The sequence below is a fragment of the Magnolia sinica genome, chromosome 16 (assembly GCF_029962835.1).
Source record: "Magnolia sinica isolate HGM2019 chromosome 16, MsV1, whole genome shotgun sequence".
Lineage (NCBI taxonomy): Eukaryota > Viridiplantae > Streptophyta > Magnoliopsida > Magnoliales > Magnoliaceae > Magnolia > Magnolia sinica.
The window spans coordinates 14,396,322-14,540,500 of NC_080588.1; the positions used below are offsets into that span (position 1 = coordinate 14,396,322).

A 144,179-nucleotide genomic window follows, 5' to 3' on the forward strand; every position below is an offset into this window, starting at 1 on the left:
GCATCGTTCTTAGTCGTTTGAATGAATCTGTCGGCAATGCCTTTGTGAAAATATCTGCCACCTGTTCCGTAGTATGACAATACTCTAATTTCATCATTTTTTGCTTCACATGATCTCTCAAAACTGGTATCGGGTATCAATGTGTTTGCTTCTTCCATGTTGCACCGTATTTTTGGCTAGCTCGATTGCCGACTTGTTATCTACATATATGACTGTGGATTCTTCCTGCGGATGCTTCAGCTCCTTTAGCAAGTTTCTCAACCAAATTCCCTCACAGATGGTGAACGATGCTGCCATGTACTCTGCTTCCCATGTGGACAAGGTGATCACACTCTGCTTCTTCGAATTCCATGTGAAAGCAGTCGTTCCGAGATAAAATACATTGCCAATGGTGCTCTTTCTCTCATCTTGGTCACCTCCCCAATCACTGTCTGAGTATTCATACAGCATTGCTTCATCATCGTATGGATAAAAGAGACTGAATTCAATAGTCCATTTGATATACCTCAATCTAGTTTTGCAGCTAGCCAGTGTGACTCTTTTGGGGCTTCCATATACCAGCTTAAAAGCCCAACACTATAGACTATATCTGGCCTAGTGATTGTGAGGTACCTTAAGCTTCCAATTATGCTCTTGAATAGGGTTGAGTCGACATTTCTTCCTTCTCCATCTTTTGTGAGCTTTAAGCCTGTTGTAACAGGTGTATATAATTATAGCTTTACAGTCGACCATCTGAAACTTCTCAAGAAGTTCCTTTGTATACTTCTTCTGGGATTTATAAATGCCGTCGACTTGTTGCTTCACTTCAATGCCTAAGAAAAAGGACATCAATCCACCATCAGTCATCTCGAATTCTTTAAACATAGCCTACTTGAATTCTTCAAACATCATGAATAGCGGATCATCAACATATAAACAAGCAATAAGCATATCACCAGGGGTATTCTTCTTTGTGTAGACGACATGCTCATATGGACATTTGATGAAACCATTCTCTTGAAGATAACCGTCGATCTGTGCATTCCAAGCACGAGGAGCTTGCTTCAACCCATACAGGGCTTTCTTCAACCGATACACTTTGTGTTCTTCCCCTTGCATGACAAAGCCTTCAGGCTGGTCAACGTAGACTTCTTCTTCGAGTACCCCATTTAGGAATGGAGATTTCACATCTAGTTGGTAAATCATCCAACTGTGATGAGCTGCAAGGGAGATAATCATTCTTACAGTGTCAAGGTAAGCAACTGGGGCGAAAACTTCTTCATAGTCTACCCCATATTTCTGTTTGTAACCTTTTGCTATGAGCCATGCTTTATATTGTTTGATCTTACCGTCGGTATTCCGCTTGATTTTGTACACCCATTTGAGACCAATGGTCTTCTGACTTTTGGGGAGTGAGGTCAACTCTCATGTTCGATTCTTCTCGATGGCATGAATCTCTTCTTCCATAGCTTTTCTCTAACATTCTTTATTCATAGCCTCCTCGAATGTGAGAGGCTCGTGGTCTGCATATAGGCAGAGAAAATTCACTTCCTCAGTTTCTGCATAGATGTCGTTGAGGCTTCTCATTTTAATAGGAGCCAAGGGTGAAGGAGAATTGGATGAAGATGTGTTAGATGAATTCTGATTTGATGAAGTACTTCCAAGAGAGATGGAGCATACTCTTGGACTTTTGTGATTTGAAGAGGGTGATGTGGGTGTCTGTTCTTGCTTCTCATGTCTCTCTTCTTCGTATTCTTCGACCTCGTCTTGCTTTTCTTTGGTCAAGTTTTCCTCGTTTCATTTCCATGTTCTTCCTCACAAAATACTACATCTTTACTCACCACCAGCTGATTGGTTAGTGGGTTGTAGAGCTTGTATGCCTTTGACTCTTCGCTATAGCCGATGAAGATGTACTTCTCGCCATAATCATTAAGCTTTTTCCTTCTCGCTTCTGGAACTTGAGCGTAGGCGACACACCCAAAGATCTTAAGGTGCACCACGCTCGACTTCTATCCACTCCATGCTTCCTGTGGTGTCTGGAATCTGACACTCTTGGTCGGACACCTATTGAGTAGATAAGTAGTACATGCAACTGCCTTTGCCCAGAAATTCTTTGACAGAATTTTCTCCTTCAGCATAGTCCTCATCATATCGAGGATGATGTGGTTCTTCCGTTCCGCAATTTCATTTTATTGTGGTGTGTACGCTGCAGTGTGTTGTTGCTTAATGCCATGTTCCCTGTAATATTCTCAAAAAACATTTGAGGTGTACTCCCTACCTTTGTCAGATCGGAGGGTTTTGATTTTAAGACCACTTTCTTTTTCAACAAGGGCCTTAAAATTTTTAAAAATAGTAAAAGTAGTAGACTTCTCTTTGATTACATACACCCACAATTTTCTACTGAAATTGTCAATGAAAGTAATAAAGTATTTATTACCTCTAAGAGAGATTGGCTCTAATGGTCCACAGATGTCAGTGTGAACCAACTGCAATGGTTCTCTTACACTTCGGGATACTTTACTCAAAAAGGAGTTCCTTTGTTGTTTCCCAAGTGTGCACGCCTCACACACATGTTCTGGAGCTTCAATATCAGGTAAGCCATGCACCATGCTTAATGAAGACAGAAGTTTCAGGCCACTGAAATTTAGATGGCCAAAGCGAAGATGCCACATCTAGGAATCATTCTTTGCTTTTCCATAAAAACACTTCTCAATCATTGTGTTTATATGGAGAGGAAACATACGATTCTTCACCATTTGGACTTTTACAATCAAACGTCCATGCATATTTCTTATGAAAAGAGAAGAGTTCTCCATATGTATGACATACCCTTTTTCGAGGAGTTGTCCGAGACTCAGTATGTTACTTTTCATGTTGGGCACATAGTACACATTGGAGATATAGTTTGGAACACCATTCTTCTGAAAGATTTTGATTTTACCTTTACCTTTCACTAGCGTTTTTGATGAGTCTCTAAACGTTACATCATCATGAACTCCTTCTGTGAGTTCCATAAAGAGTTTCTTATCGCTGCACATGTGATTACTTGCACCCGTGTCGAGATAACATACATCCTGCTGATCACTATCTTTCTCTTGTGCAAGGAGAAGTGTGGAGCTTTCTTGTTTATGGCCTGATGCTTTGGCATAGTTGGATAACTCGTCTTGAGTCACCGGCTTGCTCTAGCAATCAGATGCATAGTGGCCAAACTTTTTGCAATTATAGCATTGGATGTTCTTTGTACTTCCTCGTCCACGCATAAATCTACCTCTACCATTTCCTCTTTCACAGAAAGTGGTATTTTTCTACTGGTTTTGACCATGGCTTTATTGGTATCCATGCCCTCTGCCTCTTGCGCGATTGTTAGCAAAACGTCCACCACGTTGTGAACTTCCATGTCCACCATTGTTATCATTCAGAGTCAATCTTGACTCCAAAGCTTGTTCCATCGGCATGGAACTGACATTCTTCTGCATTCATTGCTCATGAACTTGCAACGATCCCATCAACTCCTCAATGGAGAGTTTCTCGATATCTTTTGATTCTTCAATCGCTACAACCACATGCTGAAACTTGGTTGTGAGGGATCGAAGTATCTTTTTAATAACTCGGACATCTTCAATCTTCTCACCATTTCTTTTTAAATTATTGACAGTTACAAGCAAACACGAAAAATAATCAGTAATATTCTCACCTTCCTTCATGTGAGTCGCTTCGAACTCGACTCTTAATGTTTGAAGGCGAACCCGCTTCACTCGATCTACACTCTTGAAGATGGTGCCAAGGGTATCCCATGCTTACTTACTTGATATTGCTTCGGTAATCTTTTCGAAGGTGGATTCATCCAACCCTTAATAGAGGAGAAACAAAGCCTTGTTGTCTCTCTTCCTTTGATTTTTGAGAGCGGTCTTTTCTTCGTTGGTGAAGGTAGCTTCTTCTTTCATAGTGGGTTCTTCATACCCATCGGTAACGATCTCCCATAGTTCTTGTGACCCGAACAATGCCTTCATTTGGATGCACCATTTTTCATAGTTGTCCTTTGACAACTTAAGAACCTACGGTTGGATTGTGCTGGCCATCTCTTCTATTTTTTTTAAGGAATGGCTGATTTTTTATTTATTATTATTATTTTTTTTTGAAAATGAAGGGAGATGGATGAAATAGAAATCTGAATATATTTTTTTAAAAAAATAGATTTATTTTTTTTGCTAAAATCTTATTATATTTTTTGGTTGAAATGGTAGATCCTTGGCTGAAAACTAATTTTTTAAAACCGATTTTTTTAACCTTGAAATCTGATTTTTTTTCTTGGACAGATTTTTCTGAAAAATTCTGTTTTTGGCTAAAAATTGCTGGAAACTTTTCTAGAAAAAACTGGGACCTGTGGGTTATGGGCCCACCACAACTGATGGCTTTGATACCAGTTTGTTGGGTCTAAAACTCAGCTTCTTGCTGACGTGTGGCTGCAGCCACAAAGAAAAAAACTGAAACTTTTAAAAGAGGAAGAGAGAACTGCTGTTATATATTGGAATGAATAAAAACTTATAACACTGCTGCCTTTTATAGGCTTTCTTATTCTGTGAAATGACTAATTTATCCCTGTCTAGATTTATCCTATGGGCAGCTAAAGAAAGAAAAAATCAAAAGAGAAAATTCAGAAAATATCTACCATTATCTTCACCCAGCTAATACTCTAAACTTAGAAAAAATAAATCCAACAGCTGTTTTGGATTTGCATAAATCCACCACCGTCTCCAACACTATCCATCTTTTTCTCATTTCATTTCTCTCTCTCTCTCTCTCTCTCTCTCTCTCTCTCTCTCTCTCTATATATATATATATATATATATATATTTATTTATTTATTTCCTTTCTTTCTTTCTTCCTTCCATTCATTTGAACCGGATTCTGTTTGTTTGTTTGCTTTTTTTTATATAATTTTTTTTTTTTTCTTTAAGAGGGTGTTTGGTTGCACCAAATATCATGAAGTTGGATGAATGTAATGCAATTTTATAATATTTGGTGCAACCAAACGCACACTTATTCCTCCCTCTCCTTCTTCTTGGGTCGTTTTTCTTTTCTTTTCGCCTGAATCTAAATGACTGATAATACCCCTAGACTTGTTCATAACACGTATGATTATGTTTTTATTTTATAAATATAGTGGCATTCTTATCTTTGTGCATCTTAGACCTGCATGGTCGTCTGATGGTCAATTTCTGAAAATAGTGAATAGACTGAGCAGATGAACTCGACCATCTACGAGGAGTAAGCAAACTGACCGTTGAGAAATGAAAGCATCCATCGGTCCACGATCAAGCCCCACCAGTCAATGGTCAAGATCATCTTCAGTGATCACTTGACATTCGAGAATATATACATATCAGTGTCAATAGATGGACCGTCACCCGATTACTGGATAGACGTACGCTGCATGTGTGGCCCATCCAGAGACAAAATCCTGCAACCGTACCATCTTTCACTTGTGCAGGACATCATGACCATTAAAACGTTAGGCCCCATCATGAAGATTGCCTGCACAAAAATAATATCCGTCCGTTCGTTAGGTATCTAGGCATTACTTTTGAAATCAAGCAACAATCGGCGGTTGACTCTACATATTGGCTTGGCCCACCTAGTGAACGGATCAGCCTGATTTTCCAGAAAGGATATGTTCATTGTGGGCCCTACCATTTGCATGGTACTGATCTCGTAAACAGGTGGCATGTTGGCGGGAAAGATCTGACAGTCGCGTGTAGTTGATCAGGACCGTTCATCCGGTGGCACCTACTGTGGATGGGCCTTATTTGGAAAAAGCATGTTGGAAATGGCAAACCGTTTCATCTTCCCAAACGCAAATTTAGTTTCTCCAGAGAGCTGTTTGGCTGTCCAATGTGTTCTATTATTTTTTGAAACCTGTAGAGTCTCTACCATCGGTGAATGTATTAGACAGGTGCAATATTGTCTTTTGCAATATCTGTCGTGTAGCTGCATGAAAGATACAGCGAGTGCTTCTCATTACAATAGTAGCAGGCTACAGCAAGTCTTTCACATTATAGCAGCAGTCTTTGTTTTTTTTTAAAATAATATAGTATATTTTTTTTTTCTCTCCCTTGCACGTGAGTGAGCTGCACTTGTTACCATCAGGACCTTCTAAAGCCAACAAACTGGTTTTTTTTCTTAAGGTTCCCTATTAGAGTCGGCAGCAGTTTTTTTTTTTTTCTTTAAAAAAAAAAAAAAAAACCAGAATTCTATTCATCCCTCTCCTTTCCTTCTCTTAAAAAACATAAATTGTCTTGAGGCTTAGTAAAGCCAATTCGTCTGACCCATAAAGAGTTTGTTTGTGTAAAGATGGCCACCAGTATTCACTTACTGATTCCAAAGTTGTGTAATGAAAATTACGAAAATTAGTGCATCTAGATGAAGGCTCTGTTCGGATCACAAGATCTATGGGAGATCATCACCGACAGGTATGTAGAGTCTATTATGGAGCAAGAAGCCACTTACTTCGCTGGACAAAAGGCCGCCCTCAAAGACCAAAGGAAGAAGGATAAGAAGGCATTGTTTATTGTCTATCAAGGGTTGGATGAATTCACATTTGAAAGGATCGCCGAAGCGACATCAAGCAAGCATGAGAGACACTAAGTACCATCTTTAAGGTTGTGGATCGGGTAAAGAGAGTCCGGCTACAAACTATTAGAGCTGAATTCGAAGCCGCTCACATGAAGGAAGGCAAGAGCATCTCATATTATTTTTCACGACTACTTGTTATTATTAATAACTTAAAAAGAAATGGTGAAAAAATCAAAGACATTCGTGTAGTTGAAAAGGTGCTTCGATCCCTCACAACCGAATTTGAACATTTGGTTATGGCCATTGAAGAATTAAAAGATCTTGAAAAGCTCTTCATTGAGAAATTAATGGGATCGTTGCAAGTTCATGAATAAATAATACTAAAGAATGCTAGTTCTACAAATTTGGAGCAAGCATTGGATTCAAGATTAACTCTAAATGAACAAAAGACCGGTCCTGGTCATGGAAACTTCCATTTTTGAGGTGGTCACACCAATAACAATCGTACAAGAGGTAGAGGGCATGAATATCATTAAAGCCATGCTCAAAATCAACAAAAATTTACCAATGTCCATGAAAGAGGAATTGGTAGAGGAAGATCCATCCATGGTCGTGGAAACATAAGAAATGTACAATGCCATAATTGCGTCAAGATTGACCACTATACCTCTGACTATTGGAGTAAAGTGGATCACGATGAATGATTCAACTATACCTAGCATCTCATCATGAAAATGAAAACTTTAGACTTCTTCTTGCACAAGAAAAAGGCGTGTGACCTGTTGGACGTGTGGTATCTTGATACTGGTGCGAGCAATTATATGAGTGACAATAATTAAGAACTCTTTGTGGAACTCACAAAAGATGTTTGTGGCAATGTGAGTTTCGGTGATTCATCAAAGGTACCCATGAAAGGAAAATGAAAAATCAAAATTTATCAAAATAATGGTGTGCCAAATTACATCTCTAATATATATTACGTACCAAACATGAAAAGTAACATACTCAGTATCAGCCATCTCCTTGAAAAATGGTATATCATACACATGGAGAACTTCTCTCTTTCCTTGAGAGATGCGCATGGGAAACTTATTACTCAAATCTAAATGGCAAAGAATCACATGTTCTTGCTTGATATCAATACAAGACTTAAGAAGTGTCTCTATGGTCTTATAATGAATGAATCATGGAGATGGCATCTTTGCTTTGGGCATCTCCATTTCAATAGCCTGAAGCTTTTGTCATCATCAAGCATGGTACATGGCTTGCTGTCCATTAAAGATCCAGAACATGTGTGTGAGGCATGCACACTTAACAAGCAACAAAGAAACTCATTCCCAATATCACAAAGAGCAAAAGAGCTATTGTAGTTGGTTCACACAGACATCTGTGGACTATTTGAAATAACCTCTCTTAGAGGTAATAAATACTTTATTACATTCATTGATGATTCTATCAGAAAGCTATGGGTATATTGTATCAAAGAAAAATCTGTTGCTTACACTATCTTTAAGAATTTCAAAGCTCATGTTGAAACTGAAAGTGGCTTCAAAATCAAAGTTATTAGATCTGACAGAGGTGGGGAGTACACCTTAAAAGCTTTTGGAGACTATTGTAGAAAACAAGGCATTAAGTAGTAGTTCATAGCAGCCTACAGTCTACAACAGAATGGCATAGCAGAACGGAATAACTATACCATACTCGACATGATGAGGATCATGCTGAAAGAAAAAGGACTGCCAAAAAATTTCCAGGCAGAGGCAGTTGCTTGTATTGCTTATCTGCTCAATTGGTGCCCTACGAAAAGTATCAGGAACATGACACCACAGTAGGCATGGTATGGTTACAAATTAACCATGGTGTACCTAAGAATCGTTGGGTGTATTACGTACGCTCAAGTTCCAGAGGCGAGAAGAAAGAAGCTCGATGATCGTGGTAAGAAATGCATCTTCATTGAATATAGTGATGTAGCCAAGGTTTACAATCCACTAACCAACAAAGTAATTGTAACGCCCTGAAAATCGGAGGTCGAGTAGAAACCCAACTCCCGAGTTCCAACACATCACTTATGCAACATATTTAATGATGGTTGTATGTTGTCTGTATTAGTGCATAAAACATGAATGAGATTAAGCCAAAACAGCAAAACATAATCCAGGGACAATTGTAATATGCAAGCGGAAGACTGAAATGAATATGTATAACTTTATAAACCAGTTTAAGTCCCCAAAGTATGTATGCATTGCCAGGTCAATAATTACATGTATTGTTTCAAAATACAAAATGTCAAAATGTAATAGTCCACTACAAGTATAACCCTGAAGCCCCGTCGATCAGAACGGTCTATATGAACCCGCCTGAATACTGCATATATGAGAAAACATCCTCATCGATTGCGAAATCTGCCTCTGCCTCATCAGTCGGGTCTCCATTTGCAACTAAGATAAAGTCTGCTTGATGTTTAAAACACCGTCCCGTAATGCGGGAGTGAGTGATCAACTCAATGGAACAATAAAGCAAATGTTAACATGTTCTCAATTCAGTCAAGCAGTAATGATAAAACAATACAATCAAACATCCCTAAGTACTCTGATTAATGCAAGAATGGTACGTATAAATGATGCATGCCCTCACCTGCACTCCCTCTGCGATCTTCATCTAATGGTCGCGCATGTCAGTCACTTCCTCGTGCTCTCTACTCAAAGCCAAACGACACATGCAGTGCGGTGCATGAACGTGATTACCAAGTTCTTATTAGTCCTTTTCATACAGCAGAATTGGGAAGTCAAGGTACCTCCCTTATATCAATTCCCAAACAATGATCCATTCTAGGGTCGTCAGTCCTAACAATTCTCATACGATGTTGCGGTTCTAGGTCACTGCAAAGGGCTCGTCACCTTATCAGTGCAGGCCTAGTATGTACTCTTGTTGCTACGTAAGGGCTCGTCGCCTCTACGCAGTCTTAGCGTATGCTCGAGGTCACTACAAAGGGCTTGTCACCTTATCAGTATAGGCCGACAGCTCAAATACAGTGTCCCATACCACCGTATTCGGCTCACGAGGCTGTGTTGCTCACTGGACACTACGAGGAGGCTCGTCACCCCAGCGTAGGCCCACAGTTTGACCACGATGTCCCATACCACCATGCCCGGCTCATGAGTCTTAGCAAATCAAAGTACCAAGGTTAAAGGGATTTTCACTGGTGAGTTTGGTACCTTAGATTCAAGCAGTAGCATCCATACATGGTGAACATACATCGGGTCAATCGGGTTACTTAACGAGCTCGACTAGTACGAGCGCACGTTGAGTTGATCGACATGAAATGCGTAAGCACTCCGTGTGGCCTAACCACTGCCGACATCCCAAGTACGGCTAGGATTCATCGATCACGTCCTATGTGGCAAAATAACCTTAGCCACCCATTCAGTGCCTGTTACCAATTGCCTGGACTATACCGTAGTCCCAAGCACATTCAATTACAATAGATGATCTTATAAGATAATCAGAGCAGTAATGGATCAATAATTTCAATCATATAAGCATGTGAGCATTTGATGGATTTCAACTTAAACATGAATTCACACATATGCAGTCCCTAAGTAAAACAGACAAAGAAACATGGAGGAAATTATACACATCGTTAAGATAGTTGAGAATCTCATCTCAACGCCCATATAAAGTACAATTTACTACATACTTGTTCATTCAGACATTTCTACAAACACTTAGACTACACATTCCAACATACATGATGTATTTTGGTTATAGCACATTTTAGGGCAAATCCTTTCACTAAGGAGTTTTCACGTATACCTCAACCATATGTCTACAAGAGTTAATCATGGCAAACCCATATCTAGAATCCATACTCATACAAATATTTCAACAAACACATGAATACACTATATTCAACATAGTTCATACATATGTGTAAAGTACGGGAAATATCGTGTCCAAGCATGTGATAGTAATTCAAGTCAGTCATAAATCATTAACTGACATTGAAAGCCTTGAAAACCATAACCTATACGTTTATAGTCTACACCTTATGCTGGTAAACAAGTAACAGATTCGTTTTAAACACTCGGTCTTTGTCAACGGCGGATTGGCAACCTATAGCATGAATTAGGTTAGCTATTTCATAACTCACATTATCTGAAACCCTAAAACAGGTTAGGGTTGGGTTTTCTTATCTATGGACAGAATCGGAATCGCTTGTATTGCGATACAGGAATGGTGGTTGAGTACGTGGAATAGCGGGATCGAATCCCAGGAATAATCTCCAACTCTCACTCTCACTTTCTTTCTTTTCCCTTCTTTTTTCTCTCCTTTCTCGCCTAGGGTTTATCAAATTCGTATGAGGTGAGAGAGAGAGGGTTTAAGGTCCTTAAATAGGCCCAGGACTGATGGAAATGGCCTCAGGGCCAAGTTATACTTAGGTTATATCCAAAGGGCATCTGTTTCAGTCCAATGGAGCACTTCTGGTGGCCCCTTTTCCACGTGCGGTTGGACTTAAGCTCCCTGACCCTGGATCTAGGTCAGGCTAGTTTTCGTTCTGATCGGGTTTGTAGATCAGCCGTGGCGGACTAGTTTCAGTTTAATGGTCACGGTCACTCGATCAGGGCCACAAGTACATCGACATGTGTGGGACATTTTCCCTAATCCGAGGGTGTATTTGGGTCAGATTCTGATGGTCTAAATCCTTATATTTGGCCCGCAAGCGACACGACTCAGATTACTTAAATTCGGATTTCATTTCTAAAGATATTCGCATTTCTCACACACTTTGCTCTGGGCTCAAGTTGTGCATTTTTAGACACAATTAAGACTTAATTTCCGAAGGGGTTGTCAAGTCCAGTAATGCGGTCATAACTGTATAGTTTTGCGGTCATCGGACTCTCGACGTGCGGTCCAGGTCCAATACGGAGTTTTGGTGTGCTCCCGAGAGCAACTGCGTTTAGAAATGGATTCTAGATTTCAGGGTAATATAGCATCAATGATACTGCACGATTTGGGTCTTGCAGATCATATTTAAAATGATTAGTGCTAATTTCACAAGTACTCTAGTTTAGCACTTGCTAATATTAACCTAATTTCCAAAGGTTTTGGTCCTGGGTGATTTCTGCCTGAGGTGGTACTCGGGTCCTTATACGGATTTTCCCGAGATGTTAAAGTAGTAGTAAGTAGAGATGTAGTCTTTAGTGAGGAAGGTGAATGGAGAAGGAATGAAGAAGGAACTTTTAAAGAAAACCGGTTCGAGACAGAAGAATAACTCATCTCTCCTAGAAATACCTCATCAGCCAGAAGTTTTATCAGCTTCTCCTCATCCATGACTCCTATCAAAATGAGGAGTTTAGAAGAAATCTATGAACAAACAGAAGAAGTCAATCTTTTTTGCCTGAATGCAGATCATGAGCCCCTTACATTCCATGAAGCTGTAAAAGAACAATGCTGGAGAATTTCCATGAAAGAGGAAATTCATGCCATTGAGAAAAATGACACTTGGGAGCTGACTTCGCTTCCTCAAGGCCAAAGAACTATTGGTGTCAAATGGGTGTACAAGATCAAGTGTACAGTCAATGGAAAGATCGATCACTATAAAGCAAGGCTCATGGCTAAAAGCTATAAACAAAAGTATGGCATGGACTATGAAAAAGTTTTTACTCCAGTTGCTCGACTTGACACCATAAGGATGATAATCTCTCTTGTTGCTCATCACAGTTGGAAAATCTACCAACTGGATGTGAATTTTGTATTCCTGAATGAAATACTTGAAGAAGAGTTCTATGTTGACCAACTTGATGACTTTATTATAAAAGGAGAAGAACACAAGGTATATTGTCTGAAGAAAGCCTTGTATGGGTTAAAGCAAGCCCACGTGCTTGGAATGCATGTATTGATAGCTATCTTCAAAGAAATGGCTTCGCCAAATATCTATATGAGTATGCGGTCCACATCATGAAGAATGCTCATGGAAATATGCTCATGACCTGCTTATATATTGATAACTTATTGTTCACAGGGAACAATAAAAAAAATGTTCCATGAATTCAAGAAGGCTATGTTCATGGAATTCGAGATGACTGATGGCGGACTTATTACCTTCTTCTTGGGCATCGAGGTGAAACAACAACTTGACAACATCTTTATATCACAAAAAAGATATGTAAAAGAACTTCTTGAAAAGTTTAAGATGACCAACTACAATGTTGTAAATACACTTGTAGCATGGGCTTGAAATTGACAAGAGAATGTGAAGGAAGAAATGTGAACTCGACCATTTTTAAGAGTCTGATTGGAAGCCTCAGGTACCTCCCAATCACAAGGTCAGATATTGTATACAGTGTGTAAAGCCCCGAATTTCAGGGACCGAGTAGGAACTCGGCTCCCAAATTCCTGGGTGCCACGTGTGCCCTAATGGGCTTCAAATTTCACTTACATTTGGATTATTTCATAAGCAATGGAGAGTTTAGCAACCATGAAGCACAAGTTAATCGCAAACAGAAATAAGTGCTGCTAAACACATAGAATATCTAAAATCCAATCACAAGTAAATCAAGAACAAGGATCTAGTCCCACCCATACAAATATCTCAAACGACTAGGGCCCTAGCCCATACCTTGCGATCATCCATACATAAGCTAAAAGGAGCCGCCGAAGGTCTGGTAGTATGTCAGATCCTCCTCGTCGTCTATGCTGGCACCCTCCAACACATCTAGCTCCATCATCCCTGCATCTATGATAGGTTCTATTTGGTGTTTTAAAACATCATCCCAGAGTGGGAGTGAGTAGCCAACTTAGTGGTACCATTAACAATAAGTTATATAGGTTATCATACACAGGAATGAATTTATTGAAAGATATACATTCAAAGAATCCTAAATACTCTGGTTAATGTAAATGCATGATTCAATGATATGATGCATGTCCTCACCACAACATTCCCTCGAGTGACAACATCTAATGATTACGAATGACCAACACTCCCTTAGTGCGACCTCGACTGCCGAATCGCCAAAGTAACCAATGCAATGTACTGTGAATGTTAGCTAAGTTGATTAATTATATTCATTCATCTAGCAGTTTGGGGAAACCGAGATATCCTGATAAATCAATGCCCTAATCCAATCGCGCGGTTCTGGCGTCCGTGGCCGTATGGCTCTCACGATCATTGGCCTGTTTAGGTTCGTTATTCCCATAATTAAAATCATACGAAAGCGTTTAAGACAATTAAAGTCTTGCTTGCAGTCACTACGAGGAGGCTCGTCACCCCAGCGTAGGTCGACATCTCGGGCAGAGTGTCCCATACCACCATCCCTGGCTCACGAGTTTATTTGCTCATTGGTTACTACGGGGAAGCTCGTCACCCCAGCGTAGGCTGACAACTCGGGCATAGTGTTCCATACCACCATCCCCAGTTCATGAGTCTTGTGGGCCGCAATTAATGGTTGTCAGTGTGTGTAAATAGGTAAAGGGTGCCTCAGGTTCAAGCAGGCATGTACAAATATGGTTAACGTACAAGGATGGCCAACCGGTGGGCCAAATTGTCTCAACGAGACGAACAACGGGCTGTTCGGCTTGAGAGCGACGTCTCGCGTAGTCCAACTACAGCCGACAACTTGCAATTTGACTAGTCGGGCCAGATTTACTCGTGGGCGGACCTAATCGAAAGGGCTACCCAAGAAGATTCCAAATTGTTGGCCGATCCAAAGAGGGTGCAGTGTATAAAAGCAATATAAATAAGTAGAAGTTGATCTACTTGTAATTGTGAGGAAAATCAAGTATGTATAATAATAATCCGCACTCACTATCAATACACAAGTTATCATTTGGTGTAATTCAGGGCATTCCTAGTTCGACATGCACGTGGGTCTAGGTTTCGAGAAAACATAAAATGGGAATGGGCACTATAGCCAACTATATGAAAAATTGGGCCTACATGGCAAAATGTAGGCGATTAATTCACCCACTCCACACATGTGAGAGGCATGTGCATGATTTCATCTTGCTAACTTAGTGAAATTTTGGGGAGAACCTAACTAGGAATTCCACAATGGTCAACAAATCAACAATACAACCAACAATTTTTACCTAATCTACACATACATGGGACATGCGAACCGAATTCGACTTGTGAAATCAGCAACATTAGGGATAACATACATGCAATTGCACAATTTCCAAAAAATTCAAATAACACATGCATCAAGAAAGTTAAAATTGGAATTTTTTTCCTGATTTAGGAAAATTTCATGCACAAGTTCAAATTCAGCAATGTCATACTATAGTAGCAACATGCAAAGCAAAATCTCCACACATAATCACTAGGGTTCGCTCTAGGCATGATAGCAAGCTACCTAAACGTAATGGTCCGCACCTATCATAGATTGGAGGTCCTTGGAGTTGCTCTAGTGGCACCGAATCCGTAAATTTGATGTGCCGGGGCCCTGTGCCAAAGGAATTGTATGTCAGGACACATGCAAGTGGCCTAAGCTAAGGAAAATGGAGGAGAGATAGAATGGTTACCTTTGGTCAGTTACACTTCACCTCTACGGAGGTAGGGCTGCGGTTTTCGGTGAATGACGGAGGTAGGAGAGTGAAACTTTCAAATTCCCAGCTCCCCTTGCTCTCTCTCTCTCTCTCTCTCTCTCTCTCTCTCTCTCTCTTTGTTGGAAATTGTTGTGGGAGTGAGGGAGAGAAGGGTTTGAAGGTTTTTATAGCTTGGATTTTGTCCAATTGGCCCTAGGTGCCAATTACTTTCTCAAGTGACCCCTTCGGGGCCCACTTGTGGCTTTCGGGGCTGCCCTGGTGGCCCCCTGGCCCATCTGAGTTATGGGATGGGTGCCCTATGGTCTGATGAGGGGCTATCCAAGGTTTGGTGACAAACGGATGCGAGGATTGATCACAAGGGTTTGTTTTACGATCAACGGTCACCATCTTACGATCAAGGGTCAAATTCGGTGGATAAGTGCAGGGAAATATTCTCGACATGTGGTGCAAGTTTGGGTGAAATCCGACTGCTGAAGTGTCCTAATTCATTATCCTAAGTAGTGGGACTAATGTTTTAAAAATTCAAATTTCAAGTTATTACTTGGGAGAGTTGCATTTTACAAGCGCCGGTTGGACAGTGCAAATCGTCCATTTTCAGGCGTTGTTTGAGTCCATTGCTCGCGATGGATCACAAGCCCAATGAGATGGACATTACTTTATAATTTTGGAACTAGTGGCCCATTGACGAGCGGTTTAGAGCTTGTTTGGGTAATCAGTGCATTTCTAGAGTAAATTGGGTAGGGAGATTTTTTGGGCGCAGTTGTTGAGGTATGGATTAACTAAGTTCACAGTATGGCCTATTCGAAATTAGCGAAAATGGTGATTCGGTCATGATCACTCTAAACCATCGGTTTTAGGCTAAAAAAGTAACCAGGTTGATTTGGTTTATTAATTAAGGTCCGACCCATAGCTGGCTCGGGTTTGGATAGATCTCTAATTTAGTTACGGTTATTTGATTAGTCGGTGGTAGGTCGGGTTAGATTTGAGCCCTATGTGAATAAATCATGGGGCTAAACTTAATATTTAAGTGATCGGTTGGATTCATTGGTTTTCTACGGTTGATCAATCTTATTTATACGGTTCTTTATCGGTACCAGGCACGTATAGGCTTATCTCGAGCGTCAAGGGTCAGTAAGTAACAATGTGGTTAGTTATATAAATAAATAAATAATTTAAGAATTTCTGGCAATCCAAAATAACAAAAATTTGGAGTGTTATAGTATTGGGCTTCTAAGCAGGTACATGGAAGCACCAAAAGAATCACGTTGGCTCGCTGCTAAGGGAATCCTCAAGTACGTGAAAGGAACTATGGAATTCGGTCTATTCTATAAATATAACAATAAAATGAAGCTATATGGATACTCAGACAATGATTGGGGAGGTGATCAAGATAAAAAGAAAAGCGCCACAGGATATGTTTTCTATCTCGGGTTGACGGCTTTCAAATGGAATTCAAAAAAACAAAACGTGGTCGCTTTATACAGTTGTGAAGCAGAGTATGTGATAGCATCGTCCACGGTCTGTGAAGCAATTTGGTTGAAGGAACTTGCTAAAGGACCTGGAGCATCCGCAAGAAGAATCCATAATCATATATGTGGATAACAAGTTTACAATTGAGTTCGCAAAAGAATCCAGTACAGTATGAAAGAAGCAAGCACATCGACATCAGGTACCATTTCATAAACAAGCACATCGACACCAGGTTCTATTTCATAAGAGATTATGTGAAACAAAAAATAGTAAAACAGGAATATTGTAATACTGCAGAACAAGTGGCGGACATTTTTACGAAGGCTTTACCAACTGATGCTTTCAAAAGACTAAGAACAAAGCTTGCAATAAAGATGTTTTCAGTTTGAAGGGGAGTGTTGAAAATAGCAAACCGTTTCATCTTTCCAAATGCAAATTTAGTTTCTATATAACTATTTGGCTGCCCAATGCCTTCTATTATTTTTTGAAATCTATACAGTCTCTATCCCTGGCGAATGTATTAGACAGGGACAATATTGTCTTCCGTAATCTCTAGTTAAACCTACAAATAGAAGTGTTGTGATCGTGTAGCTGCGTCAGGAATACAGCAAGTGCTTCTCATTACAGCAGTAGCAGTCTACAGCAAGTCTTTCTCATTACAGCAGCACTCTTTGTTTAAAAAAAAAATAATATAGTATATCTTCTCTCTCCCTTGTACGTGAGCTGCACTTGTTACCATCTGGGCTTTGTAAAGCCAACAAAAACAGCACTTGAACGGCCATTGCACTGTCCAAAAAACATTAGATGAATCTTTCAAGAATCCATGATTCGGTGACTCATCTGGTCTTGACTCAAAACCATGATCCTAGTTATTTTCGGGCTCAACCCATAGTGGGGGAGACTAAGTCCAAGGCCAGCCCAATCCGGCCATTTTCCACCCTACAATGCAGAGAAGATCATTTTGGTAGAGGGAGAGGAGGAAGTTATGTTGAGAATTTCTGCCAAATGCCCATGTGGCCTTGCCTATCATTTTCACTTCCCATCCACCTAAAATGGAGAGAGAGAGAGAGAGAGAGAGAGAGAGAGAGAGAGAGAGAGAGAAGCTACTTGTATATGACATACCTCTATTTGAAATTTGGGTGTTTCTTACGTGTTTCTAGAACTCGCTGGAATGTTTCTTTTTTCTATTTGCAATTTGGGTGTTTTTTTACATGGTTCTAGAACTCGCTGGAATGTTTCTTTTTTCTATTTGCAATTTAGGTGTTTCTTACATGGTTCTAGAACTCGCGGGTATGTCTCCAAACTCAGCCAAGTCAACTCGACTTGGGAAATTTTGAGCCAAGACAGTGAGAAACTTGCTTTTGAACTTGACCCGGAGATGAGTTCTAGAGAGACTTGTTGATTTGGCAACCGTGTTTGATCCGGTGCAACTCGCAGTAACTCAAACCGACTCACTCAGCAAGTCAAGCCCGGTCAAAGTTGAACTTTGATGTAAAAAAGTAAGGGTGAAGGTATGGAACTCTGCTTCCGTAAGTGTATACTTTCGTTATTTTATTTTATTTAAATCTAAAATAGATATATAACTATCCCCATATCTAAAACGTATAATATAACGACTTAGAGATGATAGTTTATCCCTATTATATATATTGAGGGTATTTTAGATTTTTAAATGACATATAGTAATTACAGGGAGATAGTACAACAAAGACTTGGTGAGGCCATCATGATGAGTATGTGATACCCACATCATACATCTGTTTCGGTGGCTTGTTGCTCATTACACTAGAATTTAAAGCTCACGTGAGCCACACCAACAGAAAAAGTGGAAATAAGTGGCTAGTCATTGAAATCAACACTCTCTCTCTCTCTCTCTATCTCTCTGTGCGCATGTGCGGCATGCTCTCTCTCCATCTCTTTTTTCCCTGCTGTTTCTAAGTGTATTGTAATGAGCCATATCCACTACAATATAAATTATGAGCCATCAAGATTATTTTTAATCCTCAGCTAGCTGTTTCCGTTGGTGTGGCAGACTTGAATTAAGGATTGGCTTGATTTTTGGGCCACCGGCCTAAGTTGATGGGACGGATGGTTGGCTGGGATGTCTGAAACATCACTGTAGGGCCCACCCAATTGGGAGCGCTAAACTCGTTTACAATGTAGTTTTTTCTAAACCGACAGTAAAGGTATTTAATTAATTTTCAACCCTCCCACATCCTTTTGAAATTGCACTGGGAAATGATCTGCACCTAACAATGAATTGTCCACATCCAAGACAAACTTCACATGATGGATGAAAGTTTAGCTCACATGATGGACGAGTGGGCTCCATGTGGAATATCCACAACCAACATTTAACATAGTAGACAGTCCAAGTATCTTAAAACATGCTTTAGCCATCAATTCTTTTGCCATTCGGAGCATGGTCAATCTATGATGAGAGCAACCAGAAGGGTTCAAATTGCTCTTATAATAGAGTTGTTATAATCTTCAAAAATAACATCAATTACTCTATTTGAATGTTTTACCAAACGTGCTTATTTTATAAGAGCTTCTTTTCGTTTTAAAAACTTGATTTTACCAAACTAACTTATTTAAAACAAGACCTAAAATTAAAAGAGCTTATTAGAGTAGCTCTTCTTTGAAAAGCTATTGTTAGATTAGAGTAGAGATGCCAAACGAGTCCTAGCAGTGCTCCTGTAAAATTAGTTCACTTGGATGGTCCAACCAACCATTGTCCACTGTGTTCATTAAACTCAGGACACATTCCATGCATCTCCTGCAAAAATTGCATGGATCAAATGATCTAATCCGTCCTTTAATTTGGCCTTTTCCCCCTATAGATGGATCAAATAGCTGACTGGACACGTTCCTGTGTAAACGATATTGGCTGTCCGTATAAAAGGTCACTGATCAAATGGTTAATATCTGTTGAATCAGTGGGATGCTTAGGTGGCAGTCCATAAAATTTGTTGGACCTCATTAACAGTCTAGATCAATGTATCGTACTTGAGTATTCCAATGCAACTAGGAGAACATATCTTACAGTGCTCTGAAAGCACTGGAGCACTTCTGGACTATTAAATATTACAAAGTCTTGGCGATCAAGAGTCAGAAGAACTCAACTGAGTCACTCAAAGATCTGGCGATCTTAACCATCTAACAATGGCCATTGAATTTGGACCATGGACCATTTTATTTTAATCACAAACCACTGATTGAATGGTTAGGGTATGTGTGCGAATTAGGCAATGTTCCATCCACAATCGGACCTACAACAGGCACGGTCCAGATTCACATTTCAATCAAATGGAATATAGAGATGAAATCGGTCTCCTCTATAACCAAAATCAACTCCATACGCCTGTTTACAGGAATAACGATACCGTTTACATTGCTCCAAATATCCAAGAAACATATTGGATGGGATATATATATATATATATATATATATATATATATATATATATATATATATATATATATATAAACAAGAAACAGGTGTAGAATCATATACAACAGAAATAGCTGTCCACCTCTAGGCCCCTGTGCCCTTTCCATGGTGGTCCACGAAACGGTTCAACATACTGGCAGTAACTTGTCTATAGATTTTCACTACAGGCACTGCTAGAAAATTAAATAGAAATAAATTACAATAATTTAAAAAAAAAAAAAAAAAACCCATATATTGACTATGGGAGACAAGTGGCTAGCTGAACCTGCATCTTTTCATCCATATAAAAGCCTTAGCACACTCCATTGGGGCCCCGATGGATGACTATTCGTGCATGAAATGAGTTGTGGATGCAGAATGAAATTAACTTCTTGGCTCATGGATTACTACACTCCCAGCAGATGCCTGGTTTGCTGCACGGTTGCTACCAAAGTTCTTCCTATTTGATTCTCTGGCGATTCTCGATCCAAACTGGAAAAAATAAAAATAAAAAAGGGTTGGCTCCTGTGAAATAAATTACATGATATCCAGAATGTCTCAAAGAAAACTGTATCAATGAACATGGCTACTGCATTTATACAGAATGTATGAATGCACATACATCTTAGGTATATGCGTGGGACTGTTGGCTTATGTAAGCATGCCAACATAAGCAATGGGAGATGGAGGTATCTGAGTTATAGATCGAGATGACGCTATACACACTGCGTGGACTGCATAATCATGTATTTATGCATGTACATTTGTGAGAAAACAAAAAAGTCTAAATCATTGTCATCACAGCCTTGTCCCAGCATTGGATGCATATAAGAAGGGTATGCAAATCAATTTGATCCAGAAATTTTCATGTACACAATGACATATTACAAGGCACAGAATGTGAGCATGTATGTTTGCATTATAAAACACCCATTAATGCCCTTCTGCAAAGATGGATGCACAACAGTAGTGAAGATTCTTGGTCAGTTAAATTTGATTTTTGCCCGGGAAAATTAGATTCTTGCCGGTGGCTACATAAGCTTGAACCTTTAGGCCTTCCTCAGTTGTTGCGTGCATTAAACCAATGACAGCAAAAATTGAATTTTCACACCCGTACCAGACCCAAACAGCGAGGTGTGATTGGGAAACTAAAACCTAGAAGCATGAGGGGAACAATGGAAGAGCAAGAGCGGGTGTGGGATGCCCCGTGGGAGACGGTTCTGCCCAGGAAATCTCGATCGTCTCCATCTTCTTTCTCCATCTTTGCTGCGAATCTTACCTACGATACTTCGGATGAAGATCTTCATCGCATCTTCAGCCGATTTGGGAAACTGCAGGAGGTTTTAATTCCATGGAATCAACAACAAAATCGTCCCCGGGGTTTCGCTTTCATCCGATTCTGTCATGAGCAGGATGCTTACAACGCGATTCAATGTCTGAACGGAAGGAGAATCGATGGTAGGGTTGCTCACATCGATTGGGCGAATGGGCATTCTCGCCCTAGGGCATCAATGTCGTTCCCTCTTCGACCCCAAACCCTGGCGGAGGGCCCACCTCCAGATCGTTCTTTTGCGGCAACAGTCAGAGTGCCTAAAAAGGGAGCTTCCAATCAGATGACGGAGAGCTTAGGGATTACAACCATTGCTGATTCGCGAGCAGTGGAGGACCGGATGCAGGCATTAAATCTTGCTCTGGTGGGGACTGCGTCGGATCCGGATGTCCGAATTGATAGACTGATAGGAGCTATGAAGGAGTCCAGTCTAAAAGAGAAGAATGTGGAGGTAGTTAGGATTTCAGGCCAGAAATTCCTTCTGACATTTAAATCCAAGGAAGAGCTTGAAGCGTTCTGGAGAAACTCTGTTTTGATCAACGAAATGGGGCTACAGACGGCTGAACGGTGGACTCCGGCAGAGGTAACCGGTGGTGATGGCATTTGGATTCGACTATTTGGCATCCTAGCCCACGCCTGGATTGAGTCCGTCATTCTGGATCTGGCAAGTTTCTTCGGCAAGATCATTCAAATAGATTCAAACTCCATATTCAGCTATTTCCAGGCATTTGCTCGTATTAAGGTGATTCCTCATCCGGGTGTAAATTTTAACATTGTCTTGGAATTGTTGGTTTTGGGGAAGGCCTATCCCATTATAGTGCAGATGGAACCATTGTTTAACTCTCTGTCCATCAAGCTCACTACCAACGAAAGCACCAAGGAGTGGGTGCTCAGAAGATTTCATGGTCAGTTGAGGCCCCCAGCACCTGTTTGTGAAAAGGTCTCAACAGTGGTTGAAACTCCTCAGCTTGATATCTTTGGAAATCAATCAGATGATCGTAAAAATGCCAATCAGGGGGACAATGCTGCTACGAATTTGGGCGAAAATCCAATTGCTTCCATGGGAGAAGATCTTAGCTCCTCTGAAGCAGTCTGCGCAATAGCAATCCAAGGTGAAACGGTTGTAGATGGTGAACCAGGTTATTCACTTGTTTGTCAACCAGCTACTGAGGTTGGAACAGATAGCAGAAGGCACCACGGTCAGTCTCAGTTAGGTGGTACTGGCTGTGCAATTTCTAGGCAGGTGCTGCTGCCCAGACAGCCAGCTTCACTCTTCGACTCTAGAAAAATGCTTGCTGTTTGCGTTGGAAACCAGTCAGTGGAGTATCAGAAGGATAGAACCCAGGATGAGATGGAAAACAATCAAGTAGAGCAGGGTAAAAGCCAGTTACTAGTTCAGCAAGGTGAGGTGGATTTAGTGGGTGGACTGCAGCCATATTCTCAACCCCAACAAAACACTAATCAGACGGTTAGTCACCTGGAGATGTTCCACCCTTTCGCTCTACCCACAGTGAGACCCCAGAATAGGGAGGCGGGATCAGAAACTGAGGCTATAATTCCAATGAATATAGGATCGCCACTGCAATACCAGGAGCAACATTTTGGGGGGAGGTCTGCTGGTGGTGAGGGGATCCACCATCCAGATCTCAGTCATGGCCTGCCGAGCCATAGGGAGGAGTTTGGAATAGGAGATATCAATGGAGAGGCTGATGCAGTAGTTGAAAGAAGAACTGAGCTGGGAGTGAATGTGAATGCTGGGAAGGTTGTGGAATCTGTGATAGTTGGAAATCACCTTCATAACCAGGTTCAGGGTCTTTCACAGAGGTGTGCTGGTGGAAAGGACAACCACCCACCAGGCCTCAGATATGGTTTGGCGAGAATCAGGGTCGAGGAAACTGTGACTGGGGCTAATAGTGCAAAGGTAGATGCAGTAGAATGCATATCTGAACCCAGATGGTGTTCAAATTCAGCCCCGAAGGAAGTCTATCGAAGGCGAAATAAGGTGAAGGACAGACCTGCTCTGGAGGTTGATCTATCTCCATATTTTTCGCCAGTCACCAATTCAATCAGTTGCACAAACAGATATCAAGTAGATGATTACAGAAGCCCGGATGCCAATCTGTATGAGGAGTCAGAACAAGGGCAGGATACTGACCTGGGGGGAGTCGGGGAGTACGATATCCGGAATCGGTACTCCGCTGAACGGGGGATGCAGGTAGGACAGGCAGAGTTCGAAGTCGATAAACCCCCGAAGAAGATAAGACGACACAGAATTTTATATGCTAAAGGGAACTGGGAATCAAGGCTTCGCCGGTTGAAGAGAGGGGCCGTTAATACGGGTTGTGTGACTGATGGATAAGATCATTGTGTGGAATGTGCGTGGAATTGGCAACAATCGAACATTGTGGACTGCTAAAAGGTTTCTCAAAACCCATGACCCTTGGATAGTGGCAATGTTAGAACCGATGCTTGGTGATGAGAAGCGGGTGCGTACTGGCCTAGCAATGGGTTTTCACTCTTCATTTTCCAACCGTGATAAGGGTGGCAAGATTTGGCTGTTCTACAAGTCTCTTCTCTCCTGCTCGATAGTCGGCAAATCGGATCAATGCTTGACGATAGTGGCTTCTGTTCAGAATAGTGACTCCCATCTATTTCTAACTTCTGTTTATGCCAAGTCTGCTCGGGTTTTGAGGAGAGCTCTCTGGACAGATTTGGCTCTTCTCTCCTCCTCGGTACAGGGCCCTTGGGTAGTATGTGGTGACTTTAATGCAGTAGTGGCCGACTCAGAAAGAAGAAGCCGAAGGGCTGCGAACAGAGCCTCTTCTATTGAATTTGTTGATGCGATCAATTCCGCGGGCTTGTTAGACTCGGGTTTTTCTGGGAGTCGGTTCACCTGGAGTAATAACCAATCTGGGAATGCTCGCGTTTGGGCAAGGTTTAGACCGGGTTCTCATCAACGCAAGCTGGTCCATGTCATTCCCTCATTTCAAAGTTTCCCGTTTGCCTCGTATTCATTCCGACCATGCTCCGCTGCTCCTCTCCTTGCCTCGTTTGTTGTCTGGGGGGCCTAAACCGTTCCGTTTTCAACGTATGTGGACCCAGCATGAGGAGTTTCTCAATGTGGTCAAGTCAGCTTGGAACAAGGTGGAGTCCTCTCATCTAGTCTATAATGTGCTCTCCAAACTTAAGCAAGTGAAACAGGATCTAAAAATTTGGAACAAAGAGGTGTTGGAAATATTTTCGAGCAGATAAAGCTAATGGAGCATCGCGCCGTCGAGTTGGAGGCCCAAATCCAAGCCTCTTCAGGTTTGCTAGACCAATCAATCAGCTTGCAGCATCAAATTAATTCCAATGCAGCCAGGTTAGCCTCCTTAGAACTTATGCAGGAAATCTTCTAGAAGCAGAAATCAAGGGTGGACTGGCTGTCGGAGGGGGACAGAAATACGCGGTTTTTTCATGCAATGGCTAAGGAAAAACAGAGGAGAGTAAATATCAGTCGGGTAGAACTGGACGCTGGACATATTGCGGAAGGTCATGCAGATTTAAAGGCAGCAGCGGTCGCCCATTTCCAGCAGATATTTTGTGCAGATTCTTGTCAGATAGATCAAGACCTTCTTCGGTGTATTCCGCAGACGGTCTCGCAGGCCCACAACGACATGTTGTTGAAGATCCCGTCATTGTTGGAAGTTCACTCGGCGGTTCTTTCCATACCAAAAGATAGCGCGGCTGGGCATGATGGTTTCTCAGCCAGCTTTTACGCATCTAGCTGGGAGGTGGTGGGTCAGGATATTCATAAGGCAATCTCTAATATCTTTCAAGGAGGTAATATTCCCAGGTCAGTATCGGCTACGATTATTTGCTTAATCCCGAAATCTCCTTCTCCTAAGCAGTTCTCCGATTATCGTCCTATTAGTCTGTGTAACTGCCTTTATAAAATTCTCTAAGATTGTTGCTTTCAGGCTTAGCCAACTTCTCCCATTGATGATATCGCCAGAACAGGGGGCGTTTGTTCAAGGCCGCTCTATAGCCAAAAATGTTGCCTTAGCTCAAGAGCTGTTCAGGGAACTGAACAGGCTGGTTCGGGGGGGAAACATTATCTTGAAGCTTGACATGGACAAAGCATATGACAGGGTTAATTGGGATTTTTTGAAGCAGGTTATGAAGCAGTTTGGTTTTAGCATGCCTTGGATTGAGATGTTAGAAAAGTGTTGGGCGAATAGTTGGTTTTCGGTTCTTTTAAATGGTGAGATGGCGGGCTTCTTTAAATCCTCTAGGGGTCTTAGGCAAGGGGATCCCATCTCTCCAAGCTTGTTTATTCTTTCAGCTGAGGTCCTGAGCAAAGGGCTCAAAAGCTTGTTATATCTTCGGGATAGCCGGCCATTTGCTTTGTGTAGAGGATGCCCTCTGATCACACACCTGCCATATGCAGACGATACCTTAATTTTCACTAATAGGAGCAAATCCTCGCTGCTAGTGATGAAGAAATTCCTGGATTCCTTCCAAGCATCCTCTGGCCAAAGCATAAATCTGAGGAAATGTTCCTTTTATTGCACATCAAAATTGTCAAGTGCTCGAGTTAGCATGATTGAGTCTATCCTCGGCTTTGGAAAATCGTCAGCTTCTTTCTCTTATCTAGGTGTTCCTATGGCAGACGGTAGGCTCCAAGCTTCAGCTTTCAATCCAATGGTCGACAGAATTGTGGGGCGCATTAATGGGTGGAAGGCCCGCATTTTATCCCAGGCTGGAAGAGCAGTTATGGTGAAGAATGTCTTAGCTGGTATTCCGATTCACTCAATGGCGGCTGTACATATTCCTTCTCAGGTGCTAAAATCAATTGAGAGACATATGGCGAATTTTTTCTAGGGCTGGTCAGAAGGGAAACAAAAGTGTCATTGGAAGAATTGGAATTTGCTAGCCACGCCAAAGGATGAGGGAGGCATTGGCTTTAGGAAACTTGCGGACATTATGAAAGCTTTTCGTATTAAAATGGCTTGGTCGATTAAATTTGGTCAGAAGGACAATGTGTGGAATTCATTCATGATAGCTAAGTATCGCCACGACTCGTCTTCAGGGCTTTTGGCTCGTTCAAGGCGGTTATCATCCCCCCTGTGGAAGAGAATCAAGGAATTCATTCCTATGGTGGAATCCTGGGTTCAATGGCAAATAGGTGCTGGCCTCTGCAATTTTTGGAAATCGAATTGGACTGGGCTAGGGCCGCTTGAGCAGCTGGCTGAAGTCGAGGTGCCAGTTGGATTGCTCGATGATCAAGTGCGTCAGGTGATTGGTCCTCCCTTTGCGGCTTTCCTTCTTCTCCCTCAGAGAGTCATTGACCACGTCTTTCAGGCAGGGTATTGCACCATAGAAGGTGTTGACGTGCCGTTTTGGCCGCTCACGGTTTCAGGGGTTTTTTCAGTTAAATCGGCGTGGTCTTTGACCAGAGCTCCTAGGCCGGGTCGGAGCTGGTCAAGATAGGTTTGGCACGCCAAACTGCCACCCAAAATCTCCCTTCTTCTCTGGAAGGTGCTGCAAAATGCGGTCCTGGTGGATAATGCGGTCCAATCTCGGGGTGTCCATTTAGCTTCCAGATGTGTCTGTTGTTCTTTTCCTGGATCCCAACCTCATGGCATTGAGACTCTGTTACATCTCTTCGTCAACAGCAGTATCGCTCAGGTGGTATGGCAAGCTGTAGGTGGATGGTTTGGAATTAGTGTCATGGCTGCTTCCTCGGTTGAAGCAAGGCTTTCTCAGTGGTGGGCGGCGGTCCGTTCTAGGCAGGATAAATCGGTGAACCATATGATTATTCCATGCATTGTTATTGGGAGATATGGAAAGCTCGTAATGCGGCAGTTTTTGATGATGTACCGGTAACTTGTGATCGTGTTCTCTCGAAAATCAGATGGTGGGACACTCTTCTTTGCAATTCATCTGACCAGGGCTGCAAGTTGGGGTCAGGTTGGTCAGATTCTACAACGGTAGGTGCTATCTTGTCTAGTGCCACTAGAAAGCGTGGTCGTGCAGGTTTGATTAGATGGGAGAGGCCATTGCCTGGATGGGTCAAAATTAATGTTGATGGGTCAGCTAGAGGCAATCCGAGCAGATCGGGAGGGGGTGGAATTTGCAGAGGGGAGATGGGCAATTTTCTCTTTGGTTTTTCAGGTGGCTATAGAGTTGGCACTGATACCGTTACAGAATTGAGAGCGGTGCATGAAGGTCTTGCTTTGGGTATTCAAAGGGGTTATAGCCAAATCATCTTAGAATCAGACTCTAATCTGGTAGTCGATTTGCTCAACGGAGTGGCAACGCCGGGATGGAAATGGAGGATGTGGTTGCATAGGATTTATTAGTTGCAGCGTAATGGCCGAATCAGGTTTGTGCATGTTCTAAGGGAAGGGAACTCGCCAGCGGATTTTTTGGCTCGGCTAGGTAGCGCTTCTCAATCTGGTGCTTGGTTCGATCAGCCTTCAGAGCTGCCTCATCAGGTGAGAGGTTTCATTTTTCTTGATAAAGTTGGTTTGGGAAATCTTCGGTTGAGGTAACCCCCTGGCTCTGGATATAGCCCCTTGTTGATAGTTCTTTTGTTTTATGTTTTACGATAGGCCTTCGTCGGGGTATCTTTTTGTCTGCCAGGCTTAGGCTCGAATGAGTTGTATATGTTCCCATTGAATATATGAATGAATCCTCTTTTTGTTATAAAAAATAAAAAAATAAAAAAATAAAATAAAAATAAAAGATACTTGGTCTGTTGTATCATACAATCACATTTGTGTTTGTGGACAATAATGTTGTAGAGTTGGATCTAGATGATGTGGATGACACAACAATCACAGAGCCTAAGCAGCCAAGCATGGTCACACCCAAAGCGTTAGCAGCAAAATCTCACTGGGAAGAATGGGATCAGTGGATGGTCTCGATTGCAAATAACTTTATTAGTTCATAGAGTGCAGAGTTTGGTTTGTATTAGAACTTTACAATGTGGATTTGGTTGTACTCTAACCAGTTATTCTTGGTTTATTTGAAAGATTCTTAGGGCTTGTTTGGGTAGGGGATCCAGCAAAAATTGGGATTAATTCTAATCCTGATTTTGGTGGCCCCATGATCTCCATGTAGGATTCACGGCATTAAAACGAGGTTTTACTTGACATAAACAAAATTAAGGAAGCTCTAAAAAAAAAAACAAAAACAAAAACAAAAACAAAACAAAACAAAACAAAAATGCCATTATAGCATTTTTCCAGAGGACAGCACTGCTTTAGCACAGAAAAATCCTACACACAAACCAGGTATTTTCATGATTTTTTTATTTTTATTTTTAAAAATTTTTATTTTTAAAGATAACTAGAACTGCATTAAAGAGAGGAAAACTAAAGAAACAAGAAACACAGGAAAAGAACAGAGAAAAGGAAAGAAGAAGAAAAGGGCAATGCTGCGGAGATAGCAGACAACCCCCTAGCAACCTAGAAAGCTAAAATCAAAGGACCTTAAATCCTTAACATTAGAAGCCCATTCAATCACCAATTTTTTGGCCCTAGATCCCACCCCCGAGGTAGACGAGGAAACGTCCTCAAAACAACGGTTATTTCTTTCTTACCAGACGGTCCACCAAATAGCGATAATGGCCATGCGCCAAATGATTGACTTAATCTTCCCCAATTTGAACCCATTCCAAGAAGAGAGGAGGCTAGCTGCCGATTCAGGAACACACTAATTTGTTGAAAAAATCTGAGAGAACTCAGCCCAAATTTTAGACATGAACGAACAATGAATAAGCAGGTGGTTGACTGATTCAACTGCACACATGCAGCATAGGCAAACATTCACAATGTGCATGCCTCTCTTGATAAGATTGTTCACCGTGAGAATTCTGTTGCGACCGGCCAACCAAGCAAAACAAATAAACATAAGGGGGACCGGGTACTTCTAGATGAATGGGGAGGCATCATGCACATGGAGAGACGCAAGGCAGGAAGCGGCATAAAGGGACTTGATGGAAAATCACCCTGATTTCTCTAACTGCCAGAGCAGGCTATCCGGCTTATTTCTGTTAGGGGTAGCCCTGAGGAGGCACTATAGAAGAGTCTCAAACTCCATAGCTTCGGTATCATTGAGGTTTCTGGAGCTTCTGATGTCCCAAACTATGTGGCCACCCGTGCAGGAGTAGCAGTTGATGATGCGGGTGTCTCTCTCCGGGGACAGACAATAGAGCTGTGGAAATTGGAGTTTGAGTGGCATCTCCCCAAGCCAAGGGTCTTCCCAAAACTGAATTGAAGAGCCATCGCCCAGCTCGAAATTGCTGTGCTGGATAACTGGATTTTTCACTTTAAGGATTCCTTTCCAGATATGGGAAACCTTATAGGACGACGAGCCTTTAGGCCACCGATCCCCTGGAGATGAACCATACTTTCCTTTAACTATCCTCACCCATTGAGCCTCCTTCTCAGAAGCAAATCTCCAGACCCATTTCCCTAACAACGCGGAGTTCATCGTTTTCAGGTTCTTCACGTTAGCCCCACCCCCCTGAAGACCTTGCAGACTTCTCTCCAATCAAGAAGGTGAAACTTTCGCTGGTTTTCTTTGCCAAACCACAAAAAATCCCTTCTGATTTTATCTATAGTTGTGAGCACCTGGCCAGGGCACCTAAACAGAGACATGAAGTAGAGGGGGAGGCTAGACAGAGTTGCTTTAATGAGAGTCAAACGATCCCCCATTGACAAGTTATGGCATTTCCAGGAGGCCAAAAACCTATGAAACTTATTGATGATCCTATCCCACATGAATTTCAGCGGCCAGCCCACAGAAAGAGGAAGACCAACAAATAGAGTTGGGAAGGAAGCTACCTTGCAACCCAAAGAGTCTGCAAAGGCCTGAAGCGTGGGAGAGGGAACGTTGGTCCCCAGCAACTTGGATTTAGACATGTTTATCCACAGGCCAAAGGCTGCTTCAAAACATCGCAGGGAAATATGGAGATTATCAATATAATCAGCTAATGCTTTCGAGAAGATGAGGGTGTCATCCGCGAACAAAATGTGGGTTAAGGGGTTGGAGAGGCTGGGCATAGGGATTCCACGCAGGAGACTTTCCTCCTGCCCTCTGGACAGCATGGAAGATAGCACGTCGACGACAAATAGGAAAAGAAGGGGGGGAAAGGGGATCCCCCCCACGCAGGCCACGCGAGCTTTTAAAGAATCCTTTAGGAGATCCATTGAGCAATATTGAAAAGTGAGCCGAGCCGATGCAGGCAGCCATCCATCTCCATTTGATCCCAAAACCCCTCCGGTAAAGCATATGGACCAGGAAGAGTCAGTCAAAATGATCGTAAGCCTTAGCGATGTCCAGCTTACAAAAAATGCCTTTCAAGTGAGACCTGTGGCAAGAATGGAGAACTTCGTTTGCGATGAGAGCAGCGTATGTAATCTGTCTACCCTTTATAAAAGCATTCTGATTGCAGGAGATGAGATTGCCTATAACTTTCGATAAACGAGTAGATAAAATTTTTGCAAGGATTTTGTGGGGACTCCCTATCAGACTTATAGGTCTGAACTCGGAAAAAGAGCTGGCACTTGCCACCTTTGGGATGAGGGAGATAAACGAAGCTTTGACGCCCTTCGATAGTCTAGCTCGGCTGTGGAATTCATGGACGAAAAGAAGCAGGTCCTGACGGAGCATGTCCTAGAAAGTCTGGAAGAAACTAATCGGAAAACCGTCAAGCCTTGGCGATTTATCCCCTCCCAGAGCATCAACTGCAGCTTTGACCTCCTCCTCAGAAAGTTCGGCTTCCAGATGCTCAGCTTCTTTGGGCTTTAGAGATGTGAAGAGCAAGTTATCCAGACGCGGTCTCAACCAGTTCTCGGCCGATAGTAGACGTTTGAAGTGAGCAATGGCGAGGGCTTCGATCTCCTTTTTGTCTTCAATTCTGGTTCCGCTATCAAAGATGCTTAGAATGGCTTTTGATCAAGCATGCATATTGGCCATATTATGGAATAACTTAGTGTTTTTGTCATCCTCGGCTATCCATCTCACTATGGATTTGATCCTCCATGAGGCTTCTTCTTCTTGGGCTTTGATCGAAAGGATCTGAATTATGGCAATTTGCCTGTTCATAGACTCCAACGATAGAGGATTGACTTCTACCTTAGAATCAATCTTCTGGAGCTCTGACAGCAACGCATCATTTTCAATCTCCCTCTGCCTATCCTCCTGCTGGTGCCACTCCTTAATTTTGGATTTTAAGAGTCTGAGCTTGCACATAAATTTGTGACCATGAAAACCCTCCACCTGGAACCCTGACCACCATTCTGTTATCTTTTGTCGAAGAGCATCTGATTGGAACCACGAAGAATTGATCCTGAAAGGTTTGGGGCCCCAATTGTCATCGTCCACCGAGAGGGAGATCAGACAATGATCAAAGGTGGTTCTTGGTAAAGCGGCTTGCAGAGCGGACGGGAAGACCTCGATCCACTCGGGGGAAACAAGAAATCTATCCAAACAAGATTGAATTGGAGACGCACGACCGTTGGTCCAGGTGAACCTGGTTCCCAAGAGCGATAGGTCAACGAGTTGCTAATGCTGAATCCACTCTGAGAACTGCAACATTGCGGCAGACGGCCTTCTGATTCTGGAGTGGTCTTCTGCATTGCAAGTAACATTGAAGTCCCCCACTACGCATGAAGGTCCTGAAAAGTAAACCTTAGCCTGGGTTAACTCCTCCCAGAACTGAGGTCTAGCAGAATCAATGTTAGGCCTGTAAACAACTGTGAGAAGACATTGGAAGGGAGAGGACTTATCTTGGAGTTTCACAGTCACCGAATGAGTCCCTCTGGATGAGGACAGGAGATCCCAGAAGGACGATTTCCACGCGACCAGGATCCCACCCGAGGACCCAACAACATCTAAAGAGATCCATTTAGCATCGATCGCACCCCACAAAGTCATCAGCAAGCTATCTTTAAAACAAGAGACCTTAGTCTCCTGGAAGCAAACGACATTAGGATTTTTTCTCGCAATAGTTGCTTTAATCAGGCTCCTTTTGTGCTTGGAGCCGACCCCCCTCACGTTCCAAGAGACCATCTTCATTGGATGACCAAACTGCCCCAGTTGCCCTGTCTCCTTGATGAGGTTTTAGAAGCTGAACCGAACCTCGGACTAGCTTCGAGCCGTTGAAGCTCGCGGTCGCTGGTAATTCTGGATAAATGTTTTAACTGGCAAACTGCGCCTTTCGATGGGTCTGCCTCTGTTTTCTATGCACTAGAATAAAGCAACATAGTCTTCCATCCAATCTCCAAAGGACAGTCCTAGGGACCTCCCGACCTTCCCAATGGCTTCTCTAATCTAGCGCTTGTTCTGCATCTTAGATATTAGGTCCGCTCGGTCTCTCTTTGAAGGCATGGGTTCGAGGTGGGGGTCGGCTATCATCTGTAAGGGTTCCGCATTTAGGACTTCAGATGAGAAATTTTCATCAAAAAGCGTGATCGGGCCCAACTCCCTAGCCTCAGAAGCGAGATTGATAATCCGATAGGCTGCAAATAGACGAATCTCGCCCTCTGAATGCATCGTCCGGGTCGGAGAAAGGGTAAGGGTAGGAAGAAGGAGCAGGGATGATAGGATGAGATGGGCTGCGGGTGAGTGCAGGACGAGACAGAAATGGCTACATGAGTCGGGTCCAAACCCGGGTAGAAAGCTTTGCACGTATGAGGAGTCGGGGTTGATGAGAAGTGAGGTGTTACCACATGCCGTTCGACGGGAGCGTGGCGATCGGTAGGGGACGACACGGGTCCAGCTTTTCATGAGGGAGAGGGAGAGTTCGGTTGACACGAAAGGGCCTCTGACATTTTACAGTTAGAGTCCGCGCGAACCGATGGGCTCGACGACATATCCCCTGGGTAATCCGCTGCATGATAGTACCTCGACCCCGAGGACACTCATCACTCCACGCGTCTACTGTTTGTCAGACGTTGGCGGAACTGCTCTCGAGGCGATTTCTTTGTAGGAGAAGGCGGCCGTGATGGCTCCGTTACTCCACGTGTTACCTGGTCATCATGGCTGGCGGCCTGACGCGGACTTTCGCCTGCAAGTCTGTTAATGTCACGATGTGGTACACCGCTGGAGTATGGTGGTTGTGGTAGGTCATGGAAGACGGTCGGGCGAACCGTCACCGGCGCCGGCGGAGGGCCCTCTCTAACTCGCCAAAGATCACCCCACCTCGAAAACTGCTCATCTTCCGATTCTTTGATCACCGGGAAGTCAAAGGTCTGGTCTTCAACAAGAACCTTGACAGAGGAGGGCGGCGTATCCCCTTTCTTCCTTCTAACTCTGACTCTGATAACGCCGATCTCCTCCCCCAACTTCGTCTTCATGTCCAATTCGAGATAAGAACCGAGATAGGCCGCCACTGAAATAAAGAACTCATCGAACCAGAGCTCTAATGGTATACCCCAAACTTGAAACCAAACGCTTTCCATGCCGAAGGTAGAGAAATCGCCCCATTTCATAACTCGCGCCGCCGGGCCTCCAGAATGGAGATGTCCAGCCATTAGCAGCATATCCGGGTTGATGCCAGGGCATACCTTCACCCATAGCTCGTTGAAACCCAGAGGTTTAATAGTGTAATTACCCGGTTGGAATCCCGTTGTTTCTGCTATCCAGTCCCACACCTAAGAAATAGGGGCCCCTTCCTTACACAAAATTACGATGGAGTCCTTGAGATTGTCACTGGCTTTGAGAAGCTTCTCCATGTTGAAAGCAATGGGGACATCGATTTTAGAGAAGAAGGGGTCAGAATGAAGAGGTTGCGGTGACGGATTGGCGGAGTTGACGGGGGAGGTTGGACGATTGAGTGAGGGCAGAATATGGTGTTGGTGGAGGAGGGCCTCCTTAAAGGAGGGGGCGTCCAGCGAGATTAGAGTTGGGGGGGAATGCGAGGTTGGGGGAGGGGGCGGAGGTGGGAGATTGGACAATTTCGGCCGGTAAACCTTCGGGGCAGCAGATCGGGGCTTCTGAGCAAGGGCGAACGGGGGCCTGAATCGCACCCTTTGAACCAGCATCGGGCGACCTGCAAACTTGACTCCATGCAGCATGTCCATTGCTCTGGCTAACTCCGTCTAGGAGGACATGATTACCTGACATATGGTTGAATTATCATGATTACCATTGGGCGGCCTGCAAACTTGACTCCATGCAGCATGTCAGGTATTTTCATGATTACCTGACACATGGTTGAATTATCATGGTCTTTGATGCTTTTTTCATTAGAGAAAATAATGCAGGGCCATTTTCACACTGGGCTCGAGTGGGGTCGCCTGTTGGATGCAGGGGCACACTCGGGGTGGGCGGCTCGTGATTTGGGGCCCACGAGGGGGGTTCAGCCGAGGTCCTAACCCATGAGATGTAGGGCCTGAGCTATGAGATAAAGGGATTAATTCACCATGCTCTAACAGTTCGAGCTTTTAGAGCAAGTGGTTAATTGTCCTGCATTAGAGAACTTAATTTTATTAAAAGAAAATAATTAGAGCTCCAAATTCAATGGATGATATCAAATGTTAAAATAGTCGGACCAGTGACTTCTTGAGCTATGCTCTATCCTAGTGGACCTGCAGATTTGATAATCTAGACAAACATAAATGTATGGTTGATGAGTAACCGCCATCTAAGAAATGGTGGGAAATAGACAGCAATCAAGCCTGGAAAAGAAATGTAAATAAAAATAACCACTTCAATGTGCCTTTGTCTGTTATTCAGAGGAGAAGAATTGTTGGAAAATAGACAGCAATCTAAACTGAAATAGAAATGTAAATTAAAATTATCAAACTTCAATGTGCTTTTGTCTGGTATTCAGAAGAGAAAAACAAACCTGGATGGCTCTCTTAGGCAGAACTGCAGCTTCACCCAAGCCCAATAACCAGGCTACCTTTAAGAAATTCAGCATGCACACTTCAGTTTATGCTTAGCATCCAAAAGAAGAACCAAACTCATATTTAGACATCAAGAAATGCAATCACTACTCCTGAATGTAGGTTTGTGGGCAGATGCCAAGTATATATACTCTAGCCCAAAAGTCAGGCTGGTGTGCTAGTCTGCACTGTGGTTTTGAATATCTATTACGTTATGACTGCATTAACCATTATATAGCAGTACTGGTCACCCCCATTATGCGTTATGGGGGCGAACTCGCATGTTAAGAAAAAAGGGGCTGTATCGTATCATTTTTGGGCCTGGATGATACACCCACCAGTACCATTATTCAAAACATTGGTCTGCACATTGTGTGGTCACAGTCGTAGGTTAAATGTGGACCAGCAACCATTTTATTTGTTGACTATCCATTTTTTTCATGTGAGCGGACTGACCTGACTTTTGGGAATGAACAACCTGCATCTCCATATATGTGACATTGGCACATTGGAAGCAAGTCCTCATGCCAAGCTATATGAGTAGCTCTTTTTAGAAAGGCTCTTAGACAATTTTTAAGAAACTACTCAACGATGTCGTCAATCTCTGAGAATTATGAGAAAATTAGGGCATCTTTACACTGATTTTGAGCTATAAATTTGAGAGGTGGTCAATTAGAGAATCTGCCCCAATCTTTCCTTGGCAAAAAGGAACATCAACTGCAGAAAAGAATTTGAAAATTCTATGGACCAGTGGTATGCAATACAAGTACAGGAAAAATAAAATATTTCTTATCCTGCTAACCAACGTTACCTGGGAACAGGTGTTGTGTGTGGGTATGGAATATGGATTCAGCTGCTGGAATCACCTGACCCTAAAATATCAAGACACGGTACCATGACAAGATACTTAATACCAAAGTTTTTGTGACATTTTCATTATTTTTTTTATATATTTCTAGAAGTCTATATTCTTAAATACACGAAAATGGTAGTGACATGTCGACTAGTTGCCAACCTAGGTAAAGCTGTAAAGGTTGGTTAACATTGTCTGATCAAATTTATTCTTGAGATGGATGGGTCATCCATGGATACAAATGCTTAATGCTTCAAATCAACAAAATGGACTATTAAAAAAAAAAATTGTAATCTACTGATGGTTAAGAAGATCAAATCAAGGTGATTCATGATAAGCACAGACAATTGGAGGGAGCACTTGATGACTGGCTTAGAATGATGATTGGTCCTTTTTGTTTTTATCATTCCGATCACCCATTTTGCTTTCCACTGAATTGATGGTTTGGATCTTCCAACAAAAATGTTCTTGAGAAACTTGGTTAATTCAAGTGGGGCACATATGATTCCCAATCAAAATCAATGGTTGGACCTTTTCTGTAATGTTCTGGACCATCCATTTTTTCCTTGCAATGCATGGGTTGGTTAGGATTGTCCCAGAAGACGATGAGAGAGATTGATGCAGGACAGTTAACCACTTGCTCTAAAAGCTCGAACTGTTAGAGTATGGCGAATTAATCCGTTTATCTCATAGCCCAGGCCCCACATCTCATGTGTTAGGACCTCGGTCGAACCCTCCTCGTGGGCCCCAAACCACATGGGTACCGCCTCACACGAGCCGCCCACCCCGAGCGTGTCCCTGCATCCCACAGGCTACCCCACTCGAGCCCAGTGTGAAAATGCCCCTACATTAGAGATGGATGATCCAAGGCGAGGGATTGCTTTATGGACAACATAGAGGGAGATTTTGACCATTTTCCTACTAACATCAGATCCAAACAACAAATTATATAAAACATAAATAATGTAATGTCCAAACAAGTGATAGATTAAGATACAAATAAAGTGCTACTCTGTAATGATATTCTAAATAGGAAATCACCTGAATAAAGATATTTGTACATCCAAACTAGGCATTGTGATATTTATATATTGAAGAAGAATGTTAGGGTGCGTTTGTGCAATGTGAAAATTGCGATTTAACCAGTATTTCATAAATATGATGTTTTCTTTAGTGAGAAATACTCCAGTGATCTCAGAGCAGTGGCCCTAGTTGGATCGGTCCACATGGACAGTCCTATCAACTCATCTGAACTGTCTATTAAGTCCAGAACACATTCTATAGACTATCATTAAAAAAATTGCGCCATATTTATTATAACTATCCCTTTTCCAAGTCATGGATGGGATGGTAATGATTGCCTAACAAAAGTAAGTCTTTAGAATCATAAGGAACTCATGATGGGCCCTAACAAATAGATGGATCAATTTGTTGATTTATTTATTTACTCTTAAGAAGTGGGATCAATTTGTTGATTTATTTATTTACTTTTAAGAAGTGGGATCAATTTGTTGATTATTTATTTATTTATTTGAAAGGTAACACTACCAGGGATTGAACCCTAGATCACTCACATACAGTACACTCTACCAGCTCATCTCATGAGCAGGAGACGGGATCAATTTGTTGAACCCTAGATCACTCACGTACAATGGTTTATTGTTTTATGAGAAGTTTGTAAAATGTTCAAAATCAAGCAAAAGTAAACAAAAAAGATTGACACACCTAAGGTTTAGGGCTTAGGTGCCTTTTGATAAACTGAAAAATAAGCACTGAAAATTAAGTGGTGAATTGTAATTTGAAATAATTTTAGGGATATTTTAGTCAAAAGTGAAAAGAAAGTTTAATGCACCACCCACTTTCAGCACTCAGCATTAAGTGAAGGGAGGGGAGTTGAAAAAAAAATACCTATATTTTCAGTGAAAATTAATTTAAGCATTTAATAATTTGGATTTGACAAACTATCTGAATCATATAAAATCACTGAAAATATCAAATTTCAGTGATAAGTGCTGAAAATAAGTTTGATCAATTGGCCCCTTAGAGTGAACAGATTCTTACTTCTCTCAAAATTTTCTTATCGCCTCTTCCAACTGGTTGATCAAGATCTGCAACATCTCTTAGAGGAATTTCAAGTAAAGTTCTGATAACATCCTCATCCAAGAATGGAAATCTAGCCTGACAATACAAAAGGTACATGCACAGTTAAAAACATGCAAAAGTTAAGAAAGATCAAATAATTATATGATATATACCTCCTTTCCATTATCAGAGATGCACCTGTCATCTCTCCCTAGGTTCCGTTTCCAAATTCTCTGCATGTCCAATTTCATCTCCTCTTCCAGTGCAAGCCAGCTGATGACAGACATTAGTAGGATAAAATGAGCGAATTTAATGATATGCAAACATGTCAAATATGAAGAATTATTTTTTAATTAATGGAGATGATTAAGAATCTGTGTACGTCATAAAAGCACCACAGTTTCTGATGGCAAATCAATCAATAAAATAACACAGAATAAGGGATAAAAGAACAACAATTTGCTAAGATTTTATTAGATGATAAAGCTAAGGGTGTGCTTGGGTGACATTGAATTACAATTTAACATGAACTTGTGCTAACACTATCACTTTTGAAGAGGACCTCTGACATGTTTTCCATGGAAATGAGTTCGGGAGGCATCGTTTTCCTGCCTTGTTTGCATGTGCTAAATGTGCTCTCAGTGCAAGAATCAAAACATCCACACATTGTGCTGTTAAGTGGAAGTACCATGGCCCATAAATTACTCCTATCCTCAATATTTGTGGGACACAATACAGATAATCCTCACTATTTATGTTTCTTCCCACAGGGCTGGAAGCTATAGTAGCCACTGTCAGCTGGAAATGAGTTTGATTCATTCACAAAATTATGGACTGAGAATGTTTTAGTGCTAAGAAACTAGAACTTTGAAATTCATTGTGTTGTCTTCCTCTTAGCATTTTGGAGTTGGTTTTGTGAGTAGTGTTTTCATGTGCTATCGCATAAGCAATTATACAATCGCACAATCGCATACATAGGCTCAGATCAGAGATGCCATGTAGGACGTATGACATGGCATACTCTAGCATAGAATGGCATAATGGCCAATGGCCATATTCTTGTAAAGTGTAACAAGTTGTACTTTGTAACTTGTATACTTGTAAGTTGTACCTTGTATTGTTTTCATCAATTCATCAAGATTCCAATTAGCAATAAATTTCTATTTTTGTAGTTTTCAATAATCAATTCTCTCTTGGTGTATCTTGTTGATTGTTTAAATTTGTTTTGTTATATATGATATAACTTAACTTATAAATGGTCTAATAGTCAAACTACAATGAAATAGGTAAAAAAAAATACCCATTCCAATCACTTGTAGTAATTAGACAGTTTTTTTGAATTTTTTAAAGATTTTTTTTAACGATTTTCCCTTTTTTCAAAATTTTTTAAGCCATCATCCTGAGCGATTGCTTATACAATTATGCGATCACATAAGCATCGGCCAAGGCTGATGGCTTACACGATTATATGCGATTTGACAACAATTTTTTTTTTTTAAAGATTGGATATGACAACATTGTTTGGGAGTCCTATTTCACAAAAGACCTTCATATCCTTTGTCACCACCTTAATCCAAGATCCTTTTGGACTTTCCATCACCAACTGGTTTTCTTAGCACATCGCCAAACCATCGCAATCAGCTCTCCGTCATCTTGTATCATACTAGGTCTACTCTTTAATTGCTTTGAATGACCTCATTATTGATTCCATCCTTCAGTCTTTCCACACATTCATCTCAATACCAGTGCTCATCCTCTGGTCATGTTGCCCCATAACTGGTTGATGTTGATCTTATAAAATCTTTCCTTAATTTTCATTGAGCATATGCGGTGGTCACACAACACTCTGAAGGCACATCTCCATTTCATCCATCTAGCTCTACTTCTCCTAGAAACAACCCCACTGGATCTCTATTTCCTTTTGAATGATAGAGCAGAGAAAACCAAGTATCAATTTGAGGTATCTCCTATCCATCAATTTTAACTAAAACCTCATATCTACGACTACTACTAAATTGTTCCTCTAAACCTCCCATTTAACGTTGGCCCTCTCTAGTTGCTTTGATCTGCAACGCTAAGGGATGTCATCCCAAATACTAATGGTTAATTCATCCATGTCAATGGTGCAACCTAGTTATCAAGTCAGTGAGATCTCGATACCAAAATTGCAAAGAAATTAAAGAATACTCACAAGAACAATAGAGTAGAAAGTGAGAGAACTTTTATTGATGTCAACATTTTTCTCTTACAAAACTTAAAGAAGAATCACACTGGAAAATAATTCGAATGACTAACTTCGACACCACCACCCCCCTTTTATATATACCCTAAGGGAATCCTTAATTGAAATCTCTACAACCAAGAGAATCAATCACAATTTATTAAAAACTAATCTAATCTTTCTTCATATGGCATAAGCCTAATGAAAAGCAAACATGGAAAGAAATTAAATCTCCACATCCAAGCCCATATCTTCAATCATATCAATTATACCCTCATCACATTTTTAAATCAGGCCATATATCTCCCGAAAATAGTAAATTACATTCCCCAAATCTATAAATAATCACCCCAAAAATCAGCATATGTTAGGCTCTACGGTGGGCTATGGAAATATTTCTTGTCGGGCCATATAGTGGGCCTAGATAAGCTTAAGTGGGTTGGGAACTACAGTGGGTCGTGGACCTGCATCAGTCAAGCACAAAAAGGCAAGCGTTTAGTGAATACCCTTAATGAAGAACCACTACTCCATTGAACTCATCTATTTTACTACCTGCCATTGTCAATCTTGAAAAAATGCTTATATATGTCTTTAATAATGATGACAAATCTTCTAGGGATCAACTGCTAAACCCATGGCAGAATAAAATTCACGATCAGACTAAACATGAGATTCTCAAACCCACACAACGTGTATATATTTACACTTCTATTTGATTCAAGGTATCCCGTATCGGTATCGGTTGGCGTAACAGTGCCCTCTGATACCCATACAGATACGAGGGTGTAACGGCGATATGGGGGCGTAACGAACCGTAACGGTGCAATTTTATTTTATTTTTTGCCAAAAAAATATTAAAAAATATGGATTAAATCCGGAATATTTTAAGCATTCCAAATATGCATTCATTTATAAATGGGAACATGTTTATGGTGGTGTAATAGTCTACTCTTTGGTGAGAAGTTGTATCGGACTATCTAATGAATTTATGAACCAAATAACCTGAATTTGACTACAAAATTCATATATTTAATTTTCTAAATATATAATTTATATACTTAACAATTTGCTATCATTTCTCCCAGTAGTTCTTTTAAAAAAATGAAATTAAATTTAGGTAAATGGCATTGCCAATTTGGGGCTGACTTGGAGGACCAATCCATGCCCCAAATCAGCCTCAAATTCATGCAATTTATTGGCATTATCCCACTTATGAATTGGTGGACATTTATTGGATAGTGAATCATGAAAAAAAATCAAAAGGCCCTATTTTAAAAAATAAGCGTCCACAAATTAACAATTAAAACTATTCAAACAATTTGATTTTGGCATTGTGAGTTAGCAACTACAGTTCATAATTTAATTGGTAAATTTTAAGTTAATACATGTCTCATGTACAATTTTTTAAGGGCCCGAATTAGGCGGGACTCGGATTGTGAAGTGTAGCACACGAGTGTCAAAGTTTTTTGGGCCCCACCATGATGAATGTGTTATATCCACACCGTCCATCCATTTTGCCAAATAACTTTAGGGCATGAGCCCAAAAATGAGGCAGATCCAAAGCTCAGGTGGACCGCACCATAAGAAACAACAATAATTAAACGTCCACCATTAAAAATTCATTGGGGGCTACAAAAGTTTTAGATGAAGCTGACATGTGTGTTTTCTCTTCATCCACGTCAGTGTGACCCAATTAACAAGTTAGATGGAAAATAAACATTACAACGGACCCGTGTAACAAAACAGTGCATGTGCACTATTCAGCATGCACCGCAAAACACAAAAAAATAAAAAAATTAAGTGCGTGGCTACAGTCCATTCCGTTTTTGTTGCCGGAAATGAAAAAGAAGAGAGGGAAACCGAAAAGAAAAGAGGGAAAGAAGAGAGAGAGAGAGAGAGAGAGAGAGAGAGAGAGAGAGAGAGAGAGAAGAAGAAGAAGAAGAAGAATCCGTTGCTGCGGTGGCAGGGCCGCAGCGGCAGCCACATCAGTCCGAGAAGAAGAAGAAGAGGAAGAAGAAGAAGAAGAAGGAGAAGAAGGAGGAGAAAAAGAAGAAGAAAAGAAAGAAAAAAAAGTTATGTTTTTTTTTCCCTATTTTTTTTTTCCTAACGGCCGTTTCGACCCCGTATCGCGTAATGGCATCGGCCGTTACCGTTACGTATCGGCCGATACAGCCGTATCGTAACGGATACGGGACACCCTGATTTGATTCCTTACACAAATTAAAGAACTCAGGAGTGAAAGTTAGTTACCTAAAAAGTGATGCGTTAGTAATACCATGAAAGAAAGCTACAAAATGGAAAGAATAATTCAACAAGATGTATATATTCCATGTTTCTCATTCCTGACATGCAACCCAGTCAAGCAACATAAATGGATAAATATAAAAATTGGGAGAATGGGTTACTACAGACAGAAGGGAAAACATGTCATATTAGATTCCCAACCTAATATGTCCAAAAAGATTAAAGAGGACAAACGAAGAACCATTTTTCCTATTCATCCTTTGAACTTGCTAGATCAAGGTTAAAAGGGTACAGGAACTGCTAAGACTTGACCTTTTCTAGATAAGAACAGAGCCAGTATCAGGTTTTCATATAATGATTCAACCCAAAGAGAGAATCCGCACTGCAAGAACATCTTTAGTGCCTTCGATTACATTAAAGCAGTATTTAGAAGTAACCCCGGAACTCATAGTTGAGTATGTTAGTGGGCTGACTTCATTATGTACAAACCCATGTGTTCTGGATCAGCAGTTAAAAAAAAAAAAAAAAAAAAACACCCAACCTGAGAAGGAATGTTATTGCTTTCCCCATAACCCATGAAATAATATTCTATTCATTTGTAGTACCTGAAAACGAACAAAACATTTTGATGAAGACATTGAGCCATCATATAGGGTCTACCAGAGGACCCTCACTGCATCCCCAGCTTTATGTTGGATGGACAACATCTACATGGGCCCCAACGGGTCACTTTGAGGCCACTTTAAAGACCCCACATGCGTAGTCTGTGCATCTGGAAGACCACATACTAGGAAGATGCAGGTGAGTTGCGATCAGAGTTTTTGACCATTGGATTGCGGCTGTTGGCCCATCCGACAGTTAGATCATCATCTGTGGGTCATCAAACTATTGGCCCACCTAGATCTTGGACCACATAGGTCCATAGTGTACGCATTTTAGTTTTATTTATATTTTGGACATTATTGATGGTTTAGATCAATATTCAAAATATCGGTATCACGTTATGTATCGCATCCTTGGGATACAGATACGTATCAGTTATCGCACGGGATATATCATTTGTATTGGGTAATTTATCAGACTTTTTGGGAAATATGGGGAAACATTGGGGAAATGAATGAATTTTTCAATGAAACTTCGGGGATTGTTAAAAAAGACTTTAATACACACTTTTAAATCATAAGTTTTCAAAAAAGAAATGCACATAATAGCTTTCCTTTGTATAGGGTCCTAAGCTATGCACTGTCTAACTGAACTAATGTAGCTATATTCAAATCGAATACATAACATTTAGAGTGTATGTGATATTCATTTCATCAAACACACTTAATTACTTCGAAATTAATCTTAATTGACATCTGGTTGAAGGGAAATTTTGAAAGAAATTAATATTTTTAAAAAAATTGTTATTAATTTTTAATTAAAAGTTATTTTTATTTTCCGAAAATTGACAAAGACTTAACAAATCAATAGATCCGCCCTCATACATGCTTGATTTCATGTTTGGACTACAACAACATTGCAAGCAATTTGGGAGACATTGGAAATTTTTTGAATTTTCCCCAATTTTACACAAATTGGACCACCTACACTCAAATTTCAAAATTAGAGTGTATGTGATGATCGTTTCATCAAACACTCCTAAATACCTCGAAATTAGTCTAAATTGACAGCTAGTTGAAGGAAATTATAAATAAATAAATTAATTAATTAATTAATTTTTTAAAAAAAACATGGAGAATATGAAGAACCAATGGATATCAAAATCAAAGCTCCAACTCCATGATTTTTCATGCAAAACATGAAGAACCAATGGATTTATATCCATTTGACACTGATTTAACATAATTGCAATGAAATAAAAAGATTGGAAATTACAAATGCTCAGCGAATTGAACATGTGGGAAATATCAGTACTACGTGTACATTTCGTATTGCATAGGTGGGATACAAGATATATCGTGGGATATATTAGCCGATATCATTGATATTTAAAACATTGGTTTAGATTAGGATTTGATGTTTTTATTGCTTATTTGGATCATGCACAAAAAAAAAAAAACCCTTAAGGGTATTATTGGACGTCCAACCCTAGCCCACAATTTTAAGAAGGAAAAAAAAAAGAGAGAGAGAGAGAGATTTCTTTCTTCTTCCTCCTTACATGGGGCTTGTAAGTGAAGTTCTATATCTTTTCAGGGATTGAAAAGAGGGTGTGAAGCCCAAATGGTGATTCTCAACTATTGTCATCTTCTTTCTTTCGAGGTACGTTTCCATAATTTCTACTTCTTCCAATCCAAACCTTGAATCCCCATTCTTTTCTTCTATTTCCTTCTTCCTTTTCTTCTTTCCTTATTTGAAATCCACCCAAACCCATCCAACCACTAGTTGTATGGGCCCTCCACATGGTCGTACCCACATGGACACCCATTGCTCCTCCCTTTGCTTCATTTTTCTCCTTTGTTCCCTATACAAAACTCTAGCTATAATCCCTCTTTTCTTTCTCTCTAAACCCTAACCCTAGTTTCTCCCCAAATCATAACCCTAATTTTCCTATTTTTGTCCCCTAATCCCCAAATTGATTCCAAAACTCAAAATCACGAATCTATTTGAATGCTGAAACTCATATGCTAGAACAGGATTCCCACATCTCATTGGGACCTATCTTTCCTAATTTTATTTTGATTGAGCATTGTGGGATGATAATTTTGATTGGAACCAAGCTACTTGAATCTGAATTTTCTGTTTTGTCGTAGAATGCTTGATTTAATTGTAGTAATCTGAAATTTGGTCTCATCTAGCATATTAGCCTAGAAAATATTCATCCTGCATCACATTTTTTTAAATGGAAAAGCATCCCACTGGCCCCACTGGCTCCACATCCCAAGGGAATTCAAATGCAACTCTTACTAGAATAGCTAAAACTAACTTGTCAATGGTAATCAGCCTATGTAATAGACTATGAGATAGTGCTTGATTGTAATCAACCTATGTGATAGTCTATTACATTGTGCCTGTGGAAGTTCTATGCTCTCATTGCCAGTCCCTAGCCTGGATAAAGGAGGGTTGCGTCAGGTTGGGCCGGCATCAAACTTATGCCTTAACTTCCAACATGAATCCTAAGATAACCTCAATTAGTTTGGAAAAAGGCTTAGATAATGATGATGATAACGAGAATAGCTATAAAACTAAAGTAAATAAGCTCTGCCCCCAAAATAAGGGCACATGCCATAATAAAGGTATTGCAGGCAAAGATGCCAAAAGCATGCACACAAGTGACTTTCATTCTGCAAATAGGTAACATAGACATAGACATAGACACACACATGTATGTTTACAATGGTTCACATAAAAAGACAAGGATTAGTCTGCGATGGATACTGACCAAGATATATACAGCACAGCAACTGCAGAACATAAGTGGGCAGCAGAACCACTATATGACTTGTATCTACAAGGAAATAACAAAACTGACAAAAAAACCAGAAAGTATAACTAGTGTTTGAAATATTGGTCTCGCGTTATGTATCGCACCCTTGGGATACGGATATGTATCGGTTATCGCATAGGATATATTGGTTGTATCGCGTAATGTATCGTTGTTGTTGGAAACATGGGGAAACATTAGAAATTGGTCAAATTTTTCAATGAAATTTCAGTGATTGTTAAAAAAGATATCAATACACACTTACAAATCAAGACATTACAAAAAACAAGTGCACATAATAGGTTTTCTTTGTATGGGGTCCTAATACATGAGTTGTCTAACTGAATTAGTGCAAGCATATCCAAAGTTTATTCATATAATTTATAAATGTAAGAAGACGAGTGGAAACACAAGCAATACATTCAAAAGCAAAAGAAGAATCACTAAATCAGGTTACATACATGTTCGATTTTATGTTTGGACACAAATTGCAACCGATTTTCCAGAAATTGGGAAAATTTTAATTTTTTTTCAATTTTCTACAACTCGGTCTTTCTCCTCCACATCTCAAAATTGAAGCTCCCAAACCATGATTTTTCATGCTAAACATGAAAAAACATGGATTTGTAACAATTTGACATTGATTTAATATGATTTACAAGAGAAAAAAAAAATCGAAAATAAAAAATGCTCACCAGATCAAACATATGGGATGTATCCCATTACTTGTGTGTTTTGTATTGCACAGGTGGGATACAAAAAATATCGTGGGATATATCGGCCGATATCGTCGATATTTAAAACACTGAGTATAACTATGTCAAATCAAAATTAAAGCATACCCTCCCAATCTGTATTTTGTCCTATGCCTGCTGTAGCCAGCGCATTGTTCATCAGCACCAGAACCAACTAGAAGAATTTTGGACTTCGATCTGTATTTGTGACACTGGACCCCTTCATTCACCCAACCATCTCCTCGAGCTGCCAACCATAATGCTATCCCAATGTTCAGGTCCTGGAAAATAAGAGGAGATGAGTAAATGAAGGTTTCCTGGTAACTGTTTGACACAAACATGTGTGTTAGCAAACACAGTGTGCCTTGCTATGAGAAGCAAACAATTCTTGAATTTTTCAGAAACAGGTGGCCTTAAATAGGAAGCAGGATGGCAAGCGTAAGTCGCAAAATAGTTCTTCTCATAGCCCACAGACTATTAGATAAATCTAACCTCATATGCATGTTAAGATCTAAGGATGATTACTGGGGCATTCAATCCATAAGGCAACTAACCTAAAAACTCTCAACCATCATGAAACTGCTCACATTTGATATCAAACTGAATTTTATGAGTCATGTACAATTTTTTTTTCAAATAGCTATCAAACTTAACCATGATTTGTTTGGATTAACATCTAAGATTTGAAACACAAAGTAAAGGGTCTTGGCAACATTGTTCATAATTTTTTGGATAAAAGGTTGTTAGTGAAAATAAAAATAAAAAATTTAATAAAGAAGTGTACCACTATGACATTGATGATTAACTTGGGAACAATATGTATATCAGTGTTTGAAATATCAGTATCGTGCTACGTATCGCACTCTTGGGATACGGATACATATTGGTTATCACATGGGATACATCGGTTGTATCGCATAATGTACCGATGTTGTTGGAAACATTGGGAAATTAGTTGAATTTTTCAATGAAACTTCAGTGATTGTTAAAGAGAGAGAGAGAGAGAGAGAGAGAGAGAGAGAGAGAGAGACATTAATACACACTTATAAATCAAAATATTTTTTTTAAAAAAAGGACATAATAGGTTTTCTTTATATGGAGTCCTAATCTATGCATTGTCTAATTGAATTGATGCAAGTATATTCAAAGTCTATTTATATAATTGATAAATGTAAGAAAACGTGTGGAAACACAGGCAATACATTCAAAAACGAAAAAAAGAATCACTAGATTAGGTTGCATACATGTTTGTATTTATGATTGGACACAAAGATTGCAACTGATTTGCGAAAAATTGAGAAATTTTGATTTTTTTTTTTTTTTTTCAATTTTCAGCAACTTGGCCCATCTCCTCCAAATCTCGAAATTGAAGCTCCAAATCTATGATTTTTCATACAAAATATGAAAAAATCATCGATTTATAACAATTTGACATTGATTTAACATGATTTACAGAAGAAAAAAAAAAAGGATTGAAAATCGAAAATGCTCACCGGATCAAACATGTGGGATATATCACACTACTTGGGCATTTCGTATCGCATAGGCGGGATATATAGGTCGATGTCGTCGATATATATATATATATATATATTATTGCAGAAGAAAGGGAACAAACAAAAGGAGAACATAAAACAAAGGGCCAATGACTCAGTAACATGCAGGCGCAAGCAAAGAGAACTACAATACAAAAGGCCCCATCATACCCCTTACAAAGTGAGTTATCCATGGATCATCATGTTCATGGTCTCTCCAATTTCCATTGCTTGAGGCAATCATGGGATATTTGAAGAACGACTATCACGCTGAATCCCTTGGCATTTACTTATTTTTCACAGCCATCAGTCCAAGTCGCCACAATGACCCAAACGGGCTGCATCATGCCAAATAGTCTGGTTCTCATACATTGGAGGCACATGTATGGTGTTAGAATCATCTGATGGGTGGCTTGCATGTCGATGATTAAAAGCAAAAATGACAAACAGTCAACAATCAACATGGAAAAAAGGAGGCCTCCCACTAGATGATAAGAATCTTAAGATGGTTTGATTGTGTGATTTCTGGGCCATGGCTCATTCCACACGGGACACACCAAAAGAATAGCCTGGATCCCGGACACTGGTAACAAATTTATGGTTACTATAGTATTAGAATCACTTATAGGCATTGTCACAGATATGGGACTCAGAAAAGATTTTGCAATTTGAAAAACTATTCATGGAATGAGAAGATTTTGGGAAGAGATGCAAAACTACTCAGGAAACATAAATGTATAAATCCTTTGTTTATTTTCTTTCTGTCTTCCTTAGTTGTGGGCCAAATAAGTCCTAAATCCTTAAGAGTTTATTTTAAAATCTAGAAAAGGAGAGTAAAAAGACAACACTTACATGATTTTCTTCGTTTATTTCCTTTAATTTTAACTACTGAATAATTTGTGAATTGTTTGGGAGTGTGTGTGTGTGTGTGTGTGTGTGTGTGTGTGTGTACGGAAATATGGATAGTGTTGTTTCAATGCTTACAAGGAAGAACAGAAGTTTGCCATGCATTGATTTTGGGAACCTCATAAGACGAGTAAAGTTCCCAGCAGACCTCCCTTGAAATTTCCAAATATTTTAATACTACTGATTGGACATGTGCATGTATCAAGTCCCTCAGGAGTCCGTCAGTTACATCAACTGTTCATATCGGATGTTGAAATACACATAATTGCACAAGTTAACATAGGGTACCCAACCCCATGGGGCATGAGACATGTCCATCGTTTAACTCTTCCATAATCATGTACGAATTGTATCCTACAAAATGTACCTAGTATGCAGTCAATTTACCATTTATAATGCAATAACTAGTTCACTTTTTTCACACTAGACAAATTTCTTTGTGTGATGTTTGATCAATCTAAATTTCTGGATACTGTTCCATTGGCACCATTCTTCAAGCCTCCAAAAGGTGTCATTAATTGTTGACAATTGTAGGAGTGTCATTTACCATGATATGTGGCATAGTACAACATTTGTAGAGCCATGTTACAATCACATTCACATGCATAATCTATTGGATTAAATTCATTAAGAATCCAGTTGGTGAAAATGTTGAAGTACAATAATGCACTTTAAGTGTAATTGTCTATTTATGCTGCACTGAATGTCATTATACAAAATATAAATAACATACAGGGCCACCTCACAATTTCATTAGTGTGCATGACAGCAAAGGAAAAACAGAATTGCAACAAAGCAGAAAACTATCTGGATTCTATAATGAGGTTTTTAACGTGTGATTGGTGAAAAAATAAAAAGGTAATTTTCTGATACCAAATCATAGGTTTTGTTCACTGGCAGATGGAGTGAATTCGGAACACTTCGAATGCAGCTTGATTTCTTGTATGGTGATCTTGGTCAAAGGAGAAGATTTATGCTGCTATGTGGTCCTGAGGTTTCGAGTAAGATAATCATAGTGAAGAAAGAACAACATTCTGAGTTGCAAACATGATGGTATTTACATTTGTCTCTTAGTTTCACCAGCAAGCCTGTTAATTTACTAGAAAATGAACTGTTCATCATTGGAAATCCTCAATTCCTGTTTTGCTTCAAACTCAACAAGCAACTATGAAACAAACGGTAAAATGAAACATTTGTTCCCATAAGAATAAGATTGGGTACCATGTAGGTTTTAGCAGGATTTATGAGTGATGTTACATGCTTGGTTTCTGAGGTTAAACTTGATAAATCAGCATCGATCTCCACAAGGCGCCATCTGCATTCAGATTCTTAAGAAGTTATGAATTGGGTTACCAAAAATGGAAAAAATTATAGATTGGACCGTAGACCACATATATTTTCCAGCAATGAATTAATGAAATTATAATTTAAATGTGAGAAAACATGTACAAAAGCCAGTAACTAATTATTGTGCTTCAGTTGCTCTATATCCAGAGAAAAGGGAAATTACATGATTGAGGAACTAGTTGAAAAGAAGTCAGTGATAAAATATGCCCATTGTCATATTGGTGAGTAACAAATCAAGTTAACAAAGGGTCAAGGTATTCCAAAATGGTTACGTAACGGCCATAACGTAATGGTAACATGTTACAGGGTCGTAATGGCCACTACGGAAAAACTTAACCTAAAACAGCCTGTAACGGTCCATTACGGGGCCGAAATAGGTAAAACCAAAAAAGAAAAAGAAAAAGTTGTAACGGTCCGTTTTGTAATGGTAACGGTAGTGGCCATTAAGGCCACCATTACCATTATGGAATACCTTGTAAGAGGTAGCTGCAGGCCCATTTTGAGTATGCCTGAGCATGGCCCTATTATTAATCAGGCAAACTTTTTAAAGTCTGTGATGACCCGAGCTGTAATGGAAAAGCCCATGCCCAAGCTAGGCTGCAGCGGTGGCAAGTCACAAGGCCATCATAAGTCTTAAGTTAACAAAGGGTGGCAATGGGTCGGGTTTGGGCATGCCCATTGTTCGGAGTATCCTCAATATTATCTGTATCTTCAATTCGGTGATACTGAAAACATTGGTACTAATAACACTGGGTTCTACTAGTTTTTAAACCTCTAAAGCCTTACTCTAAACCTCCAACTGAGCATGTGTGTGTGTTCTTGCCATCTTGGTGCTACTAATTTTTAAGCCTCTAGATTCTAGAGCTTTACATCAAACCTCCAATTTAGAGCGTGTGGGCATATTTTAGAGCCTTATTCCAAGCCTCCAATTTAGTGTTCACGTGTGGGTGGGTGGGGATGTGGTGGGGCGGCAGTGGCGTGCGTGGGAGGGAGGTGGGGGGTGTGTGCATGTTGGTGGGTGTTAGGGTGTGTTTTTTGTGGGTGTAGAGGGTGTATGGGAGGGTTGTGGAAGTGGGTGCATGCATGCGTGTTTATGTGTCTCTCCAATGTTTCTCATACCATGATACATTACACAATACATGCAATATTTCCTGAAATTTAACACAATGTTTCATGTCCCAAGGGTGTGATACATGGTGCAATATTGATACATAAAACATCACATGCCTTTAAGGAAATCTTAAAACTACCATTATGGAAGAAACTAGATTTTAAATAATTACAAAGTTCAAACATTTTCTTCATAAATAATTTCAATGCATTTACAAGGATATCTTCTCCAAGATAGGAGATATAACTGACTGCCTTTCTAAATTGATATCACACGCAACAAATGTTAATACCCAGCTAGATCTTGATGTATGTACGAAACCATCAAGCAAGAAAATTGATGATCCTATTTTCAATAGGCAGTTTAACCTGCCTTAATATAAACATGCAATGAATGTGGTTCATAACATCAGTCAGTTTATGGAATCTATCAGGAACCCATGTTACGTTGGCCATCAAACTAACCTCATGGTTCCTGCTCATTAGTTGCTTATGTGATCTCCAGTCCCAAGATGATTCTGACCAAGCATGTTACCTAAAGTCTAGATGAAAGGTGATGTCTATTATTAGCTTTTACACATAGCTAGACAACTGTCGCATTCCTTGACTTAAGACTTAGAGACAAGCTCAGAGCATATAATGAAATTGACTTACTCGAGACATTCTAGTTTATGTAGTTAATGGTAATCAAAGCCCCAGTCAAATTGCTATGAAAACTAATGTTCAAAAGAAACCAGGCATGTTGAAAGTTCATAAACCATACATGAGATGCAAATTCTATACGTTGTTTTGTTTCTTTCTAAAATTCTGAGGAATAGGATGCAACCACTTGTAACAATAGTGGAGTTCTAAATAAGTACTTAGTTAAGATTCTGCTTCTTCATCTTCCACTTGAGTTTGTCAGGCCTCAGGAGAAGTCAGTTGTCTCTTGTATAGAAAGCCAACTGAATTTTGGTACTGAAACACCTAAGATAAAAGGAGAAGAAACAAGAAATTGAAAGCAGCAGATCACCCACCCAGTCAGAGCACAAAAAGCTAGAACCAAAAAACAGCTCCTACAAAGTTCTAATCCTGATTAAACAGCAAAAAGTGTAAAATCCCAGAAAAAGTCAACCTTCAATACATCCCTATATTCTCAAATTTCCTACAGATCTCAGCCAATGATACCAAAAGATCCCAAACTTCATTCTTAGTAATTTTCAACTAACCTTCTAGCTTCTAACTAATCCCCGCAATGTCATAAAATACCAGGTTTTGGAACTACCACACTAATTGAAATTAAAGACCCCCTGAATCTTTCTTGAAAAGTATGTCCTAAGTAAACCAAAATAACAACTAAAAGTTTCCTCAACAATCCCCAATTTAGAAGAGCTTAAAAGTCCCCAACTGACGAAATTTTCAAGTGTTATAAGATTTTTAAAGTGCCCAAAATTCCTCTCCAGAATTCAAACTAGGAAACCTTAAATTTCCATTTGGGCTTTTGCTTCTAGTTGTCCTCCAATCAAGAATTGATTTGCACTATTCTCCCCTAGTTGGAGGCTTGGAGGGATTCAACCTCGAGTTCAAATATTTTAGGAATTACCACCATCTTTTCCACCAAACAAAATACTTGGACATAACAGCCATGCCCATCTCACTTAAACGATATCGAAAAAAGAAAATCAGAGCCACTTTCTCAGGCATTCCACAAAAGACCTATCGTGCATATCAGAGCCACTGTGCAGTATTTTGCTCCCTTGCTTGCTGGACAAGCCTGTTAGATCTTGAGGCCTTTTCTCTTCCACTGCAAGTCCCTGTTTTATCTCTGTCAAATCTACTTACTTCGTTCCAGAGCTCTCAGGCATAAGTACCTCAAATTTCTATGATGTATCCTCTATCAATGGTTCATTCTTGCGAGGGAACTCAAAAAAGATGGGTGCAATTCCATCTTTGTTAGGAGGACACTGATCACAGCTAGATGGATCTTCCTCATCCATTCTTGCATCTGTGATGCTCCTTTATGTACAACTCAAGCAGACATTGCTTGTCAAGTGCTTCAATCTCTGTAATTGTATTCTTCTTATGCTTGGCTATCTTCTTACAATAAAAAAGCTAAATCCAATTGACTTCTCAGCACCTCGATCCTTGCATCAAGCACGTTCTTTTCTAGCCCACTAGAATTGCTGAATTCAAAATCCTCCCACAGAAGGATCTTCCTTCATTACGAATATGTCACAAATTTGAAGTTTAACCCAATGGGATTCAACATGAAATTGGGGTAGAAACATAAAAATAAAAAATAAAAAAAAATAAAAAAATAAAATAAAATAAAATATTAATTGAGATGCAGTAACAATAATTCTAAACAATCAAATCAACCACCAAACTAGAACAAAAACAGCTCTACTAAGTTCCAATTGCAAGTCAATACTAGAACCGGTAAATTTCCACCAACAGTCAACCTCAAGAATCAGCCTTCATAACCAAGAGTTTCACACAATGTCTCTGCATTTGAGTTACTGTGATTTTAGCCCACCATTCTTTAGTAATTTCCTGACCAACACTCTTACTCCGAAAAAGGCCCAGCACTTTCAAACAAAAGGTTTCTAGCAGACCAGCCGAAAAATTGGTCAAACCCAACTGCGAACTTGGACGTTTCCTAATTCAATTCAAAGAACTCAATTTCGTTCCTCAAAACCAGTGTTATAACCTAAACAGAAAATGGGAATTTTCTAAACAATATCCATCTATTACAGAGCCAAAACCCCTAGATGATAAAAATAAAATAAAATAAAATTTATGGGGTCTTGAAGATGCCAAAAATACCCCTCTGAGATTAAAGGAAAAAAGAAAAATGAAAACAATGCACTCATAGTTTCTAGTATGGTTGTTTGCTTGTTACTGTAATGGAGTTCTAATAGAAGGAAGACTCCATCTTTAGAATATTGCTTCTGGATTTCATGCCAACTAAATATTTCTTTATATGTATTTAAGCTACTTAGCATGATCAAAGATCTTGAACTATAGATAGAAGAAAATATAATCTCAATTTCTTGAATTTCTTGACTCTGGCTGTTAATGTTGCACCCAATTCCCATTATTTTCTTTTATTCAGATGCGACAATTAGTTTGAACTTTGATATAGGATGCAATTCAGTAATTGAAATGAAAGTCCAGCAAGAAGAAAAGAGAAGTTTGGTTTGATACAGAAAACTGGTGCAAGGTATGCACAAAGTTCAAAGCTGCACAAATCACCATATATGCAGTCAGTGCATACAGTATGTGTAAATTAGGGTAGCACACAAAAGATCACTGGGATTACCTTCTAGATGGAGCAATTCTTTGAAGTTCCCTTACCCCTGACTGTGCAGTAATTCTATCTGGAGCAAGCTGGCCGTCAAAGCTCACATTTAGCAGATCGATCTCATCTGTCAACAGAGAGTAGATCTGAGCAGACATGTTCACAGAAGGCATCACTGGAACAAGAAATTTAAATAGTGAATAATTCCAGATTTTTATTTTATCAAAGAATGATTAGAAGAGTTTGGATGAAGGCTAGTTTGTATGGTGGAGGATCTTGAAGAGGTCAAGTTCTAGGCAATGGGCAAAAGACGAAAAACTCAGAATAACAAAAATAATAAAAGATCCCTCCCATCCACCAAGCCTATCTGCACTCAGCGACCTCTTGGTCAACAATCACCTCCAACCTCATCAGATGTCACTTGAGTTTAGTTGCAGAGCATTGTTTTTAGCATGATTGTAAACAGCTCACATCCATGGGGACAATCAGGAAAGCTTGGAAATCATTTAATGCCAAACTATCATGCTCAGGTGTTCACTCTCGTGTTGATCCACTTATGTTCCTTCATTGCAGTGTCACAGGGACTATGGAATCAATTCTTCCATCTTTTGGTAGTATCTTGGGCTCTTCATCAGACCATTATGAATGCCCTAAGTGGTTGGGGTAAATGTCCTTTCTCTCCACATGGGGAGATCGTCTAGAATATGGTTCCATACACATTCATATGGGAAATCTCGAAAGAAAGGAATAGCAGAACTTGTGAAGATGAGGGCGTTCCAGTTGAGGTTCTTAAAAGAAAATTTCAATTTATGCTTTTAGAGTGGGTCGTGCCTGTCTTTTCTTTTTGCCATAAAATTTTCACTATCATTAAAAAGAAGTACATTCGACCAAGGCAGAATTGTTATGTATGTATGTATATAAGGATATAGGACAGGGTCGAAATGCTATCTGAATGCATGTATGTATATTGAACGGAAAATGGGGGAAACTTTATTAACCAAACAGAGAAACGGCCAAAAAAGGATGGAGCCCACCCAAAAAAGAAAAAAAAAACCATTACATCAACGAAGCCTATTTCCCATGAGGCATTCCCTCTTACATTTACTGAGCCCCAATGCCCAAGATAGAGTTTTTCCTCTTGCCCTCGCGAAAACCGCACCACTAGACTCGGAACTATTGTTGGTGTGGTGATTCTGTTCTGTCCAAACAGACCTGTAAGCCCACAAAGAAAGAGAGATGCCAGAGAGCCTTTTCTTTCTATCACTATTTTCCCTTACAAGCATGATAAAAAGTTTCCAATCAAGGCAGGCATTACTCATTGTCTACTGAAGAGATTGAGGAACTCCCTCCAAATTCCCAAGGCCATCACACAATGAATGAAAAGATAAATAATCAATTTCGCAGTTTCTAGACATGAGGCAAGCATTTGTAATAACCATTCTTCTTTTTCTCAGATGTCTATAGTCAAGATTTTGATTTTCAACACACGCCAAGAAAAGGCTATCACTCCAAAGGAGCCAGAATAGTTCCAAATTGAGCTCTCCAGAGAAAGGGGGCCAGGCTAGGTCCGCTTCACTGATTATCAAGCTGAAAAATGATTTGACCCGGAGTTCCATGAAGGAGAAGACCTCTAATGCCATCTACCAAGACTAGAGGGAGAAGGCGGAAGCTCCTACTGGTATGCTAAAGCATACAAAACCAATATATCCTCTTCTCTCAAGTTTCTGCAGAAACTCAAAGACCAAAAAACATTCCTCCTGCCGTTGAACTAAAGCATTGGCCAACCATAGCTCCCCGGTCAGAAAGAGACCAGATAGTCTTAGGGAAATCATGTGACAGCAAAGAGCTTCCAAGCCAAACATCTACCCAAAATATGATTCTGGCTCCATCTCCCACTGCGGAAACTATCCCATTAAAGTAGTCCTCCCAACCATTGACCATAGCTTTCCAACACCAAAAGCCCTGTACCGCAAAAAAAGGAGTGAAACACCCCAAATGGGAAACCCCATATTTACATGAAATGATTTGCTTCCAGTAAGGCAGTGACTAGCATTTTCCAACCAAACCTCCCTAACCATTTCCCAAGCAACGTTAGATTCATGACCTTGAGATTCTTGATACTCAAGGCCCCTTCCCATTGGGGCTAAAAACCCGCTTACCATCCCACTGGATGGATTTTTCTGGTCTTTTCTTCTTTACCTTGCCAAAGAAAATCGCATTGACGCTTCTCAATGTGGTTGACGACTTACACTGGGCATTTGAAAAGAGTCAAAAGTGGATCAACAAATTGAAGAAGACAAATTTTAATGAGGGTAATCCAATCCCAAAAGAGAGATACCTACTCTTCCAAGCTGATAGCTTCCACTCCATTCTTTCTATCAGCAGATTCCACAAATGCTTGTTGGCTTCCATGTGCATAAAGAGAAAATGAGCTATGATGATGACAATGTCCCAGTCTTGCAACCAAAGGTCCCCACTGCCTATCATCTAGGATAGAACTTGATGGACGGAGTGGATTTTAAATGGACAACATGGTGGGCCAACACAGCCTGATTGTTGTACACAATGCTTAAAACAATTGTTGTTGAGGATTTCGCTCCCTCAGATTGTACAATGGGAGTTGCGTGTACTCCGGCAGAGTGGGACGGTAATACACAGGCACTCAGGAATTGTCCATGTGGACTGTCCAAATACCATTACAGCCGAAAACACTTTAATGTTTAATTGCCATCCAACCTTTTGGTAATGTAAAGAAGACCTATATATTGCATGTATTTTTTACTTGAGTTGCTTACTACCTATTGGATTGTGCTCTATTGCCCCACCATGATGTATGTGTTTTATCTACGCCATCCATCTGAGATTTGGATAATTCTCATTTTTAGGATCATTCCTTAAAATAATATGGTAAAATGGATGGGCGGCATGGATATACAGCACATGCACCAAGGTGGGCCCTAACAAGTTTTAATATAATATTCTTTTACAGATAAAATGTTGGGAGGAAGAGGAGAGAGACAACTTGATAAAGGGTGGCAATATGACCGGCCCACTCCCAATAATCGATTTGGAAGTATATGTAATTTATGTGGCCATGTATCAAGGGGGGGGGGAGGGGTTAACCCGCTCGAAGAAGCATTTAGCGGGAGGGTATCGCAATGTTGTGGGTTGCCCTAAGTGCCCACAGGATGGGCGAGAAGAGATGGGGGCCATATTGAAAAAAAAATTTGTGAAGACAAAAGATGAATGACATGCACGACCGCATGGGACAGGGAGATTTGGGAGGAGTTGGGGTGACCACCATATGTAGGTGAGGAGGATGTAGTGGATCTCGATGGCGATGATGATCCCGAATATAGACGCGCAGTTCAAGAGTCCATACGGGATTAATGGGAGAGGGATCGGGATAGGAGGTGTGACATGAGTAGGCCTAGATTTGAGGGGTCTATCCATGAGCGTGGTGAGGGGAGTGGAGCAGGGAGAGTGTAGTAAGGGGTAGTGGAGCAGGTAAGAGTGTTAGGGTTGGACCAGGAGAGGGTAGTAGGTGGGGAGGATTATGGGACATGGGCAGGAGTAGTAGGGTGCAGGTGTCGGATCTACCTTCAGATCCGAGGATGTACAACGAGGCAGGAGGGACACAAAAGAAAATAAATGACATATTTAGTGAAGGGGATGTGAGGAATAAAGTTAAAAAATTTATAGCAAAGTTTTTTATATACGATCAAATCCTTGCGAATGTCGTCGCAAGCTTGCACTTCAAAAATATGATAAGTGAAGTGCAGCGTGGGGGTGAGGATGTGCAGCCGCCCACGCCCTTTGAGATCATGGGAAGTATTTGGATGATGAACATGCAGAGATGAAGACATATGTCGATTCGTATAAGCAGTCATGAGAGATGTACGGTTGCACCGTGTGACGATTGGACCGAACCAACGAAGATATTGGTTATAAATTTTATGGTCTATTGCAGGGGACGAGCAGTGTTCCTAAAGTCTATAGATATGAGTAATAAGATTAAAGATGGTGACTACATCTATAAACTAATGCACAACGTCATGCAAGATGTTGGGAGGAGAAACATTGTGCAGTTTGTTACAGACAATGGGAGCAAGGTATCCCGTATCGGAATCGGTTGGCGTAACGGTGCCCTCCAATACCGATACGGATACGGGGGCGTAACGGCCCATAATGTTACAATTTTATTTTTTTTTGCCAAAAAAATACGAAAAAATATGGATTAAATCCGGAATATTCTAAGAATTCCAAATATGCATTCATTTATAAATTGGAACATGTTTATGGTGGTCTAACGGTCCACTCTTTGGTGAGAAGTTGTATCGGACTGTCTGATGAATTTATGAACCAGATAACCTGAATTTGACTACAAAATTCATATATTTAATTTTCTAACTATCTACTATCAATGATAGATATATTAGAATGAATGTAATATGAAAATATCTTACATTAGGTGTTTGTAATTATTTTTAAGGAATTTCTCGAACATACCTGTGGATGTGACTGTGATTCATGTCTATGACCAGTCATCCTCAAGTCAAGAATATAAATAAAAAATAGTAGTGTCTGATATACTCCCCTGCAACTTGATTAAGGGTTACTTGATCGGTTGTCAGGGGAGCTATTTTAAATACAAGTTCGGCAGTGTGCCAGTGTCAAGTGCGTGCTTGGCTTCTTGCAATAATACTGTAGTGAGCTGTCTGTTGTAAATACTTACCTTAATACAAATATATACTTACAATCACAAGTCACCACCAAAATGAAAATCTGTTTTTTTATGGTTGCTCGACCTCCACATCATCGTCATCGTCATCATCAGGTTGAGGCAGTCCAATAGGTGTAGGTGTTGCATATTCATAATATCCTGTGCTAGAAGGAAATACTAGATCAACGAAACATATCCTGACTAGGCAACGACTCCAACCTCGAGTAAGGATATCCACCAGTGCCCGTCGAATAGTCATACTGGTGCCCGTACTCAGGTTGTTGAGAATCTCGAGATTGAGAGTGCGTCTGCTGTGATGAGTAACTTGAATTTGGATCTGGATATCTATAATCATATGGATATTGATTGGGAGGACTACTCCAACATAAATGTGATGAAACAGGCTCAATATAACCACCATAATTATAATCCAATTAAGCATAAGAATATCCATCATAATAACCAAGACCATGAGCTTGCTGATGTTTCGGACCTCCCGGACCCGGTGCACCACTAGACGTACCCTCCTCCTGCTGGTTGTATCGTGACTCGGTACACTCATAAGTCCGACCTCGTATACTACCTCGTTGATGTTCATCGGCATCACGATCTGTAAACGGTTGTATAGGGTGTTGAGCAACACCAGATGTGTCAGCACCAGGGGCAGGGGGGTCATCATCACCATCATCCGACACGGTCACGCTACCACTACTCGTACTCTTTTGTTAATCTTGAGCCGTACCCGTACTTGGCATAAACGCTGCCCCTCTTACTGGGTCCAACACATCTGCACGATTCTCTTTTGCCCTCTGCGTATTTCTGGGTCATCAATTTTCAATTCTTCACTATCCTCTTCAATTTTCTTTTCCCTTATTTTCAACCAAGGTAGAAGCGGGTCATCCTCATCATAAATATTGTCCACATTTATTGGACAGTAGTGTGCGTCATTGGCGGCTGTAATGCTCCTATGATATCGTCACATTCTTAGTTTAATATTGCAGTGCATGAAGACAGGTCTATCTAATGTCTTAGTCTGCAATTTATTCCTATTTTTTGAATGAATAAGCGCAAAACAACTCCAATTCCTTTCGCAGCTAGAGGAAGATGTTGTCTGGCTTAAAACTTTTACTGCAATTTTTAAGAGAGCCTTCGTACTCTCTTCGAAATTAATCCACCATTCAGCCGGTTGCAACCTAGATACTGCATGTTGTGCAAGAGCATCTCCAAAGCTACCCAGGCGGTTTCCAAATGTATCTAATTCATTCAATGCCTTTATTTGCATATCTAAGTTAGGCTCTAATCTCTTTATCACATTCTTTAGCCCAACACGAACTTCATCATCCGCAACAAATGATTGGGCATATCTGTACCTAAGATTTAGGTAGAAACCTGCTGCATGAAGATCGTGATGGAGTTGTCTTGTCCATCTCCTGTCTATCATCCTCCACTAAGACTCCCATCTTCTACAATCACGTTGAATTGCTAACTTTGCCTTATCCATGACATCGTATAGGAAGCCCATGGTAGGTGCTTCGTCGGTTTCAACAAGATAGAGTACCCTTATTAGTGGCTCCATCACCTTTAGGATCGACTTGAGCCTCTTCCAATATTTGTTGTCCCGTATGGTGTTCGCAACTTCAACTGGTGTCCCAGATGTCTTCTTCCCATGTTTTGTGTTGAGCCATTCTCGGGAAGCGAACATCTCACTCAACTCTCCCCTATGCTGGAATAAACTCTCTAATGATATAAAGTTTGTTGCGAATCTAGTCACCGCAGGCCTCAACAACTCTCGTCCTATCGTGAACTTTCTCATTATTACGACTACTTGATTATGGTTGTAAATAAACGTCGTCACTTCTCTTGCCCTTTTGACCATTTCCTTAACATTCTTCTTCTTCCCAATATCTTCCAATATAAGATCCAATATCTTCCAATATAAGATCAATAAAAAGGGCAGCACATGGTGACCAAAAAATATGTTTTCTCTTATTCATCAACATATGTCCTGCAAGCTTATATGATACTTCATTATCTGTCACAATCTGCACTACATTCTCCTCTTCAATCTCTTCCACAACTTTATCCATTAGTCCAGTAATATAAGTAGAATTTTTCATTACCTCTGAGGCATCAATTGACTTGTGGTATATAGTTCCTAAGTGGTAGTACACCATAAAGTTGATCATGATGCGTCTGGTTGGACTAGTCCAACCATCACACATGATTGTGCATCCTCTGGCTTGCCATGTAGGTTTAAAGGTAGTCACGTATGCTTTCACATCCGCATACTCTGCATCTGTCCATTTCCCCCTAATCTCCTTAACTGTGGGAGCTTTTATTCATTCACCTGCTTCTGCTGCCGCATCAATTACCACCTGCCAATATGGAGAATTGGACGCGTTAGGAGATATGTTGGCATGTATAAATAACTTTGTTGCTGCTCTACCTAGCTTCTCAATGGAAGTTCTACTCCACATTTGTTTTATATTATTTTGTTTAGTTGATTCTTTCCTAAACAGGATTGGATCAATAGGTCTCCTGGGCTCATTTACCTCTTCATCCAAACGTATAGGGGCATCATGTGAAGATGTCTATCGTCGGCTCTCAAACACACGTCTTAACCCACCAAACCTACCCTCCCACCCCCCACCTACAGAAGCAATTGCACTCCCACTCCCACTGCCCCCTGTTGTCATGCGGCGACGTTCTTCCTCTTCACGAGCTAGACGCAAGCTCTCTCCTAGCTGTAGTTAATTCTCGATCTGAATCTTCGTCAGAATCAATAATATCTTCATCACGAACACCCATATATTCAGAACCAAACACCTCCTGTCAAGCTACATCCAAAATATCATCTTTCTTCTTTTGTACAACAGCACGTTTACCCTTCGACTCATTCAGACTAGCTTGCATTAAAATCATTATCTTTTTCGGTACTCTAGTGCATCCCGCAACTTAACCCTTTCAATATGTCAAATCTTGTTTAAGACGGATAATTCCACCAGTCACTAGTCTATCACAATAATTGCACTTCATTTGGTGCCTAGTACCACCAACCCTCTGACAATGTTGCTATCCAATATCCTCACTGGTTGGCCAGACCCAGACATTTCTTTAGATTTAAGTAGAAACTAGATAATTAGATATGAGTATGAGTGTATGACCTATGTCTATGTGAGATTGTGAGTCCAGTATACTCGACACTCTCGCTATTCTAAATTTATAATATTATATACAGTTTCAAAATCTAATCAATAAAGATAATTTTATGTTCTCAACCCTAAGAAGTTCCAGAGCCTGTCCAATATAAGAAAATAAAAACATAAAGTCACTAATTCGAAAATAGAAAAAAATTAAAAAAATATATATATAAAATTAAAACAACAATCTGTAAAATGCACATTAAAATGTTTTACTATGATTAACACATCATATTCTACCATTAAAACAGCAAACCATTCAATAAAAAATGATTTTTCAAATTTTCAAAAAAAGCGCCGAAAATAGTGCGTAAATAGAAAAAAATTTAAAAAAAAAATAGAAAATGACATCAAGAATCTGTAAAATGCACATTAGCATGTTCTACTATGATTAACACATCATATTCTATCATTAAAACAGCAAAACATTCAATAAAAAATGACTTTTCAAATTTTTTAAAAAAGGCCAAAAATAGTGCATAAATAAAAAAATATACAAAAAAATAGAAAATGACATCAAGAATCTGTAAAATGCACATTAACATGTTCTACTATGATTAACACATCATATTCTATCATTAAAACAGCAAAACATTCACTAAGAAATGATTTTTCGAATTTTCAAAAAAAAGCGCCGAAAATAGTGCGTAAATAGAAAAAAATTTAAAAAATAGAAAATGACATCAAGAATCTATAAAATATGTTCTACTATGATTAACACATCATATTCTATCATTAAAACAACAAAACATTCAATAAAAAATGATTTTTCGAATTTTCAAAAATAGGGCCGAAAATAGAGCATAAATAGAAAAAAAATTTTTAAAAAATAGAAAATGACATCAAGAATCTGTAAAATGCACATTAACATATTCCACTATGATTAACACATCATATTCTATCATTAAAACAGCAAAACATTCAATAAAAAATGATTTTTCGAATTTTCAAAAAAATGGCCAAAAATAGTGCGTAAATAGAAAAAAATTTTAAAAAATAGAAAATGACATCAAGAATCTGTAAAATGCACGTTAACATGTTCTACTATGATTAACACATCATATTCTACCATTAAAACAGCAAAACATTCAATAAAAAATGATTTTTTTCGAATTTTCAAAAAACGGGCCGAAAAGAGTGCGTAAATAGAGAAAAAAATTTTAAATAGAAAATGACATCAAAAATCTGTAAAATGCATATTAACATGTTCTACTATGATTAACACATCATATTCTATCATTAAAATAGCAAAACATTCAATAAAAAATGATTTTTCGAATTTTCAAAAAAGGGCCGAAAATAGTGCGTAAATAGAGAAAATAAAAAAATAAATAAAAAATGATATCAAAAATCTGTAAAATGCACGTTAACATGTTCTACTATGATTAACACATCATATTCCATCATTAAAACAGCAAAACATTCAATAAAAAATGATTTTTCGAATTTTTTTTAAAAAAAGGCCAAAAATAGTGCATAAATAGAAAAAAATAAAAAATAAAATAGAAAATGACATCAAGAATCTGTAAAATGCACATTAACATGTTTTACTATAATTAACACATCATATTCTACCATTAAAATAGTAAAACATTCAATAAAAAGTACAAATACCTATTTTTGAGAAATTTCTAGAAAATGGCCCACGGAGCTTCGAATTAAGAAAATCTTTAATATAAGTTGTTTTTTTTTTCTGAAATATGAAGCTAAGATTGGTCGAAAATAGTAAAAGATTGATTGAAGAAGTATTTGGAAGAAAGAAATTTGAAAAAAAAGTGAAAAAACGGAACTTAAAAAGGCCAAAAACAGGTTACCGTTTTTCGACCGTTACTGGGCAGTAACAGCCGTTACGCCCGTAACGGCCGATACGTATACAATATCAGAGGGGTCACCGATACAGCCCCGTATCGCGTAACGGCATCCGCCGTTACCAATACGTAACGGCCGATACGGGCGTATCGTATCCGATTCGGGACACCTTGAATGGGAGTGCATTTGTCAAGGCGGGGAAGGATATTCAGAAGAAGTATCATATGTATTGGACCCCCCTACGCAGCCCATTGCATTGATCTCATGCTGGAGGCAATCGGGGATAGGCCGTCGGTGAAGACCGTAATTACTAATGCACGGCTCATCACAAACTTCATATACAATCACACTTGGTTATTAGCCGCGATGTACGAGAGGTGTGGTGGGGATATAGTGCGCCCCGAGTTGACACGATTCGTCACAAATTATATCGCCTTACGTAGCCTCCTCAAACATAGACAGGGGTTATGAGAGCTTTTCCCCTCTCATGATTACGAAAAATGGAAAAGGAGGTTGACAAAAGTAACCTAGAGAATCGAAGAGCTGGTGCTAAGAAATACATTCTGGGATCGCGTGCAAGTGTACTGGGTATTCGAAAGCCCATTTATATGGTGTTGAGGATGGTGGACAATGAGACAAATCTGTTGATGGGGTTGCTGTATCCGTCCATACTGCTGATGAAAAAGGCCATCGTGGCTAAAGCTCCCAACGCATATAAGTGGGTGCATGCAACAATAGACGACCGTTGGGAAAGGACGCTTTCTCACCCACTACATCAGGCTAGTAAGCACTTATTTTACATTTTTTTCTATATGCAGTAATAAACGAGGGTTGTACTGATGTTGGGTTTCAACGTATTTCCTGAATCCCAAATATCATTACAGTCGAAAACTCTACGAAGATAATTCATTAAAGAGGGTTGTACATGAAGTGTACAACAAGGTGTCCCGTATCGGTATCGGTTGGCGTAACGGTGACCTCCAAAACCGATACGGATACGGGGTCGTAACGGCGATACGGGGGCGTAACGGCCCGTAACGGCGTAAAAAATTTTTTTTGCCAAAAAAATATAAAAAAATATGTATTAAATCCGGAATATTCTAAGCATTCCAAATATGCATTCATTTATAAATTGGAACATGTTTATGGTGGTGTAACGATCCACTCTTTGGTGAGAAGCTGTATCGGACTGTCCGATTAATTTTTAAACCAAGTAACCTGAATTTTGACTACAAAATGTATATATTTAATTTTCTAAATATCTAATTTATATACTTAACAATTTAATATCTTTCTCCTAGTAGTTCTTTAAAAAAATGAAATTAAATTTAGGTAGATGGCGTTGCCAATTTCGGTCTGACTTGGAGGACCAATCAATGCCCCAAATTAGCCTCAAATTCATGCAATTTATTGTCATTATCCCACTTATGTATTAGTGGACATTTATTGGATAGTGAATCATGAAAAAAACCAAAAGGCCCTATTTTAAAAAATAAGAGTACACCGAATAACAATTAAAAACTATTCAAATAATTTGATTTTGGCATTGTGAGTTAGCAATTGCAGTTTATAATTTAATTAGTAAATTTTAAATTAATGTCTTTGGTACAATTTTTTATGGCCTCAAATTAGGTGAGACTTGGATTGTGAAGTGTAGCACACATGTCAAATTTTTTTGGGCCCCACGCATGATGAATGTGTTATATCTAAACCGTCCATTCATTTGACGAGATTGTCTTAAGACTTGACACGAAAAATAATACAGATCTAATTATCAAGTGGACCACACTGCAAAAAGCAATGGGGGATTGAACGTCTACCATTGAAAACTTTTTTGGGCTCACATGACTTTTAGATCAATATAAAATTTGTTTTTCCTTTTCATTCGGGTCTTTTTGACCGTATGAACAGATTGGATGGAAAATAAATGTTACGGTGGGCCTACGAATTGTTTAACGGTGAAAATCATCACCTCCGCTGCTATTTTTGGTGTGGTCCGGACGATCTTTGGATACGATTCATTTTTTAGGTAATGCTATAAAATAATATTTAAAAATAGATGAACGGTGTGGATATAATAAATACATCACTGTGGAGCCTATAAAACTTTGATCTCCTTTGAACCGTTCGTACAACTCGGAGCTCGAGGAGTGTCAGCGCTCGTCTCAGCGTGACACGTACCTAGAGCAGCTTGCACCTGAAAAAAAAAAAAAAAAATGAGGGAAGGAGAGGGAAACCGAAAAGAAAAAAGAGGGAAAGAAGAGAAGAAAAAAGAGGGAAAGAGGGAAAGAACAGAGAGGGAGAGAGAGAGAGAGAAGAAGAAGGAGGAGGAGGAGGAGGCCGCAGCCGCAGTCGCAGCAGGACCGCAGCCGCAGCCGCAGCCGCAGTCGCAGCGTCGTAGCAGGCCGAGAAGAGGAAGAAGAAGAAGAAGAAGAAGAAGAAGAAGAGGAAAAGAAAGGAAAAGGTTAGGGTTTTTTTTTTTTTTCTTATTATTTTTTTTTTCAAGGCCCGTAACAGCCATTACGGGTCAGTAACGGCCGTTACGCCCGTAACGTGTACAAAAAAATGACTCGGCCGATACAGCCCCGTATCGCGTAATGGGTACCACCGTTACGGCCGATACGTAACCGTTTTGGGACACCCTGATGTACAATCACTTATTCCCCGACTGTACGGGGAAAGTCACCTTTGGTAGTGAGGTAAATATGTTCCGCACTTACATTCTACTTATCTTCATCTCGACCATTTCATACTTATCCTAGTTGTTATATGTCATCAATAGATTGTTAGATTCCGCGATGCGGTCGGAATGTTTGGGTGCCACCCTACGGTGAATTCAAAGAACACCATGGTGGCATGTGAGTTAATACGATAAACATAAATTTCATATTATTTTGAAAATTTTAAATTAATGAAAGAATTTTATGATATGCAGGCGAATGGTGGTCCATGTATGGGACTGACTGCGAGGTTTTACAGCGACTGGCTATCCATGTGCTTGCACAGACGTGTCCTTGTCACCCTGTGAAAGGAAATGGAGTACATTCTCCCTCATCCACACAAGTAAACGTAATAGAAAGGGTATGAGAGGCTTCAGAAGCTAGTGTATTGTCACCACAATATGAAGTTACGAGAGAGGCTGCTCCGCACGGAAGGAAGGAGAAAAGCGCAAGAAGACCCACTGGACATAATGACGGTCGGATAGCATGCATATGCTGAAGACAATGACCTAATTTACCAGTGGGTTAGGTCAGATGACTTGGATACCTCGGATAGGCGACCAGAGCCACGTGTTGCGGCGGATGCAAAGACACAAAAGATTGATGTTGATGCACATGTGGAGCAGCAGAGATTTCCTGATGAGGCATTCAACCCATTGACGAGGAGTCTGGTGGCTAGCCCGCAGTAGTCACTATCACGCGGGATGTGGCGGAGAGACATTGTCTGACACCGAGGCTGAGTCAAGAGGGTGATGCGGGGAATAGGTCCGGTGATGGTGATAGCGGCGATAAGGGTGACAACGACTCTGATGACAGTAAAGATGATGATGATGGCGACGGGGATGATGGCGGTGAGGGTGGGAGTCAGGATAAGAGGCCTCTTAGCCCTTTCACTGGGGAGGAGAATTTCGATCATTCCACGCAGGACCCTGACTATGGTTCTCGTCCAAGAGAACTACGACCCCGTCTTATTTACAATAAGACATACACGAGTCAAAAGCTACTGCAGAAAAAGCAAACTCAGAAACTTTCAGATTTTGAGGAGCTGCAGGTAAAATGCATGATGGACACAAGCGTTCGTGACAGGCGAGGTGGCTCTAGATTTGGATCACGGACGAGGGAGGGGAGCTCGAGTTACATGCCACAACATGAATCTGGATCACAAACACAGGAGAGTAGCTCAAGTTCTGTGCCACAGTATGGGCATGGATATGGACCTAGTGGATATGCGGCGAGTGACTCCAGCGGTTACGGCACATCATTTTTTAAACATGGTCAGGAGTTCACTTCTGTATGGGCAGGGATATAAGCAACAATATGGATATGGCCAACTATATGGATACCAGGGAGCTTCATATGTGCCCTTCCCAGATCCATATCACTTACAGACTATGACAATTACGTAGTACCCACGGATGGGCGTATTGATTCAGTTCAAAGATGATGAGTACCAGCGTTATGTCAGGGAGTATCTTAACTACTACCACTCTACTATGACCTGGGCACAATATTGTCGATTTGTGGAGCAGCAGTGCTATTCTCAGCCCCATCGAGATGCAGACGATGATTACGAGCCACCACGCAACTCTATATGGGTCTAGGCCACAACCAGTCTCAATCATTGATATGTATATTTCTCAATTTTTACTTATTTTACTTTTCAATGAATTAGTTGTGTTTTCATATATGACTTTGATATATTTATAAATATCATGCATTCAAAATTATAGTTGCATTAGTTCAGTTAAACATCGCATAGCTTAGGACCCTAAATAAAGGAAATTTATTATGTGTATCTTTTTTTTGAGATATTATTATGATTTAAAAGTGTGTATTAAGGGCTTTTTTAACAAACCCCAAAGTTTCATTAAAAAATTCAACCATTTTCCGAATGTTTCCCCATGTTTCCCAAAAAGTGCGATAAATTATGCGATACAAACGATATATCCCATGCGATAACCGATAAATATCTATATCCCAGGGGTGCGATACATGGTGCAATACCAATATTTCAAACACTGGTTACTGCACATGATATCTCACCTTAAAAATTTGGAAATATTGCGGAATATATAGGAAAATATCATAGATATCGTGTGAAATTTCACATTTTGACAAACTTCGGGGAAATTTCTAGAAAATGGTGGTATTTTTTCAAGTGAAGCTTTTGGAGATGTCAAAAGACATGATTACACACCTAGTGTTGAGTGTTAAATATTGCATATTTCCCCCCAATTGTGCATTGGTTTTATAAGCATAAGTATGCTTAATTGATCTAATTATGGGTGTTTTGCTATGCGAGGTGATTTGGAGAGCTAAGATGAAAAGGGCGATTAAAGCAAAGATTTAAAGCTCGAAGAATGACCAAGTAGAGGTTTGGATCTATAGAGGACAATAATGAAGAATTTAAGTGCCAAAGATCCAAGAAAACCAAGCGCTAAAGATGGAGAAAAGGTCTAAAAAATCATAAAGTCCAATAATAGAAATAAGAAGTTGTTCGGTCCCACCTGATGTTGGTTTGATCTAACCGAAAGTGCCCAAAATAGTCTAACAAGAAACAGTGATTGTCAGAATAAATTCGGCTCAACACATAGGTGTGTCCGAAGTGTTGTTTGGTCCCACAGAAGGATGGTACGTTGCGACCTAAGGGAGACAGAGTACATAAGAATTTTGAGGAAATTCAGCTACAGCCAAGAGACAAATTCAGTGCAACCGAAGGCTATAGTCGATGCGACCGAAGCGTAACAAAGGTGCGAAAATTCAAGTCGATGCAAAGTCGGTATGAGATTTTCCTATTTAAAAGGATGATTTATGCCCATCTAGATACAAATTAGGGTTTGGGGGAGAGAGCAAGAGGTTGCAGAGTTTCTACGGAGCCGTTCTTCCTCTCTAATATTTCGGTTCTAAATTCTTTTTCATATTTACGTTTGAGTTTAGTTCAACTATGACAATTGTTGGCTAAATCTCTTAGTTAAGGCTAAGAGATGAAGCTTGTAATTATTTTTAATGTTCTAGCTTACTTTGATTCAAGTTATTTGCTTTGAATGATGAACAATTCATTGATTTTGGTTTGAATAAAGCTTTAGTTTTAGTTTACCTTGACCCATTGTCGACTCCGGGCGCTTTGGGTGCTTAGGAAGGCTAAGATTGTTTGCTTATCTCTTTTGCAAGGGATTGGTCTGTAAAATTCATTGATCTATCGTAGATTACAGGCACGATAGATACTTTGAATTCCCTACGATCAGTAATTTGGTGCTATACGTGGGAACTGAATCAAATGAAGTTCAGATCTATTTTGGTTTGTGAATTATGAATTAACTACTCTATTATCCGGCTAGATAGGATAGGACTTCGATTCCGGTTATCTGATTGAATCAAGTGAATTAGGCATTAAGAATGGCTAGAAGTGGATCCTTGGCGCTCCAGTGTTGTATTTTATTGATTTTCTCTACATTACTCCAACTTATATCATTACTTCTTCTAATTTAATTTCATAGTTAATCCTAGGTTTAGTTCTAGTTATAAAGTGTTTTGAGAACGCACAAATATAAGCCCTTGAGGATTCAATCTCGGTCTCACCAAATTGAAACTACATCGCAAACATGCACTAGGGGCTGTCAACCCTTAGGTTCGATCACCTAGAACTCAAAGCATTACAAAAAAGACTATACATAATAGTTTTTCATTATTTGGGTGACAAAACAATGTTGTCAGCATAAATCATCATCATCCAGGCATTATTCCCAATTAATTGCTGTCGGCCGCAAATGATGCAAATATATATAAAAAAAAAATCATATAATTCAAATCCCATATAATAAGTGTTCCAAATATATTATCAATAATATTGGCAAAATTATTGGTATCACTAGGTTAAGGGTATATCACCAATATTTTCGATAATATCGGCAATATTTTGCGACATTATCAATATCAGCAAAATTTTAATAAGAATCCCTTATAAAAGTTCCCTTTTATTAATGATGCCATCGTGATATCCCCAATACCAGCAATAATATCCCTGATACTAGGGAAACATCCATAAATAGGTCAAAATTGATAGAAATTTAGGAAATTTTCCAAAAAAAAAACTCCATTTTTTGGATTTTTTTAAAAAAGAATTTTGTTCCTTCGGTGATTTCAATCATTCTTGGTTTTTATTGAATCAAAGTTTTGATTTGGAGATAAATTTCGACTCGAAAAGAAGACGGGCCATAACTTAAAAGGCGACAAGAAGTCCACAGAAACTTCATTTTTTTTTTTCAAATTTCAAATGTTAGCATGGATTGCAGTGAAAATCTATGTCTATGCATGATTCTCATGCATTAACATGGATTGGTGGTGAAACAATTATCATTTTAGTGAGAAATGGGAAATTGGTTAAATCCTTCTTTTTTTTCATTTTTAGATTGGGAAATGTGTTATTCACGATTAATTACTGTGGAAATTGTATGTATTGTTGAGTGTTGGCTGATCTATTGATTGGCTACAAATTTTATATATTTATTTTATGCTGATTTTTTCAACAACACATGGTTAGGCCCATATAAAGTGAAAAACTTATCATGCATAGTTTTTTTTTTTGCAATATTTTGATTCCGCCGTGTAAGCATGTGTTGTTTAACATCCCTTGAAGTTTCATTGAAAAATTCAACCTCTTTCCCAAGGTGGCTCGAAGTCATCGTCTATATGCCTACTAGGGTGGTCATAATGTTGTTACGCCACATAACTACAATATTATGCCCAACTCAAGAGCCGATTGTACCAGACCATGTACCCTTGAACATATTCTTAGTACTCATCCAGTCATCCTCAACAATGTGCACCAGAGTGTGCCCATCAATGGATATTGAGCAATTATCATAATTGTTAAAGTCACTCCACATGGCGTGAACTCTAGTCATGGTTGGATACCTCCATGCCCATATCCATCTCCTAGATACGTTATGCATAGCCATACCGTGTTCCTATCTATAGGCTAACTCATGAATACAGCCATACCCTTGTCTCTATTCATCATCTAAGCCTTATCCTAACTAAAGGGGGTTAGCTACACAAATTTTGTTTCACCATTCCACTCTATCACAGACCATATCCATAGTTAAACCATTAGTCCTTGTGTCTTTTCTTACTACCTCCACCCACATCCTTTTGGGCTTTTCCCTTCCCCCTTCAGAGCCTTGTCTCTATTATAATACTTTCTATATAAAAATGTATTTTTAAATATTTAAAGAAAACTTCTTTTTCCAAAAAAAAAATGAAAAACTTTGGCAAATCTATAGACCGGCCAATGCTCACAAACATATATTTTTCAACCCTTGTATAACATTTTTAGAGGATAAAACCAAAGAAATTCATGTCCCCAATTTCTTCCATTTTTCACCTTGGAAATCCAAATTTCTTGCTTGAGACCCATTTCAAAGCATCAAAATTATGAATGTATATAGATTTCAAGAAATTTCTTGGCTAATGTCTTGAAAATAAAGAATTAAAAAGAACGCATTTTCTCACCTTTGGGGTTCTGACGTGAAATTCTTCTCTGACCATGATTTCCCCACTAAATCCACGTTTTAATACGAAACAACTCAAGTGGAGTTGTTAAAACACAGCTAAAAAGAAAGTGCCCAAAAAATCTGGGCAAAAAAAAAAAAGTCTTTCTTTTTGGATTTTTGTCGAAATTACATTGATTTACGATATTTCTATTGGAACGGGCAAAATATTAAGTTTCAATCAAAACAATGGAATCTTGTTACTAGAGATGTGAAAACATATAATATTATCAATATTGTGATATATCAGAAAATATCAGCAATAATCGATGTTAGCGTTGATACATTTTAACATATGTACTGCAGTCATATATAATTTGCACCTATGGGAAAATCATAAATTGGCCAATATGTTGGCCAAAATCATCTATATTTAAAACAACGATCATCATCATCATCATAACCAAGCTTCTATATATCGATATTCATGCCTAAATCATCCAGTAATACAGGTCACTGAATATCAGCCATATCAATGTGAATTTTTACATTAAAAAACAAGGGAAATATTAAATAAATAAGAAGTAATGTAAAATAACTATTTGATATCTTTTGTATTCAGTGTACTTCTATAAATCCATCCATGTGCTTTGGTGTCTGCTTCTCCAATATTGAATGTTTAGTTTCAACTTTTCAATGGCCTAAACATTTTCTAGTAGTTTGTACATCAATTAATGAAAAATTAAAAACATTGTGCAAATGCATATAACATAAACTAGAAGTTCACAACTCCATAAAGGAAGAGAACCCTTCTACCGTTTTGTCAAGAGGAGAAAAAAAGAAGCCAAAACCAACAAATAAAAGAGGAAACAATATTCTGACGAATATTGACCATTGTGTATCAGCTCATCTTAGTCCATAACAACCAATACCTATCGGCCAAATGGGCTGATTCAGAGTGAATTTTAGGCGTGACCTCATGAAAACATGATATTGATACCACCATTGATATTGGCACGTATGTATCAAGGTATTTTGTAATAGTAACGCTGGCTTTTACAGCCACCATAGTTACCGTTATTACACAGGCCATAACAGCCGTTACAACCCCTGTAATGGCCATTGCAGCCTTTTTTTCTGAAGAAAACCTGCATCAGCCCTATAACAGACCGTTACAGGTCATTTTTTCGATAACACCCATTATGGTCCCATAACAGTAACGGGACCATTGCGGCCTTTTTTTCCCATAACGGCCACAATGGCCACTTCCGTTACCTTTATGTTACAGGCCATAACAGCCGTTACGGCCCCCGTAATGGCCATTGCGGCCTTTTTCTGAAGAAAACATGTATCAGCCCTACAACAGACCGTTACAGGTCATTTTTTTCCATAACGGCCGTTATGGTCCCGTAACGGCCATTTCGGCACACCATGGTGTGCATTAGATGATACACTACAACCAAGGTTTTAAATATCGGTGTCCAGGGATGTATCGGCTGGCCCAAAAGCAATATGATGCAAGTTGTATCAGACCATATCGGACTTGTATTAGAAAATACATGGCTGTGTCGGTATATTTGGGCAAAACAAATTTGAAAATTTATCAAAAAATGGGAAAAATGCAAAACACTAGCATTTATCCCTTTTATTATGTTTTAACTCGTAACTCAATGGTGTATCAAACTATGCCTTGATAAGAATGTTAATGGTCAGCCTGACCTGCTGAAAGTCAGCCGATTAATTTCTATTTAAACACAAATCAAGCATGATTTGGTAGATCATTCATGATGCATTACATTGAAATACCACAAAAGGAAGATGAAAAGATGAAGAGGGGAAAAAAGGATCATTTACCCCCTTATCCTGATTTACTACAAAATGGTCCATTCCGCTTTGATTCATCGATTACCACTCAAAGCTTGTGTTTTGATCCTCAAAACAAACCTAGATCTAGTCTAAAATGAGTTCTAAGCTTCCGCTAGGGTTGAAATAAAGAAAAAAGTGGAAAAACGAGAAGACAAAAATCAATAGTGGGCATTCATTATCATATCAGCCTATATGGTCCATTTTCGTTGTTTCACACCCAAGTTGCATAACAGGAGACGAAGGGAGAGGATATAGTCATGATACAGCCGATACTCATCGTTTTTTAGAAACATTGGTACAAAAACATCCTCATTGTCGTCATCGTTGCCTTCACCTGCTTATTAGCCAATATGCTATCTATTGGCATTCATTATCATATCAGCCTATAGGGCTCATGATGCAGGACAATTAACCAATTGCTCTAAAATCTCGAACTGATAGAGTAAGGTGAATTAACCCCTTTATCTCATAACCCGGGCCTCAAATCTATAGGTTCTGCCCCCTCGTGGGCCCCCCAAATCCATGGGTTCCGCCTCACATAGGCCCCAAATCCATGGGTTCCACAGGCCACCCACCCCGAGTGTACCCCTGCATCCCACAGGCCACCCCACTTGAGCCCAATATGAAAATGTCCCTACATTAATCACCCTCAGTGAGGAGTCTCGAATACGAGACCTCCCAATCTAATACCAATTTGATGAAGGACAATTAACCACCTGCTCTAAAAGCTCAAACTGATAAAACATGGCGAATTAATCCATTTATCTCATAGCACAAGCCCCAAATCCATAGGTTAGATCCTCGGCCGAACCCTCCTCGTGGGCCCCAAATCCATGGGTTTTGCGGGCCACCCACCCCAAGTGTGCCCCTGCATCCCACAAGCCACCCCACACAAGCCCAATGTGAAAATGCCCTCGCATTAGATCATTTTCTTCGGCCTGTCAGTTCACACCCAAGTTGCATAAAAGGAGGGAGAGGATGTTGTATTTTGTTTTAAAATAATATTAAATTTTGATTTTTCAAATTTTTAGTGGCTTCCTTCCACATTTAAATTTTGGTGTTTTTGATGTGTGGGTTTTGTCCCACATTGGATTTGACAAAGAAAATTCTCTTGTTTATAAGATAGGCTTTTTGCCTTGGGCTTGAGCCCCATTCAGGGCGCATGTGAATTTGGTCCTGTGAGGGGGGCTATGCCAATAGCTCTAATCTATGCAATTAACCACACGCACGCGCGCGCCGAGCCGTGCCAAGCCGAGCCGAGTTCGAGTCCGAGTCCATGTCTGTGTGCATGTGCGCGTGCACGTGCGTGACGGGCTGGGCGTGGGCGTGGGTGCGGTGTGAGTGTACTCGCGTGGGTGTGTGTGTGTGTATGGGTACTAGCGGGACTTTATTTGCGAGAGTGTACTCACACTTGCGCCATTTCATTTTAAACTAAAGAGGTGTGTCCGTTCCGGTTGGTCGCATCTGTTGGGTTTAAACCCAATGTACCTAACCCTTTGTAAAAGGTGCTTATGCACCACTTCGGAGTCTATATAAGGACTTCCGTTCCAATTTCAAAAATACGAAAATCCTTCTCTTTTATAAAACTCTCTCTACTATTCTGGTTTAATAATTTTACTGAGTTCATCGCTGAGTCAACTCAGCACTTTCGGATTAAACTGCAAGTGGTTCGAGCCCGTGTACAGTGAGTGCACCGCTGGGACCGGGTCATAGTCATTGTATCCTGGAGGTCGATTGCTCTGGAAACCTGTTGCACTTGGGACGCTGTTCAAGGGGAGCAAATTCAATTTCAAGTTGAGTGACTCAGTCACGCTTCGACTCAATTCAATAAGTCCTTTTTCTCAAAAACTTTTTTTTTTTTTTGGGGGGGGGGCTCTCGATTTTAATAGTCTATTTAATTCAACCAAATATTCCAACAGAAGATACGGTCATGATACAGCCGATACTTATCGTTTTTTAGAAACATTAGTACAACAACATCATCATTGTCATCGTTGTAGCATTGACCTACTTATCAGCCAATATGCTATGTCTTGGCGGATACTTTGAACCCAACTTTTACAAGTTTGCATTATGAAACTTATTTGGCAAACTAATCCCAAAGCCCAATCGTCAGCAAGTAAACAAGCCTTCATATCTCTTCTCACCAGCTCGAGACGAGGCTTTCCCGTCTTAATCCTTTCAGCTCCCTCAATCCTAATCAAGTTTCTATCCTTATCAAGTCCATCTTTGGACTTTTTAGCACGTGGCCAAACAATCTCAATTGTCTGATCTTCATTTTATCTCCTGTTGGGGCCATTCTCAGGCTGCTTAAGGTATCCTCATTATTGATTTTGTCCTTCCTAGTTCCTAGTCTATCCACATATCCATCTTCACATCTCGCTATAACACTTATCCTCTACCTTTGTTTTTCCTTCTTGTTAAATTTAAGTGCACCAGTAAAGATGTTGAAGAAAGCTTGGTAAGAACAACTCCTTTTTTCATGATAACTAAAATTTATTTCAAAAGAGAAAGCTACAAGCAGGAGAAAAAACATCATATTGTCCAGACTCCTATCATCATCCCACAACGGAAGATGACGAGATGACTTAAGAGCACCAACTCTTGTTGCCTCCTAATTGTCCAACACAGCTCCATATAGCATAGCTGGTCAAACAGCTGTATTCTAAATTACAATACTGATTTGTAATGACAAATAATGCTCTGTAAGAAGTGAAATGTCCATGAAAACATCAAACACATTCTAGAAAGAGAAAAGATGAATAAACCTTCTCATGGAACAACAGTACAATACTCATTAGTTCGTCAACTTACAAGTGGAATTTAGGCACTGATCCAACAACGCTGCAAGTATCATCGAATCCAATCCACCAGAAAAAAGAACTGCCACAGGAACAAGTTTCCCTTCTCTTGTTTCATGCAAGTTTGCCTGCATATTGATTTTCATACAATTTGATAAAATAGACATCAGAAACTATTCCAACAGGGAACAAATTTCTCTTTGCTTCTTACATGCAAGTTTGCCCAAATATTCAGTTCCAAACAAGCTGATCTTGACATTAAAATAATAATAATAATAATAATAACTAATATATCTTTTTTATCAGTAAATAACTAGAGAAAAATATAGGATCTCCATATGGTTTTTATTGACTTAAAGAAAGCATTTCATACGGTCCCTAGAGAGTTAATGTAGTGGGTGTTGGAAAAGCAATGACTTTCAACAAGATAAACTGATATGATTAGGGATATGTATGAGGAAGTGGTCACAAATGTGAGGATCACTACCTAAGATACAAGTGAGTGTCCAATTACTGTAGGTTTGCACTAGGGGTCAGCATTGGATTCGTATCTTTTTCAATTGGTTATGGACAAGTTAACAAAGTATTTAAAAGAGTAGGTCCCGTGGTTTTTATTGTTTGAAGATGACAGTTTTGATTGATGAGATGAGGGAGAGAGTAAGCGCAAAGCTAAAACTATCGGGTGATGCTTTAAAATTTAAAGGTTTTAAAGTTAGTCAAACTAAAGCATATCGAACGCAATTTTAATAACTATAGGAGTGGAAACAAGGAATTAGTTATAAGTATTGTAATTTATATCTCATTTCAGGGTAAAATGGAGGAAATAAGGATTTCCCTAATTTCCTTCATTTTTTAACTAGACAAGTTGATTTTTTCACCACAAAACCATGCTGATGCATGGATTTCTATTTCAATCCATGTTAACATGTATTAAAAATAGCATTTCAATCCATGTTAACATGTAAGGAAGATCAAGCCCTTAGATAATGGCACTCTTTGCTATTTGGTGGGCAGTTTGGGAAGAAAGGAATGTGCGGTGCTTCTCCAATGTGAGCAAGCCGTGTATGAACATTTCCCTTAGGGCGAGGAACTTGCTCATTGAATGGGCCTCTTGTGACCCTAAGCTGAAGGAGTGTAATTTGGGTTTTCTTGGATAATGTGAGCCATTGCCTTTAATAAAATTTCAGTTATCTTTATATATATATATATTGCCGATATAGGTAATTTTGCCCGGTGTTTATGTATTGCTAACCCAATGATGTGGGTAATATCGGCATTAATATCAGTAATATCGCCCATACTAGGACACTAATCACCCACAAGCACATGCTCTCTCTTCCATGTCACCCTGGTTCTTCACTGCCTCTCCTATACAGCAGACTACAAAATCCTTCCAATATTTGCCATGAATTCCAGCAACGTAGCCATTTCCAGCTTTTGATGGTTGCATGGAGACAATTCACGACCAAAACCTTCACCATCTTCTCTACTCTCCACAGCACACGGCTTTCCCTCCATGGCAGGCCCACCATCTCTGCATTTGCTACTCCGTCAAAGAGCATCCACGTCCTTCCACTTTCTAGTTCTCAATGTATCTTGGGTTGACCTCCAAGATAGATCCTATGCATGACCCCCAAAGCTGAGAACGTCTCCACATCCCATGCATGTAGAGGTACTCTCCAAATTTGGAAACAGGCAGCTCTCCCCAACAAGTCCATATTCTCACTCCATTATAATAAGCTTCTCACCAGCTCATCCGGTTTCTCCCACCATTCCTTTAGTACTCTTTCTGCTTCTCCCTCTGATGGCAATATGAAGAGTATTGATCACAGGTCCAGTTTCTTAACCTCCACCAGAATAATCATCTTTCAGCATTTAGATGCCCATTTCCTAAGACCTTCCAGCTGCACTTTACTGAAATCCACCTTCCTCACCAAGCATGCCTTCATCAGGTAGTTTCTAACTAAGGCTAATAGCTCACTGCAACTCTTGTTTTTATCTCTAGATTTACCAGTCTCCCCTCCACAAGCTTCTTTGTAGGGCCTCGTCTTCCATTTCATTTTTCTTCTGTTCCATGTTATCAATTTCAGTCAAACTTTCCTGTGACCATTTTCAGGCACCCACATGATTCAGCAATCTCATTCTTTTGTATCTTCTGTTTTAGGCAAACTGTGAGGGCACCAACCCCCATCCCCTTTCAGATAGAACTTTCATAGCAGCATCTTCTCCACTTTGTTGAGATACAACTACCCAACAAATGCAAACCTGTAAAGTATGCTGAATCAATATATTTAGCGATGACAGTGTCCATGACTTTTTCCAAATCCTCGGAACAGATGGACCATATTGTTTGCAAACCATAGAGAGTCAAAACCAGCAAAAGAACTAAGGGCCTTTCCCTCTGGTAGTTGATTCCTTCTTCATTGAAATGCAGCCATCAGGCATTGTACATCCTTTGAACCGTACTCTCATCAGCAGTCTACCTTCGTACACTGTTTCCAATCCCATTTGGAGTCCACTCAATCAACAAGATGAACACATGAATGGGGATGCATCTAAGACATCCTTCAATTCATGGTTCATGTAGTTGAATGAGGATCCCACACATGAGCAAGCCACTCAGAGTCCAGATCATTACCTCCTGTGCTAATTAATAGGGAGGCATTCAGCGCATCCCCTCAATCCGTCACACCATCTCCATCATGTCAAGCCCTGCCTTTAACTTACCAAGTCTCTCAATGATCACTCTGGTTGGACAATCATAACCATTGGTCAGTGACAAAAAAGGTCTTTCTTGCTTGATCATATTGGAAAATATTCAATACTGGTCTGCACCCTTCGTCATGAATCCCACCTTCTATGGCCCCCATCTCTCAGAAACACTTTGATGGGATGATTCTAACCATCAAATCAATGGCTAGGTAAATGGACATCCATAGTGATTATTTTACAGGTGGTCCAATCATTTGATCTGGGCTATCCATCATGTGATGCCCACCTATGATTGCCCAATCCTTTCATAATACAACTTGATTGGATGATCATAACTCACCAAATAATGTCTATGAAAATGAACCATCCATATTGATTATACTAGAGCTATGATCATTGGGATGGTCGTACCTTGTACTGCCCATCATTCTTAAAAATCCTTACTTAGCCAGGAAGTGTTTCTTTGGAAAACAAATAGGCCTTTAAACTTTCAAATGTCATGAGTAATGCACTTCACAACTATTGAGACAGGAATTTCATTGCCAAGCTTCTTCCTTGATCTAATCATTAATTTCTGTTCCTCTCAATGCACTCTGTTACATTTATGATAATATCATGCACCTAGAAAACTATCAATTTCGCAGAATTTTTTCAATTTTACATTTTCAATAAACATATATAAGTAGGGTTTGCATGCCAATGAAACAATCAACTGAACATCTGCCCCAGGGAGCTTAAATCTCCTTTAGGGAAAACTATTGAAATTTGAAGTAGTGTATGCATGGAGAACGAATAATGTCTTCACATTACTTCTGCCAAAATAAACAAAGTGTTGTACTGGAGTATGATAACAAAGATGATGCAGCTTCTGATAAATGAGAAAGCACAAACAAAAGTGTAGACCTGACAGATTTTGGTCAGGGTAGTGCGCCGCATCGTGGATTCTCTCAAGGCAATTAGAACCTTGTGTGCTGGTAGTGAAACCGAATATTGAATAGCCCCTGCATTAAACCATAAACTATGTCTTGAACATTTCTGTTATGCTGGCTTGATCTCTAAGGTTTGAGAACTTTGTAAACTAGGAACTGCACCTTTATCATTGAAGATTGATTCTGATTGAATTACACAATTAGCTAACGTATCATGAATGTCTTCATGCAGTCCTTTATGATTTGTAACATGGTCTCCAGGAGCACATAGATTTGAAGGCATTCCATCTGCATTTGCTGAACACAAGACATGTTGCGGTTTTAGAACTGGAAGGCATTGCAAATAAAATTCCTCAGGCTTGGGTTCAACAGAAATTCTTTCCCATTTGATCAGGTCCTTTAGAAGGGGATCAGTCCATTCATGCTTCCTGACTTGACCAACCAATATACGGTGAGAATTGGCTATTGAAGCATCAAAACATATGCTGTATATCCCGCAAGGAAGCTCCTCCCAGTAATCAAGAGCACCAATTTCATCTGCAACTTCAAAATCTGCACGAATTTCAAAGTTGTCAATGGCTGAAGTTTTAAGTGTTTGGGCCACACAATTTCAATCAGGCAAATAGAATTTGTGCTTACATGGATAAGAGGCCTAGAGATTATTTCAGAAACAAAACCTAATGTGAAGTCGTGAAAGAAGAATTCAATTGGAAACCAAAATCCAAAAAATGCATTTCTAAACCCTTTTTCTTAAAAAAGCTGAATGATTGTAGTAAAACAGTTAATAGAACTGTTTCTTTGCCATCTATTAGCTCAGAATGTTTACCGACGAATCATGTACAGAGACACTAATAAACAACATGATTGCTTCTATACATAATGCAAGTATTTAGCTGTTTTCCATCACAAATAAATAGGACTCGAAATTAGAAATAGATGAAAGGTTCAATCTGAAATATGTACCAGAGTTCTCAACAGACGAAGGTGGTGATACAGAAGATAGCAGAAATTGCGGGTCATCCAAAGTTGGCCAGTGAACAAGGAGGCTTCGTCTTCCAAATGCATCACGACCAAACCATATTATTTTTGACCTAGCCTGAAAAGAAAATTAAGAAATATTGGAGAAAGAGGATTAAGGGAGAACTCCAAGTATCTTGCATGTATAACATCATTTGATAGTTCAAAAAGAAACTTACCCAAACGGAGATACCTGCCAGTAGATCAAAGCCCATGGCCCTTTAATCGTTGAAAGCAGCATGGGAACAGAAGTTTGTCCTTTTTCAATGCAACAAAATGATTTTCCATGCCTATGACAATCACAGTGACAGCAACCTTCTAACTCATGCATTAGAGTTTCACCATCGTTGCTATCACTTCCAACATTGATTCCCCCGAATATTTCACCTTTATAAGACACCCTTTAGATGAGAAATGAAATTGACGATAGAAATAAGGTTCAGCAACAATTATATACATATAAACATATATATATATATATATATATATATATAGAGAGAGAGAGAGAGAGAGGCACTCTCAAGTCCACCTGGTTGGATCATACCTCAGGTCCAACCAGCATAGAAACTGACGTCAATTACTACGGTTGATAAATGCACTCTCAAGTCCCCAGCTTGGGTGGACCTCGCCATGATATTTATGTGCAATCCACCTCGACCACCATGTGCATTACTCCATGTTAGGCCCAGGACCCAAAAATCAGCCTCATATATTATTGAGGTGGACCACACAATTAAAAATAGTGTACAGGTCAAAGCTCGCCCTCAAACTGTTTCTCTTGGTGCAGCCCACCTGAATCACAAATGAGCCTGATTATGGGGCCCTAACACCATGTTTTAGTGTGACATCCAATAGTTAGAGTGGATTGAATATAATAATCATGGTGTGCCCTGTCAAAATCAAGGGTGGACATCACTCTCCCAACCATTTCCACTGTTGTGGCCCACTTGAATCACAGGTCAACCTGATTTTTTGGATCTAGGCCTAAAGTGAGATTACACATCTAATAGTTGGTATGGATCTCACATACACATCAAGGTGGACCCCGTTAAAAAATCAAAGGAGGGTATCCAACAAACTCACCCTAGAAAAAATGAGAAGGTGTAAGGTCCAACTGGTTGGAGTATAGGTTAAAGTCCAACTAGAGATAACTTCCAGCCTTTCACATATAAGCAACATCCAACCTATGTAATAGGTTGACCCAATCATGATCATCACCCTTTGAAAAACTCAATGAGTGGACCACACTTGTGTTTCACTATTTACCAATGTCTGGACATTGTCTTATATGGTGTCGCCCAGTTGATGTGTAAATAGGACTGAACATTGCACTAGGCGATCCTCATGGTGGTGCCAACTTGCTGGAAGGGCTGGATGTCACATGCACGTAATACTTTAGATGTTATCATATAAGTGTACATGGCTTGTAGTCCAACATGTTGGACGAAAGAACTAGTTGAGTAATAAATAATATTTGTTCCTTGGGAACCTATTGGGAGACCGACGCACAAACCTTAATTTTTGACTGGGTCATGGGGTCCACTGTGATGTGTATGTGAGATCCATACCGACTATTAGATGTGTGATCTCATAGATCCAAAATAAAAAATAAAAAATAAAAAAATCACGCTGACCTGTGATTCAAGTGGGCCATAACAATGGAAACAGTTGGGAGAGTGACGTCCACCCTTGAATTTTACAGGGCACTGCATGATTATTATATTCAATCCACTCCAACTATTGGATGTCACACCAAAACAGTGTTGGGGCCCAAAAATCAAGCTCATTGGTGATTTAGGTGGGCCACACCAAGGGAAACAATTTGAAGGTTGAGCTTTGACCTATACACTATTTCTAATTGTGTGGTCCACCTCAATCACAGATGAGGCTGGTTTTTGAGTCCTAAGCCTAACATGGAGTGAGACACTTGGTGGTCGAGGTTATGGTATGGTATGGTTGGTGTGTGTGTGTGTGTGTATGTGTTTGTGTTTGTGTGTGTGTGTGTCTAAGACAAGTAAGATGACAAAGACTGTGGAGAACATAGTAATCAGAAATGAGTAGCCTATACAACTGAATCACTCATTTTCATTTAGAATTGTTTCGGTTCGTAGTTAAGCACAATGACAGTAAACTGTTCCCCATGAATTTAAATGCAATGTAAACGAGCTATGAATCATCAACAGATCCGAGGATGATGCATCGCAGGCAAAATGATATCAAGTATGACCATAAAATAAACCATGTCTAGCACACAAATGTTATATAAGGTTTGATAATCCCACACGGCCATTTAGCACAACCCACCTATGAGCCTCCACATATGCCAACATGGTACATGTTACACGTCCATGCCATCCATTAGGTGGGCCGCGGTGTACTGATGCCCTTGCCAAAGAAAGGGGCTAGTCCACTAATCAAGTGGGGCAGAGATGTACATATTGTGGACCGCTGGCAAACTTTTTCTTTACCATCCATTTGTTTCCAACATAGTGGTCTACCTGATGAGCAGACTGGTCTAATTCTTTGGCTAGGGCACCACCTACTGGACAGCATGACTCTCATGTGTGTGTGCCACTGTCACAAGTGGAGACGTGCATGAGGCAGGGCTATACATGCATGGAGTAGAAAACCTCATGTTATGTGGATTGCACAAACATATGTATTCCTATATGAATCAGAAAATTATATTATATAGATTCCACAAACATACAAATTCTTATATAAATCATGTACCATTATAAACAAGGAGATTTCCGGAAGTATCCACCAGTGGCTGAAGAACGGGACTTGTTCCCCGAAGTTGTAGCATGGCACCAAGGAAATGAAGTTCTGCCACAGATTTAGTCAATACGGCACCTACATCTTGTGTACAAACCACTTCAGATGCGTGAGTGATGCCATCTTTCTCTTTCATGGGAAAGCATAAACACGAAATCCCCTCTCCAGTATCCTCCTCATTGTCAACCAAAGAGTCCAATAATGGGCCTTCAATTCGAAGTTCATCTGATAAACAATGGGACAGTGGGTCGCAATTAATGGGAACAGTACACTCAACCGATTCCACATTCAAGGCAGATACATTATCATCTTTATCCATAAATTTTGAACTCTTTAATTTCAGTAAAACCCTCTTGCTCCCCAGGTGATCAGGACCCCGTCTAAGTAGAGCACCTTTAAGATCGTCTATTAATAAAACATGTTCATCCACCTGCAGCCACAAGTTGTTAGTTCCAGTAGTTTGTAGATTATAAATGTTTTCTAAATGCAGCTACATCATCTCCAAAGCATAAAAGTATAATAAATTCCAAGATTCCACAGCCAACTTTCACATGTACTGCACCACCCCCCTGCCCATTTCAGATTTGTTTTTAATCTAGTTAAAAAAGAAGAAGAAGAAGAAAAGAAAACTTATTCATCCAATATAAGATAAGGTGCTCTCCAGTGGTACCAGGCAGATATGGGACCCACATGATATATGCAGGAAATCCAAACCGTATATCAGATATGTCCCTTCATATTACCCTTATATGTCAAAAATCAGCCCGATCCAACACTCAGGTTGGCCGCAACAAAGGGGAAAATGTGAGAAGGGATGCCCACCCTTGATTTACACAGGGGCCTAATTGATTTGCAAAACCTGTTTCGTCATAATCCTTCATCCAGACCAGATGAAGGGTCTGAACGGCCTGAATTCCATATAAACAACATGTTCGGCCTCCATTCGAATCAAGGGTGGACGTTCACTACCTACTTGTTCCTGTGGTGTGGCCTACCTTATTCACGGATCAGCCTGAAATGTGGGCTCTAGGGGTAACAAATGCTGCAGCATCTGCTGGACTGGTTTGATTTCATGCCTGCATCACATGGCCCGACATCTACCCAGTACCACCATAGCTTATGGTGGCACCAGGACCACTGGAGTGTGCCCCATACAAGAGAGCCTTCAGGTTTTACTATATTAGATATGCCCAATGGTAGAAAAGAGGAATATGATACAACAGATTATGACACACCAATCAATCAGAAAAATGCTGAACATTCAACTACCAAACAGCACAAACACTTCGTGCCATCCCTGCCATCTCCTTTACAGAAACATGATACAGAATCGCAAATTATAATGAAAGGGAAAAACAGTTGCATAGAAGAGCAGAAAAGAATTTAAATTTGCCACATAGTTTTAAAGCAGAATATAGGAAGATGCACACTTCGTAAGCATATGTATCTCAAAAATCTTCAACAAAATAAATAGAATAAAATATGTTGTGTAAGGTTGCATAGCCATAATAGCAACTTGGAAACCATGGATTCCATTACAAACAATGGATAAAGAAAAGGGTTTTCCCATGATATGACAATTTGTGTTGTTTGGATGGTAGAGAAAAGGTGGATACCATACAGCAATCATTACACTTTTTCCATAATTTGAATGCTTAGCATAAGAACTAGGCGAGTATTGTGAGAGGAATATGAGATTTCCACTTGCTAGCCAAACAAGAACTCTTAATTGGAATCCATGTTTTTATAGTTCTCACAAAAATCATCATTAGATGATTTTTGTTTTTACATTTCTGTTTCCTTGAACTCATAACTAGGGCATGTTTGGATATGAGGAGAACCATGGGCATACAAGGAAATGGAAAGATTTTCCATGGATGTGTCTTTTTGAGCTTTTTGTATAGCGTACAAAATAATAGTTCCTCCAAGTAACTATTAGCATTTTTTATAGTTGGATTCTTGAGCACAAGATACAAGCAGTGTTTTAAATATCGACAATATCGACCGATATATCCCGCGATATATCTTAATCCCACCTGTGCGATATGAAATGCATAGGTAGTGCTGATATATCCCACCTATTCGATCCAGTGAGCATTTCCGATTTTTGATCCAATTTTTTTTTTAACAAGGTATTCCATAATGGTAATGTGGATTTTTTATCCAATTTTTTTTTAACAAGGTATTCCGTAATGGTAATGTGGCTATAACGGCCACCACCATTACCTTTACGATGGGGGATGTAACAGCCGTTACGGCCTCTCTTTTTTTCCTTTTTCTTTAATTTAAAACAAAAAAAATCCGAAAAAACCTGTATCGGCCCAGTAATGACTGTTACGGGCTGTTACAACCTTTACGGGTGGCATAATGGGTCGTTACGTGGATTGTAACGGCCTTTACGGGTCATTTTTTCAGTAATGGCCATTAAAACCTTTACGACCCCACGACGTGTAACGATTGCCACCGTTTCCTTTACGTAACGACCTTTAAGACACCGTGGTTGTAAATCACATTAAACCAATGTCAAATGGTTACAAATCTATGATTCTTTATGTTTTCTATGAAAAATTATGGATTTGAAGCTTTGATTTCGAGATTCGGCGGAGATGGGCTAAGTTGTAGAAAATTGGGAAAAATTGAAATTTCCCAATTTCTCTCAAATCAGTTGTAATCTTTGTATCCAAACACAAAATCAAACATGTCTTCTTGTGTTTGAATGTATTTCTTGTGTTTCCATACATATCTTCTTACGTTTATAAATTATATGAAAGACTTCGAATATATTTGCATTAAGTTAGTTGGACAACACATATATTAGGACCCCATACAAAGGAAACCCCTATTTATGTGCACTTTTTTTAATGTTTTGATTTCTAAGTGTGTATTAATGTCTTTTTCAACAATCCTTGAAGTTTCGTTGAAAAATTCGACCAATTTCCAAATGTTCCCATGTTCCCAACAACAGCGATACATAACGCGATACAACCGATATATCCCATGCGATAACCGATATGTATATGTATCCCACGGGTGTGATAAATTACGCGATAACGATATTTAAAACATTGGATACCAGGTGACCATTGTGAGAGGAATACGAAATTTCCACTTGTTATCCAAACAAGACCCCTGAAAATGGAATCCGCATCTACATAATGCCTTGGGAAATAATCATTACATAATGATTGAGATTCCAATCCCACACCAAGGATTCCTCTGATCCAAACACACCCTAGTGAAATTATATTGATAGTTAAGTCCCCAATAGACTGGAGTTCTAAATCTCAGTGTGGGTTGATATGTTTCATGATCAAAGAAGTGCATCTTTCTCATAGCTAATCGAGTCTTTCACGTAACTCCAAGCATATTGACACCAATAGTCACTTCATTCCAAAGACCAAAGAAGGTCAAACTAGTTCAATGAGTAGTTTAAAGAGGATGAAATCCTAGCAGAGCCTGAGAGGCAAAGTAGATCAATGATTAAGAAAGAAAGCATCGTGAGAATAACAAATGGGGAAGGACAAATGCTTAGCATTTACTTTTATTTATTTATTTTTTAAGATTGAATATATTATATAAAACGAAGCCAAAGCAACCCAAAAAAATAATAATAATAATAAATAAATAAATTTTTTAAAAAAAAAAAGATAAGAACAAAAGACCGAAAACAAACAATAAGAACAAAAACCTAGAAAACAACTATCCAACTCAAAGGACCCAAAGAAACACCTCCACAACCTACTATACAAAGATATACCCAGAACCTGCACAACAACCAATTGAACAAAGAGGGACGAAAGCCAAAGCCCAGGAACAGAGGAAACAGGTTGCGAATGCTTTGCTAACCCAAGAGGGACATAATGAGTGATCTATCGTCCAGATTAAGATTAGAAGAACAATTCTTCAGACGTCTGCAAATATGAGTTGAAATCTTTGAGGGAGTAGAGGAGACATTCTAAAAGCATCAATGATCTCTCTCCTTCCAAATGGCCCAAAGAGTGGCCATCAATGCCAAGAGCCAAATAGCTTTAAAATCTCTTCCTATGCCGCCTCCTTGCCAAGCGAATAGCAAATCGGTAATCGTCCCAGGTAATCATCCAAGGGGAGTGAAACCTAGTCAAAATGGAAGACCTAACTTCAACCGCAAAAGGACAATGCAAGAATAGATGAAGTATAGTTTCTGCACCCAAGGCGAAGGAGGCAAACATTGGGAAGGATCATTCCGAGATGCTGAAGATTGTCCACAGTAAGAGTAATTCCTCTAGCAAGGAGCTAGACGAAAGCCGACACCTTTGGGGAAGCTCCAAACAACCAGAAGAAAGGAAGTCCGAAGATAAAGAGGAACTTCGATCCCAAATGAGATTCCAAGAGGATTTGGAGGAGCCAGAAGATGAAAGTGTCCAAGAGAGAGAGTCCCCCAACTCTGAGTCGGCCTGAATTCCTTACAAGAGCTTTATGAGCTCCAAGAGTTCATTAACTTCATTCTCCAAGAGAGCTCTCCTACACGAAGTACACCAGATTCCTGAACCAATATTAGAGAAGCAATTAGCTATTGATATAGATGTGTTGGAATACACTCTACCTAAAGAGTGGAAGACAAAAACTAGAGGTCTATCAGAAATCCACCGATCCAACAAGAATCTGATCCTAGTACCATTGTCGAGAGAGAAAGAGATGCATTCTCGGAAAAGAGACCAAGAACTGGCTATGGCCATCCAAACCAAGGAAGCTCTATTTAAGGAGGAAAGTTTAGAGAACCAACCTCCCTCCTCTAAACCATATTTACAGGCAACAATGTCTCTTCACCAATTTCCTACCTCATTTCAAAACGCCAAAGCCACTTCCCAAGAGGGGCCTTATTTGCATTGGCCAAGACCCTAATATCGGCTCCTCCTTCCGTATAAGGCCTATGGACTTCAGACCAGCTCAGGAGATGGAATTTTTTATCTTCAGAGTTGTCATTCCAAAGGAAATCTCTACTAAGTTTATCTATGTTATCAAGAATAGATTTAGGGCAGCGAAATAAAGATGAAAATTAGGAGGGACAATTAGACAATGCCACTTTGATAAGGGTTAACCGCCCTCCCAAGGACAGATAACAACTTTTCCAGGGCAACAGCTTTTGCCCAATTCTTTTAATTATGACATCCCGAAGATGGTTGGTCAGCTTGCCACTGCAAAGAGGAAGCCCCAAATAAGAAGAGGAAAAAGAACCAGCCTCACAACCAAAGGCATATGCTAAACTGGAGAGAAAAGAACCAAAAATGTTAAAACCCAGCAATTCGCTTTTGAAAAGAATAATATTTAGGCCTGATATAGCTTTAAAATAACAAATCACTTTTCTCAAATTAACTACTGCGGAAACAGAAGCTTCACAGAAAAGAAGCATGTCATCTACAAATTGAATGTGAGTGACATACGGGCTTGAAGCGAAGTCTTTGAAACCAATGAATAACCCAACCAATTCCCCTTTCCTAAGCATACGGCTCAAGCCATCAGAAGCAATCACAAAAAGAATTGGGGCTAGAGGATCTACTTGCCTAAGCCCCCTAGTGGAACCAAAGAAACCTTTGGGGGATCCATTAACTAGAATCGAAAAGGTAGATCAGGATAGGCAAGAACTAATCCACATTTGCCATTTCTAGCCGAAGCCAAATCTGTCCAATAAGTAATCTAAATATCCCCAATCAACATGGTCCAAAGCTTTCTCAATATCTAGTTTACATACTTAAAACCCCCAAACCTTCTCTATGACAGGAATCAATACATTCGTGGGCTAACAGAGCACAGTCCAAGATCTGCCTATTAGCCAGGAATGCTCCTTGCACTTCTGAAATAACATTAGATAACACTAGTCTAAGTCTGGAAGCTAAGATTTTTGCCAATAAATTATAAGGAGCACCTAAGAGACTAATAGGGTGAAAATCCTTGAGGTCAGCAGCACCATCAACCTTTGGTATGAGGGCTGTGAATGAAGCTCCCATGGCCCTAAAAATGCTCAGCAATTACATGTTAAGATTCACCTAGGCGAAGTGGATCAAAGGTTAAGAAAGATAGTATTGTGGAAAAGAATAAAAGGGGAAGGAGAAATGCTTAGCAACACATGTTAAGATTTACCAAGTAAAATACACCACACACAAGCACAAAGCTCTTAATAAAAATAAAAAAAAAACTTCTTTTTCTCTAAAACATGTCAACCATAAGCATTCACACGTCCAAAGACGCCTTTTTATAGGCTTCTATACAAAGAAAAACTAAATCTATGTAAAACAATTAATAATGCCTTACTCAAACACTACACCTTAATGGTTCTAAAGGAGGACAATTTTGGCTCCTTTTTTTCTCTCTTTTATTATGGATAATATGAAATTTAATTGCAAAGAAAAATGATACAACACAGAGAATGAGAACACCACAAAGAGTTATGAAGCAACAACCCACAAAGGCAACAGACCCATTGTCGAAGAATACACAAAACTAGATCCCTAAAACCATGAAAAACAACAGGATGAGGAATTGAGGACCAACAAAAACTACAAAACAGTACAAAGGTTATAAAAAATAAAAATTTTAAATTTTAAAAATTTAAAAATTTAAAATTTAAAAAAAAAAAAAAAAAAAAAAAACTCATCTCAAATCTTCTATGAGAATATCACGGCTGCTTCCTGCTTGGCCAAGATGTCACTTCACCATTCGCTTCTCTAAGGACGTGAGCAAAAGAGATCTGATGTGGAACAATGATATTGCAGGCTTCCTCAACCAAATTTGCAGTCCTCCAAAAGGGGTTTCTCATCAATGCATGGAGGAATCGCTCACCTCGCTGGAATGGCCCTCAGCTCCAAAAATCTGAACCTCTGTTCAGCTTTGCAGGAGTCATAAACTGTCGTGAAAAGCCATTTGAACCCAGAAGAAATTTTGACCAGAACCATCGAAACAAAGAACTCACTGCACCATCTGTCATCCTTCCTCCAAATGCTTGAGTTCCAGGCCACCAAAATCCTCGTCGATGATGCCACCACATCTAGACAAACAAACTCCTTCGACTTCAGACACCAAGCTGAGTCCAAACCCTTTTGTCGAAAGAGGACAATTTGGTTTCTTTAAGGGTGATTATCTGAGTTTTTGTCTTCTTGCACAATGCCTTAATCTAGAGACAATTACCCCTACGCCCCAACCCCCTAACATTCCATTTGAGAACATTCATTGGGAAATAGACCTCGCCTTCTGCCCTTGACTAGCCCACTTACCTTGTTGCCATTCTCATAATTAATTCAACTTTCTAGTCTCAATATTTCCCTCTGCCTTCTTGGAGTGTGTCTTGTCATTTGCTTAATTGTCGAACTTCCTTTCTATTAGACGAACTAAAATAGGTGATGAGGACATCCAAACGCCTTTCAAAGTAATACCAGAGGAGGAGGAGATCAGCTCCAATTGCACTTTGGCATGGTGACCACTACATGGGCCTAGGTAGGCCACATTGAAGACCCCACATGCATGATCGTGCGTCTTTGAAGACCCTACACTAAGAAGATGCATATGGGTTACTTATTGAAGAGTTTAGACTGTTGGATTGCGAGGACACGTTGATCATAGACTTTAGGATGTTTAGATTTATTTCTTTTATTTAGTTAATTATTCATGTTGGATTTATTTAGATCTTTAGTTAAGATTAGGGAGTTGGGAACAAATTTTATTTTACTGAGAGTCTTTCTGTGAAAATTTTATCTGAGAACATCTTTTTGTAGAAAGTCTTTTCTGAGACTATAAATAGGGGGGGCAGCACTAGGGATGATGTTTTTTAAATGAATCTCTCTCTTCCTGTGAAGGGATTCTTTTGTGAACAGAGATTGGTAGTGTGATGTCAAGGTGTGAAGCTTGATCTTTCCTCTCTTATCTCTCTTTTAAAAAGTATTTCTCTCTTGTCTTTCTCATCTTCTTCTCAAAACCCTTTTTTCTTTTACTTTTCTTCTCCAAACCTAAATCCCCTTTACTCTTCTCTCCACCAAAACTCAAACCCATTTTCTCTTATCCCTCCCTCCACCAAAACCCAACCCATCCCATCTCTATCGAGCCCCACACATACGGACAGCTTGTCCATACAAGTCAATCTGCACAGCTGTACGGACAAGCCCGTACAAGCATACGTCCAGCACCTAACTTCATTTCTTCCCTCTCTTTGATTCTTCTTCCTATCCCTTAAACTGTAGCCTAAAACCCTAGTTCTCATTCACCTATAAACCCTAGTTTTTTTTCCAAGCCCTAATTCCCAATTCCCTATGAAACCCTAATCCCCTATTTCCTATAGGATCCTAAATTCCCAAATCCTTCTAAAGCCCTAATTCCTTTCAAATTCCCAACCTTACATACTCAAACCCTAACCCTTGATTCTCACATCCTTAACCCTAGAGAGACCCAATCAGCCCCTTTGAATTAGGACTAAGCCTATGCTAAAGTGGAAGTTCTAGCTTCCATTGATCCTTTGAAATTCATGTTTTATATAGTTCTAGTTTATTGTGGGATTGTGATTTAGGTTGAAATCTGAATTTTATTGTTTATTTGATTTATTAGATTTGTGGTAGGTTAGTATATTTTATGCTTTAAATTGCTCTTTAATCCGTTTATCATTTCTTTGCATCATATTTAGTCTAGACCATTCGTCTTGCATATTTTGTGTAGATTGTAATACGTTATAACTTGTAACTTGCAGAGTTGTACTTGTAACTTGTATTATATGCATTAACTCATCAAGATTCAAGTTATCAATAAATTTCCATGTTTGTAGTTTTTAATAATTAATTCTTAGAGTAACTTGTTGTTTGTTTAAATTTGTTTTGTCATATATAATATAACTTAAACAACTTAAACTTATAAATGGTCTAATAGTCAAACTACAATGAAATGGGTAAAAAATACCCAACCCAATCACTTGTAGTAATTAGACATAGTTTTCTTAATTTTTTTAGAATCTTTCATAGTTTTTCCCATTTTTTCAATTTTTTTAATTATTAAAATAAAAAAATTAAAAATTAAAAAAAGCCATCAACCTAAGCAATTGGCCTAGGATGATGGCTTATGCAATTTGACAACATTGGTCTCACCTACCATAGCTAACTTACATGTAAAATATGTCACAAATGCTAGAACGAATACAGGGGGGTTAGAGAGACTTGAATTACAACTTGTGGGGCCAGTCATCACTAGAAGAGGCCATTCATCTTCTTTCTCAGGCTAGACAAGAACATATCGAAAGTCGTCACCCTATAGACCATAGGGCACCCCTCGTTCGAACCAAATGGCATCTTCGCGAGGGCACATGGCTCCAATGTCAGCCACAAAGGGGCATTTTGTGTCTCGAGGCAGCCACACGTCGCGATATTAAGGTTCCCACAAGAGGTTCGATCACAAACCAAAGCCAACCCCACCTCCGAACTGACCATGATCTCCTGAGACAAAGTGGTTTAGCCCTTGCTTTAGAGGGCCTCACTCCTAACCATGCCCAACACCTTAAGGAGAAAAATCTCTAGGGCACGTGTGGAAATATCCACCACATGTGAAGCATCACCAAAGGCCACATTGTGTGCGAGTGGCACACCGCTCCCCCCCCCCCCCCCCCCAAAAAAAAAAAAAAAAATTCCTCTTTCTCATCTTCAGCTGAAGATAGATCTCTTCCACCCTGAGAGTAACAACATCCATTGTCGGCCAAGCTCCTCCTTCTGATATAGAGGCAAGTGCACTAATATCTTCTCCTACTTCAAAGGTTGCTTTAATGGCTAAAAGCTCCCTAATGCACTCTCTGACTGCTATGAAAACGTCCTTATTCCACAACTCTAGAGGAATACTCCAAATTAAATAACAAACGATCTTGCTCCCAGTGGAACCATCCTCCCATTTACAAGAGGAGAGAATCAAACATCACTAAACATCACTCCGGACATCACCATCTAGTCAATGTTCGTACCTGGCTTTACCAAAATCTAGATTTCATTGGCTTTGAGGGGTTTGATTTTGCAGTCACAGTCAGTGTTGTCATGTGCGATTGCATAAGCGATTATGTGAGCGCACAATCGCATAACCATGCCATGTGGCCCATATGCGATCGCATATGGCATAATGTGATGCATATGTGATTGCATAATCGCATATGCATTACACATGCTCCAAAGGTCAGAAATCTAACCACTGGACCCTTTTTTTCCAAAAAGATAAAAATAAAAATAAAATAAAAATAATTGAAGCCATTTCACATTATCCACGTCTGCCGAATAGACATAAACCTCTGCCTAGAAGTTGTTTCCTTCCTCCATACACATCTCCCCTAATTAGGGATAGTTGCATCTCCCCTCCTCGCTTCTCCTCTCCGAATATTGTGGAGAGACTTGCTCCCTGCCAGTGTTTCAAATAGCGCCCATAGTGTAGCGGTAGCGTACGCTACGTATCATAGCATGGTCGTAGTGCTACGTAGCGTCCCAAATAGCGTAAATCCCCTGTAGCGCACGCTACAGGGGTCGTAGCGTACGTTACAGCTACGTAGCACGTAGCGTTCGTAGCGTAAGCTACAATGTATTTTTTTACTATTTTAGTTTTTTCATTATTTTTTCACGTTTTCTTTGTTTCTAATGTTGAGGAATGTGACACTTGTATTGTACTTGATACTTTTAACCTATGGGATTTTTATTTATTTTCATAGTTGTGACTTGTGGTTTCAATTAGACATTATTAATTAAAGTGGTTTGCTTAGGAAGTTGTTGATGTGATAATTATTTGATTTGGCTTATGTATGTGGATTGGCTTTTGATAAATGATAACTAATAACTTTTTTGAACATGCTTATAATTGATAAAATGAATCATCTTTTAGGCATTTTTATATTTTTTTTTCCCTTTTTTTTCACTATTTATTATATTTGTCCCATTTTTAAATTAAAAAATAGAAACATCGTGTAGCTTACGCTACACGCTACGTATTTACGCTACACACTATAGAGGGTTGAGCGCTACGCATCACGCTACCGCTATTTAAAACACTGCTCCCTGCTAAGGCCTCTAATGCAGGGCACATGATTTAATGCTAGCATGCAATGTGAAAATTATGAAAGAGTCCATAAAGTAATTCAATTAACAAAAGATGATAACCCACTAAGTAATTAACAGTAAATAATAGGAAATAAATTTTGATTTAACCTAAATCACATACCCACATGCTAAGAAATCACATAAATCAATTAAAACTAGGCCTAATGGAATGATAGAACTTCCAATTTAGCATAAGCATGTTCCACACTCAAGGGACAGTTTTATAGGTTTTATGATTAAAGTTCTTAAAGTTAGGAAACGGAAAATCTGAAATTTGAAAAATTAGAATTCGTGGGAATTAGGGTTCATGGGAATTGAAGATTTTGGAATTAGGGTTTTTAGAAATTGGGGAAAATAGGAAATTGGGAATCTAGGATTTAGAGTAAGGTTATGAATGGGGAAACAAGGGGTTTTAATAGGGGAAGCAAAGGGAAATCAAAGGATTGAGCGGTTGTCTAAACAGTCAGCCTAAAGACTCACACATGTGGTTCGTTGGCTAGGGTTTTGGGGTCCTCAAGGTTAATTTCAGTTGGGGCTAAAGTTAGATGATGAAAAGTTGAAGAAAAAGATGATTTGGATGGTCTTGGATAATAAGGGAATAAGACAGATGAAGTTTTTTTTTGGAAAAATACCTCTTTTAGATAGAAAGGAAGAGAGAAGGAAGATGATAAATGGAACCATCGCGCCTCTGTTGAATGGGGAATGGAATCACACCACACCCAAGCTCCAAATCACATGAAGTATTCTTCAAATCACATGAAGAATGGAAAACACAGCTTTTTTTTTTTTAATAATGGCATTAGGGCTTCTCACACCCATCTTTCTCTTTTATAGTCTCAGAAAAGACTTTTTACAAAAAGACGTTTTCAGATACGATTCTCAACATAAAGACGCTTAATAAATTAAAAGTATTCCTAACTCCCTAATCTCAACACAATATAAAGTATACCAAAAATAACAAAGCATGAAAACAATCTAAACAACTAAACTATTTTGTGGCCCATGAAGGTCCACGATCAAGATGTCCGATTATGATCCAACGGTCCGATCATTATGCACACCCAATCCAACGGTTCGATGTATCCATCAAGCTCCTATATGCAGCTCATGTGCATCTTCCCAATGTGAGGTCTTCAAAGATGCACGAACATGCATGTGAGGTCTTCAACATGGCTAGGAATGTAAATTGGGCCAAGTGGGCCCCACGTAATGGTCGCCTAGCCATAAGGAGACTGGCTCAGCCCTCCTCTAGTATGGTGCTCGAATGTCCTCATCAATTCCCGTCAACTGAAGAGATTTAACCTCTGGTGAAATAAAGCAGCAGTGATGCCCGAAGAAATCGAGGTCTTGTCACTGAAGCTTTGTCTCTGTGATCCACGTACTATCTGACTTTGATCCGCCCTTCCACTTGACAAGGTACTCATGGTAACCGCCATGTCATGTGCAAACCGCTTCTTCATCTAAAATATCATTTATCTCCTCTCTTCTCGTAGGTATGGATGGTATGGATAGTAAAGGTTGAAAAGAGGGATCAAGTAATGGCCATGGGTTATGAGACAGGTCAGGGGCATCATCATCAAAGTTCGTATGAGGGTTAGGGGACGGTCCATGAAACGATACAAGATCTTCCACATTAAATGTGGAATCGATACCCATGTTAGGTGGAAGATCTATCAAGTATTTGAACCTAGTCTTTCAAGATTTTATACGGTCCAGTGCTACGAGCTTGTTATTTTTTTATGGTTTCATGTGGAAACCTTTTTGAACGTATTCTAATCATGACTTCATCACCCATAACAAACTCTTTAAACCTATGGTGTGAGTCAGCAATCATTTTGTATGTTTCAATACTTATATTGATTCTTTTTCTAATCTCCACATGCAAGTCATGCATATGACGCGTAGATGCATGTGCAGACTCCGAAGGCCTATAGAACACTGACATGGGTATGCAATATATAGGGGTCTTAGGCTCATCTACTTGTCTTTCCATATCCACTTCCTGCCCGGGACTCATTTGATCATGATGAAGGTTTGGTAGAGTCAATGTGTGAAGTCCCGCACGGGTGTAAGCTCATCCAGTATGTCATCTGGAATAACAACACTGAACTTACTCAAATACCAGACTCACCTCATATGGTAACTCTACACTATCCTCGGGTGTAACCTCAAGTAGCATATCCATAATAACCTTAGGTGTGACCTCACTTGCCACATGGGCATACAACATCAAATCAGTGTCTCTATTTCAGACTCTTTGGCATTAACTATATGAAGATACTCAAGCTAGAGTTTCATCACATCTTCAAGACCACATTTCTTGACGTCCTCCTCTTCTGACGTGCTTTTGAGCAAGAGAGGCTTCAAGACAATCCTTACACCTTCATATAAAAACAAACAAGTATTCAAGCGACCAAATAGTTTTGCGTCCCTGTAATACGACCAAGGCATGCCCAAAATGATGTGGCCTATATCCATAGAAAAAACATCACACCACAACGTGTCCGTATAGGAACCAAACTGGATGAAGATGGGACAACGCTGAGAAACCGGAATCGAAGATGCATCAACCCATGAACTCGATAGGGCTGAGGGTGAGGAACAACTACCATACCTAAGCAGTCAACGGTGCTAGCGGAGACCACATTGATGCAATGCCACTATCAATGATCACCTTGCAGACTTTGTCACCACACTTGGCATAAGTGTGGAAAATTGATTCACCCATCAATCATCACTTTTTACAATATAATATGGCTCAAGGCGCAACTAACAATTGCAAGTGGCACAGTCTCAACTCCTTCAATTTGATCCCCGGCTTGTGATTGGACATCTTCCCCAGTATTGGGGTTCGCCTAAAAGGAGGCTTCAAGCTGATCGACACGCGCATTGGTCATAATCAATTGAGTGGCGGTGGTCCTATTGTGGGTTTCGATGGCCGTCAGACAGTGGTTGATAGCATTAAGGGCCTTGGCAATCTACTCTAGATTCATAGTAAGATGTAAACCAAAGCCACGTCCAAAACGAGTGGGTATACATAAGGTAACTATTAGGGGAAACCATATATCTTAGGGTAACGTTATGACAAGGACAAAACCAACCTAGAGATCAAATTGGACACACTAGAGACACTAATCTGAAAATTCAGTAAGTTGTTAACCTGAAATACTACCCTGAAAATTCAGCAGACTGGCAATCTGAGAGTACCAAGCTGAAAATTCAGCAAGAGTGTAATCTGAAAATTACGAACTGAAAATTCAGCAAGGTGAGAACCTGAGATTACTACGCTGAAAATTCAGCAATGGTATAAGTGGAAAATGTTAGCTGAAAATTCAGCAAGAGTTTGATCTGAAAATTACAAACTGAAAATTCAGCAAGGTGACAACCTAAGATTACTACGTTGAATATTCAGCAATGGTATAAGTGAAAAATGTTAGCTGAAAATTCAGCAATGGGACACACCAAACTAGAAACAAAAATCCGCAATATGATCCTATATTCTATCTGCAATGTATGCTCTAACAACCCTATATGTAAGTTCTACCCTAGATGTGACTCTTAACCTAAGTGCAACACAAAAATCCTATGCTAAACCCAGTGTTTAAAATATCGGTATCGCGTTACGTATAGCATCCTTGGTATACAAATACATATCGGTTATCGCACGGGATATATCGTTTGTATCGGATAATTTATCGCACTTTTTGGGAAACATGGGGAAACACTGGGAAAATGCTTGAATTTTTCATTGAAACTTCAGGGATTGTTGAAAAAGATCTTACTACACACTTCTAAATCATAACATCTCAAAAAAGAAGTGCACACAATAGGTTTCCTATGTATAGGGCCCTAAGTTATGCATTGTCTATCTGAACCAATGCACTATATTCAAATTGAATGCATAACATTTAGAGTGTATGTGATGATCATTCTATCAAACACTCCTAAATACTTCGAAATTAGTCTCAATTGATAGCTAGTTGAAAGGAAATTTCGAAAAAAAAAAAATGTTACTATTTAATTAAAAATTAATTTTATTTTCTGAAAATTGACAAGGACTTAACAAATCAGTAGATCAACCCTCATACATGCTTCATTGCATGTTTGGAGTGCAACATTGCAAGCAATTTGAGAGAAATTTGGGAAATTTTGAACTTTTCCTAATTTTCACCAAATCATACCACCTATATTCAAATTTCGAAATTAGAGTGTATGTGATGATCATTTCATCAAATACTCGTAAATACTTCGAAATTTGTCTTAATTGATAGTTGGTTGAAGGAAATTTTCGAAAAAAAACATGTAGAACATGAAGAACCAATGGATATCAAAATCAAAGCTCCAAGTCCATGATTTTTTATGCAAAACATGAAGAACCGATGGATTTATAACCATTTGACACTAATTTAACATAATTTCAACAAAAAAAAAAAAACGGATCGGAAATTGAAAATGTTCACCGGATCAAACATCTGGGATATATCGGCATTACTTGTGTTTCGGATCTCGCATAGGTGGGATACAAGGTATATCGTGAGATATATCAATCAATATAGTCGATATTTAAATCATTGGCTAAACCTATGGCTTTGATACTAAATTTGATGCAGGACACGTGATTTAATGCTAGCATGCAACGTGAAGATTATGAAAGAGTCCATTAAGTAATTCAATTAACGAAAGATGCGAACCCGACAAGTAATTATGAGTAAACAATAGGAAATAAAATCTGATTTAACCTAAATTACATACTCGCATGATAAGAAATCACATGAATCAATTAAAATTAGGCCCGATGGAAGGATAGAACTTCCGATTTAGCATAGGCACGTTCCACACTCAATGGACAGATTTGTATGTTTTATCATTAGGGATAGGAAGGGGAAAACCTAATATTTGAAAAATTAGGGTTCATGGCAAGTGGAGATTTTGAAATTAGGATTTTTAGAAATTGAGAAAAATAAGAAAGTGTGGATTTAGGGTTTAAGATAGGGTTATAGATGGGGAATCAAGGACTTTTGATGAGGGGAAGCAAGGGGAAATCAAAGAATTAAGAGGTTGTCCATATGGTCAATCTAGGAACTCGCACGTGTGGGTCGTTGGCTAGGGTTTTTGGGTCCTCAATGGTTGATTTTGGTTGGGGTTGAAGTTGAATGATGAAAAATTAAAGAAAAAGATGATTTGGATGGTCTTGGATAGGAAGAGAAGAAGAGAGATGAAGTTTTTTTGGAAAAATACCTATATTGGATAGAAAGGAAGAGAGGAGGAAGAAAATAGATGGAGGCCTCGCACCTCCGTTGAATGGGGAATGCAATCACACCACACCCAAGCTCCAAATCTCATGGAGTATTCTTCAAATCACATGAAGAATAGAAAACACAACTTTAAAATAATTTTTTTTTTTTTTTAAAAAGACATTAGGGCTTCTCACACCCATCTTTCTCCTTTATAGTCTCAAAAAAGGCATTTTACAAAAAGACACTCTCAGAAAAGATTCTCAACATAAAGACACTTAATAAATTACAAGTTGATCCCAACTCCCTAATCTCAATACAAATATAAGGTATACCAAAAATAACAAAGCACGTAAACAATCTAAACAACTAAACTATTTCGTGGCCCATGGGGGTCCACGATCAAGATGTCCGATAATAATGATCCAATGGTCCGATCATCATGTCAACCCAATCAAATGGTTCGCCGTGTCCATCAAGCTCATATATGCAACCCACGTGCATCTTCCCAATGTGGGGTCTTCAAAGATATACGAACATGCACATGGGGTCTTCAACGTGGCTAGGAATGTGAATTGGGCCAAGTAGGCCCCACGTAATGGTCGTCTAGTGTTACCATGAAGATATAGAATAGCATATTTGCGTGATGATATACATAACCTACACTATACGCCATTGACTGGTCAGTCACAATCCACCCATTTCAACTATTAGTTAAGAGGGTCATCCATCCCGTCATCAAATAAACCTAACTTTCTTTTATGACTTCAACCACATTAGTAGATAAATCAAATCCTCCAACAAGTCCCCGAATTTTCCATAGGGCCACCCACCAGTTAGTTTCAAAAGTTAGAATGTTGAATATTTTATTGGATCCAACTGTAAAAATAAAAATAAAAATAAAAAAATGATAGCCGTACTTTGAGACCCATGTATTAAGATTCACATAAACAACTTAGAGAAAAGTATAATAAATTGTACAAGAACAATAATAATGATAATAATAATAATAAATAATGTCATTAAAAGTATTGCAATATGATATTTAATGTTATAAAAGCATATTAGGTCATATAATCCATAATCTAGCCATTGATTTCTAGCTTAATGGTCCCTTGGATCCCTTTTAACCGCTAACGTTCAATTTCGGGACGATTCGGCCATCAGACTAACAAAAATCTACAATTATAACTAAAAATAAATAAAAATTTTAGTATGGCCATCGGGGTTTTGGATCTGCCTAATTTTTTGTCAGAGGCCCTGGCTGGGACCTCCAAAGCAAATGAATGGAGTAGATTTTGTCCAGCCTCATTGTGGACCCCACGTTTGAGTGAGCGTGTATAAAGAATAGGAGCACCAACGCTGCACCGAGCCAAAAGAGTTGGTTAATCGGGTTTGACCCAACAATTTCCAAAAAGGGAAGGATTCCTTCCTTCTTTCCGCTCGGTCGGATTTAAAACAGACACCGTCCATGTGTTGGTTGGTGGCCCACCATCCGGACCCGTTTGGATGATCTGAACCATCCATCAGGTGTGGCTCTCAAGCTCAACCAAAACCTAACACTTTTGCATGTTGAAACCTACAAGCCTACACACAGTTTCCAGTTGAATTATGCTGGCGTGTAGCCAGAATAGTGTTTCCAACCCCTTCAAAACCAACCTACTGTGATTCATGCGGGCCACCTTGAGCTGATCCAAATCATTCAGATTGTAGGCCTCTCAAATCTGTCCAGGATGGTGGACCCCACATAAATGCATCCATACGTGCATGCACTGAAATTCGGCTCAAAGACAGCCCACACGGGTGACACGTTCCGAAAACGAAAACTGTTTTTGTTGCCACATTGGCAATCCGCATGCCCCCATTCCCTTTTCATCATAGCCGTCCATGGACTCCTCTACAAGCATTTAAAGGGTAAAATCCCAACCGTTGTTGACGCTTACACAGATCAAAGATGCACGCATATAAACAGAAAGGTTTTTCCGTTCTTTCTCTAGTAGCTGCTATAAATGGAAACCCTAGCTTATATTCAATCTCGGCCGTCCATTCGACGAGATCTCAGCCACCCAAATCCGTAGTTTAGGGCTTCCACTCGTAATAGAACCAAAACCGCGTCTGGTTTTGCATTACCGACTGCAGGCAAAGGACGTTACAAAGCAACGCAATCCTAGCCTTCTAGTCTCATCCGACGGCTCTGAGAGAGTTTAGGGCTCGATTTAAGATCAGAACATTGAGTAGCAACGAGTCTCTCTCCCACTCCCTTGCCACAACTCGAAAACAGTCGTTTTCTCCTTCCTTCGAACCCACCAGCCAAACCTTCTCGGAGCTTCAACTTGAAGCATCCCCAAGCTCCTATGCATGGATCCCAACCATTCCTAAGCCTCGTTCTGGAGAAAAACCCGCCCGATGGAAATCCACCATTAGCAGCAGCTCATCTTCCTCGTTTGGAGCTGCACCAAGTCGTCGCGAGTTTGGGGTGATGTTTGTTTGAGTCTAGACCTCGTGAAAGTCCAAAGAGAGAGAAAGGAGAAGCAAGAAGAAAAGAAGAAGGATAGTAAGAAGCAAAGAAAGAAGATGGAGAGAGTTCGTGAGAGGGCGTTGTTGTGCGCACCGACTTGACTCGATCCAGTAGCAGTCCGAGTTGGGTCTAGAACAGGGCCATGCTGGGGTTCTAGCAAAAGAAAAGGAAGGAAGGGATGAAGGAAGAGAAGGCAATGAGGAAGTGGGAGCATTACAGCACCAGCTCGAACCAAGTCGCTGGTGCGACTGCTTGAGTCGCTGGGTTGAGCTGGGTGATTAAGTCGGGGTTAGCTTGAGCTGGGTGCGGGTTTGGTTTGTTCCAAACCTTGTGAAAAGCCAGGGAGAGAAGAGGAGCATGTAAGAAGAAGAGAGGAGGAAATGAGAGAGAGAGTAGTAGGGTGTTGTTGCTTGCCCCTAAGTCGAACCAACCGAGTCAGGTGGTCTCAAGTATGGTCTGGTCAATCTTCTTACTGGAGTTTTCCAGCAAAAAGAGGGGAAGAAAGAAAAGAGAAAGAAAGAAGAGGGAAGAGAGAAACGAGAGAGAGAGAGAGAGAGGGAGTTTGAATCTTAGTTTGTAGCCGAGTTAACTCGGCTGGAACCGAGCCCAGCTGGATTGAGTCAAGGTTGGGCCTGGTCCAGGCATGGTTGGAGTTCCAGCAGGAAAGAGAGCGAAGAAGAGAAGAGTTAAGGGGTCCCTTCTAGCTTCGGGCTGCCGGGTTGACTCAACAACTCACTGAGTTGGTTGAGCTTGGCCCATTGCTGAGATTAAAATGGGTTGGGTCCAGATTTGTTGGGTGTGAAGGAGGAGGTAGAGAAGAAAGAAGATGGAGCACGAGAGGAGTGGTGGCCACATGGGGCTGATGGAGATAGATCGGGTTTGGAAGCCCAACTCGTTGTCGAGTCGACTAATGTGAGTCGGTTTTCTCCCAAAGTAAATTGTCTGATTTATTATCATCATTAGTGTTGCTATAATTATTGCAATTATTAAATGTGGTTAACAATTAGCAGGTTAATTATGCTAGTATTAGTTATTATAGATATTAGATATTAGTGTTTAATTATCATTTCTAAATATATATTTTTGAAGACACAGGGTGTCCCCACCTCTTTTTTGAAGTGAGACTAATCCCTGCGGATACACGCAATCACCCACAACCACGTGTATCGGGTAAAGCCAAGGAGGGGAATCGAACCCTCACCTATAGGGAGCAAACCTACGGTGAAGACCATTCGCCCAAACCTCGTTGGGTTCACACTAATTATCATTCCTAAATATTATCATTGATAATAGATCACACTACTTATTACCATCATTATTATCATGATAACTAATGCTAACTGCATCGTTAATGTTAATGGCAATTTCATGATTAACATTATGATCAATTATACATTAATTAGCATTCAAATCCCAAAAATTTAAGCCTAGAATTAAACTCTAGAATGAAGCCTAAACCCAAGTGATCCAAACCCTAGGTTGTAATCTTAACCACAGGTGATTTGTAAAAATTCGATCTAACTGCACAATTTTATAATTCGTGGTAGGATTCAACTCTAAGGGCGCATGTATTTCCTGGTAACCCCAATAGGCGGTTTAAAACATAAGGTGATGAATCTTTCCCCTTGAGCTTTCCTATTCCTTGTTAGTTTAAGTAATGGTTCATTTTATTTCAACTGATAATTGATATCTCTAATTCATGATAACTGGTATTAGATATTGGATCTGATTATCAATCATATGCTCAACACTTACCTCGTATGAATATCCATATCTTGTACTTGTGTATCTTTCATGTTTATGGATTGTTTACGGATTGCTTGAGGAACTTAAACTGCTACATCTATTAGTAGAAAACCCCACTTATATATGTACACCCAAACTTGGGATGCAACTTGACTGATTGTGATTATAATGGACCCTCGCCTAGTGGCTACTTTGATTGCTGGATTAAATGAAACATTGATGTGGGCTTACCATCCATTGATTGTCATGCCTATGTGGCTTTTTCATTATTGCATACTTGCATTAGGCGGCTTGATGGATTATTTTGTGTGACCATGCGATGGCAAGTCCCACTTGATAGACTGTGATTGGCCACTGGTTGAGGACGATGCCATTAAACATCCTAATGATGGAGTCTCATGAGCCGAGAATGGTGGAATGGGACACTATGACCGAGCTGTCGGCCTATGCTGGGTAACAAGCCCCCCATAGTCACATTTGAGCTTTCCTAAATTGGCTGCTTGCAAATTGGAATAATAATGGATGGGATTAATCATGCATTCGTGGCAATTGCATTGTAAATAGGCTGACTGTTTGAAAGGTTCATTCTCTTACTAGGGATGAGCCAACTATTTGAAAGGCCCATCCCCATGCCTGAATTAGCTGACTGTTTGAAAAGGTCATTCTTGCTTAAGTGAGCCGACTGTTTGAAAGGCCTACTATCTCACTTGAGCGAGTCGACTGTTTGAAAGACCCGTTCCCTTGCAAGTTGAATAAGCCAACTATTTGAAAGGCTTATTCTCTTACTTAATGGACCGACTGTTTGAAAGGTCCATTCTCTTATTAAAAAGGGAGTTAACTGTTTGAAAGACCCATCCTATTGCTTGAATGAGCCGACTGTTTGAAAAGCCCATTCTTTGCTTAAGTAAGCCGACTGTTTGAAATGCCACCTATCTTACTTGAGCCGGTCGATTGTTTGAAAGACCCGTTCCTTTGCAAGTTGAATGAGTCAACTGTTTGAAAGACCCATTTTCTTGCCTAAATGGACCTGTTTGAAAGGTCCATTTCCCTATTAAGGATGAGTTTACCGTTTGAAAGGCCCATCCCCAGGCATGAATGAGTTGACTATTTGAAAGGCCCATTCATGTCTAAGTGAGCTGACTGTTTGAAAGGCCTACTACCTTACAAGTTGAATGAGTAGACTGTTTGAAAGGCCCATTCTCTTGCATGAATGGACTGACTGTTTGAAAGGTCCATTCAATTGGTCAACTGGATATGCATCCCCAGTTGATGTGAATCCACGCATCTATGCACTTAAACAAGATCACATCATGAAATGTTTTGTATTCTTATTGTTTAAAACTATGCTTAACTAATGCGGCGGTGTGTAATCTTGAGGGGAATTCACATCGAGCGAGCCACTCGTTCATCGAATATATAACCGCACAGGTAGCGCAGGTAGTTTAAATAATATCAATGTCCAGATTGATGAAGAGCAAGGAACAATTATCGGGGATACATGGTTGTATCTGCCAAGTGAAGCTATGTGATCTTACGGCTCAAGTTTATATGCATTTTGTTATTAAATTGTGTATTTCTTGTAACTGTTAACATAGAGACATTGGTTTGTATAAGTCATTTGGGCAGCCGCTCGTATACTCTGAATGTAAATGCAAAATTTCCTTTATGCTTGATTTGTTTCCCTTCCGCTAAATTGCTTACTCTGAAAGGGAAAAAAAAAAACCTGAATTTGACTATCTTTAAATGTTAACACTCGGGTTTTTGGAGAACGAGTCATATACTCCGGTTCTGAAAACCTGGGGCGTTACATCTAGCCATAAAGAGACTGGCTCAGCCCTCCTCCTCTGGTATGGTGCTCGGACATCCTCATCGGCCTCCTTGAAGGATATGGGTTTCTCCCCTGCTAGATCCACTCATTTTACTTTGCCGACGGGCTCCTCCACCCTCTCTAATCCCCTCTACCCCTTACCCAGTCTCTCAAACTCTATCTTCCATAACTTTCTGACCCCCCTCTCTACCGACCTTCAATTTCTCTTCCTTATTAACATCTTTTGGGTCAAACCTATCCCGCTACACCAACATCTTACTCCTTGCAAAGCTCTCACCATTCAGCAGCCATATTGCTTCCTCCAACTCCTCCATTCTCATACAAACAAAAGCAAACCCTCGAGGGGCCCCAAACCCAAAGAAACAAGGAATCACCACCTCCATGACTTCGCCTGCCCTCCCAAAAAACCCAAGAAAAATTAATCAACAACCATCCTTCTAGGTAATCTTAACGAACGACATCGGGATTTCCTCTTGAGTACTCCACCTTCCCCTGTAGACCAACTCCAAACCCCCTTTTTCAGCCAACCTTAACCCAACCATTTCCTTCCTTAGATTCACTCTTCTTCTCCCCTGTAACATTGAACCCACTCCCCTCAATCCCCTTCCCTTTATATTTCCCCAAATACTAAATCTCTTCGTCCTCCTCGCTACCTCTCTCTGAACTCCCCCTCCCCAGAGCCGACCATTGAGCTCCTCCTGTCCGACTCCAACTGGTCTTACTTTTGCCCCTCATCCCTGTTCTGTGTCTCCCATTACCCCTTCAATTGTCAACAAACCAACTCCTCACTGACCCACCCCCTTCTCACGGCAAGCCACCTGTCATGGCAGCATTGGGGGCTAGTGGCAAACCAAATAGATATTGGCCCACTCCAAAGAATGTCAATGATGTCCGGAGTTTTCATGAGCTTACTACCTTATACCACCACATCAACAAGAACTTAGGTATGATTGTCGCTCCACTTGCCAATTTCTTGAAAAGGGGCAAGTTTTAGTGTACTCGATACTCCCAAGGCCCACGAGAGCTTTAATCACATTAAAGAGAAGCTCTCCACAGCCTCGAATTGTGTCACACCTAATCTCAAGAAGGTGTTCTAGGTGCATTTTAGTCTGTCGTGAATTGGCATTGAAGCAATGCTCGGTCAAGAAGGTAGATAGGTTGCATATTATAATAAGAAATTGAATGGACCGAAATTGTCGAATTCTGCATACTTTAATGAGTTTTATATGATAGTGCAAGCCCTTCATCGTTGGTGGCACTATCTCATCCAACAAGAATTTGTTCTCTTTTCAGACCGCGAGTTGAAATACATCGATGGACAACACAAGCTTAATAGTAATAATGCCAAGTGGATATCTTTCTTACAAGAGTACACATTCTCCATCATGCACAAAGCTATGTTTTCACTTTTGAATTGAGTTATCGATGCTTTAAGTCGTCAGACCACATTATGGGCAAGTATTTCAAATTTTAAAGAATTCAAGGAGACATACACAAATGATCCAAATTTTGGTTGCATGAACTCGATAGTGAACAACATGATGATTATAGTATGCATGATAGCTTTCTTTTCAATGGGATGTGCTTGTGTGTTCCGATTTGTTCCCTTCGAGAGAAAATCCTACAAGAGTTACAAGGTGAAGGTCACTTTGGTCATGACAAGATGCTGCATCGTGGTCCTCTCTCCACCAAAAGAGACCTACTTTTTCACACCCACTCCTTCCCTCTCTCGCACTTTCCTCTCACCCACCACTTGCAAACAACTTCCTCTCACTCCATGTGCCTTGCACCCAACAGTTTTACTAGTCATCACCCCCCACTTAGTTCATTCCCACTCTACTCAAGTTAGTGCGTTGAGTTTTAACTTCAACCGAGCATCCAAACAGTCCTAACTTTAAAAAAAAAAATAACGGTGTTTGGTGATGTTCATAAGAAGGAAGCAGCCCTCAATTACAGCGGGTTTCTCTCGATTCCTACTCAAAAGCAATGAAGCTACAATTAACTTGCCCAAACACTAATAATTGCAATTTGATACGATAGTCCATCCAAACGCAAGACAAATAGAGCCAGAAACACAACACTATAATGGGGATTCACTATAAAATGATAAATCCAAACGCAGAAAAGATTTGTTCTTTTTTTTATTTTGCACCTGTTTTGCCTCAGAGATTGAAGATGGGTGAGATTCAGCATCCAAACAGGCATCGGAGCAGAATGACGAAGAATCAATGCGAACACCTGAGATGATCAAAGCAATTCCACACATCTTGATTTTTCTTCCTTTTTTTCTATTTTTCGTGCGCCTTTTTCTTCCCCCTTTTGTTAGGGTTTTAGGGTGAGTGGAGTTATATGATACTCCGGCTGCATACGAATCTTAATACGCACGCACTCAGAAATTGTACACGCGGTGTGTGTGCGCGCATGGGAAAAGGTACTATACGCTCGATTGTATTATACCTTCCATGAGGTTCAGTACTGGCGGCACATTATTGATCGGATGGGAGATTGTATAGGGAAACCGAAGAAGCAACATGTTATTAAAATACCCCTCTACCTCTATCTCTCTAACACTTATTTTATGCAAAAAGCCTAGTGCTAGAAACTTAGGCAAGGCCTACCGTGATTTTTTTTTTCCTGTGAAATCCACCCATCCATCTATTTTTTCATATCATTTTAGGACAAGATGCCGAAAATGAGCCAGATCCAAGATTCAAATGGGCCAAAAATATGAGGGATTGAACGTCCACAATTGAAATATTCGTGGGGCAATAGAAGTTTTAAATTCGGATAATGTTTGTGTTTTAAGTTCATCTCAGTAGGAATATTGCTATGAACGGTATGGATGCAATTGAAACATCACTTTCAACCCAGAGAGGTTTCAATGGTAGAAATTTTCCTACCCACTTTTTCCTTTAGTGCGGCCCACTTAAGTCTTGAATCTAACTCATTTTTGGCCCTATGTCTTAAAATGATCTCTAAAAACTGATGGATGGGGTAGATTTCTCACAAACACTAAGGTTGGCCCTTACCAAACATTGTGCCACCTCGAGAATTTCTTAATGATAGAAGTTCTATTCATGGTTTCCATCAACTTCGTGCGCGGATTAGATACCGAGAAGTTGGGTAGCTATACTTGCTACCGAAGTTACGTCACCAAGTTCTGTGGGCCCCACCATGATGTATGTTTTATATCCACACCTTCCATGCATTTGGAGATATCATTTTAGGGCAACATGCAAAGAATGAGTTAAATCCAAAGATCCAACGAGCCCAACACAGAAAACAGCGACGATAGTGACACCCACCATTAAAAACTTCTAAAGGCCACAAAAGTTTTAGATCAAACTGATATTTGTATTTTCTCTTATTTCATGTCTTTTTTAACTTTTGAAAAGGTTGGATTTCAAATAAACATTATAGTGGGCGTTGGGATAGTTTCAACGGTGGGAATCACTCTCCCCACTATTTTCTGTAGTGGGGTCCACTACAAATTTTTATCTGCCCCATTCTTTGACTCATGCCTTAAAATAATATCTCAAAACGGATGGATGGTGTGGATACAACACATACATCATAGTGGAGCCCACAAAACTTGATGACGTAACTTCAGTAGCCGACTTGCTACTCAATCTGTCAATGTCTAATCTGCCGCGTACATCCACTTAAACGCGGATTGCGTCTTACCCCACTCGAATGTTAATCAGTCCGGGCTTGGCTCTGTGGGGCCAACATGATGTAAGTGTTTTATCCACGCTGTTCAACGATTTTCTCAGATCATTTTAATATATGAACCAAAAAATGAGGCAGGTCCAAGGCTTAAGTGGACCATAAGGTGAGGATTGAACATCTACCATTAAAAACTTCTTGTGAGCTGGAGAAGTTTCAGATCAAGTTGATATTTGTGTTTTCACTTCACTCACATTTATGTGACCTTATGAACATGTTTGATGGTAAAGAAACATAATGCTGGCACTTAGAAAGGTTTCAATGGTGAGTGTCATTATCAATGTAGCCTCCTAAGTCGCGGTCCATTAGAGTTGTGGACTTGCCTCATTTTTAATATAATAACTTAAAACGGTCTGAGAAAATCTTTTAACAGCGTAGATAAAACACTTACATCACAGTGGGCCCCACAAAACCTTACCCGAATAGATTACTGTATGTGCGGGGGTATGACACAATACGCGTATTATTAAAAGTCGTAATGGACTCGCTAGACGCGGATTCTATGGACAGGTTACGTCACCAAGTTATCTGAGACTCACCATAAATTTATGTGTTATATCCATATTGTCCATTCAATTGGAGATATCAATTTAAGACATGAGACAAAGAATGAGCTAAATCCAAAGCTGGAATGTACACACCATAGAAAATAGGGGATAGAGTGACGCCCACCATTTAAACTTTCTAAGGGCCACAAAAGTTTTCGATCAAGCTAAAATTTGTGTTTTCCCTTCTTTCATGTATGTCTTAACTTATGAATAGGTTGGATCTCAGATAAACATCATAGTGGGCATTAGGTTTCAACGGCGGATGCTAGACTTTTGTAGAAAATATGCTAGAGATAAAAATTTTACCATCCGTGCCGCCAACACTCGACCTTATGGAAGGTATAATACGGTCGACCATATAGTACCTTTTCCCTATATATATATATATATATATATATATATATATATATATATATATATATATATATATATATATATATATATATATATTCAAATTAAACCGATTATATTCGGAAGGATGTTGTGGAAAAGTCACAATCCAAATATCTGAGTTTTTGAAAGCTTGCAGCCTCTGATTCGTGGACACTTGTTTGTAGGAATAGGATTGTTGGATTTTTTTAAAAAAAAGAAATTTAACCGTCCCATAAATGTACAGAAATTCGGTCGTCAGTTAACTGGGTCACCTTAAGTTGTTTGTGCATGGTACATCTCCGCTGCATAAAATAATATGGACAGTTTAATTTGACTAGTTGTATTCCTCATGTGCAACTGTAATTAATTCTCTAGTGCGCGTGTATCATTCATTAAACTTGCAAGGTATCAAAGTTTTTTTTTTTTTAATCTTTTTGAATAATTAAATGGGATTTTTCTCATTGTAAACCTCACCTTTTACCCATTAGCTTTTTTGAACGTCCCAAACTTTATTTTCTAATATTAAATCACTCCCTTTTTCTAGGACAAAAATACTCCTGTAATACAAACTCATTTTCTAAAATCTTCTCTTCTCTTCATACGAGAATATCCTACTATTAAAAATCTATTTCCTGAAATTTTCTCATTTCTTCTTACGAAAATACTCTTCTACTAAAAACTCATATTTTTGAAATCTTATTCTCTCTTACTATTTCTTCCAGAAATTTTATCGTTTTCATTTCTAAAGTTTAGCTGTTCTTTCGAACAAGAATACAATTGTTACCACAAACTATTACTTCATTTTTTTCATTTTCTTTTGTCAATAAAGGCGAAAATGGTGCCTCCATCGAAGAACAACGAATTAAAGGTATATTTAAACAATTTTCCTTAAAACCTAAACCAAAAAAATTTACACTTGCAAGAGTTCTCGGTCAAATTTCTTGAGTTCTCGGTCAATTTCACTGAGTTCTCAGTCAATTTTCTCAAGTTATCGGTCAATTTCACCGAGTTCTCGGTCAATTCCAATGACTTTTCTGTTAATTTCACCGAGTCATCGTTAAATTTCAGCGAGTTCTCAGTTAATTTCACCGAGTTCTCTGTCAATTTCACCCCAATTTTTCCGAGTTCTTAGTCAATTTTATGAAGTTCTCAGTCAATTTTGTGAAGTTCTCGATTAATTTTATGAAGTTCTCGGTCAATTTCACAAGTTCTCAGTCAATTTTATGAAGTTATCGGTCAATTTTCGCAAGTGCTCAGTTAATTTCATGAAGTTTTTGGTCAATTTCATAAAGTTCTCGGTCAATTTCAAGAAGTTCTTGGTCAATTTCACGAAGTTCTCGATTAATTTCAAGAGTTTTTGGTCTATTTTACGAAGTTCCCAGTCAATTTCATGAAGTTCTCTATTAAATTTAATGAAGTTCTTGATTAACTTCAAGAAGTTCTTGGTCAATTTCACGAAGTTCTCGGTTAATTTCAGTGAGTTCTTGGTCAATTTTACAAAGTTCTCGGTCAATTTCATGAAGTTCTCTATCAAAATTAATGAAATTCTTGGTCAATTTCATGAAGTTCTCGATCAATTTTTCATGACATCGAACCTAAAATGCAACATGGGACTACTTACATTCTCTTTGGCATCTCTTGCATTTTCGAGTATTATTCAATTGCTTTGGTATACATTGGATCCCCTCTTTCAAGGTCACCTTTATTCCCTCTTTGATATTCCATAATTATGGTAGGACATCGTCCACTGGGAGTATTCATTCATCTCCATCAAAGCTCTAGTTACAGACTTGAAAACTTTAACGCCTCACTTATTCTTTAGTTCCTTTAGCTTTAAATTATCCTCATCTATTATTTCTGTGAATTCTTAGTAAATTTTACAAAGTTCTTGATCAATTTCATAGAGTTCTCTCTCAATTTCCGCAAGTTATCAATCAATTTTAGCGAGTTCTCGGTCAACTCAATTAAGATCTCAATCAATTCCATTGATATCTCGATCAATTCCATCAAGATCTTAGTCAATTTCCGCAAGTTCTTGGTCAATTTCATGAAGTTCTTAGTCAATTTCATGAAGTTCTTAGTCAGTTTCCGCAAGTTCTTGTTCAATTTCACAAAGTTCTCAGTCAATTTCATGAAGTTCTCTGTCAATTTTCCCAAGTTCTTAGTCAATTTCACGAAGTTCTTGGGGAATTTTAGCAAGTTCTCGGCCAATTTCAACGAGTACTTGGTCAATTTTAGCAAGTTTTCGATCAATTTCACGAAATTCTTGATCAATTTTCCAAGACATCGAACCTAAATACAACATGGGTCTACTTACCTTCTCTTTGGCATCTCTTACATTTATGAGTATTATTCAATTGCCTTGGTATACATCAGATTCCCTCTTTCAAGGTCGTCTTCCTTCCTTCTTTGAAATTTTATAGCTTTGGTACGACATATCGTCCACTGAGATTGTATTTACTCATATTATAAGTGCTATGTTTTCTAGCTCCCATGATTGTTAAATTTTGTAGTGCCAAAACCTCTTGAAATCTATATCTTGTGTAGCTCATCTTTATATTCAAGATCATGCAATTCTTGTACAAGTTCAAGATGTTCCACTTCAAGATTCAAGCATCACAAGTATAAGAGATATACAAGTTCAAGAACTATATCAACTGATAGATCAAGCTTTTAAGCTTCGACCTATGTCAAGACAAAATACTTTACTTTGGTACTCAAAGCTCAAGGTGAATTTCAATTCAAGCTTCAAAGTGTTTCAAATTCAAGCTTCAAAGTGTTACAAGTTCAAGCTTCAACATACTTCAAGATATCAAGCTTTGTGAACTTCAAGATCAACCATCAACCAAAACAAAAGATGTTTCAATATCACTTGTAAGGTATGAATGACCCTAGATTGACCATAGGTTAGGTCATTTTGATTGCATACTTTAATTGGGTCACTACATAAGTATATAGACTGTTTTCTCGACTAGTCTTAGCCTATGTTTGACTAGTCCTAGTACTGGCTCGACCAATCTAAGAAATTCCTCGACCAGTCCAAGATTTGTTACTAATTTTTGGAATTTTCTGTTATAGTCTCGACCAGTCCTGGAGACTGCTCGACCAATTGAGTGAACAGTGCTCGACCAGTCGAGCAGGCTCGACTCAAAGTCCAGCAACTAAATTGGGTCCCACACGACCAGTCGTGGGCATGACTCGATCGGTCGTAGAGGCCATTCGACCGGTCGTGCAGGCCCTTCGACTAATCGTGGAACGGCTTTATCTTATCGTGCCCGAATTTTCAAAAGTTTGTTGGTCCTTCGACTAGTCGAGCTGACCTCTGGGGCAGTTGAGTGAGCAGTTTCTGCACTTATAAATAGAGCACAATTTTCAGAATTTTTCATTAAATTCAAGCAAAATCAAGACACCACTCTGAGAGATAAGTTAGTAATATTCTTAAACTATTTAGTGCTCATTTAATATTCTCTTTAATTAGCTTTTTTACATTTGATTTTGTATTCTACATTCCAATCTTATTTGAAGAAGGGCTTGAAGTTTTCCCATTTCTTGGAATCAAAATCAAATTAAGCTAGCCCAAAGTGATTTAATCTAAAAATCATTTAAAACTTAGAACCTTTTCATAAGTGAGTGTAGACATTGAACATCTACGTTGAACTTCTATCCCGAATTGGTTCAACCAGGCTCTATCAAAGAAGGATATCTAGATAAGTATTTTACATTTCTTGTAAATCTTCTTTTGGTTTTTGAGGTTGTGCTAGAAAAATCTCTTTCTTTTGGTTTGTTTGAGGTAATCTAGAAAACTCAGAGTATAGGGTTTTTGAATTGTATAGGCGCACTTGAAAGACACAATTGTGAAAGTTTCAGGTGAATCTTGAAAAACCTATTTCATAGTGAACGCCAATATCCACTGTGTGAGGATATTGGGAGTGGAGTAGTTGTGTAGTTGTTTTTCTAAACGGTTGCTGTACACACAAGCGAACCACTACAATTTATGGCCTTGTGGTGAATGATTGATTGTGGCATTGTATGGATATTGTAATTTCCTTTTTAAGCATTTGTGGAGAATGTTGTAATCTTTTATGCAAGTGTGGGAATGCTATAATAGCTTAGTTATTTTCTTTGCTATTTTATTATTTATTCTTCTGTATTGATTTAAGATTTTAATACACAGACTATTCTAGGAATCAGGTTGTCCTACCATAAGACATTGGTTTTTGGTGTAAGGTTGTCCTTAAAACAACATCTATATCAACCTCTCAATACTTGTATGTTTGAGGTTATTATTCATTTCTGTATTATGAGATTGTTTAAGTGCTATCTTTATTTATATTTGTTTAATTCCGCATTTAAGTTTTTAATTTGGCATAGTCCTATTCACCCCCCTCCCCCCTCTCTAGGACTTTTAGCTCAACCTTTTCAAGTGGTATCAAAGCCTAATAGCTCGCTTTATTTTGGATTTATTTCCTGAGCTAATCGATCTGAGCTTTTTAAGATGTCAAATTTTGATAGCCTTTCAGTCACTAAGCCTTCACCATTTGATGCCTCCAATTATGGTTATTGGAAAACTAGAATGAAGATTTTCTAAAAATGCATGGACGAGAGCGTGTGGCAAGCCACAGTGACCAATTGGACCCCTCTTACCACTGAAGTGGTTAGTACCGATGGATCTGTAACTGTAAAAGTAACACCTTATTTTACTTGGACCAATCTTCAAAAAAGTAAGAGTAGTGCCAATGCAAAGGCTCTAAATGCTATTACTTACACACTATCACCAGATGAATTCAAAAGAATTATATCCTGTGCTACTGCAAAGCAATCCTAGGATGTTTTGAAAATGACACACGAGGGAACAACAATTGTCAAGAAATCTAAAGTCCAAATCCTCACAACCAAATTTGAGAAAATACGTATGAAAGAAAGTGAAACTTTCATAGACTTCCATACAAGATTGAATGACATTATCAACTTTATGTGGGGTCTTGGTGATAGAATCCCAGCAAGTAAAGTCTGTGCAAAGATACAATGCTCATTGCCTGAACGGTTCAATTTAAAGGTGACCGCGATTCAAGAATTTCATGATACAGATAATATGAGGGTAAAAGAATTGGTTGGTTCTTTAAAGACCTATGAGTTAAACTTTAAAACTCCTAAAGGTAAATCCATCGCCCTTAAGTCTTCTAAAAATATTTCTCAAGAAAATAACAATTCTGATTTAGAAAATTCTAAAGATGATATGACCTTTAGCTAAAAAGTTTTATAAGATTTTCAAAAGTAAAAAGAGGGTTGATTTGCAAAAACTTAATGAAAAGAAAAAAAAATCTAGATTTAAAACTTTAAAAGATAGCCAATGTTATAACTGCCATGAATATGGCCATCTAGCGAATAAATGTCCTAAAAAGGACAAACCTAAAAAGAAAGGTATATTGGCTACATGGGATGAATCTTCTTGCTCTGAAGCCTCTTCTGAGTCAGAAGATTCTGAAACCGAGTCGAGTAATGAAGTTAAAGCCCTTATGACTCTAGCCAAGTTCACTTTTTCAGATAATGATGATTTAACTAGTGAAGAAAATCTGAATAGTGACCATGAAAATGAAGAAGATCTTCAAGATGCTTATAATGCCCTATACAAAGGAAAGTTGCAAAATTTCTATGAAACTAAAACTTCAGAAAGAAAAGTTTTCAAAACTAAAGGAAAATTTTGATAATCTAGTTTTAGAAAAATCACACATTTTAGATTGCTTTGAAAAAACTAGGTGCAACTTAGATTTCAAAACCTCCCTAGTTGAAAACCTAAAATCAGAAAATGAAAAGCCAAAACTACAAGTATCTTCACTTTTGAGTTTAAAAGACACTTGGAGGTATGCCCAAGATGATTCTAAGTTAGAAAAACTCTTATCTGGATCCAGAAAATGTGGCGATCGATCTGAATTGGGCTACGACAAAAACATTCCTCCCAAACAAAAGAATACTTCACCTAAATTTGTGAAAGGGGAGTCTTCTAATTCAAAAGGGAAAAGTCTGAATCAAAATTATTCTAAAAATGCTAAGACTTTTCAAAACTTAAAACCTAATACCAACCATACCAACTATAAAAATTAGAATCGTAATATTTTAACTAAGAAAATTGTTGATTTACTTAAGGAGCTCTTAAAATCTAACTCAGTGGGTTGGTCTTATAACAACTACAAACATAAGAAGACCAACTATACTCCTAAACCCAAAACTGTAATGAAATGGGTCCCTAAGGTTACGTGTTTGGTTGCCCACACCGCTTTCAAAGCTTCAAGTCATTCAAAGTGGTACCTAGACAGTGGATGCTCCAGACACATGACAGGTGATAAGGGTCTGTTCACCAATCTTAAAGACATGACTGATGGTTTAGTCACATTCAGTGATGGTAGCAACTATAGAATTATTGGCCAAGGTACGGTTCAACTCTTTAACCTCCCTCTATTTGAGAATGTTTTATATGTGGAAGGGTTAAAACATAATTTATTAAGCATTTCTCAAATATGCAATAATAATCATAGTGTAAAATTCACTAAGGGTGCGAAATTCTAAATAAAAATGGTTCTGTTATATTAACTGGTCACAGAACTTCTGAAAACTGCTACATTGTAAGTGATTCAAGCTCATCTAATCTATCGTGTTACATGGTCCATATTGATGAAACCGAATTATGGTATAAATGCCTCGGACATGTACACTACCGCAACTTGTATAGATTGAGCAAAAGAGAGTTGGTAAGAGGTCTACCTAAAATACAGAAAGTAGACAAAATATGTGGCGAATGCTAGATTGGTAAACAAACCAGGAGTACTCATAAAAAGGTGAACTTCAATGCCACATCTAAACCACTCGAACTTCTCCACATGGATCTCATTGGACCAACTAGAACAGAGAGTCGAGATGGCAAGAAGTACATTCTGGTAATTATTGATGACTTTACCAGGTACACTTAGGTAGTCTTCTTAAGAGACAAATCAAAAACTCTCAATGAAGTAAAAAAGGGTACTTAAACGTATCCAAATGGAAAAAGAATCATAAGTCTCTAAGATCCATAGTGATCATGGTTCAAAATTTGAAAATAATGGTTTTGAGAAATTTTGCAGTGATCAGGGAATATCACATGAATTTTCTGCGCCCAAAACACCACAACAAAATGGTCTAGTAGAAAGAAAAAATAGAGTGCTTCAAGAAATGGCGAATGTAATGCTGAATAGTATGAAGCTTCTTAAAAATCTTTGGGCCGAAACCATAAATACAACTTGTTATATACTTAACTGCATTTATACTAGAAAATCAAATGATAAAACGACTTATGAAATGTGGTTTGATAAGAAGCCGATTGTCAAATACTTTTAAGTTTTTGGCAGCAAGTGCTACATTTTACGTGATCGAGAAAATCTGGGTAAATTTGACACCAAAAGTGATGAATGGATATTTTTAGGGTATGCTCTGAATAGTCGAGCGTATCGGGTTCTTAACAAAAAGATTGGTGTAATTTAAGAGTCCATTAATGTGGTTATAGACGATCACTTGAATTCACCTGTCTCAAGTTCAGAAAATAATGAAGTTCTTTTAATTAATAAACCAGACTCTTCATCAAGTCAAAATAACATTGAACTGAGGACAGTTAAAGACCATCCTTCTAATCAAATCCTTGGAAACCCTCTCACTAGTGTGCGCACTTGTAAACAACTAGAAGATATGTGTAACTACATGTGCTTTACATCTCAGATAGAACCGGCTAACGTAAAAGATGCTCTTACTTACGAAAACAGGATTGTTGCGATGCAAGAAGAGCTCAATCAATTTGTAAGAAATGATGTTTGGTATTTAGTTCTAAGACCAAAAGATGAACACATTATCAGAACAAAATGGATTTTCAAAAATAAGTCTGATGAACTTGGTAATATTATTAGAAATAAGGCTAGGCTAGTTGTACAAGATTACACTCAAATTGAAGGCATCGATTATGATGAAACCTTTACCCCAGTAGCTCGTCTTGAATCAATTAGACTATTTATATCCATTACATGCTTTAGAAAGTTCAAAATATACCAAATGGATGTAAAGAGTACATTTTTGAATCGCGATTTACATGAAGAAGTCTATGTTGAACAACCAATGGGTTTTGAGGACCCTAAACATACTAATCATGTCTACCACCTAAAAAAGGCACTCTACAGTTTAAAACAAGCTCCCAAGGCATTGTACGAAAAGTTGATTAAGTTTCTACTAAGTCATAACTTTATAATGGGAAGTGGTGATAAGACATTGTTTGTAAAGAAACATAATGATCACATACTAATAATGCAAATTTATGTTGATGATATTATATATGGATCTACATATGCTAACATGACTGTTGAGTTTGCAGATCTCATGAAGTCTAAATTTGAAATGAGCATGGTTGGAGAATTGAATTATTTCCTTGGGTTGCAAGTTAAACAGATATCTGATGGTTTCTTCATCTCTCAAACTAAATATGCTCTGAATTTAGTTAAAAAGTTCAAATTTGAGAGTGAGAAAAATTTTGATACTCTAATGAGTACTACTTTAAAACTCTCAAAGGACTCTACAGGTAAGAGTATGGATCTTAAATTGTATTGTAGTATGATAAGTAGTTTGCTTTATTTAACTGCGAGCTGACCTGATATTGCATTTAGCGTTGGAATTTGTGTTAGATATCAATCTAACCCTAAAGAGTCACATTTGATAGCTGTTAAGCGCATTTTGCGATATGTCGCTAGTTCAACTAATCTTGGTCTCTGGTATCCATATGATACTAGTGTGCAATTAGCTGGTTACACGAATACTGATTGGGCTGGTAACATTGATGATCGAAAATCAACCAGTGGTAGTTGTTGCTATGTAGGGAACTATTTAGTTTCTTGGCTAAGTAAGAAACAAAGTCCCGTATCGCTCTCAACTGCTGAGGCTGAATACATTGCTGCGGGTAATGCATGTACTCAGCTTGTATGGATGAAAAGAATGTTAAGCGATTACGGAATTGCGTAAGATACTATGGTTTTATATTGTGATAATTCAAGCATAATTAATATCTCCAAAAATCCAATCCAGCATTCACGAACCAAGCATATTGACATTAGATATTACTACATTTGTGAATTAGTGGAAGACAAGACAGTTTCTTTGGATTATATTCCGAACAAGACTCAACTTGCAGAGATATTCACAAAATCGCTCGACAAAAGCAGGTTTGCAAAATTGAAATTTGATCTTGGTATGTGCAATATGAATTGATGTCTGTATCATAATGTATATATTAGTTATTTTGAATTTTTAAAATTCAAAATTTATGAAAAATTGCACATTTTGTGTTGGGCACGATCGGTTGAGCATGTACTCGACCAGTTGTGAAATATGGTTTTGACCTTTTATTTAGGAAAAAATCACTTTTTCTTCATTTGGGTCTTCTTTTCCAACGAGCCCTACGTCGACCGGTCAAACCCATCTTCGATTCCTCCATGGTTAGTGCGTTATTTTCGATTTTCTTATAGATTCAAGTTCTTTGCACTTCCTTTTCTTCATTTGTGTGGTTTATTTCATGTTTTGTGTTGGTTTTTGAGATTTTCTATCAAAAAATCTGATCTAGTAGAAACCAATTTACCTCTTTTACAATCTCTTTATTTCTTGATTTCTTTATTGCAAATGGAGGGTAGAACCAAGAAAAAAGGATCTCGTGGTCCCTCTTCATCTCGTTCGACTCTTATCATGGTGCGTCACCTTTGGTCGCCTAAGGATGATCCCACTTATGTGCAGGATATTCCTTTGCTCAATGTGATAGTAGAACGACCGGTTAACATTGATCATTTGGCTCCGTTTGATATCCTTCCTCTCCTTCAGTTTGTAGGATGGGATAACATACTTTATTGGGGTGGGCCGGTATACCGCTCCATTGCGCAGGCTATGTATGCTTGTATTACTGATTTTCCTACTGAAAATTTGACATTTACTATTACGACTAGAGAAGGTCCGAATGATGTGAACCATCATGTTATTTCTAGATTAATGGATATCTTTGTTAATGACGAAGGTATTCCCATTAGTACTCTAGTGGCAAAACCATCTGAAACTGAGAAGTGAATGCTCACTAGAGATTTATGTAATATAGATGCGAAATAGAGTACTAGTAATGCGGCCGCCTCCTAGTTTCTGTTACCCAGATACAGAATCCTTCATAGGATTTTCATTTCAAATGTCTATCCTCGATCTAGTAACAAAATAGAACTTATGACATTCATGGCTCATATTCTTCATTCTATCATTTCTGGAGTCTCTGTATATCTTCCTTCTTTGATTTGTCATAGCATAATTCAGTTCCGTCTCCACCTAAGTCACAGTGATATACCCTTTGCTTATCTTATGACTGTGTTATCCACCCATAGTTTAGTGGCCATGCCTGTTGGAGAAGCTCTCATTCATCTTTTACCCTTCAACAACTCTAACATTAATAAGATGAATTTGAAGTTGGCCCAGGGCCAAGTTGATGTAGGTGTTGGTGGAGTTGTGCCACAAATGCAGAGGAAGGTGATTTGCCTCCAGATGATGTCAATATGAATGACCTCTTTGATGAAATTGAATTCAATTCTGCTGCTGATCCTGATTATCAGCCATTTGACTTTGATGTGCGTTTGCGCTCACTTGAGGAGAAGGTTGAAAGTATGAATGTGTCCCATGAAATGCAATTTAAACATATGCACAAGTATCTAAAGCGCATTAACAAGGGACTTCATCAAATTGATCCTTCCATACCTGCTCCTTCATCGGGTTCATATTAGTATTTGAATATGTATTATGTAATAACTTTTAAACTACTTGAACTTCTCTTGTTTTATGTGCTTGGACATGCTTGCTCATGGACTTGGTTAACTTAGTAATCTTGTTCTTATATTCTCTTATTCCTCATTACTCTTCTATTTACTTCCTTATTTATCTACTTCCATTATCTTTTATTGGTTCTATCTTTTGTCATATTGTGACAAAAAGGAGGAGAATTTTATTATGCTTGTGATATGTGGAATTGTGGATAGGTAGCCTTTTTTTTTAGTAAGGGGGAGTTTTGATGAGAGTATTGATGTGTATTGATTTGACCTGTTTATAACTGGTGCATGATTCTTTAACTAGGTTGTTGTAATCGGTGCATGATACTTTATTCTGCATATATGGTGCATGATTCTTTATTGTGCGTGTTATGCTTATCTTATTTTAATGAAGTGTGTTTTGTCACAAATTTGACAAAAGGGGAGATTGTAAGTGCTACGTTTTCTAGCTCCTATGATTGTCAAATTTTGTAATGCCAAAACCTCTTGGAATCTATATCTTATGTAGCTCATCTTTATGTTCAAGATCACACAATTCTTGTACAAGTTCAAGATGTTCCACTTCATGATTCAAGCATCACAAGTATAAGAGATATACAAGTTCAAGAATTACATTAACTGATAGATCAAGCTTTCAAGCTTCGATCTATGTCAAGATAAAATGCTTTACTTTGGTATTCAAAGCTCAAGGTGAATTTCAATTCAAGCTTCAAAGTGTTATAAGTTCAAGCTTCAACATACGTCAAGATATCAAGCTTCGTGAACTTCAAGATCAAACATCAACCGAAACAAAAGATGTTTCAATATCACTTGTAAGGTATGAATGACCTTAGATTGACCATAGGTTAGGTCATTTTGATTGCATACTTTAATTGGGTCACTACATAAGTGTATAGACTGTTTTCTCGACTAGTCTTAGCCTATGTTCGACTAGTCCTAGTACTGGTTCGACCAGTCCAAGGTTTGTTACTAATTTTTGAGATTTTCTATTATAGCATCGACCAGTCCTGGAGACTGCTCGACTAGTCGAGTGAACAATGCTCGACCAGTGGAGCAGGCTTGACTCAAAGTCCAGGAACTAAATTGCGTCCCACGCGACCAGTAGTGGGCATGGCTCGACCGGTCGTGGAGGCCACTAGACTGGTCGTGTAAGCCCTTTGACCATTCGTGGAACGACTTTACCTTATCACGCTTGAATTTTCAAAAGTTTGTTGGTCCTTCGACCAGTCGAGTTGACCTCTGTAAGTGCTATGGTTTTATGCTCTTTTGGTTGTCAAATTTCATCTATGTCTTGCGTAGTTCATTATTATAAATGTCCAAGACATTGCATCACCGCTCTAAGCACTTTACTTCAAGTCAAGAACGAAGAACTACTTCAAACTACTTCAAGAAATGTAAGTATAAGCTACTACAGTAGAATGCAAGTACAAGCTACAACAGTAGAAGTGATCATGTTCAAGATTCAAGTTAGTGTACAACACAAGATGATTCATTATTCAAGCTATAGAAGATCTCATGTTTAGTGCTACATCAAGTTCAAAGATCTCAAGTTTCACAATCTTTAAAGGTCAACTATCATTTGAAGATATGAAGTCTCGATGTTCATACCTCACTTTCAAGGTATGATTGACCTTAGATTGTCCTTAGGGTAGGTCATTTTAAATACATAATTCAATTGAATCATTTTACATGGAATTGGATTGTTCTAAGACTAGTCCTGAATCTTGTTCAACTAGTCCTAGTACTGCCTCGACCAGTCCAAGAAATTCCAAGATCAGTCCTAAGTTGGTTGCAATTTTTCAGAATTTTCTGTTCGTCCACAACCAGTCCTGGACTCTGTTCGACCGGTCGTGTGAATAGTGTCGACTCATCCTACAACCAATCCTAGTTCTACGACTTAAACTATAGCAACTAATCTTTGAGTCCTATGACCAGTCGTGGGTATGCTACGACTAGTCATAGAGGGCCTACGACCAGTTGTAGACACCCTACGACCAGTCGTGGAACTGTTTTATTCGATCGCACTTAAAAATTCAAAAATCCGTTTCTCCTACGACCAGTCGTAGTGTCCTCAGGACTAGTCGTAACCGAGTTTCTACAACTATAAATAGAGCACGAATTTCAGAGATTGATTACTCAATTCATATAAAATCAAGGGATCACTCTGAGATAAGTTTGTATTCATGTTAAGCTATTTTGTGCATAATTTATATTTTCTTTTGTCAGCTTTATTAATTTGATTTTGTTTCTACATTCCAATCTTAATTGAAAAGAGGAATTGTGATATTCCTTCCTCTTGGAATCAAAATCAAATATAGCTAGCCCAACTAGTTTAATTTAAAATCAATAAGAACCTAGAACCATTTTAAAGTGAGTATTGGACTTTGAACTTCTACATTCAATCTTCTACTCCGATTGGTTCTTCCGGGCTGTAATAAAAGGAGAAATCTAGGTATTTTACATTTATGTAAATTTTCATTTTAGTTTTATTTGAGATTAAGCCAGAAAAATCTCATTGTGTTAGTTATCTGAGGAGAGCCAGAGCCAGAAAACACAGAAGTGAGGGTTTTTGAATTGTGTAAGCCCTTTTCTAAAAAGACACAATTGTGAAGGTTTTGGGTGAACCTGTGAAAACCTATTTTGGTAGTGAATGCTAATATCCCCTGTGTGAGAATATTAGAAGTGGAGTAGCAATCTGTGTGGCTGTTTTTTAACAGTTGGTGTACACACAGGCCAACCACTATAACTCTTTGTGTTTTGTGGATATATGATTTGTATTTTCTATCTTTGATCATTCAGATTTGTGGGATGTATATGTGAATATGAATGTTGTAATATTTACATTTCAAGCATTGTGGGGAATGTTGTAATAGTTTAGAATTTATTTCTTGCTATTTCATTTGTTTCCTTTCTGTTTGAGTTTTTGATATTTAATTTGTTCTAGATATAAAGTTGTCCTACCATAAACCTTTGGTTTTTATGGAGTAAGGTTGTCCTTAGAACAACATTGATATCAATCTCTCCTTTTGAGGTTGTTTTACATTCCAATATAGTAATTTATTAATAGTGCTATCTTTTATTCATTTATATTCCGCTGTTATTGTTTAAATTTGGCATTGTCCTATTTACCTCCCCTCTAAGACATATAGCTTGGACATTTCAACCTTTGGGCCAGTCGAGTGAGTAGTTTCTGCACTTATAAATAAAGCACGATTTTCAGAATTTTTCATTGAATTCAAGTAAAATCAAGACACCACTCTGAGAGATAAGTTAGTGATATTCTTAAGCTATTTAGTGCTCATTTAATATTCTCTTTAATTAGCTTTTTTGTATTTGATTTTATATTCTACATTCTAATCTTATTTGAAGAAGGGATTGAAGTTTTCCCATTTCTTGGAATCAAAATCAAATCATGCTAGCCCAAAATGATTTAATCTAAAAATCACTTAGAACTTAGAACCTTTTCATAAGTGGGTGTGGACATTGAACATCTACGTTGAACTTATACTCTAAATTGGTTCTACCAGGCTGCATCAAAGGAAAATATCTAGATAAGTATTTTACATTTCTTATAAATCTTCTTTTGGTTTTTGAAGTTGTGCTAGAAAAATCTTTTTCTTTTAGTTTGTCTGAGGTGATACAGAAAGCTCAGAGTGTGGGGTTCTTGAATTGTGTAAGCCCACTTGAAAGACACAATTATGAAAGTTTTAGGTGAACCTTGAAAAACCTATTTCATAGTGAATGCCAATATCCACTGTGTGAGGATATTAGGAGTGGAGTAGTTGTGTGACTGTTTTTCTAAATAGTTGTCGTACACACAAGCGAACCACTATAATTTCTGGACTTGTGGTGAATGATTGATTGTGGCATTGTGTGGATATTGTAATTTCCTTTTTAAATATTTTTGGAGAATGTTGTAATCTTTTATGCAAGTATGGGAATGCTGTAATAGCTTAGTTATTTTCTTTGCTATTTTATTTTCTATTCTTCTGTATCGGTTTGAGATTTTGATACACAGACCATTCTAGGAATCATGTTGTCCTACCATAAGACATTGGTTTTTGGTGTAAGATTGTCCTTAGAACAACATCTGTATCAACCTCTCAATACTTGTACGTTTGAGGTTGTTATTCATTTTTGTATTGTGAGATTGTTTAAGTGCTATCTTTATTTATATTTGTTTAATTCTGCATTTAAGTTTTTAATTTGGCATAGTCCTATTCACCCCCCACCCCCCCTCTAGGACTCTTAGCTCGGCCTTTTCAGATATCCATCAAAGCTTTAGTTGCAGACTTGAAAACTTTAACGCCCCACTTATTCTTTAGTTCCTTTATCTTTACATCATCCTCATCTATAATTTTAGTGAGTTTTTGGTAAATTTTACGAAGTTCTCAATCAATTTAATCGAGTTGACAATCAATTTCTGCTAGTTCTCAGTCAATTTCAGCAAGTTTCTCAGTTAATTTTAGCAAGTTCTTGGTCAATTTCAAGAAGTTCTCGGTTAAATTCATTAAGTTCTCGTTCAATTTCACGAAGTTCTCGATCAATTTCACTAAGTTCTCAGTCAATTTCATGAAGTTCTCTGTCAAAAGTTGTCTATCAATTTCAAGAAGTTCTCAGTCAATTTCAAGAAATTCTTGGTCAATTTCATTAAGTTCTCAATCAAGGAGAAAGGGTGAGAGAGATCGGTTGGAAGAGTTTTCCCTTCTCCCGACATCGAAGTCTCTACAGGGATTAAAGGTAATCTAAGCCTCACGATCCTAACCAAACCTCCTCCATTAATAAACCCATTAATCATGGTCCATACTTGCCCAAAGTCATATAGGAATACCCCTTGGTAAGTATGTTAAAAGCCTAACGTTGTGACTTTTGGAGTTAAAAGTTCATCTAAAATCATGCTACTATCGATGTCATTAAAGTGACATAAAGTTGTTTTCAATGTCATTGAAGACAGCTCGATGACATCGAAATTAAGCCTTGACTGTCCAACAACCATACTGAAATTGACTGGAAATTCTCGATGACATCAAAATAGTTTTAATGACATTTAACCAACTTCAATGACATCGAAAAATGGCTCAAAACACTCCGGCAGGCTTTCAAGGAAAATCATAATTTTCAATGACATTGAACCATGCTCAATGACATTGAAAGTTATCGATGACATCGAAGTAGTCTCGATATCATTGTAAATGGACAAATTAGTCTAAAGAGTTTTTAAAGGATATCATATAATCTTCAATGATATTGAAGTTCAAACATCAATGGCATCAAAACAGGCTTTGATAACATCATAAATGACTCCATTTTGTCCAGCAAGTTATTGTTATATATGCTGGCTGGTTCGATGGCATCGATACATCCTTCAATGACATCGAAGGAGCACTTCGATAACATCAAAAGCTCTTCAATATCATCGTAAATTAACCCAAACTGTTCAGCAACCTTAGAGTACTTTTCAGAAAAATCTCGATGGTGTTGTACCATGGCAATTTGGTGAGAATTTGAGAGAGTTAATAGCAGTAGTAAAATTGATCGAGAACTTGGTGAAATTGACCGAGAGAACTTTGTGAAATTGACTGAGAACTCGATAAATTGACTGAAAACTTCATGAAATTGACAGAGAACTCACTGAATTTGATTGAGAACTCAATGAAATTGACCAAGAACTTCATTAAATTTACCTAAATGTCATGCCCCAGACTCGGTAACCGGACTCACAAGGAACTCGATAGCCGGTTCAAGCAATCTCCCTCCCACGATATTGCATATCGGACCCCATTTATTACCTGGATTTATGAGCATGACTCTGTTTAACGGCTTGGTTTAACTGTGTATATGATGCAGAGTGTATGTACGAGCCTGGACCGAAATGGGTGCTTAAAGCATGGACTTAACGCTCTAATGACACCAAGGCAAGGAACAGACTCTAGAAGACCAAGAGCGACGGAATTATACACCAGGGATCCAAGAAAATCGAGGAATTGAAGTTCAAGTGGCCTGAAAAGTGTCCAGAATGCAAGATCATAGGGTTCCCACCATCTGATCAGTTCGAAACTTCATACGTGGCCTGAGGACCATAAATGAACCGTACACATAAAAATTCAGCTCCTGAATCACTGTGAAAGTGGCCCAACGGACAGATCATCCCCTTTAATCATTATGTGGGGCCCGCCTGATATCTGGATATGCTTCAAAATTGTTCTAGACAGCGTTAAATGAGCTGACAATACGGATGGACGGAGCAGATTTCTCACGAACATCTCTGTGGGGCCCCACCTATGATGAATGAGCACAGCATCATGCGCAATCAGCATTGCACCAGGAATGTACGCACGGTCAAACCGACTTTTGACCGTGCTTTCCAAAAGAAGAAAAAGAAACAGAGCCACGGGCCCCCTGTTTTTTCTGCCGCTGGCGTTTTTGAACGCAGGACCGTCCGTTGGGACATGATCAGGCCCACTTCCATCATCATTCATGACGATCGGATCTATTCATCATGTCCACAGGAAAGTTTCGGTCACCCCAAAGATCAGAGCGCTGCAAATGAAGCCAAGAATCGCTGTCCGCATCCTCTGCTGTTACCCTTCAAAACAAGAAATAGATTTCAGACGGTAGTGGGGCCACCACCACTACGTGCTGATCAAATATGATGAACAGATCCATCTATTGAGAGGATATGACGCATCCGACCGACCTCGTGATGCGAAAGGAGAAGGAAAAGCGGAGAGGAGACTTCCTTGCGCCGAAAGTCTCGGGATTTCCGAACGGGTAAGCAAGTTGCGTTTCTGCCCACCATCCGAGCATCTGATTTCGGTGGCCCACAAGCTCTCCGTGACCCATCCAAGCCGTTCCTAAGCATCAGAACGAGGAGAAACCTTGTGCCCGAAATTCTGCCATGATCCACTATATCATTTTTTTAGATTGAATTAGTGATCCATTCTTTCTTGATGGGCCACATATAAGGATCTGAACGGTCCGTTTTGTGTGTCAGGGATGCAGATACACATCAGTATGGATGGAACATCTATACGTTGCAGGGTGGGTGAACGAATCAGGGGCAGTTGCTATTCTGGTGCGCAGGAATGCCAGCCACAGCAAAGTTCTGGAAACTGCGTTCTTGGCTGCGTAAAAGTTCCGCAGCAGATTTCCGGACCACCTGATGCCGCAGAATGACTTCCCTACCTATAAAGGAAGGTGGGTTTTCTGCTGGAAAGGAGGAGGAGAAACAGAGAAGACTGGGAGGAAGAAAGGCTGGAACGGTTGGAGTGTGTACAGGAGGGCTTGGATTTTTTTCGAGAAGAGCAGCTACGGTTTGGTTGAAAGGGAAAGAGAGAGGAGATCAGGGCTGCTGCTGCACGTCAGTAAGGGAGAAAGAAATTCAGGAGAGGGAGCGCTGGAGCAGAGGCCGGTTTTACTGTTTTTTTCTCTCTCTCTTTCGTGTTCTTTTCTTTTCCTTTTTATTTTTATTTTGATGTATAATCAGCGCATCTATGTGTGGCTAATCCTTTTAGCTAGGGCTAAGAGGTGAAGACTGTAGTGAGAAGGGAGAGTCTATTCTATGCAAGTAGAGTAAATTCATAAACTAAATGTGATTCTAGTTGATTATTCAAGGAATATTTTTCTTAGTCTTTAATGGTCTGTTGTAACTGAAATTACAATGGATTTGCAATGGCTTTGAATATTTCTTTCCCCTTTTTATGTTTATGAAGTCAGGAAGCCTTGTTGTTCATCATTGTTCCATGGGCATGGTAGGATGACAGTACCTTTCCTGATCTTCATACATTGTTGATTGGTTGGTAATTAATTTAATTCTATTGTTTACTTTGTCTCCTGGGCATGGTTTGGTGATGGAATCCATTCTAATTCATATACCTTTCATCTCTTGAAAATCAAATCAAGTAAGTTCAGTTGAATTCCATAATCCTTGATGCAGGCATAAGATCTCCCTGATCTCTACAAGTGGATCCTCTGAATCCCTAGTTCCTTTCCTCTGAATTCCTTAAAGTCTTAGATAATTCTTCCACAATTATTTCTTAAATTCTATTTGGTTTAGATCACATCTTAGTCTAGTTCTAGTTCTACTTGGTTTCAGATAACGAAGTTTCAGTCCTGTGGATTCGACCTCGGTCTTACCGAGTTTATTACTACATCACAACCCTATACTTGGGAGTGAACACCTCACACTGGCAGGTTCTGATCCTAGGATCCCACAAGGAGAATTTCCATAATCATATAACCATTTCCAATATGAGCATACCCAAGATCACAACAAGTAAATCTTAAAAATAAAAAAGGACATCACAAAATCCACTATGAATTTGAACTTTTATAAGTATATAACAGAAAGAGAAATACATCAGATTGCAAAAGAAGAAGGGAGATAGATTTGCAACACTGGGGGTCCTCGGCTCAACTTTAATCCAAGCTCTGTCGCTACGACCTCGACCTAGGACTCCTGCACGCATCAATCGTGCATAAGCTTATAGAAAGCTTAGAGGGTGGTGAAAGTGTGTGGCAATGGTGCGCATAAGAATAATAAGAGAGACATAAAGGAAACATGATCAAAGCCAACACCACTAACCTTACCAAGGCTGCCATGGATGCAAGAAACTATACCAAAGCAGTACAATAATGCAGGAAGCCATACCAAGGCTAAATAATGCAATGAGTATTGGGCGCCATACCATGGCGATGTAATGTAAGCTTAAACAGCCGATGCAAATGCAATGCGAAGTGATGCCTATCCTCATATCTAATCCATGAATCACATAGATTTCCATCATAAGGAAATCACCGGGGTCTGGTACACTGTAGGATGACTACCGCTCTACAGATCCGCACAGTCATACGAGCATAGGAGACCTCACTACCCGCCCGTGGATAGCCAATCACTAGCAAGGCCTGACGGTAGCAGACCTATTCGTGAGCTGGTCAGACTCAGCCTAGTTATTGCTCTCTTTCCCTTAGATAGGTAAGGCCACACCCCAATCCAACCGACTACACGATAGTGGGAGTCACGGCCTAAAGGTGTAAGGCCCTCGTGAGCTTATGTTTTCACCTGGTCACGGCGCTGGAGCAAATTCTTAGTACTATGAAAGTTTTGAGAATTTCACCCATGGGCATCTTATACACTCTATATGCTCAGGTAACATTTTCGATATCCAATCATGGCCATCCACGATGTATCTATGGAGGCTACAATCCTAATGAAGCAAGGGTGATAATGTCTATATGTTATGCAATGCCAGATGCATGAATCACACAATCAACCATGAATTAATTCCAAGCACCCAACGTGCTCAAGAGGGGATACTACGTTCGTTAGGAAGGTATCAGGCAATGCCCAATGACACAATCATAACCACACACACAGAGTGTCATCCAAGTATACAATGATGCACATGGGCCATGTAGATGGATATAGACGCACTATGTAGCGATATACAAAATAGTACACTCCTCCTATCCAAGAAGGAACTAAGACTAAGTACTTAGATAATATCCTTAAGGAATCCAACTTCTAGTGGGGGCCCATTTACCTGAGGTAGCCTACAAGACTAAGCATACAAGCTACGGATCTAAATAATACAGAAATGAGCCTAGTAGGAGTATAAGATGAGCATTCAATCACACTAAGATACAATCGGGCATAGAGGGATCCACAATAGGGATATTTAACCATCATTCCCCAAAAGGCATAAGAAACATGAACTATATGGATAGAAGGCCTAATATATATATATATATCCCTCATAAAGGGCCACAATAAAAAAGGTCTAATGCCACATTCAACAACACGGGCTCTAAGAGGGGAATTAAGGCCTAAGGCCCAATTCCCAATGGCCATAGAATTCCATGCATTAAGTTTGACTTAGTGGGCAGCTCGCATACACAATATACGGCCCAAAAACAAGTTTAAGTTTGGATGAAATGGGCCCCACTATATCAGCCCAACACTAGCAATTTAAGTGGGCAACCAAGGGCCCAATACCATCCTTATCTCAGCCCACAAGTCCATTAAAATGGTGGAAGTTAGCCCAATATATGGCTAGGCCAAGCTGGGACGTCCCAACCTACTCTAGGCCCACGGGATGCCCCAAAAGTCTGATCTAAGATGGGGTCCTCATGTGATCACTAGAGGTGACCCAAAAGAATGCACCGATTAAGCCCAAAGATTATAAGACAATATAAGTATGCAACACGTACACAAGTTCTCAATATGGTGGGCCCTACAACCAAATAAAGTTTTAACCATAAAAATGTACGTTTAAGGCCCTTTGATAAAATTTTGGCCCGTTTGACTTCCTGGACCTACTAAAGTCCAGAAATTAATCAACTATGTGGAAACAATCTCATAAAGGCCAGCAATATTTACAGGGGGCCCCACCAAATGGAGGGTGTGTATACATCATGAAAAGATCAAGTGGGTCTGCTACTGGATTGTGAGTCTAGCAGCAACCCAAGGCAGAGAGTGCTTCTATGATCGGGCGATCCAAGGCTTGAACGGCCTGGACCAACATACTTTGAGGTAGGCTCCGCATACATCCATATTGAGCCTCAAATAAACGGTTTGGGGCTTATGGTGGGCCTTTAACCATCCATAAAAAAACCCGTGGGCCTACCTTAGATCACCCCGGAGGACATTCAACCTCAACTGGTTCCCAAGAGGTAGCCCGCTACGACACAAGTGTGAAATAAGGCCCAAGGCCTAAAACAATCCATGGCCTAATGAGTTATACTCAAAGCCCAACACATAGGCAATATGGTGGGTCCTCAAGTAAGGTTTGGGCCCAACCATAAAGATTATAAACCCATACATTATGGTGGGCCTAATGAGCAGCTCAATATTCCAATCATATGGGCAAATTCTTATCTTTGAAACAAGTGAGTTGGGCCTCACTTCTTGGCCCAAGTATGGGGTTAATTTAGTGGGTAGCCAAAGGCCCAACTACTTAAGTATTTTGGCCCATAAAACCCATCACAATAGCATGATAAATATAGGCTCAAAGGTCCAATGAGCCTTTCTAAAAGTTCCAGCCCAACTGAGCCTAGAGAATCCAACAATTAACCATGTTCATGAACCCAATACAATTCTCACTGTGGCGGGCCTCATAAGTGCATTTATTAAGCCCAAATTTTTAAAGGGACTAAATGCATAAATGGGGGCCCAATATCTCAGGAAACTTCATGCATAGGGTGTATACATAGCACCCCCAATCTGGTGGAAAATTACAATTCAAGACCACCTAACAATGTATAGCGAAGACTGGGCCTTGCTGGAATTTCAGCCCACCCAACTTCCTGGGCCTTCTGGGATCCAGCAAATGGGCTTACTGGATAAATTAAATATCTTAAGGTGACCCATAAATGATATAAAGGGTCTTACCCAAAAAGGAATTACACAAAAATCATAAGGTAAGGATACATAACACATCAAGGTGGGCCCACAAGGAGGATGGACAGCCAACCATGGCTGGACGTCTAAGCCTGGGCGTCCCAGCCTAGTGGGCCGGTCCAACTAGTGCCACAAATTGTACAGGGGTCCGTTGACCTTGAAACTTGGTAGGTGGGTACTATTATGGGTGATCCACCTCTCTGTAAATTTTCAGAATTTTTGAAATAGTATAAGTATTTTAATTAATTTAAAGAAAACAGATTATTGAGAAAATCTGTTTGACCTGGGCGTCCCAGCCTAGTGGGCCGGTCTAGCCCTTGCCATGGTGCGCAGAGGGGTCTGTTGGCCCCAAAATTGGTAGGTGGGTCCTCCCATGGGTGGGCCACCTCTCTATAAATTTTCATGATTTTTGGATTAACAGAAGTATTTTTATTAAATTAAGGAATACAATCTGTCCAGAAATTCTGCTAAGTGTAGAATTCTGTATAGGCCATGATTGAGCACCCAATAGGGTGGGCCCTGGATGTCTAAAAATTGAAGAAATTGAATTTAAACCTTCCCACATATATTTAGTAAAAGGTAGGGTCCACCAAAGTGGCCCATCTGATCAGAAACTATTTTAAAATTTTGAGTTTCCAAATTGCAACCTTGCTGGAATTACAGCAGAAAATTCAGCAAGGTACCCATGTTGGCCCACCCTTTTGGGGATGCAAATGAGGTCAATTGGGTCTAGAATTTGGCATGTTTATAGGTGGAATATACATCTTTAAAAATTATATTTTACTTGGTATAAAATTTTCCACCAAAAGCCCCAAATCCTGGCCTCAAGTTGGCCTAAAAATCTGTCTAGACAGATTTGGACAACAACCTGTAATTGAAAGAAATTAAATATAGACATCACTTAAGATGGGATTTAACCTTCAAAAATTAAGTTGTGGACCACCCCAGTAGGCTCCACAAATATCCAGACCTTCCTCATCATCAAAAATCCCTTGCATATGCCCCATTTAGGTGGATTTTGGGGCCACATGTCTAAGGATGGACCGCCATGGGCGTCCAACCTCCATGGATGGTCTAGATTTTTGTTGGTCCACATGGTGGGCCACACATGCATGATCAGAATGCTAACATCTGAAAAAAAAAAAAAAGGATCAGCCACAAGAGGAGGGGCTCCCCCACATTGAGGCCCTCCCCTTCATTAATCACACTATAGATCTACATAAATTTGTACTCACAATATACATCTAACACATGCATATTTTATAATTGAAATGGATGGTTGGGATGCCATCCCAAAATGATGTTAAGGTCTAGATGACCTTAGGTTGTAGTAGATCATAAGATACATCATGATGGGGTCCATGGAGGTTGGCCCCATCATGGAACATGACATGCATGTAGGATGGGCCAAAGGGCCACATCCATGGGACCAAATGGGATCCCCACCATAGATTGGTGGGCCCCATATGATCCATTCATGAAAAAAATAAAGAGATTAAAGGATGAAAAGAAATCAGCAAAAAAAATAGTCACCCATTTGGAATCCAACTCTCAAACTCCTATACCATGAAGGTCTTGGAGCAAGGAAGAGATTTTGATGGTTGAGATGTATTTTTAGTGGTGGGATTTGAAGGGTTTTTGGGTTTAGAGGGTTGGAGAATTTGGAAAGAAAGTGACGTTGGGAGAGAAGGGTTGCTAGCTATGGATGGAAAAATGAGGAGGGAGAGAGAGAGAGAGAGAGAGAGAGAGAGAGAGAGAGAGAGATCATGATTGCTTTGTAAGAAAGGCCATGATTGCCTAGGGGAGGAGATTACAATGTTGTAGGCTCAGATAGGTTTCTTGGTGGTGTATGAGATAGGTAGTATTATTTATGGAGCTTTTGTGTGGTATGGGTAGTGTACCTTGGAACTTGTGCCAAGGGTGGTGATCCACATGCATTCCACATAAGTGTGTCACATGATTAATAGTCATTTAATGAAATGTACATAACTTTTGATCTATATATCGGATGGAAGCACATGACATGTCGTTGGAACCGCAACGACGATGCGATCGGGATGGCATAGGTCTTGGGCCAATCTGAGTTGGGTCAATGTGATTGGACTCAAGGATGACCGCAAACACTATCTGAGGGTCGCAGGTAGCCGGGATTCGACCGGTAAGACTACGGGACCAAGAGAAATGAAATGCATACTTATACACATATATGCGCACACAAGAACTCGGGTTAGGTCTTACAATCACTCTTGTCACGCCCCAGACTCGGTAATCGGATTTACAAAGAACCTGATAGCCGGTTCTGGCTACAACAGCCTTCGTAGTACCCCATTCTTGGCTCCTTAGGCAGGTTCCGATCTTGGGATCTCATAAGGAGGATTTTCATAACCATATAATCATTTTCAATTTGAGCATAGCCAAGATTACAACAAGTATATCTAAAAATAATAAAGGCACACATCCCAAAATCTCTAAATTCTACATATATATGTAGCCCTTATATCCATATAGTTCATGGTTCTTATACCTTTTAGGGAATGATGGTTAAATATCCCAATTGTGGATCCCTCTAGGCCCGGTTGTATCTAAGTTGATTGAATGCTCATCTTAGACTCTTACTACGCTCATTTCTGTATTATTTAGATCCGTAACTTGTATGCTTAGTCTCGTGGGCTACCCCAAGTAAATGGGCCCCCATTAGAAGTTGGATTCCTTAAAGATATTGTCTAAGTACCTAGTCTTGGTTCCTTCTTGGATAGGAGTGTACTATTTTGTATATCGCCACATAGTGCGTCTAGATCCATCTTCATGGCCCATGTGCATTATTGTATGCTTGGATGACATTGTATGTGTGTGTGGTTATGATTGTGTCATTGAGCATTACATGATACCTTCCCAAGGGACGTAGTATCCCCTCTTGAGCACGTTGGGTACTTGGAATTGATGCATGGTTGATTGTGTGATTCATGCATTTGTCATTGCATAACATATGGACATTATCGCCCTTACTTCATCAGGACTGTAGCCTCCACAGATACAACATGGATGGCCATGATTGGACACTGGAAATGCTACCTGAGCATATAGGGTGCATAGGATGCACATGGGTGAAATTCTCAAAACTTCCATGGTACCAAGGATCTGCTCCGGCACCTTGACCGAGTGGAAACATGAGCACATAAGGGCCTTACACCTTTAGGCTTGGATTGGGGTGTGGCCTTACCTGTCTGAGGGAAAGAGAGCAATAACTAGCTGAGTTTGACTAGCTCGTGAATGAGTCTGCTACCGTCAGGCCTTGCTGGTGATTGACTGTCCACAGGCTGGTAGTGAGGTCTCTTACGCTCGTTTGATTATGCGGATCTGTAGAGTGGTAGTCATCCTGCAGTGTACTAGACCCTGGTGATTTCTTTATAATGGAAATGTACGTGATTCGTGGATTAGATATGAGGATAGGCATCACTTCGCATTGCATTTGTATCGACTGTATAAGCTTACATTACATCGCTATGGTATGACGCCCAGTACTCATTGCATTATTTAGCCTTGGTATGGCTTCCTATATTATTGTACTGCCTTGCTATAATTTCTTGCATCCATAACAGCCTTGGTAAGGCTGGTGGTGTTAGCTTTGATTATGTTTCTTTTCTGTATCCCCTAGTATCCTTCTACGTACCATTGTCACACACTTTCACCGCCTTCTAAGCTTTCTATAAGCTTATGCATGATTGATGCGTGCAGGAGATCCTAGGTCGGTGTCATAGCGGCAGAGCTTAGATTAGAGTTGAGCCGAGGACCCCCAGTGTTGTAGATTTATCTCCCTTCTTCTTTTGCTATCTGATGTATTTCCCTTTCTGTTATGTACTTGTAAAAGTTCAAATTCATAGTGAATTTTGTAATGTGTCCTTTGTTATTTTTGAGATTTACTTGTTATGATCTTGGGTATGCTTGTATTGGAAATAGTTATACGGTTATGGAAATCCTCCTTGTGGGATCCCAAGATTGGAACCTGCCTCATGAGCTGAGAATGGGGTACTACGAAGGCTATTGCAGCCGGAACCGGCTATCGGCTTCCTTGTGAGTCCAGTTACTGAGTCTGGGGCGTGACATCTAGGTAAATTTAATGAAGTTCATAATTAATTAATTAGAATTTCCTTTGTTATGATGATCTGATTTATATATAATGAATGATGGCATTAGTTGTAGGATTTTTAAGTATTTGATTAGTTTTATTTAATTAAATTGTTCTAAGTATGTAGCAAGTATTCATTGATAAGCTGTATTGATTGGTGAATGATGTCTAATTTTTGTTAATTAAACGTTTATGTATGATAAGAATGGACGAATGTTAGTGCTTAAATCATTTGTGTGAATGATTGTGAATAGACCTAGTTGGAATATAAAAATAAATATTACTTTTTCCTCTTAATAATCATATAATGGAATGAAGTTAGTACACTTTGTGTATGAGTTACGACTCAAAATTCGAGTCTGAGGGTGCACACTCTGTACTTGAATTTCGGGGCACAATAGGCACTTGCACATAGCGTGCCCAAAATCCTGTAATAACTATTAGTATATTGATTTGTGCACCTTATTTGTCAATCATGTGAGTTCGTATGTCATGTATCAATTGAGCCCTTAGAAGTTGAAGATCACAGGCACAAGTGGATATGAGCATCAAGGAAAAAAAATAGGTAAATGAGATGCCTTGGTGACCCCGAACCTTAACCCAAAATAATCCTTTAACATTTAGATAATCCTGGCTTAATAGGTAAACCTTGTTAATCATCCTTTAGTTTTAAAAGCTTAATTGGAACATGATAAGGTTAGAAGAGGTGCATAATTGCTGTGAAATTGTATGCCCAAAACAATAGTTTTCTAGTGGTCTTTGATCCCATCCACAGGTTGTCAATGTGACTCGATTCAATCAAAAGTCCACTTGATTAGATCGAAAAATGAGTGAAACAACCAACAAAGATATTTTTGAATTTTCTCGATGAGATCAATAAAGGATTCGATCCTATCAAAGAACCTTTGATCCCATCTATTGCCTTATTGATCCTATCGACATAGCCATTAACTAACCATTTTATAGCCGTTGAAAATTGGTTTATTATAAAAACGTATTCAGTTCTTGGGCATTTGGATGAGTTTTTGGTACAATAGAAGCCTATACGATTTCATGTTCATATCTTTTATCTTAAGCCTCTAAACCAATGAGTTTTAAGTTATCTTTCTTCAAATTAACACTTTAATGAAGATTTTAAGCTCCATCTTTAAGATGAACTTGAACTCCAATATTTTTTATAGATTAGACCCAATCATATTGGTATACTCTTTGTCTAAATCTTTTAGATGACCAATCTAGGTGAATCCTTTAGAAAATACAACCTTCTATTATTTTTAGGAGATTCACCCAACCTCCCATCACCTTGGTCACCTGAAAGGAGTATCACATACAAGGTATTTGATCATAGACTTGAAGCATTGGTAACGCTTCACTATCATGAACGGGGAAGAATTTGAGGAGCAGATATAAGTACGTGATAACTTTGGAGATACAACTCAAGATTGACATATCAATAAAGCTTAATCCGACAAGGTTATCATTTGTAGAGTCTATGTATACTCATTTCTTTGCCAAACTTGACTAGGTTCTTATGTATGACGTAAATCAAGGCCTTGCATAGGCTACCAACACGGGTGTATACATATAGGTTCTTTTATAGGATCGAGGTTGTTGGTTAGTCAATAGAAAAGTAACTCAAGTCTATTGTGGGAGCCTCCAGTAGAAGTGTATGCTAGATAGGTCTTTGTGTAGGGTTGTAAATGTTAAAGGTAAACCTGATTTAAAACCTTTGATAATGAAATCTGGTACACTCATGGGTTAAGTGCATCTACCAAGAGTGGAGTAGGGAAACTGAACCACTATACATGCTTATTTTTGGATTGTTATTTGAGTACTCATTTAATTATGATAATGTGATTAATTGATGAATTATATACATATGTATGATTAGATGAATGTTAAGATTAGATAGTTAACACATCCCATGCACACATATACACTATCATATATACACTAGTTGCTTCATTAATATATCATTTATAGTCTATATGATTGGACCTACTAATGGCTTGGAAAAGTTAGTATTAAATTACTTTACTTAATTTAATTTGCACATTAGTTTTAGTTAAGCAATTATATTTAAATAGATATAAATTTTATTTAGTCTCAATCACTCACTCTTTAGGATATAACCTTCATTCCATAACTCAGTTAAGCTTCTACACATACAGCTCATGTGGCCCGCTAGCTTGCACAATTTCAATTGGTATCAGAGACGGCTCATCCTAAAATGCTTAACCGCACGGAATGAGATCCAAAAGAGCATTGGAATGATTTCTACCTATGAGGGGATATGAGGGATGAATGATTAAATCAGAGGATTAAGCCTCATATGTGAGCTTGTAGTTAAATTTGAGGATTTTAGTATAATCTTTTAGCTTATAGTTAAATTTGAGAATTTCAGCCTCATTCTGAGTAGCATAGAAAAATATGAGGATTTTAGCCTTATCTTGTGCTTAATTGGTAAATTCAAGGATTATAACCTCATTTGTTTTGAAAGTTTAAGCTTTAAAGTTGTTAAATTTTGATATCATATGTTTATAGCTTAGATAATCATTGGTCATTTGTATTTCGGTTGATATATCATTTGAATGACCATAATTAGCATGCTCCTTATTTTAATATTTATATATATCATTTAATCATCTATTAGTATCTGCCTTATAATTAAATCATGACTTATAGAATTTTTCATATTATGTTTTTAATGGTATATCTATAAAACTAACTCTTTGTCAAATATTGACAAAAATGAAGAGAGATCAATTTCCATCAAAACAATAAATTCTGTTTCACAATATTTGTTTGTCCTATGCGGGGATTGATGAAGATAGTGAGAGCAATTGTGGGGGAGCATTGCTAGTGTTACATGTCTCGAGTCCTGTATTTAAATTTATATATTATTATAATCTTGAATAGGTAATATTTTGTGTTGTTTTGGTTTGTCATTGGTATGAACCACGTCATTTTTTAGGTTAAGTTTTTGTCACGTAATTAACAAAGGGAGAGATTGTTAGTGCACTTGTTTGTGCACCTTCTTTATTAATCACATGAGTTTATGTGTCATGTAGTCAGTTGAGCCCTCGGAAGCTGAAGACCGAAGACATAAATGGACATGGGCATTAAAGGCCAGAGAACAGGTAAATGGAGTACCTTGGTAACCCTAAACCTTGACCTAAAACAACCATTAACCTATAGACGGTTTTGGATTAATAGGAAAATTTTAATGATCATCCCTTCACCTTAAAAGCTTAATTGAAACATAATAAGTACGACTAGAAGAGGTATATAACTGCTATAAAATCATATGCCCGAAATAACTATTTTCGAGTTGTCTTCGATCCCATCAATAGGTTATTGATGAGACTCAATCCAATTGAAGGTCCACTTGATGAGATTGAAGAATGAGTCCAACAACCAGCATATATATTTTTAAAATTTCTTGATGGGATCGACAAAGAGCTCGATCCTACTAAAGTCGTTAAGTCGCCGTTTTATACCTGTTGTTAATTAATTTCTTATAAAAAGGCATTCGATTCTTAGACATTTAAATGATTTTTGGTGCAATTGAAGCCTAGATTATTACATGTTCATATCTCTCATCCTAAGCCTTTAAACCAATGAGTTCTAAGTCATATTCCTTAAGAGTAACACTCAAATGAGGATTCCAACCTCCACCTTGAATACAAGCATGAATTTCACCATTTTCTAGAGATTAAACCCAATCGTATTAGTATACCCTTTGTCTAAATCCTCTAGAAGACTCATATAGGTGAATCCCATAGGAATTACAACTAGTTCTAAGTTGTAAGAGATTCACCCAACCTCCTATCACCTTGGTCACCTCAAAGGAGTAACATATGTAAGGTGTTTGATCTTGGAGATGAAGCATTGACAACACATTGATATCATGATTAGGGGAGCATTTGGGGAGTGGATTTAAGCATAGGAGTGCTTTGAAGAAAAAACTCAAGATCAGCGCATCAACGTGGCTCAATCCAATAAGCAATGCTGTCATTTGTAGAGTCAATATACAATCCTTTCTTGTGTTTGATTTGAGTATAAACGTTTAATTGCTAAAATCAACTAAGTTCTTGCGTACGACCTAAATTAAGTCCTTATGTAGGCCACTAACATGGGTGTATATGTGTATGTTCTTGTGTAGGACTAAGATTGTTGGTTAGCTAATAGAAAACCAGCTTAAGTCTTTTACGGGAGACTCTAGTGGGAGTGTATATTAAGTAGGTCCTTGTGTAGGACTGCGGTCTTTGTATATGTTTGTAAAGGTTAGAGGTGAACTTGATTTAAGACCTCCGATGGTGAAATTTGATACACTCATGGGTTGAGTGCGTCCTCCAAGAGTAGAGTAAGGAAATAAAACCACTATATATGTTTGTGTTTGGGATTGTTATTTGAGTACTTATTTAATTATGTTAACGTGATTAATTGATGAATTATATATATGCATGATTAGATGAATGTAAGGATTAGATAGTTAGCACATCCCCCACACACATGTATACTATCATATATACACTAGTTGCTTCATTAGTATATCATTTATAGTCTATGTGCTTGGACCCATTAATAGCTTATACAATATTAAATTACTTTACTTAGTTTAATTTGTACATTAGTTTTAATTAAGTAATTATGTTTAAATATGCATAAATTTTATTTGGTCGACCGAATTACACACCTCTAAGACGTAGCCTTCATTTCATACCTCTACCAAGCTTCCATACATATAACTCGTGTGGCCCACCACCTTGCACAATTTCAATTGGTATCAGAGAGGGTTCCTCCTAAAAGGCTTAATCGTATGGAGTGAGATTTGAATGAGCTTTGGAATAATATCTACTTCTGAAGGGATATGAGGGCTGAATAGCTTAATCAGAGCATTAAGCCTCTTATGTGAGCTTATAACTAAATTTGAGGATTTTAATATAATCTTTGAGCTTATAGTTAAATTTGATGGTTTCAGCCTCATTGTGAGCACCATAGGAAATCTGAGGATTTTAGCATCATCTTGTGCTTAATTAGTAAATTCAAGGATTATAGCCTTATTTTTTTGTTTAAAGTTTAAGTTTTAAAGTTGTTGAATTTTGATATCATATGTTTATAGCCTAGATTATCATTGATCATTCGCATTTCAATTGATATATCATTTGAATGACCATAATTAGCATGTTCTTTGTTTTAATATTTATATGTACTCTTTAATCCCCTGTTAGTATGTGCCTTATAATTAAATCTATGACTTAGAGAGTTTTTCATATTATGTTTTTTTGTTGGTATATCTACGGAACTAACACTTTGTCAAATATTGATAAAGATGGGAAGAAAGATCAAGTCCCACCAAACAATAAATTCTGTTTTACATGATTTATTTGTTCTATTAGGGATGATGAAGATAGGGGGATTAATTATGGGGGAGCATTGCTAGTGTTACATGTCTTGAGTTATGTACTTAAATTTGTATATCATTGTAATATTGGACATGTAATATTTTGTGTTGTTTTGGTATTTATTTGGTATGCAATATGACATTGTCTAGCTTAGATTTTTGTCACGTAATTGACAAAAGTGAAGATTGTTAGTGCATGAATTTGTTCATATTATTTGTCATTCATGTGAGTTCGTGTGCTTCGATCAAAAATATGTTTTAGGGATTGTAATATCTGTGTTCTAAAAATAATAAAGTGGCTGGAATGAAAGAACACTCATAATCAGTTATTGCATTAATTCAGATTCTTATTG

General features: G+C 39.1%; 1 protein-coding gene across 7 annotated transcripts; it reads right to left on the minus strand.

Moving 5' to 3' along the window:
• Nucleotides 1-20,086: 20,086 nt before the first annotated feature.
• On the minus strand, nucleotides 20,087-109,752 carry LOC131229870 (asparagine synthetase domain-containing protein C4F6.11c). Of its 7 annotated transcripts, none has more exons than XM_058225912.1 (14): nucleotides 109,549-109,749; nucleotides 84,954-85,428; nucleotides 82,414-82,607; nucleotides 82,167-82,299; nucleotides 81,366-81,755; nucleotides 81,178-81,275; nucleotides 77,576-77,690; nucleotides 54,976-55,129; nucleotides 50,439-50,532; nucleotides 46,885-47,057; nucleotides 38,327-38,426; nucleotides 38,133-38,249; nucleotides 35,179-35,235; nucleotides 20,087-20,497 (listed from the first exon to the last, which is right to left on the minus strand). In XM_058225912.1, exons 1-14 carry the CDS (start codon nucleotides 109,660-109,662, stop codon nucleotides 20,390-20,392), a joined length of 2,322 nt encoding a protein of 773 aa, XP_058081895.1. In that variant the 5' UTR covers nucleotides 109,663-109,749; the 3' UTR covers nucleotides 20,087-20,389. The 7 variants fall into 7 exon arrangements, 4 of the variants coding, with proteins under 4 accessions (XP_058081895.1, XP_058081896.1, XP_058081897.1 ...); XM_058225913.1 differs by having other exon boundaries at nucleotides 54,976-55,081; nucleotides 109,549-109,748; XR_009163633.1 differs by having other exon boundaries at nucleotides 20,415-20,497; nucleotides 38,352-38,426; nucleotides 109,549-109,752.
• Between the last annotated feature and the right edge of the window lie 34,427 nt (nucleotides 109,753-144,179).

Excerpts from the sequence above, each read along its gene's own strand:
- LOC131229870 (XM_058225912.1), bottom strand. The coding sequence starts at position 109,662 with ATGTGTGGAATTGCTTTGATCATCTCAGGTGTTCGCATTGATTCTTCG. Across the intron at positions 81,756-82,166 it reads TTCGTCTGTTGAGAACTCTG|ATTTTGAAGTTGCAGATGAA; the intron begins GTACATATTTCA and ends AAATTCGTGCAG. Across the intron at positions 81,276-81,365 it reads ATCAATCTTCAATGATAAAG|GGGCTATTCAATATTCGGTT; the intron begins GTGCAGTTCCTA and ends GGTTTAATGCAG.